The following is a 144,179-nucleotide window of genomic DNA, read 5'->3' as shown; positions in this document are numbered from 1 at the left end:
TGTTATCTATTTTCAAGCTGATTAACACAGAAAGATTGCTTCTAGCTTGCCCCAAGCGTGCAGCTGGAAAATATTTATAAAGAAAAGGAAAGGCTAATTCCCCAAGTGACAGACAGACAGTCTGGGCACTGAATGGTGCAAGAAACTGGGTACGATTCTGGGAAGAAGTATATAAAATATCTAGAAAAACAACAACAATTGTACAAACAACAAAATATGACGACAGCAAAAAATGTGGACTTCTTTTTGAAAAAAATTGAGAAAGTGGGACAATTAAACAATTGGAAATAATGGGAGATAAATGTGAACAGTTTTGTTTAGCAATACCAAAAAGTGTTGAAGCCTGGCTACAATATCATGAGCATTACATACATGTGATATTCTGACAGGATCCCAAAAATATATACTGATATTTTGACCTTTATCCTTATTTGCGATATCAGAGATTGAATTCTTGATATTCCTCTGTTAGTCGAAAAATAAATACCTCAAAAATGTTTGCAAAAAGTCAATCACAGCACCTGTTTATAAAATGTAAACCATGCCTCAGGTCATTGGTAATCAACAGTATCCACCATATTCTGTATGATAGTGGTGCTAATTGACAGCAAGCTGGCATAATAAATAGTTCAATGGGCTGAATGCACCTAGTTGCAAACTTAATCTTGCATGAACATGTGTCACCTTTTATATTTTGTTAAAGTTTACAGTTAACATATTTAATCTATCTAAACCCAGCTAAGTAAACATAGGTGCTAATTGCAACTAGGGGTGATAGAAATTTGATGGAAGCCAGTAATATAAAGCCACAAATGGAAGTAAAACTGTCCAAAATTGAAATTCAAAGATATTACATGTACTTATAAACCAAATTTCATATTAGAATCATCACAAGGTGATTTAAGGTGTAAGTGCCCAATGCAATGGCTCTAAAAGTATTTTTCTAAAATAGCTAGCAAAAGGGAGGCAGACATGACCCACTTATGATCCTAAAAAACTGATAAATATGTCTCCAAACATTGCGTTTACAACTGTTTTTGTGTTTTATGAGTAATTTCAACAGCAAACCATTTTTCATGCATGATCACTATACAACACCTGGAATCATTTAATTCTATAATTTATTTACTCTTATATGAGAACAGTACAGGCTTGTAAGAGGACTTGTAAGAGGACTGTAATGTAAGTTTGTATAATTTCTTGATCAAATGCTCAATGTTTATGAGCAAATTAGTAAACATCCAAAAACTAGTACTTTTGTATATTTATTCTGTAAAAATTCAGTTTCTTATGTTGTTTTACAGTTAACTAAATATGCATGTCACCAATACCCAGAGTACTAGCGTTGATACAAAATGTAAATGTTCAAATGTCACCATACCAACATCACATTTTCTCTGTCTTCTAATCCTTTTTTATTGTTTCAACAAATCAGTCCTTATTGAATGAGGTTATCACAAGTTGAGAATGTTTTGAATGTTCAGGAGACAAGTAGGACTGTATGGTGGGTGATCCAAACTCCAGGTGAAGACTCTCTAACTGTGCTTCAAAGTGATGATCATTCATTTTTGTAAAATCTCTTCAACCTCTGTGTTGCAGCGGCTTAGAAAACTCACAACATCCAACTTTTCTGTGTCCGTTAAAGAAGTGGGCATACATTAGACACTAACTTCAGTTAAGGTTAGTTTATCTGTTAACATTACAAGTAATGTACAGCATGTGATTAACACTGAGCAATAGCTGTACTACAATAAAATATCCTTTACACTAGTTTTCACTATCAACTATATCCAAAGTTTGTCCTGTACTGACTCACTTCTAGCCCTGCAAACTGCATGCCACAAGCATTTTTCTGTATATTTAATGTTTCTGTTACAGCTACAAAACATTTCAATTTACTTCACAGCAACATTACTGATCAACATCATTTTTCAACTTGAACTACAGGAAACAAAATGGTGTGGCTTCTGTTCCAATGCTGCAACTGATTTGAAAATGTTTCAGAAATAACAATGTCACTCATGTCACTTTACAAGTTGATGTTTTTGCATATTTCCAGTATCAAGCATACTTAAAGAAAAATTGTTTCCATTTGGCAATAATATTTCAGAACTTTTTCATATTTTTGACTGCTCTGGGTACCTTTTTCATATTTTTGACTGCTCTGGGTACCAATAATCTTGTTTCTATGGCAACATGTATATCTTAGTTTAAAAGGTGGCTTCATTTAACGCAAAATTTCTAAAATATTATCAGAGATTTTGAAAAATTATACAAACTTTCCAACAGCCCTCATTGATTTCAAAAGAACAACAGGTACCATAGGAACCAATAAATACCTATAAAAGCTTAATTTTAACAGTGTTATGTTTGTCATTATTATGGCAAACTTAACATTTTTAATATCTAATATCTACATAAAAATCTCTTTTAAGGCTAGACCATGGTTTGCCTGAACTGAATTCCATTAAAGGTCAACGCAATGTTTGGGGAACACTTTTTGTCAATAAAAAAAAATGAAAGTAGACAATAAGTCTAAGTTTAGAATTAACATGTCTATACCCTCAAATATAAACTTGAGTCAACTTGTAATCTTCTTGTGATGAAACTTATATGCATTGCGCTGTACAGTTGACACTGATCAGTTAAGAAAAGTTTTAATATCGATCTTATCCTAAAGCCAACCAAATAGATATGTATTATCCAAAATGCACCAACTTGTACACAATAAGAACTTTGGGTCACATGTGGAACTAGCAGGTAAAATGCACATGGAATGATGATGGCAAATTAATTGAATTGTAATTCCATTGGTAAGGAGGTCGGTGGAGGTTGGGTGTTTAAAATCAATTAATTTACTTGTAGCAATACAGTAAAGTTCACTTATGGCGAACACGGTTATAGCGAACTTCCGGTTATAAGGAACAATTTATTTTGGCCCAAATTTTGCCCTTCTTTATTTAATATAAAAATATACGGTTATAGCGAACACGGTTGTAAGGAAATATCGCTAAGGAACTCATTTCGTAGTCCCAATACAGTTAAAAGTACAGAAAAATACACTTTTATAGCGAACTCTAAATATCGGCTATTCATAAATATATCCCGCATTTTCAGCTTTTTTGTTATAGGCATGGATTAAAACTCACCCGAATGTACCATTTATTGTTGTCTGTACTTCAATACAGCTATGAAAATCAATTTTTATAGCAGTATGTAATAGTTTTCAATTTTTCATTTATAATCGGTTTTCAACATGATCACGCATGCTTGCTAATCCATTGAAAACTAAGTACGTTTGATTCAAATAAAAATGAAATCTATATCTTCCATAAGTAAAAGTAACCCGTAAAATATAATAGAAGATATTCAATATAAAATGAAGGAAAACTGGAAAATCTTGTTTATTCTTGATCATGGAAAGAAAACGAAAAGCACTCAGTTTAGAAACAAAATATGATATTTTATGATAAATTGAAAAAGAAAGTAAAACTAAAACTGAAATAGCAAAGGATTTTCAAATTCCAAAAAGTACGCTCTCGGGTATTGTGTCTAAAAAAGAATAAATGACTAATTTATCTTAATCAAATGCTCTTCAAAATGGCGCACGATGGTAAAGAATCAGTTCGTTATATGTAAATCTGTTCGCTATAAAAACTCCTGATACAAGGAACTAATTCGCTATATGCTTATAAGGAACTCCAGATATAAGGAACAGATTTTGAATGTCCCAACGAGTTTGTTATAAGCGGAGTTTACTGTATATCAAGCGTAGCAATAGAATGACACTTACCAAATGATGAAGCATGGCAAAATTTTAATGATTTGTGTATTGTGTTATAAATAATTCAAACTTTGAAAATTATCATGTTCATGTAAAATCATATTTTGGTCCTTTCAAAAGCTTAGGGGTATACACTGAAAATAGTGTTGGTCTGCTTGCCGCAGCTTCTCAAAGACATCACATAAGAGAGAAATATTGTTATCTTTTACAAGGATTTCTTTTGGTCAGAACACACTTTTGGTAAAGAGATTATAATTATGATAGTGTAGCCAGACAATATTGTCTTTTTAATATTAATGGCCAAAATTATCATATATATTATGTAATACTATATTTTGATTCTTTAAAAACCTGAGGGGGATAGACTTGAAATAAGTATTAGTCTGCTTCCTTCAGCATCTCAAAGAAATATCACATAGGTGTGATGTAATAAGTGTAAACTCTAGTGACTTAAGGGCCAACACTTGCTTGCAAGACTTAGTGTGCAAGGACTAGTGAAGAATACAGGGTTGTACCAGGATGCCTTGAGAACAATGTTTGTCTCTGCCCCATGTTACAGGAAAACTGAACAGTAATCCACATCATCCAGATTTTGTACAAACTATATTTTCTAGAACAACTTTGTCAATTTTGAAAGGGCGGTAACTTTCTTCGTAAGAGACTTGTACTGAATGAGGTCAGTATCAATACTAATGTACCTCAACCTGAAAAAGATTAATCATTATTGTCCGATCCTTTTTGAAGTTGAAACTGAATTTACAGAAAGTCACAAGAAGGTATACAAGTATATAGCCACACAATTAAGTCAGAGCCTACTGAATTTGAAAGACTACATACAGAAATTAATAACTTAGACAGAGAGGAGAGGGACTTGTTGAAGTGTCAACTAAATGAAAGTAAAACCTTGTGCACATCATTAATTTGTGAAAATGAAGCCAAGAGTAAATCTAATTATGCTGATTGTTTTGGGCTTTATCATTTTTGAATGTGTTTTAGAATGAAGGCAATGAATTCAGTGAGTTCAAAGGAATAGTTCTTCATTGAACAATAACAGAAAACCAATGAGAAAGAGTATTTCAGGTATTAAAGCTAAAATTAAAAAAAATTGTTGATACTATAACATAGTATTGAGTATCACAATTGATCCTGTACTATATTTCATGTAATCAAGTCTTTGACATGCTTGAATTACAGGTTGTGATTCTAATAGGTGTTAAGATAAATGGTTACTGTTTATTGGAAGATACTGACATTTTGAAGGTTTTACAATTCCCTTAGTTAAATTAAGACAGTATAATATTAAGCATATCAAAGTGGCACTGGGAAATCTAATATCATTGACATATTTGGAAGTGGAAAGGAATTATCAGTTCTAAGCTGTCTTTTATGATTAAGTGGCCAGAGAGAGATGTGTTTTCCACAATGACTTCAGCTTTTGTCATTTCCCCCAACTCGCAAACATTATTGACTGGTTTGAAATTGTTATAGAGACTATATTAAGTAAGATGGAAAATGCCATTGGAAATAATTCAAATTTTAATCCAATCTCTCCACCTTCAACTGAGGGTATTGTTCAATGTAGCCTCATCATTTGAGAAATTACCAATATGAATATGAACCTTTTATGACGCAATATTAAAATAACGTATTTATGTGCCAATAGGTCAGATGCTGGTGGGACAGCAAGAGTGGGTGATTGAGTTTATGTACATAAAGTAAGTACATGGCCCTGTCATTTAAGTTTTTCCAACATCATGGGTTTTTAACCTCATATTAACAGCTCTGGAAAATAAAAATTTATTAGAATCCCTGTGCGAAGAGCAGGTGCAATATACCGCCACCAGACTAAGTAAAGTCAGCCAAGCCTCATTGCCTGCTGAAACACATCCACCACCACCAGACTTTAGAAGAAAAAGGTCGGGGACTCCACTTCTTGATAGAAGGAGTGAAGCTTGCAGCAGCTGCTGCAACAAGATGGCTCACCTAGAAGAGTCCTTTATTTCACAACAGAGGAACATGGAGGCAATGGTAACGAAATCGACAAACACTATCCTACAAGCGTAACATGACTCGTTAAAATATCAGCAAACATTGTTTCAGACACTTCTTAGTGATCAAGAAAAGGCAAACATGGAAAATAAACTAGAAATGTGTCATCATGCCACGGATGCCCCCGCATGCAGCCAAAATTTCATATTTAGTTCCAAATTTGTTTGCACAAATTATTTTTTTCATTTTAAGTTCAAAGCCCTTAAAACTTTTCAATGTTAACACAAACCATTTTCATACAATGTTCAAGGCACTGAAATTATTCTGTCTAAACCTTTTGAAAATAGCATATTTCATATTTGTAGCCAAAATAATGGCTACATTCATTTCAGTGCTGAAACTGAAAGTTCAAAATTTTTCCAACATTCAAGAAAGATAAGTTTGTCCAAAATCATTGAACCACGACCAAATTCAAACTTAAACTGCTTATTCCTAAGATGTATCTATATTATTTTCAAAGTGAAAGGGACATAACTCTGCCAAAAAGTCATCGAACCATGACCAAATTCAAACTTGACCTGCCCATTCCTTTGACATATCCGTATGTCAAATTTGAGTAGTTGGGTAGATAATGAACAGAAACTGTAAATTTCATATTATTTTCAAAGTAAAAGGGGCATTACTCTGCCAAAAATCATTGAACCATGACCAAATTCCAACTTGGCCTGGGCATTTCAAAAATATATCCATATGTCAAATTTGAGTTGAATGTGTTGTAATAAGGGAGATAATAAACAGAAACTGAAAATTTCATATTATTTTCTAAGTGAAAGGGGCATAACTCTGCCAAAAATCATTGAAACATGACCAACTTTGAACTTGACCTGCGCATTCCTGTGACGTATCCATATTTCAAGTTTGATTTAAAAGTGTTGTACCATTGGGGAGATAATGACCGGAAACTGAAATTTCATATTATTTTCAAAGTGAAAGGGGCATAACTCTGCCAAAAATCATCGAACCATGACCAACTTTGAACTTGACCTGCGCATTCCTGTGACGTATCCATATGTCAAGTTTGAGTTAAAAGTGTTGTACCATTGGGGAGATAATGACCGGAAACTGAAATTTCATATTATTTTCAAAGTGAAAGGGGCATAACTCTGACAAAAATCATTGAACCATGACCAAATTCGAAGTTGACCTGTATTTTCTCATGACATATCCATATGTCAAATTTGAGTTGAATGTGTTGTACTGTTGGGGAGATAATGAACGGAAACTGAAAATTTCATATTATTTTCAAAGTAAAAGGGGCATAACTCTGCCAAAAATCATCGAACCATGACCAAATTCGAACTTGACCTGTATTTTCTCATGACATATCCATATGTCAAGCTTGAGTTGAATGTGTTGTACCATTGGCGAGATAATGAACGGAAACTGAAAATTTCATATTATTTTAATGTAAAAGGGGCATAACTCTGCCAAAAATCATCGAACCATGACCAAATTCGAACTTGACCTGTATTTTCTCACGACATATCCATATGTCAAATTTGAGTTGAATGTGTGCAACCGTAACTAAGATAATGAACGGAAACTGATGATGACGGAATGACAGAATGACGGAATGACGGAAGGACGGAATGACGGAAGGACGGAATGACGGAATGACGGAAGGACGGAAGGACGGAAGGACGGAACAGGGTAACACTATATGCCCCAGCCATTACATGGCGGGGGCATAAAAAGTAAAAAACCATGTGGTCATGATGGCAGAGGCCACATTACAGGCGTTTAAACAATAGTCAGACTTGTTTTACAAAAGCAGTGAAATGCATTATGGAAGTCGCTTGTGTAACGTGTACCGAGCGGATGTACAACGAATATATAATAAATTTTTCTTTGGGCTACCTGCCGTTTGATTAGATACAAATGATTATAGAATTATCATATATCATAAACAATCAGCTTGAATCAATACTCCGTAATACACTATTAAATTCTCACAATGTCTCAATACAGTAAATATGTTTACAATATAACACAATGAAATAATTCAAAAGCTAAAGATATCATGCTGCAACCCGATAATTTCCTATAGTCCAGCAACTAACTCCCTGTCTATGAAACGAGGCTTCTATTTAGATAGAAAGATAAGCTGCTGGTAGGGATTTACAACAAAGTTCCAACTATACAAAGCTGATTCGTTATTAGTATACCTCTGGATTTTTAATACCTATAGGTTACCAATTCCCTGATAGCGAGGCTTTCAGAAAATGTGGAGATCTATAAGTACCCAGAGTCAAATACAATTTCACAACTAAACTATAACGATACTATATCCATGAAGCTAGGCTTCAATTGGATAAACAAGGGTATTTAGTTTTGGCCAATTTTTCTTTTCTACCTATGAAGCTAGGCTTCAGTTAGGTAGACGAAATTATCCTCTATGTATAAAGCAAGGCTTCAATTACATAAAGTAACCGGGTCCCGTTGAATTCCTCTGCAGTCTGAATAATTTTGGCTCTGCCACCGTATTTATACCTGCTGAGATGATCGCTCAAGCATGACTTTATTTTCATTGGCTGCTAAGAATGATCTTGATCACTGAGACGATTATTATATTATATGATACCAAACGTTTATTAAAAATACGTATACCAAACGTATATTCTAAAGTACCGTAAATTAAAATATATTGTCGCAATATAAACATTTACATAATAGTCAAGTAACACAAAATCATTTCAGCAAACGATAATCTTTAATAAAAACTATGAAAGCTGAGTAGAAATGTCCAAACGTTACAGTTGTTGCGATGAGTGTAACAAGTCCATTCAATCAACGTCTGTCAAGAGCAGTTAGGCATTGGATGGGTATTGATTATTATCATAATTAATATAATTATTATGTAATATGCTTTTCAGTTAAAACTGACCAGAAAAGTCAGATGCATATTTTAATCTTCTATTCCATGTTTACCTGATATTCCAGAGGGTTAGTTTTACATTTCGGGTTAATTATATAATACTTGAGTATATATAGCTGGTGTTCTTAAAAATAGGGGTTTTCTTTTACTTAGGTCAACATTGTGTAGTTTGCACCAGTATATCCTGTTGAAAGTTATATCTCATTACAAATAAACTATGTTTGAATCTAAAATATTATACTTATTTATATCTGACATTTTATCATACATTGTATTATGGACTTTGTGAAATGTTTGACTGTGCCGAGTGACTGTAAATAAAAATTAGTAAAAAGTAGCAAGTTTTGCTTATTTTATTTCAGATAAGTTTCCAAGTTATCTTGGATGGTGGCAGGAAATTAGTTAAAAAGATATTTAAAGAAAAAGCGATTTTACTAACTACTAGCTCAATCAGTAGATTTGGTTAAAGAACTCTTGTGGAACTTGTATAGGACTAACCAAAACAAGGTTGTAATTCTTCAGGGAATTTTACCATTAAAATTACCAGTAGTAAATTCTGTTAAATCTGAGTCTGAGCCTATATAAATGATCTCCCTGTCAGTGCTAATAGCAAGATTAGACTATTTGTAGATGACACGCTAGTATATCTTACAACTGAATCAACAAAAGATGTCCAAGGGTGTGCAGATCTGTGGGTAAAGTTAACTTAAGATAAATTAATATATAGATTGGTGGACGTTTATCAAAAAGGATTTAGACTTGAAGACATTCAATGACTCATTCTAAAAGTAACACTGTGTCAAAATAAATAGTTTATTGTTTACTTCCCTATATTCCTTCGATCAGGTTTTAAAACAAAACTCCATGTGGGTTACTACATCAACAGAACAAAGAAAGACATGAGAAACAAAATGGTAAGAGGATAAAATGGTAAGAGGGTTTTCAGAAAATTTTCACCAAGGTTGCAATGTTTTCTCATCACGTACAATGGCATTCAATGTACTGCAGTAGCTCTCATAGCTTTATTACCCTTTCTTTCAATTTGATTTGCAAAATGTTGGTCTGCGCAATGTTGAACTGGAAGAATTTCGAGAAGGTTTTTGTTTTTGCTGCACATTTGACATTTAGTCAGATTGATCGGGTTTTGTATGAAGGCACTAAACTTTATGAATACATTATCGAAACAATTACAATGTATATTTAGGTCATAATCACTTGCCTGAATATGTTGAGTTTAGGGATAATTCCGTACAGTTTACAATTCCTTTTGGATAATTTTTATGGGGTCATTAATTATACTGTAAAAAGAAATTTAAGTCAAACCTGTTTTTATGAAGCACTTACACAGGCAGTTATCCTTTCACCATACAATCTTTTAACAATTAATCAGCTTACAGTTGCATTGTACGTAGAAAATGACCACTTTTCAATATTTGACTCCCATCAACGAAATTCTGAAGGCTTGCAGGATAACAGTGGTGCTTCTGTGCTGCTTAATTTTGATAGCTTAGATGAGTTAATCATGTATATTTTTCAAGTCATCATCTAGCAATTCATAAGAATGATGACTCCAGTTTTTTATTAAAATTCATTAGGAGAATTAATTGTTTGTGTTTCAGGATAAGTCTCAAGCTGGTGTAAAAAGAATGGGAAAAGAGAAGTCAAGGACAAGGGTATTAACGATGCCATAACTTAGAGCAGATCAGTTTTGCAAGAAAAAAAAAAAAAACAATCGGGTGAACAAACTGAAACTGCCACTGTCATGATACGAATACCCCTGCATACCATTTTGTCACTTTGTGACAGGTGAGCTAAAAACAAGAAACATGGCATTGCCACGAAACCAGGTTTTCAATTATCACCATTGTAGATAAATATGTTGTATTTGAAATACAAATACAAGCAAAAAACAATGTCACTATGTGCAATGTAAATCATGAATAATGTAAGAATTGACACAGAAGAAGTGTTCACTACATATTCTGTACAAGGAAAAAAAACAAAGGGCCATAATTAGGTAAAAAATTATCCAATCACAAAACCCTGGCAATATGCGCCAGGGCACTTGATGACAAAGCTTCTGTGAAAGTTTGAACAAAATCCGTTGAGAAATTTAGGAGGAGTTGCACACGAAAGAAATTGTTCACTATATATTCTATATAAGGAAAAAAATCAAAGGGCCATAATTAGGTCAAATATTATCCAATCACAAAACCCTGATAATATGCCCTAGGGCACTTGATGACAAAGCTTCTGTGAAAGTTTGGTCAAAAATCCGTTGACAAATGTAGGAGAAGTTCAGCACAGAAGAAATTATTCACTATATATTTTATATATGGAAAAAAAACAAAGGGCCATAATTAGGTCAAATATTATCCAATCGCAAGACCCCGACAATATGTGCAAAGGCACTTGATGACAAAGCTTCTGTGAAAGTTTGGTCAAAATACATTGAGAATTGTAGAAGGAGTTGCGCACAGAAGAAATTGTTTATACGCAGGCACGTCCGTCCGCCAACATACCTCAATCTTATAACCAGTTTTTTCCTTCGGAAAACCTGGTTAAAAACCTGGTTAACAACATGAATTTACAGATTGATAATCAACATGATCAAGATAAGGAAGAAGTTACAGTTGGAGATGGCCAGAATGAGGACCTGCATGTAGCCAGCAATGATAAGGATAAATGTAGCAGTGACCCTGTAAGTTAAGATCTGCCTTTTACTATGGAAGTCATGTGTTTTATTGGATGATTTGAACACAGTAGTAAACAAAAAAACGTTCATGTGACCAGTCACCTGGAATTATCACTGCATATGTATTGTAGTACATGTTACTCATTGTCATAATTTTGATATATCCGTTTTACAGTTACACCATATATGTTCAATTTTCCGGCCTTCAGTACTCCAACATCATTTGCCACAGAAGATGATGTGTTCTGTGACTCCCAAGGCGCTGCTGGTAGGTCTTCTATACTTTTTTTGAAATTTAAGTAAGCCCCTTAGATAATATCCCACCATTTTCATTTAAAAAGGTAATATGAGTTGTTTCCCTTTTATGCAACACTATATAAATATATCTTGTGAGATAATTTGTTAAATATTTCCTTTAATTATTGTCATTATCACCATTAATAACTTGCCTGTTGATTTGAAGTAGCTCTCATTCTTGTTACATTAAGTGCTCATCACTCTTATTACAGTTCTTTTACATGTATGGTATCAGATATGATAATTTGAAATTTATCCTTTAGTCAATACAGAATTTATTTTAGTTTGATTGAACCAAAAAACGTTCATGTGACCAGTCACCTGGCATTATCACTGCATATATTGTAGTACATGTTGCTCATTGTCATAGTTTTGATATATCTGTTTTACAGCTACACCATATTTCTATCCCTGTCCACCCTTCAACAAAACATACTATGCTACATGCTGTGACTCCCCAGGTAGGTATTATATACTTTTTTGTAATTTAAGTAAGCCCCTTAGATAATATCCCACCATTTTCATTTAAAAAGGTAATATGAGTTGTTTCCCTTTTATGCAACACTATATAAATATATCTTGTGAGATAATTTGTTAAATATTTCCTTTAATTATTGTCATTATCACCATTAATAACTTGCCTGTTGATTTGAAGTAGCTCTCATTCTTGTTACATTAAGTGCTCATCACTCTTATTACAGTTCTTTTACATGTATGGTATCAGATATGATAATTTGAAATTTATCCTTTAGTCAATACAGAATTTATTTTAGTTTGATTGAACCAAAAAACGTTCATGTGACCAGTCACCTGGCATTATCACTGCATATATTGTAGTACATGTTGCTCATTGTCATAGTTTTGATATATCTGTTTTACAGCTACACCATATTTCACCTGTCCACCCTTCAACAAAAGATACTATTGCACGTGCTGTGACTCCCCAGGTAGGTATTATATACTTTTTTGTAATTTAAGTAAGCCCCTTAGATAATATCCCACCATTTTCATTTAAAAAGGTAATATGAGTTGTTTCCCTTTTATGCAACACTATATAAATATATCTTGTGAGATAATTTGTGAAATATTTCCTTTAATTATTGTCATTATCACCATTAATAACTTGCCTGTTGATTTGAAGTAGCTCTCATTCTTGTTACATTAAGTGCTCATCACTCTTATTACAGTTCTTTTACATGTATCAGATATGATAATTTGAAATGTATCCTTTAGTCAATACAGAATTTATTTTGAATTTATTATGATTGAAGGAAAGAAAGCAGATCCTATGATAGACTCATCAACAGCTACTTCAACTATTTTCGACCTATAACAACATCTATCAGTGACACAACTGGCAAACCTGAGTTTCCTTCGCGATCCACAACTACAACCAAAACAAAACCTCGTCCGACAACTTCCGAATCTAGGTCAACAGTGTGACTGACACCACCTACAACCGAAACGAAACCTCGTCTGACAACTTCTGAATCTATGTCAACAGTGCCGCTGACACCATCTACAACCGAAATGGAACCTCGTCCGACAACTTCCGAATCTAGGTCAACAGTGCAGCTGACACCACCTACAACCGAAATGAAACCTAGGTCAACAGTGCGACCGACACCACCTACAACCAAAAAGAAACCTCGCCTGACAACTTCCAAACCTAGGTCAACAGTGCGTCTGACACCACCTACAACCAAAAAGAAACCTGGTCGGACAACTTCCGAACCTACGTCAACAGTGTGACTGACACCACCTACAACCAAAAAGAAACCTCGCCCGACAACTTCCGAACCTAGGTCAACAGTGCGACTGACACCACCTACAACCAAAAAGAAATCTCGTCGGACAACTTCCGAACCTAGGTCACCAGTGCGACTGACACCACCTACAACCAAAAAGAAACCTCCCCTGACAACTTCCGAACCTAGGTCAACAGTGCGACTGACACCACCTACAACCAAAAAGAAACCTCGTCCGACAACTCCCCAAGTACAGGTCAACAGTGCCGCCAACAACCACAGAATCACATGTCACCTGGCAGAGGGTTTCTCTCTATTATCCTCGTTTCAGCTGGTACCAGTTTGATGACGGCAAAATCACATTTTACATCAAATGTGAGAGTTGATCACTACGAGTTTTGGACTATTGAACAACAACAACAACACCTAGTTATGGGTCACTTTTTCATTCATATTTTTCTTTCCGACATTTATATGACAGCATATCTAAATTATGGCAATTTACGAGTATTACATATAAATTCAGATAGTCCAGTTTCAGGGCTCTTGTTCTTCGACTCACATTCCACATTCTGTCAGAATATACCATCTTCTTTAGTTTGATTGTGAAACAATCTATAAACCAAAAAACGTTCATGTGACCAGTCACCTGGCATTATCACTGCATATATTGTAGTACATGTTACTCATTGTCATAATTTTGATATCATCTGTTTTACAGCTACACCAGATTTCTAGGAATTTCCGGCCTATTTTAATCCAACATACTATGCTACCTGCACTACAGAAGAAGACAGTGTTTTATATAAATCATACTGTGACTCCCCAGGTAGGTATTATATACTTTTTTTGTTATTTATGTAAGCCCCTTTTTAATTTTAATAATTTGAAATGTATCCTTTAGTCTATACAGAATTTATTTTAGTCTGATTGTGTAACAATCTATAAGCTTATAAACTCACTCTGAAACCTGTTCCTGGAACCAACCAGTACTGAGAAATTATAGTGTTAAGTTTCTGAGCTCAAAGAAACAAAGGCTTGCTCCTCAGACCGGGTTTGAACCCATGTGGCTAGTAGCCATCCTTAGATGACTAGTCACATGCGATAACCACTCGGTCATGCTACCACTAAAATGTATGATATGATGATGGTATACCTGATATGCTCAAGAGGAGCCCCTTTTATGATATTGCATTTTAGATAACTTACATAACACTATATGAATATTTTAAAAAATATTTGAGTAAGCTCCCTTTGATAATATAACTTCATGTAAGATAATAGGAGTAGTCTCCCTTTGATACGAAATAATGATTTTTCTCTCTTGACATCATGTCACTGATATTCTAATGGTCTTTTTGTCTTTATTTAAGCAAAATGATTTTTTTTTTTAAACATCAGGTTATATTCAACTACAGCAACTCCTACTTTGGGAGCAATGGGAGGACCTCGAGGCCCAAGTGGATCAGGTGCTGCCGCCAGAGCGGCATCAGTACTAAGGGTGTAGTACTTAAGTACTTGGCAAATTAATGCAGTACCATTACCAGTTCCAGTACTAGATTTTAGCAAGGTACTGCAGTACCAGTACTTTTTTTGTGTGAAGTAATTAAGTATCAGTACCATTACTTTTTATATATTCATCAAAGTTTGAATAAATACACAGCGTCAAACAAATAATTAAAAATATTATTTAGCAAAGAAATAAAATATTTAGTTTTGCACCTGGGGGATTCGCTTGTGGATTTATCCAGTATTTGTAGAGTTATTTCCCTTGACTTAGTAAAAACCATTTCATTATGTAGTTTTTTGTTCCTTGAGTGCTTGAGTTAGAATCAACCAACTTTACAGGAATAATGATCAACATCACTAAATTACAGGAATAATGATTCACATCACTGTGAAGCTATGCACCTGGGACTTTTTTTTAATTAGAGTTATTGCCCTTGATTTACATTGTATAAATTTGCAATTTTCAACTTGTTAATGCATAGCTCAAAGTATTTCACTTGTAGGCCTGAAAGTTTACAAGAATGTTGGTCAGCATGTGTACTTATGCACCTTGCGGTTTGCTTGTAGATTAAGTCAGCATTTGTAAAGTTCTTGCCCTTTACTAAGTAAAAGATTTTTAGTTTCCAAAAAATATTTGACCTAGAGTCAAGATTATCAGAACAGTGGCGTGATGGGGGCACCCGTGTCCTATGGACACATTTCTAGTGTTTAGCTACATTAAGATATATAATGGTAAGGTTGTTTTTTTTAACCTCATATAAAATGATAAGTTTTAGCCATCTATATTCTGTTTTCAATTACTTCAGGCACTCCAAGCCCTTACTGGGACAAAGAATTTGACTTTGTTTACCGTACACCAGGTAAATTTTTTACTTTTATTACAAGAGTTCCAAATTAAAATCTGGCTTGTCCATTATACATTGTATGATGTTTCCAAGGTAACGGGTCAATAAACCTCTTAACATAGGAGGTAAAAATTGATAAATTCTTATCACAATAAAAGAAGAAAAGGACTAAAATATTCCCACGAAAATATAAATGTAAAGAATATTGCCCATTGTCATAATTGAAAGCATTCTTGATTTCAATTGTATTTATTGTTTTTTAAAAAAGAAAGAAAAACATTGCCATGAGTACACTTTTTTTAAATTTTTTTTTTTTAAAGTTTCTTGTTATAATTATGGAATAAAGTGTATCAAATATTGTTTGTTTGTGTTATTCTTTCATAGTGTCTCCATTTGCCTGAAATAATGTTTGGCATTTCAGATAGATCTGTACCCTTCATTAACAATAATAATGGGCTTAAAAGAGGCTATTTTTTGCTTACAATTAAACGCCATGAAAGTCTATTTTTGTCAGTAGATACCACATTGGACTGTTGTAATTTCTACATAACGCCATTAGTGTATAAAAACCTCTTGTTTGAAAGTGAAACTAACGACTACTGGTTTTTATGCTCCACAAGAAAAAATCAAAAATATAAAGATCGTTTTTTGACTTTACGATATGTGAAATGTCCAAATATCAGAGATATAAAATCAATTTTGTAGCAGACAGGGAAGTGTTATTAACTAAAGCAGTGGAGAAAAATTTCCCGAAGCGTCGGTATTTCATTGTTGGAATCACGTTAAAAGGGACGTCAGAGAATGATTGCGTAAACATAAAACGCCAACATCAAACGTTGATCTGTATATATCACATTTAAATGAGTTACTTAGACAACCAAGTGAAGCGTGTTTATGAAAAAAAATGGAAGAATTAAACGGACCCTGGTGCAAAATAATTTGACAACTGATGATGGAACAGAAACGTTGCTGGATTTTCACGACAATCAGTTTGTAGCTACTAAACTAGAAACAAAAGCTGCTGGTGAACATGTTCTCGACCCACCAGTATTTACATCTGGTGTTTCATATAACCAAGGAATGCCACTAAGGAATGAACATGCACCAACATGTAGCTGTGCTAAATTAAATGAATTAATTAATTGACTGTAACTTGGTTATTAATTAATGAATTCTCTTTATGTTTGGACAAAACAACCTTTTGGACAAGACTTTGTGACAGGTTGAACTGACTTTGATCTAGAACTTTTTAAATGACCTTGACTGTCAAGGTCAAACTGTTGAATTTTGGTTAAGTTGTCATAATTTTGTTATTTATGTACAGTTTCAATTCATACATGGAAAAAAACAAGTCTTGTGACCAAATAATTCAAATATGACCCTGACCTTTAAATGACCTTGACAGTCAAATTATTGAATTTAGCTTATATTTTCTTTTTCTTTTCTTAAAAGAATTGAGCATTGCCCTGCCTGGTGGTGGCTCTTGTCTTGAGAATGGTTACTTAAAGATATTGTCTTAAACAAGGTTGAATCTTTTGACTGCAGAACTAATCTTATTGCTAGAAGATAACATGTTTGTTTGTAATGATTTCTTTTTCAAGTATTGAGGAAATGAAATAAGATAAAGTCCTACACAATAATTACAACTTCACATTGCAGATTATGTTACTTCGTGGTGTAAAACAAACCATTTCCATGTACCAACTGATGCAGAGATGAATGGTGCAATTACAGAAAAGATTGGCTACGTCCGTAAAAAATACAAGAAGTTGCTTTAATATAAAAGAGAAGAGTTTTTTCAGAGTATGTGTTGACAGTAGTTTTGCCCATTATTATGCTTAATGACTTTTAAGGGTTTGTTATTATAGTGACAATAGTGAATGATAGTAACAAAATGTGATGTAGCATATCAATGTGGTATGAATCCATTAAAGCAAAGTGAAATTTGATTGTATTTTTCTCATCTTTAGTAGTTAATAAGTGGTGTTAGATGATTTGAAATGTTAATATTGGCTCACCAGAGCAAATATTGTCATGGTGATCTTTTGTGATTTACTAATGTCTGTCAGACGTACTTGATGCCGAGGATTGGCCGCATTTGCTTTAAACAGATATTTTCACCTCTACTGTTTCTTTATTTTGAACAAATACATAAAATTTGCTGACCAACGTGTGAGTCAATGAAACAGATATTTGTGTCAAAAATGTCCGAATAAGGTATGTTTCTTTATGCCATAGAATTATACACCCGTATTTTTGACCTGTATATTATACACCTGTATTTTTGACCAGTAAAATTATACACCTGTATTTTTGACCTGTAAAATTATACACCTGTATTTTTAGCCTATGAGATAATACACCTGTATTTTGTTGCACCCGTAAAACAGTACAGCTGTATTTTGGACCTGTAAAAAAACCCGGTTAATTTACATATTCGTTCATAGTACAGGTGTAAAGCACCTGTATTTTTGAAAAAACAGGTGTAATTCACTCTTAGTTTTTCAAACTGTTGAAATATACAGCTGTATTATAGACCAGAAAAACAGGTGTATTTTAAGCAAAAATACAGGAGTAAAATTTCGTACAGGTAGGAATGAACATGCACCAACATGTAGCTGTGCTAAATTAAATGAATTACAACAGAATATTGAAAAATTTGAGTGTTGTATGGCTGCAGCTCTGCAGTTTCATACTGACAGAACTCTACGATACCAACAACAACTTGTTGAACTAACTAACCAGAAAGGAAAAAGAGTGGAAGCCGGCCTTAAAGACATTGGTCACCCTTTTACAAACAATATGAAGTAAAATCGCCCCCTTGCCAGGTCTGCTTCCTTAGGGTTGCAAGTAAGTCGTCCAAAACAGGAGTGGGCCCATCCAGGCTCAGGCCATTAAGATGGCCCTAGGTGGGAATAATGATGAGCATGGAATCAGGAACATATTTTAAATAAATGTGTAAATAATATGCGAGTGGACCTCAATATAATTTTTTAGTTGTTTTTTTTTTTATTGATTCTTTTAACAAACATAATCATTAACGGTCGGAATATTTTGAGTGAACTCTAAATAATAATGATCATGGTGAAAAAAAGAAGAAAAAAACTAAAAAATCTGTCCATAGGACTCCGTTGCCCCCACACTCCACTGTTTCGCCAATCTATTGACTCTTAGTCAAAAATTTTTGGGCTACATGTGCCACAAAAAAGGTGTGAGAAATCAGGTATGACTCTTTAAGACTTTATCATGTCAATAAATAAACAATCTGAACCAACATCTAAATTTGAAGAAAATGAAAGATCAATTAAAATGGCATGAAAACTTTATTATTACTCTGGTAAAAACAAGAACCTGCTGTTTTGATTTAACATCTGCTTCATCTGATTTAAATGTGTAATCACAGAGGATAGCATTGCTGAGGCAGTGCTCAAATGTGAAGCTTGATGCTGAGATCCTTAGGTCTGCCAAAAAGGCTGCAATGAACATGGCTGGAAATAAGGCTGTTTTTAAACTTGCATCCAAACTAACAAGACAGTTGTTTACTGTTCAGGAGCTGGCATACTCAAGAGGACAAGGACTCGGGTAAATAAAAGGAGACCAGCAGTTTTGCCCAGCATTGGATGAAATACGCTTACAGATACTTATTTCAATTTTTTTTACATTTGCAAATAAAATTGTATCAAACAGCATACTTTTACCTACAATTAACAAGGCTATTTTCAATATCAAATATTCTTCCTCAAAGACAAGGTGGTTATGATTTTTTCATGTCCCAAATAGTCTATATTAGATATGTATCATCTAGTGTTAAATGGTGACGGTAACAGTACAAATTATGATATCTTTAAGTGTGTTACATAATGTAGCCAGGCAATATTTTGTACTATGTTTCATGATGTAATAACATATTTTGGTTCTTTGGAAAAGATGAGGGGGATAGACTCAAAATTAGTTTTGGTCTGCTTCCCTCAGCTTCTCAAAGTAATATCACATAGGTGTGAAATCCTTTGATGTGGAAAATGGAAGCTGGTCAAGATGCACATGTAATAATGTTATATTAATTTTGATAGACAGAAGATAAGAAATAAATTATTTGAATGGATAAATTAATTCAAAAAGGGGGCAGATACTTTGTTTTGGGTAGAATTTGGACATACAGATTTGGGGGAAAATGAATTCAGTATAGGTTTAAGTCTAGGTCAAGAAGGTGGGAATAATATATATGAATACATTGAGTGGTCTAGGAGCGCGCGGTGATTACATAAAAATAAATTATATAGAATAAATTATTATGTTTGATAAAATGGCGGGGAACAATATAAATGAAAAACAAAACACAAATAAGTTGGGCCTCGGCATTTTATCATGGAATATGAATGGAATGAGATCAGATGTAAAATTCAATGAATTACAAAATTATTTAGATAATACCAAATCTCCAATAGATATAATTTGCATACAGGAAACTAAACTAATTAAACAACAAAAACCCTTTAAACTAAAAGGCTATCAAAAAGCAGTATACAGAAATCGTCCGAATGCAAATCACGCCGGAGGCGGGGTATGTATATATGTTAAAAATGACATAACTTTCATTGAAAAGAAAATTAAATACGATGGTGATATAGAATTTATAGCAGTTGAAGTAATTGGTAAAAAAGAAACATTTATTATAATTAATTATTATGCTTATAGCAAAAGTATAAATTCATATGACAAATTCAAGAAAATCATGGGCAATAATTTCAAAAATACAATAATAGTAGGTGATTTTAATTTAAAGCACCCGTGCTGGAATCCTGAAAATGACACCAGACATGATGCCGAGGCCAATGCCTTGCTCGATTTTTTAAATGACTACAATTTTAGTTATTTAAATGACGGGCAAGTCACACGATGTAGCACCTGTGATTCTCACCCAGATTCCGCGATAGATTTATCCATAGTATCTTCACATCTAGCCGTATTCTCTGAATTTCTAGTAATTGATGACACATTTGGCAGTGATCATCTTCCATTACTAACAAAAATAAACACAGAAATAAATAGGGAAAATATTAAAATATTAGAAAAATGGCTAATAGAAAAAGCCTCAGAAACTCAATGGACCGATTTTAGACATCTATGTAGGCAAGAGTTAAATTACGAAATAAATGACAGTAATATTAATGAGATATTTCAAACATTCTTAGATAAACTCAGGGCTCGAGCTACTGGGCGATTCGGGCGAAATAGTCGCCGAATTCCGTCTGACTTCGCCTACATCCTACATGAAAGCGAAGATGAAGTCGCCCGATTTAATTGATCCATTATTGAAAATTACCAACAATAACTGTGAATAACATGTTGTGTGTGTTTGCTTTGTTTACCCTCGCCGCCGGAAAAAGGGAAAGTCATGCATCTCAATCAACGCGTATGTCATTAATCTGTTTGTTTACCAACATGTCATAAAAGTCTAATTAACAGACACTCGAGGAACAATTAGACTCCGCCCACGGCGAGATTACCGATACGTGCGAGAAACCAATCGTAATTCACTTTTCAATCAAGGCGACATTCTTAAACCAATCATTAAATCGCTAACATACAGCTATCAGTAACAATTATTTATGATGAAAGGATCAAACGTCAATTAAATTTTCACTATCAAATGATTGTCAGAATTAAGAGGACCGCCCGACCTATAACTGTAAGGGTAATTTTAAATGAAAGTTATGATAACCTTTTTTGTCGACGAGTTAAATTTGATAAAATTGACGGCGTATTACACTGTATTTATTACAAATGTAGTTAAATTAAAGATCGTTTCTTTTGTTATCTACTTTCATTTTCTTTACAACATAAGTGAATATGAATATAATGTCCGGCGCAAGCTTTTTAATAGTAAATCAGAAAGGAATAACTGTTAATCCACCTATGAAATGATCCATGATAGGAATCAACTATGGCTTTTTTATCTTCATTTAATGCAATGGTTGCATTATACATGATACTTATTCTTATTATTACTTGTTTCAAACTACTTTTAAATTAAAATTGAATATTCTGTTGTAACACAAATCCAATTCATTTAATAAGATATGTACAGTGAGTCAACATAATTGCAATAACATACAAAAAACATTGATAAATGAATCTCCTCACTTCTCCCTAAAGTCTCCCCACTTCTCCCTAAAGCAGTTGGAGGGAGAAGTGAAGTCTCCCTAAATTTTGAACCTAGCTTGAGCCCTGTAAACTAAATACTATTCTAGGACAAACGATCCCGAAATCAAAAACGAAAACGCTAAAATATAAAACACCTAAAATATGGTGGAACGAAGAATGCACCAACGTTATAAAATTAAGAGAACAAAAAGGACGAAATTACAAAGAAGAAAAAGCACCACTTAAGTATGAACTATGGAAAGAGGCCCCGCTTAACAGCAAATTACTATAAAATTAGCAAAAAGAGAATCATGGGAAAATTTTTGCAGTAAAATTATACATAAAACAAATGGAAAAGAATTATGGGATTTCGTACGTAAAATTAAGGGGAAACAACCAGCGTCGCTACCCGCATTTGAAATGAACAACAAAATCATAACCGATCGTACAGAAAAAGCCAACGCGCTGGTAAATCAATATGAAATGGCGAGTAGCAATCAAGGATATCCGCCGCAATTTATCGGGAAAAAAGTAGAAGGGACCCGTAGAGCCCTAAAAAAAGCAGACGACGAGCCCGATTTCGAAAATAAACTGTACCACCAAGAATTTACGTTATATGAGTTAAATAGAGCCCTACAAAATTGCAAGTCTGGGGCACCAGGGGAAGACAATATCCATTACAATATTATAAAGAATTTTCCAGAAGAAACAAAATTAACTCTGCTAGCAAATGTTTAATAAATCATGGAAAGATGGTTCTACTCCCTTAAGCTGGAACAAAGCTATAATCATACCCCTATTAAAACCAAATAAAGATAAAAATGACCCAGCTTCATACAGACCGATATCACTAACTTCAACATTTACTAAACTTATGCAAAAAATGATAAAACCAAGACTCTGTAATTATTTAGAATACAACAACTTAATCTCACCAGCTCAATCAGGGTGTAGATCTCATCACTCATGTGATGATAATCTCGCGCGACTTGAAGCAGACGCGAGAAGGGCAATTAACAGTAACAAATTCTTATTAGCGGTATTCTTGGATCTGAGCAACGCGTTCGATAAATTATGGATAGGCGCAACAAGGTTACTTAGGTAAAATAGGCATAAGAGGTAGAATGCTAAAATGGATAAAAGAATTTCTAGCAACAAGGTCAATTAAAGTTAAATTAAATGGATCTTTCTCTGAGGTAGTAGAAACGGTTAATGGCTGTCCCCAAGGCAGTGTACTAAGTCCGATAATATTCAGTCTAATAATGAATATATTTAGTGAGACTATAGCAAAATTCAATAACAAAAACACAACAATTAATGCACAAGTTTCGCAATTTGTAGATGACTCTGCTGCATGGATAACATCCGGCACTAAAAAAATGGCAGTTAAAAAAATGCAACTACTCTTAAATGAAATAGATAACTGGAGCAAAGCATACGGCTTCATAATAAATCCGGCAAAAACACAAGTCATTTTTATTGAAAAACAACACATAAAAAACGCCAAAATAGAATTAAATGATCCGAACTTTCCTAAATTAACGCTTGGCAATGCAGAACTGAAATACCAAGAATCAGCAAAATTCTTAGGAATGACTTTCGACAGATATCTCACATGGAAAAAACATATAGATGAAATAATTATACGCTGTGAAAAAGACCTTAATATAATGTGATCAATTAGAGGAAAAGAATGGGGGACAGATAAAAAATGTCTATATCGAATATACTAGGCACTAATTCTGAGTAAAATAAACTATGGCTGCATCATTTATAATTCGGCTAACGAAAGACAAAAACAAAGACTACAAATCATGCAAAATAAAGCGCTCAAAATAGTCACAGGGGCCCTACCCTCTACGAATACGGAAAAATTACATGTCGAAACAAATACGCTTAAATTAGATCTACAACGGGAAAAATGCACCCTTAAATATTGGGCGCGTACAGTAAGTCAAGGTGACAACCTACCAATAAATAGTAAAATAGGTGAAGACCCCTTTTCACACAGACGCTTAAAGAAAATACCATACGCACAAAATGTAGCCAAATTAGTACAAGAATATGAAATATCTGAAATAAAAATAGCAAAGCCATGTTATGAAACAATAACAGATATATCACCCATAAATATCGATACAACATTAACAGGAAAAGTAGATAAATCGAAATCAAACACGGAAAATTTAGTGGTGGCTAACCTGCATTTATTAAAAAAATACGCTGATTATCATCAAATATTCACAGACGGTAGTAAGGACCCGGATGTAGGTTTAGCGGGAGTGGGCATTATAGATCTCGATAAAAACGGCACATGTACTAATGAAATTAAGATTAACAATAACAAATACGCGTCGATATATACCTATGAAATGGTGGCTATAAACCAGGCTATAGAGTTAATAATAGAAAAGCAATACAAAAAAACGGCCATATTCACCGATGGTTTAAGTGTTTTACAATCATTTCAATCTGGACACTCAAAAAATCAACCGGCCATGTGTAATAATATTGTTATGAAGCAATAATTTCACCCCATGTTTTATATTACATAACATTACATTAGTTGTTTTAATTATGTATATTTTATATTTCATTTTGCAATTTTATATTTCATATATTTGTACACCTATGATATTTTGACTTATTTATTTCAACTGTGTTTTTGTAATGCTGAGATTTCAAACTTTGGAAGTATACTTTTTGATAAAGATCATTTCCTCCAATTAACCCTTAAGACATATATCTATTTTGAAAAGAACTCTTTTTGATTTGACACATAAGCTGACACTTGTAGTAAAAATATAAATCTTATTTTCCTGTCTCTTTTATTGATTGTTAATGATAATTTCCTTATCAACCTTAGGCAAGAATAAAAAAGGTAATTATAGTCAAAGTCACACTATCATTTCCAGCTTATCTCTGTTTAAGTGGTATAATTATTTTATTTCTTTTGTTAGATCTTAGGTGATAAAAATCTCATCCCTTCAGGACCAAATATTGGCAGGACCAACCTGTATATAAGAAAAGACACAACCTAATGCAGTCATATTCCAACTTTGACTGCATAAATAAAAGTTATTTAAATTGTGATTTTATTATTTTCAATTAACCATTGTCTTAATTATACAGTGAGACACAGGAAACGAAAATATATATTCACCACCATTAATATACAACAAAAATAACCAGCCCCACACAGCGTAATAATATACTAAAGAAAGCATCCCTTATACGATCATTAAAATATGAATTAGTATTAGTCTGGGTACCAAGTCACGCCGGAATCACAGGGAACGAACGAGCCGACAAATGTGCAAAACAAGCCAGTCTTAACAGAGACACGTGCGACATACCATTAAGTATCTGCGAAGTTTATAGTTTAATCAACCGTAAAATAACAGAAAAAAGAAATACATCATGGTCGGAATATTGTTCTACAAATAACATAAAAATAAATCAAGTTCCACCCAGTAAGTTAACACAATATCACCATAGCAGACATTTAGATAGAATATACACTCGTTTAAAATTAAACAGTACATTACTTAAAGGCCACTCTTTTACAAACGAAAAGAACTGCATTGAATGTAATCAGCCGGAAACCATAGATCACATGTTCTTTCAATACAAGCGTCATATAATACCGCGTAATGAGTAAGAAGCAACTATCCAGAAATTAGGATTTACAATCATAGATCTTACAACTCTATTAGACCCACCAAAAACCAATGCTGAACAAATAAGAACAGCAGTTTTTCAATATATAAAGGATATTAATTATACTAATAAGATATAAACAAATGATTAAATACAAGGCACAAATTTGCACGCTATCCCGTTAAATAACGCCGCGGCCGAGTTTTTCATGAACATCATTCGTTGCTCAAATTATACAATAAAAAACATATCTATATACATTAAAAAGTTGTATTAGAACATAACATAACCCTAAAGTAAACATTTATAGTGATGAAAGAACATAATAATAGAATTGTACATAATTTTGAGATTTTTTTTTTCGGCACGAAAAGAAGAAAATGGGGTATTGGATCTGAGAATCTGATTAAGGTATGGCAATCGTGAATACAGTTTTTTTTCGTAGACATACCGAGTATTGCAGAAAATGAATTATTTGTATTTTGAACATCAGAATCAAAAGTTATTGCACATACAAAAATGTGTTCCCGTAGGTAAATTTTTCTCATATTCTATGGCTGCACGCATCTGTTTTCTGTCAACCAATGAAAATGAAGCAATTGTTAAAAGTTGCAAAATAGGTCAATTCGATTTCTCGCCAAAAAATGTAGCGCTTAAAAAAAATCCTGGGGAATTCCCTGGAAGTGGTAAGACCTTCACTATGTGTGGTTATGGAGATTTGATGGGCTCAGATGGTATGGGTATAATACCCAGGATTATTCAAGACATCTTTAATAATATCAGTGAAAATAAATTCGAAGTATCAGTTTCATATTTGGAGGTAAATTATCACTGTTGATCTTATATTGTGCATTGCCTTTGAGGACATACAGGAGCTTGCCAGGCACTTTGGTGTAGATATGGAGCAGTGCCGCAGCCACTGGCACCAGGTACGTGCCAGTCTAGAGGGGATTGATCAGTCAGCCGACCAGACCATGACCTGGATTACTGGCAACCTTTCTACCAGTCATCCAGCTCTTTACAGAATTGCTGCTGTGGGTCTCCTCCTCCCAACCTCTACTGCAGGTAAGCATTATTAAATTCATTCATTCTTGAACATTAATGAAATTCCAATGACAGTTGCAGATGTGTAACACTTTGCTAGAAGTTTTTCAACATTTCAAATATAATTTTGTTTACTAAGTTAAGTTTAAACAGGCTGGAAGTTTTAAATTTTCAAATATTCACATCAAACAAACAATATAAATAAAAGACATGAGGTTAACATAAATGATTACTTTCATTTATTAATTTCAGATTTTAAGCGAGGATTCAGCTGCCTGAAGAGAGTTAAGACTGAAAACAGGAATTGTCTCTCTGTTTAAGATCTAAACTATCTTCTTGCCGTCTCCCTTTATGGACCCCCATTAGAATCTTTCAACTTTGAGAAGGCAGTCAAGGCATGGAAGGCCAACAAACCTAGAAGACAGGCCCACATTTAATGATGTTGATGAAGAAAAAACAACTGAAATATACTCATTTAAATGGGACACACACATACATATAAATGTTGATCACATGTTGTGAACTTATGTTTATATATAATTGTTTATTCATTTGAATTGTTGGAAATGGAAAAAGTAAATAATAAAAATTAAGAAAATGTTTATCAAGTGAAAAGCTTTCATTATTTGTTTTAAAACAGCCCACAGCAGTATCTTGACACCTAAAGTGGCAAAAAACTTCACCACTCCCGTCTTATTAAAAAATGTAGCGCTTAAAAAAAATCCTGGGGAATTCCCTGGAAGTGGTAAGACCTTCACTATGTGTGGTTATGGAGATTTGATGGACTCAGATGGTATGGCTATAATACCCAGGATTATTCAAGACATCTTTAACTAGAACTATCACTAAATGTGATTAATACCCCCACAAGACTGCTTCGGAAATGAGGATGTTACTAGTAACAGAATACCTTGTAAAAGAATTGAAATATAGAGTTATGGTTGTTAGCAATTAAAGATAGTTGTGGTTCTTCTATGTTGCATATCCTTTCAATGTGGTTGGCCATTGATGAAGTTTAATTGAATTACTCTGTAATAAGTCCAGAAAGACAAAGAAAAGGAACAAAGCGCAAAAACTCTATAAAAACTGAAGATAGAGTTATAGTTCTTGTGCACTGCACTTCCTCTATTTGTGCTTGAACATTGTATGAAGTTGTTTTGAATTCCAACCAGTACGTATTAAGTTATGCTCAGGACAAGGAAAAGTATCGAGGGGCAGTAACTCTGTATTTTGTCAAAATGGAGTTATGGCTCTTGTGCACTGTACTTCCTTTTAATGTCCTTGACAACTGTATGAAGTTGTACTGAATTCCAAACAGTAGTTTTCAAGTTATGCTCTGGACAAGGAAAAGTAACAAAGGGCAATAACTCTGTAATTAGTCAAGATGGAGTTATGGTTCTTGTGCACTGCACTTCCTCTCAATGTGCTTGACCATTGTATGAAGTTATAATGAATTCCAACCATTAGTCTTCAAGTTATGCTCCGGACAAAAAAGCAATGGAAAAGTAACAAAGGGCAATAACTCTGTAATTAGTCAAGATGGAGTTATGGTTCTTGTGCACTGCACTTCCCCTTATTGTGCTTGACCATTGTATGAAGTTGTTTTGAATTCCAACCAGTAGTTTTCAAGTCATGCTCTGGACAAGGAAAATTAACAAAGGGCAGTAACTCTGTAATTAGTCAAGATGGAGTTATGGTTCTTGTGCACTGCACTTCCTCTCAATGTGCTTGAACATTGTATGAAGTAATATTGAATTCAATCCATTAGTCTTCAAGTTATGCTCCCGACAAAAAAGCAATGGAACAGTAACAAAGGGCAATAACTCTGTAATCAGTCAATATGGAGTTATGGTTCTTGTGCACTGCACTTCCCCTTATTGTGTTTGACAATTGTATGAAGTTATTTTGAATTCCAACCAGTAGTTTTCAAGTTATGCCCCGGACAAGGAAAAGTATAAAAGGGCAATAACTCTGTAATTAATCAAGATGGAGTTATTGTTCTTGTGCACTGCACTTCCTCTCAATGTGCTTGACCATTGTATGTAGTTATATTGAATTCCAACTATTAGTCTTCAAGTTATGGTCCGGACAAAAAAAAGCAATGGAAAAGTAACAAAGGGCAATAACTCTGTAATTAATTTAGATAGAGTTATGGTTCTTGTGCACTGCACTTCCCCTTATTGTGTTTGACAATTGTATGAAGTTATTTTGAATTCCAACCAGTAGTTTTCAAGTTATTCCCCGGACAAGGAAAAGTAACAAAGGGCAATAACTCTGTAATTAGTCAAGATAGAGTTATGGTTCTTGTGCACTGCACTTCCTCTCAATGTGCTTGACCATTGTGTGTAGTTATATTGAATTCCAAGCATTAGTCTTCAAGTTATGCTCCGGACAAGGAAAATGCAAAGGACGTCTGGACCGACCGACCGCCCGACCGACCAACCGACCGACCGACCACCGACCAACAGCCCACAGCAGTATCTTGACACCTAACACCCACTCCCGTCTTATTAAAAAAATGTAGCGCTTAAAAAAATCCTGGGGAATTCCCTGGTAGTCATGTAATGAAAATGGCTGTTCATCCTATAAAATTTTACAGTTGTAGGTTGATTAATACTTAACCCTTTTAGGCCTTAAATAGTGAAAAAATGTCCTTGTTTGAGAAATGTTGCTAAAAAAGTGGGCACTTTTTCAGCGACCCCCCCATCCATAAGATGCATCAGGGGGTTGCCAGAAGGGACTTGTGAGAGGCTATAAAGACCCCAGATCAATCATAAGGCAATGTGTAACCAACACTGAAAAACCTTTGACTCTATCTCAATCCCTTGAGAATTAAGTTGCAGCACTTTGAAATAAATTTTGGTGGAAAAAATCAAGACAAAATAGTGATTTTTGGCAGTTTTGAGATGTCTCCTTGTTGCCATGGTAACAGGATATTTAAGACTGAGCATGTCGTTACAAAGGCAATGGTCCAGTCAACATTTGTACCAAGTTTGATTAGTATTGAAGTATTTTTCATAGTTTCATAGCAGTTTGAACTTGTAACAGGAGGGTTTTCAATGAAAACGGGCATTTTTTACAGTATGCTCATGAGGGAAAGGGTTAAGTTATTGAGTGAAAACTATTTTCAGTTTTCAGGTAATCCTATGAAGTTTGAATATTACTGGCCAAATGGAACTTAAGTTATGCTCCGGAAACCAAATTGCTAACAGACAGACGCCAGGGGGTATAATGTAATATGGTTGAAATTCTTTCGGGCATATAGAAAGGCAATTTCCAAACATTCATGGTTTGCAGGATACTAAATTAGCACCATTTTTCTTAGACAATAAGAAAATTTGGAATGTTGACAGAAAATTTGCCAAACAAATTGTATACCCATCTGTACGAATACATTTTGAATACATTTTGACGGCAGTTGTCACTGGACAGCCAATCAATTATGTGTCATAATTCATAAATGAATAGGTTGAAAAATGCTGATTTTGTCAAAAAGTATAATTATATATTTGTACACTCTAACAAATTATTAAATCTTATATAAATAATTGATTTTCATTTATTTTAAAATTCTATATTGCTCAACTTTTTGGGTAATTTTAATAAATTTAGTATCAAATTTTATAATTGTTATCTCAAAAGGAATTTGATGGCTTTATTTATTATTTCTTATCTTAAATCGTAGACCAATGTTTATATCTTTATGAAGTTTTTTATGAAGTTCTTTGTTTCCAAAATATTAAGTAACAGGTCACTGGTTAGGTATAATTGATGCCAGGTTAATCTGTGCCACTTACTGTTTGCAGTTATTTATTGCATGGATGCCAGGAAATTAAACATGACAGATCAAAACAAATCAAAGATTAACCTTTTCCCTGATACAGCCCCCTTAATTTACTGCTTTACACCCCATAATACAGTAGCCAGATAGATAATCAATAATCAATATCCTACTGATAAGGAGTCACACACTATCTCCATATAGGGTATGATAAATTATAGGTAAAATTGGTCAAATTAGATACCTATATACTTTAACTGGAAAATAAAGTATTAAGTTGTGTTGTGACAATTTTTGTATCAATAAAAAGTTTGTAGAGAATTGAAATACCTTTCCAATGGTATAAATATCATATTTGTTGGGTTTATACAAATATGTCTACATGAGTTATAAAGTAATAAACTATATACTTGATGGTGTTTTTTTCTCCATTGTTTCAGATAAATTAGGCTACTTATGTGTTTTAACTAATGTGAAATGGTTTAATTACAAGTTTGACAATATATATGTCAATGTAAGATTTGTAGAGATTTGAATTATCTTTCCAGTGGTATAAATTTTATATTTGTGGGCTTTATAACAGTATAATTACAGTAGTTATAAACAATAAAATGATGTATAATTTTTTCTCTCATTAGGGAAATATGGCTAATTTATTATTAATTTTTTGGTTTATGCAGCATTCATTTTTAGTGAAATAAATAACAACAAGTTCTTTTTTTACCTTTTTTATACCAGTAAAAAGAAATCTCACTTTGTTTTTTTTATATTTATTTTATCAGTTTTTTTTTTTATAATTTATTTCATAATAGTAACTGTCATTTCTGTAATACATGTATATAACTGTTGAATGAAATATTTCAGAATTTCTGCTGTCATGGTCATATATTTTCTTCATGAATTATGAATTTAATTAAATTTTATCATTTATAGATCTAATTTAGATCAAATGATGATAAATGAAAGACATCCTCGAGTTCCATGGCCTTTTCGCCATTTTCATGTTGCCGACATCAAAGATGATATATGGGATATGATTTTATCATGTCATATAATACACGGCCCCATGCTGTGTCTGTTATGAAAACAATAGCGCACATGAAAGAATTTAAACTATTAAACATTTCTTTGTCGGTCATTTTCTTAAAAAAATCGCCGCTGCTACCGGAAATATTTTATTGCAGGGGCCAGAGAGATACCCCTTGTCAGGACGTTAATTAATCCGTGTATATACACATGTCAGCTATCATAAACCAAAACAAACATCAAATCCATTATACCATGCCTGGCACGTGAACGACCCGTGATCATATAAATACTATTTATTCATTAGATGCTATTTTTAGACACTTTTGTTCCTGTCTTACGATACGTTCTATATTTATTTCATTGACCCGCGCACTCATTAACTGCGTGACGTAAGGAAAACCCCTCACCTGGTTGGTCGCTAATTATACAAAAACTTTAAATAGTAACACCATAATTTTATGCACGGAATCCCCTCATGAAATGTTGATCTTTACAATACGCAATTTACAGGTCTATTTTCCGGGAAAATTGTTGATTTTTGGACAGGTAAATATTGAAGTCGGCGAAAGTCGCTTCCATTGAGATCATGCATGTCGGCGATTCTCGCTTACATGCGGTAATCGATAAAGCCGTCGATTCTCGCTTCTATCAGGGAATGGTAAAAGACGGCGATTCTCGCTTCTATAAGGGAAAAGGTTAAATCTTAAGATAAAAGAAATGACCAGCATATAAGCAGCTAAAATTTTCCAAACATTCATATCTAAGTATAGTCTGTGCTTTCTTTGCGATTTTTAAAATATTATTTTTCAATCTTTGTATTTTCCATTTTTGGATTTGTACTTGGATTATTGGATTATTTCTCTGTTTTGGGAAGTATTATTTGCTATTATATAGCAGTTTTTGTACATTTATACTTGTATATTTTATTGCATTCACATCTTGCGTGTAATATTGTTTAATATATCGGATAATATCACTGATATTATTTAATTGCTATCATATAGCAGATTGTATATAACTTTAAACATAATCAATTTCATTTTAGTGTTAATTATTTTTGTATATATAACTGTCTGCTTTTAAATTGATAGTTTAAAGTGATAAATTTAATTAAGTGTTTATTGTTTCGGTAAATAATAGTGATTTGTTACTTTAAATTGTAAATAATTTTTATACTTTGCTGTTTTTGTTTGTGTTTTTCATTTCACTCGCCATGGCTACATATGTAAGAGCTGGCTGCGAGTGTTATATTTGCAGGGAAGAAAAACAGAGGACGGGAGACTCGGCAATGCAGACCGAGTTCAAGAAGCTCACACAGCACCTTCAGACCAAGCACGGAATGACCCATATACAAGCAAGGGCAGTCGCGAGTGCGCAGAAGATGCCTGCCACTAAGAAGTCTAAAGATGGCAAGAATTACTATATGTGCAAAGAGTGCAAGGTTTTGGTGGCAAAGAAAGGACCGCACTTAACGAGCAAGGACCACGGAATGCAGCAAAACACAGGACCATACCAGACTGCCATGAGGGAAATGTTTTTGCCCACACGCACAGCTGTTTTTGTTTGTGTTTTTTATTTCACTCGCCATGACTACATATGTAAGAGCTGGCTGCGAGTGTTATATTTGCAGGGAAGAAAAACAGAGGACGGGAGACTCGGCAATGCAGACCGAGTTCAAAAAGCTCACACAGCACCTTCAGACCAAGCACGGAATGACCCATATACAAGCAAGGGCAGTCGCGAGTGCGCAGAAGATGCCTGCCACTAAGAAGTCTAAAGATGGCAAGAATTACTATATGTGCAAAGAGTGCAAGGTTTTGGTGGCAAAGAAAGGACCGCACTTAACGAGCAAGGACCACGGAATGCAGCAAAACACAGGACCATACCAGACTGCCATGAGGGAAATGTTTTTGCCCACACGCACAGCTGTTTTTGTTTGTGTTTTTTATTTCACTCGCCATGGCTACATATGTAAGAGCTGGCTGCGAGTGTTATATTTGCAGGGAAGAAAAACAGAGGACGGGAGACTCGGCAATGCAGACCGAGTTCAAGAAGCTCACACAGCACCTTCAGACCAAGCACGGAATGACCCATATACAAGCAAGGGCAGTCGCGAGTGCGCAGAAGATGCCTGCCACTAAGAAGTCTAAAGATGGCAAGAATTACTATATGTGCAAAGAGTGCAAGGTTTTGGTGGCAAAGAAAGGACCGCACTTAACGAGCAAGGACCACGGAATGCAGCAAAACACAGGATCATACCAGACTGCCATGAGGGAAATGTTTTTGCCCACACGCACAGCCATGCCACCTTATGGCACTCGAGAGGTAGGTATCGTCGGGGATGCCGTACCTTATCAACACGATGTCCCCGACATTAATTTTTCAGATTCCGAGGAAGACATGGACGTGACAGAAGCCAGCAGGATGCAAGCCAGAAGCCCAGCACCAGACGCCGTGAGGATCATACCAGTGACCAGCGCACCAGAAGCCACCCGAATCGAAACGATGACCCCTACAACAGACGAGGAACTACCATGTATGACGCCTGATGACTGTGTGCCGGTTTTTCGGGTATTTACTGTCATTCAGGCCTGGTGCGACTTCCAGTGCGACTATGTGGGGGGGAGCAAGAAGCCCAGGAGCCAAAATTAGGATGGTGGGTATGTAAATAGATTTTTAGCATCTTTATCTTTCAGGGATGGAGAATTTTCGAGAATAACCCCGGCCGCTGTTCGAGTCAATGACTCGGTATTGAGGTCGTACCTGGATATAGAACTATTATCCGGGTACTGACTAAGATATCCCACTTCCTGGGATGGTGTAAGTCCCAACAGTTCATCCACAGGAGGCAGTACGACGGAATCATGATTATCCTCAATGTATTTCATTGTTGGAATCACGTTAAAAGGGACGTCAAAGAATGATTGTGTCAATGAAAAGTGCCAACATCAAACGTTGATCTGTACATATCACATTTAAATGAGTTACTTAGACAACCAAGCAAAGACGAGTTTATGAAAAAAATGGAAGAATTAAACGGACCCTGGTGCAAAATAATTTGACAACTGATGATGGAACAGAAATGTTGCAGGATTTTAACGACAATCAATTTGTAGCTATTGAACTAGAAACAAAAACTGCTGTTGAATGTGTTCCCGACCCACTAGTATTTACACCTTGTGCTTTATATAACCCAGGAACGCAACTAAGGGATGAACATGCACCAAATGATGCTGCTGTGCTAAATAAAATACAACAGAATATTGAAAAATTTGAGTGCATTCACTTGGCGGTATTCAAAAACTCCCTAAGGCAGCAGAAAGCTTTGTATAAAATTTAATTGAAAAATAAAGTCTTTTTTTTAAGCAACTTTTCAATAGCTGCAAAAATTTAAAATTTACAAATGGTGGCTGTGATCAGAGAAAACACTCAAAGTGTCCAATGAGTCTGTGTATGCATATTTGAAGAGCCTTACCTAGATATGCTTGTTCTTGGCCAGTCTGCTCTGGACATAGTTATATCAATCCTGCTGAAGGGGTTATGAGTGTTCTAAACGTGGGGCTTTAAAATGTGGCATTAGAGAAAAAGTCTTGTGAAGATGAAAGTGATGAAAAAAATAAACAATCTAACAGTATTGCAGACATAAGAGAAAAAAAACTAAAACATCCCACATTAAAACCAACATGGGAAGAATCGGTGCAACAGCTGTCAACAATAGTAGGATGTAGATTTTCATGTCTTAAATTCAAGGACAAGCCATTTAATGTGATGAACCCCATAAACTGATGAAGAAATTGATTTATTTACCACATGGACGTTGTAAAATATCAATTTTAATGGCATGAAAACTTTATTCTTACTCTGTTTATGGTTGCTCTTTTTATTTAACATTTGTTTCATCAGAATTAAATGTGTAATCTAATAATTATTTTACAGTGGATAGCATTGCTGAGGCAATACTCAAAATGTGAAGGTTGATGCTGAGCACCTTAGGTCTGCCAAAAAGTCTGCAATGAACCTGGCTGGAAATAAGGCTGCTTTTAAACTAGCATCCAAACTAACAAGACAGTTGTTTACTGTTCAGGAGCTGGCATACTCAAGAGGACAAGGACTCGGGTAAAAAAAAGGAGACCAGCAGTTTTGCCCAGCATTGGATGAAATACGCTTACAGATACTTATTTCAATTTTTTTTACACTTGCATATAAGAATGTATCAAACCTCAAACTTTTACCTACAATTAACAAGGCTATTATCAATATCAAATATTCTTCCTCAAAGACAAATATTCGACACACGGTATGGGGGTCAAGACCCCCTCCCACACTCACTCCCGTGTTATTAAAAAATGTAGCGCTTAAAAAAATTCCTGGGGAATTCCCTGGAAGTGGTAAGACCTTCACTATGTGTGGTTAAGGAGATTTGATGGACTCAGATGGTATGGGTATAATACCCAGGATTATTCAAGACATCTTTAATAATATCAGTGAAAATAAATTCGAAGTAGCAGTTTCATATTTGGAGGTAAATTATCACTGTTAAATTGTAACATCTTATATTGTGTTCTTCTAAAAGAAATGACCAGCATATAAGCAGCTAAAATTTTCCAAACATTCATATCTAAGTATAGTCTGTGCTTTCTTTGTGATTTTTAAAATATTATTTTTCAATCTTTGTATTTTCCATTTTTGGATTTGTACTTGGATTATTGGATTATTTCTCTGTTTTGGGAAGTATTATTTGCTATTATATAGCAGTTTTTGTACATTTATACTTGTATATTTTATTGCATTCGCATCTTGCGTGTAATATTGTTTAATATATCGGATAATATCACTGATATTATTTAATTGCTATCATATAGCAGATTGTATATAAATTTAAACATAATCAATTTCATTTTAGTGTTAATTATTTTTGTATAAATAATTGTCGGCTTTTAAATTGATAGTTTAAAGTGATAAATTTAATTAAGTGTTTATTGTTTCGGTAAATAATAGTGATTTGTTACTTTAAATTGTAAATAATTTTTATACTTTGCTGTTTTTGTTTGTGTTTTTTATTTCAGTCGCCATGGCTACATATGTAAGAGCTGGCTGCGAGTGTTATATTTGCAGGGAAGAAAAACAGAGGACGGGAGACTCGGCAATGCAGACCGAGTTCAAGAAGCTCACACAGCACCTTCGGACCAAGCACGGAATGACCCATATACAAGCAAGGGCAGCCGCGAGTGCGCAGAAGATGCCTGCCACTAAGAAGTCTAAAGATGGCAAGAATTACTATATGTGCAAAGAGTGCAAGGTTTTGGTGGCAAAGAAAGGACCGGACTTAACGAGCAAGGACCACGGAATGCAGCAAAACACAGGACCAAACCAGACTGCCATGAGGGAAATGTTTTTGCCCGCACGCACAGCCATGCCACCTTATGGCACTCGAGAGGTAGGTATCGTCGGGGATGCCGTACCTTATCAACATGATGTCCCCGACATTAATTTTTCAGATTCCGAGGAAGACATGGACGTGACAGAAGCCAGCAGGATGCAAGCCAGAAGCCCAGCACCAGACGCCGTGAGGATCATACCAGCGCACCAGAAGCCACCCGAATCGAAACGATGACTCCTACAACAGACTAGGAACTACCATGTATGACGCCTGATGACTGTGTGTACCGGAAACATGCCTGACTTGTGCCAGCCGTTCTTTTCGGGTATTTACAGTCATTCAGGCCTGGTGCGACTTCCAGTGTGACTATGCGGGAGGGGGGGAGCAAGAAGCCCAGGAACCAAAATGAGGATGGTGGGTATGTAGATTTTTAGCATCTTTATCTTTCAGGGATGGAGAATTTTCGAGAATAACCCCGGCCGCTGTTTGAGTCCATGACTCGGTATTGAGGTCGTACCTGGATATAGGCACTATTATCCGGGTACTGACTAAGATATCCGACTTCCTGGGATGGTGTAAGTCCCAACAGTTCATCCACAGGAGGCAGTACGACGGAATCATGATTATCCTCAATGGATGCCTCCAGTCGGCCAGAAAGACGGGACAGCAGAAGACGGTGGAGAGGCTGGAGGAGGAAGCCCAGAACCTGCCAGCACCGACGACAACGACCCTGAGGCAAAGTTTTCGGCGGAACCCCATTCATTTTCTGTATGAAATGGGGTGCCAACTTATGGTTTTATTAACGGTAAAGAATGCATGCAGAGTTTCCGTTTTAAGAAATCTACGCCTCATTGATGTGGACCGGGCAGAGAGGCACGACGAGAATGGAAAGACAAGGTACACCATATCCGTGTCGAGGCACAAAACCTCTTCAGGTAAGGTAACTTTTTTGGTTTAAGATGAATTTTTATTTGCAGATTTAGCCATATACAGACGGAAGGTTTCAACCCTGGTAAAATCAACGCTGTTCAGGGATAAACATTACATGCCTATTACATCAGAGTCTGTGGGTCGGATGTGCCGAAACACCTGGAAGGCTGCCAAAATGCCAGGTAACTTTTCAGCTACTATTTTCAGGAAAGCCACCACAGTTTACAGCAGGCAAGCAAACCCGAACTCTGCAGAAGTCGTCAGCAAGAAGCTTTGCCACCGGAAGAGCACTGCTGACACGTATTATGCTGTGCACCAGGACAGAATTTCCGCCCTAGAAGCCGATGATGCACAAGAACAAGGATGGACACAGATGTCGGCAGTATACCTGGCAAGAAAGGCCAGCTCGGCTACTGTGAGCCAAGCTCCAGAGGAGGTAAGTTTTACAGGGTCAGAACCAGTACCAGCACCACAGTCAACACCAGCACCAATACCAGAACCAGGACCAGAATCCAGCACCACAGTCAGCACCAGTTAGTGGACCAGGGCAGGTAAATTTGATTTCTTTTTCAGAAACTTTATCGGAGGTCAGTCATGGCTGCATGAAGGTTCGAGTGAGGCTCGAACCATTGGGACCAGAGTGGAGGGAGCTGCAAGAGACCACAGAGACCACCCTGGGATTGATAGTTGGCCCTTTCAATGAAGAGGACGATATCTCCAGCCAGAGGACTTTTGAGTACCAGGATCACAGGGAATCAGGTAATGGTTCTATTGTTACTGCCACCAACAGCGGAATTGTTCCGCTGTCGGTTACCGGCAGCGATGCTTATTCTTCACTTGCAAGGAGTCTAATTTCAGTACAAAAGAGAAAAGAGTGCTTTCCAGTGCCACCCGGATTAAGGACACCTTCCTAGAGGTGATCATTCATTATGTGGAGGAGCCCACCAAGGTCGTGCCGATACATATTATCAAAGAGATGAGGAAGGATATGTGGCGGCAATATACCAATAAACAACTGGTAGATATCATCCGAAACATAGTAAAGAAAATGAAGACTTTTAGGTAAACATTTCATTATTTAAATAATAACATAAATAGCACTTTAAAACAATAAATATGATGAGCCGTGGACTGGGCAACGGGTGAAGTCAATTAATATTACATGTTTTACATAATGCTGATCATTTATCAACATTATTTATCACACGTTTAATACTTTCTTTCAGCTGGCAAACAACCCCAATAAATATTATATTTTCAAGTGAAAAATAAAATATAAGTTCGAACCTTGACCACTCACCTTGTACGACTTGCCTAGGCCCCTATGAATTACATATATATCTATAAATATCAGTATAATGGGCATGTAGTTTAATATTGAAAGAGTTTGTCCATTTGACCCCAGATGCCAGGTTTTTCCCATTTAATGCTAGTTAGTCCCCTACCGGTTTACCGGAGGGGACTTTAGGTTTACCCTCCGTCCGTCTGTCTGTCCGTCAGTCAGTCTGTCCGTCCTCAAAACTGGATCCCGCGATAATGCAAAAAGTACTGAAAAAAATTTTATGAAGCTTAATATATGGATAGATGGCAGTATGGAGATTATGCACGTCTTTTTCTTTCTTCCTATGTTGAAAATTCTGGTTGCTATGGCAACAAATAGACTGAAAATATGGCAAATTTTACACATAACCTGGATCCAGTGATAGCGCAAAAAGTACTGAAAATATTTTTATGAAACTTGACATATGGGTAGATGGCAGTATGGAAATTATGCACATCCTTTTCTTATCTTCCTATGTTGAAAGTTCTGGTTGCTATGGCAACAAATAGACTGAATTTCAAGATTTCTGATTCTAGTTTTTAAGTTTTTTAACTATAAGTACTTTATTTCTTAAGGTATTTTCTTCGAACTTTAAATATAAGTTGCTTGTCATCAACCTCATCATATGTGACAAAGTTTACAACTCTAGCACAAAATTTATCAGAATAACCTCCCTTGAACATAAAATTTTCATGAAAAAAACATTGTTTTTTTTTTTAATAACTTCTTTTTCTGAATGTATCTACTTCAAACTTCATATAAATGTTTCTTATTATCACTCAACATTTGTGAATATTCAATACTCTAGCAAGATTATATCCAGAATATATCCAGAATAATGCCCCTTTTGAACTTTTTTTTGAGAAATTGGTAATTTTTACTCCAACTTCTTTAATCATGATAGGATTTTAAAAATATTATATTTTGATAACAGGGATGTTTAAAAAATAACTTTAGAGTGTCCTTCAGTCTGTCTGTACATAAAAACTGTTTCCTCTGATCACTTTTAGAGTACTTTTTCAACAAAGATAGGAACATAAGTGAATGGCCAATGGCCCTTCAGAATGTTGCTTGGGCTCTTACTGGTAGGGGACTTATGGATTGCTTGCAATACTATGATAATTGCTTGTATTTAAAAGTTTACTTCAGGAAAATGTTTTACAATAGATAAGATATGTTGCCAGTTTTGTTTTTACACTCTATGTTTTATTGCATTTATATCATGTTTGATGTATATGTTTATTTATTTCTCTTCATCAACAGGTAAAGAAAGGAAATATAATTGTTTCCTTTGTGAAAAAACATATGTTTATTCTGGTTGGCTGAGGCGACATCTAAGACTTAAACATGGCTCAGAGGTGGGTAATCTATTATTTATAACAAACATGTACTCTACTGTTTTATAAAGCTTTTTTGTTTTCATTGAGTTTTGGTGTATACATTCAGCAAACTTATGAATGATACAAAAACTACTACCAGGTTTAGTTTTTTTGTTATTGCTCGGGCCATATTCTTGAAATTACTTGAAAAGGAGATAGTTGGTGTAAGAGGTAAAGAAATGCTTGTTTTCATAATTATGCCCCTTTTTCGACTTAGAAATTCTTGGTTAAGTTTTTGTATGTAAGCTGGTATCTCCATAACTACTGAAGGGAATGGATTGAAACTTCACACACTTGTTGTCATTTACTTTACGCCACTTTATGCTACTTTACGCATTTTAGGCACACCAAAGTTTTTGTGCTTTTTAAACTACTTCGGGTTAATTTTGGAAATTAATGAAAATAATCCAAAAATCTATTCCTTTATTTATACATCTGGAATTGTTTTTAAAAAATCCGAATGTTATTTAAAAAAAGATCACCTACCTTCGATAAGTCTGTTGTCTACACAGGGATTAATCACTTTAATTGCCATGGTTACAGAATCCACAAGTACAATGTCTGTAACCCTCATGTGCTTTCCTTCTTGCTCTCCAAAACCCCCAACACATACTGCCTGACCGGTTCCCAACTGAGCTGTAGCATGACCAAACCTCCTGATAACTCGGGTACCAGTCACCCTTGAAACCTTTACCATACCATCATATTCCTTCACAGCTTTCAAGCTTTTATCTACAATTAAATAGTGAATAGTTCCTAAAATATTCTGCATGAACTTCTTGAAAATTTATTCTGAAATGATGCATGTCCCACTGTCAGTCTGTTTATGCACACCAAGATATGCCTCAGCCAACATGACCTAGAGTATTTGTTTTTACAAATAACAACCTCCTGTCATCACCCCTGGCAATGGCCAGTGATAACCACATGTATGACATTGTAATGAAAGGGGCAGGAAATTTCTCAGGAAATAACAGCTGATAAGACCCCTAGATTAACACTCCCTGCTGATTAACAGGTGTCTGTTCTGACTAAGATACTGTCTGATAACACTGATAACTTCATTACATTCCACTAGTGTACTTTTATTTTCATTTTATTTTTTTTCTATCATTTAGTTATTATTTATAACTATTACATTTAACATATATAAATTATACAAATTAACAAATGAGATGTTTCAAAATTAAATTCTCTAATAATAATCCTTAGAGCATCCTTTCATTCATTTCATTAATTTTTTATTGATTGATTGATAGAATTAATTAATTCATTAACTTTCATTAACAAATTAATTAATTAATTTATTTATTTGGGGGAGGGTCAAGTACATCATATAGCCACTTTCCACATTTACCTTTACAGTCATTCAAAAATAATTATCTGAAATTGTGACTTTTCTACTTAGTTTTACACCCAAGCTGATTAGAACTTTTAAAACATACAAATCTGAAACATACATGTAGATATCTCTGGTTTATAAGCTTGCTCTTTTCATTAAAGATACTTATAAACATTAACATAAACTAGTTTAATCATTATTGACACTGAAAATATTGTTTTGAAAGTAAAGATTATGAGAGAAGAAACGTTTTGATATCAAATATGATTTACATAATATATTTTCTCTCAAAATAATGATTATGATGTATACCAATCCCATTTTAATAATAGAGTAGCACCAATATTCCAAGTTGTTTTGTCTGTCTATGGATGAACACTGTGACAGCAGATGTGACAATTGCCAATCTAATTAGGGGGGATAAGAATTATACATATGTCATTAAAAAGATTGAGTTAATTCTGCAGGTGGGAAATCAAAATTTTGTTGTAAATTTGCAGTAAACTTGGGATTATGGGCTGAAACATAATTATAATGAGCGTACAGCTTTGAAATAATTTGAATTACTTATCATAAAAATATTTATTTATTAGGAAATATTTAGAATTGGTGATATAATGACCATTATATAATATTTTATGTCCATGCTGATGTTGTATCATAATGTGCAGCCCACAATTGTCATAAGTTACTTTTTTTATAGATACATGAATAACTAAAATTGCTTTACATTTTATGATCATAATCTGAGGTAAAAATTCAGTTTGACCTGTTGCTTCAGATATTGTGTGATAATTGGTCACATGGGTGTACTGCATTTATCTTTCATGGTCATCTGTCAATTTTACTCTCATACTTTGATCTGAATCACTTATAGTGAGCAGATTTTTATTGCTTAGCAATTTAGAATCAAGGTCAATTTATCATAGAACAAAGTATAAACATGTGGTAAACATGTGGTACTGTGATACCTTGCAAAATCTAAAGGGCAAAAAGCTGTTTCTTGTCAAACCCAAGATCATGTTTCACAGAGAATATAATTCACATTAATTTAACACCAACTGTGAAAACATTGATACCAGCAGAATACATCTGAAATGTAAAGTTTATGATGATTTTGTAGAAGTTAGGGATATAGGAGAGATTTATAGGTAGTCAATTTTCTAAAAATAAATTCCCTGATAAGCACTGACCACAGCAACTGTTACTGGTTTGTACTAGGAAGACGGACAAAACCCCACCAGTTAAAACCCCACCACTCAAAATTTTATAGAGTGGACAAAACCCCACCACTAAATTTTATAGAGTGGACAAAACCCCACCTCTAAATTTTACAGAGTGGACAAAACCCCACCACTTACCAATTATTGGGCAAGATTTGATGAATTAAAATATATATAATATACAGTACACATCTTCACATTTCATTTTTTAATTTCAATTTTAAGAGATTATAGAAATAATTTACAAACTGTTAAATCAACATCAAAGAGCAGTCATTTATTTGAGACTGTGCCACATTTATGACCTTGAATTATCCATTATTTTTAGTTTCTTCAAATTCATTTCTTCAATTTATTTATATAGAAGATAAACTACTTACTATTAATCAAGAATGAAGCACATTTTCATCAATTAATGATTAAAAAATGGGTCAAAGACAGAAAAGGCCGGGTTGCATTTGTACACCAAATATCATGAGGCTGTGATGTTACGAAAAAAAATTTCAATTGACCCATTAATGTCGAAAATTTAATTCAGTAGGGTACACAGGAAGTGGATGAGCTACACACCTAAAATCGAATCCCACAGTATGGGACCATGTGTCAATGCTGTATGCCAAATATCAAGAGGCTGTGATTAGTAGTTTCTGAGAAAAATGTTACGAAAATTTCCTACCAGTGACCATAAATGTGAACAGGAAGTGGATGAGCTGCAGACTTGAAATCCAATCCCACAGTATGGGACCATGTGTCAATGCTGTATGCCAAATATCAAGAGGCTGTGATAAGTAGTTGCTGAGAAAACTGTCACGAAAATTTCCTACCATTGACCATTAATGTCGAAAAATCTAACTAATTTAACTAAGTGGATAAACAGGAAGTGGATGAGGGACAGACCTGAAATCAAATCCCACGGTATGGGACCATGTGTCAATGCTGTATGCTTAATATCAAGAGGCTGTGATAAGTAGTTGCTGAGAAAACTGTTACGAAAATTTCCTACCATTGACCATTAATGTCGAAAAATCTAACTAATTTAACTAAGTGGATTAACAGGAAGTGGATGAGCGACAGACCTGAAATCCAATCCGACGGTATGGGACCATGTGTCAATGCTGTATGCCAAATATCAAGAGGCTGTGATAAGCAGTTGCTGAGAAAACTGTTACGAAAATTTCCTGCTATTGACCATTTATGTTGAAAATTTAACTAGGTCAGCAAACAGGAAGTGGATGAGCGACAGACCTGAAATCGAATCCCACAGTATGGGACCATGTGTTGATGCTGTATACCAAATATCAAAAGGCTGTGACACGTAGTTGCTGAGAAAACTGTTACGAAAATTTCCTACTATTGACCATTAATGCTGAAAATTTAAGTAGGTCAGCAAACAGGAAGTAGATGAGCGACAGACCTGAAATCGAATCCCACAGTATGGAACCATGAATTGATGCTGTATACCAAATATCAAAAGGCTGTGATAAGTAGTTGCTGAGAAAACTGTTACGAAAGTTTTTTCCCCGCCCGCCCGCCGCCCGCCCGCCCGCCCGCCGCCCAACATTCACCATACTATAACCCGGGTTTGCACCAGTGCAACCCGGCCAAAAATAGCACATTTTTATAGCACATTTTTTAATTTATTCAGTTCAGTCAATTTTCCTTCATTGTACTTAGTTTAAGTGGATACTGTGGCTGATAGCCTATAGAAACTCGGGTACGGTCTTCTCCTTATTGATGACTTGTTCACACATTCTTTCGAGTTTTGCTAATGCACAATTGTTAGTTTTTTTAAACATGTTTACAAGAAAGTTTTGTCCACTCTATAAAACTGAAGTGGTGGGGTTTGTGTCCACTGTGTAAAATTAAGTGGTGGGGTTTTGTCCACTCTATAAAATTTAGTGGTGGGGTTTTGTCCACTCTATAAAATTTTGAGTGGTGGGGTTTTAACTGGTGGGGTTTTGTCCTACATTCTTTGTACTACCATAGTTTGTACTACCCACTGATACACTATAGATTTGTACATGCTTGAGTATGGATTTACCAAGTACATCTTCAAAAATAAGCTCTGGGACAACAAAACATTGTTGTTACGGTCTATGTAATAGTGACTCAAGGTACAATGACAGAGATTATATGCAAGATGTTTTTTTCATACCATTTCCAAAACCAAAATCAAATGAATTAAAGTGTAATAAGTGGATAAGTGCATGTGGTCGAAAAGACTTTACTGTCAACCACATTAAAAAGTGGACTTACATATGCAGCAAACATTTTGTTGGAGGTAAAGGACCTACAGACAATCATCCAGATCCTCTTCCTGCCACATATACACCACTTCAGGTATGAAAATTATGATAATAATTATTTGTTGTATATAAACTTGGGAACTGACCATATAAATTATAAATAAATGGTCATGTTGTAGTAAATATCTTATTATGATAAGTCAGTTTTTTTTTACAATTTTATTCTGTGTTTTTATATGAACTTTTAAAACCACATATTTATTACAGGTAGAAAAGTTTTCACGTAAAAGAAAGGCACCAACTCCAAGGGCAGCACCTGTATCCAAGAAAACTTTGTTTGAGGTTTCAGAGGCTCTTCTTCAGTTACAGGATACAAAATACAACTTTGTGCAGAATGCAAACTCAGATGGGGAATAACAAAAAGATCAAATTAAACAGGTAAATGCCTTAATTGCTAAATTAATTTCAAAATATTTGTCCGAATTTATTGTATTTATTCTTTGATAAAGTTGATATTGGGTCAATAGGTGTGTTTCTAATTAATTTGTTGCTGCAGATAAGAATCTCATTTTAATGCCTCCATAACATTTACTGGGTTGCGGGTATGTTATATAATTTTTCATTGCCAGATATTGTGACAACAGGGAACGTGCTTGAGGACCAAGATTGGATTAGAGCTACGTCATTGATTCAGTGCGAAGCATTAATGATGATACATCGATATCGGCTGACAAATATTGGCAATACACCGATATATCGATAAATATTCTTATTTTCTTATATATAATACTTTTCCATACCTGTATAAATAACCTGTAAAATAAATATGTTGTGAACCTTTGCATGATTTTTTTCTGATTACATTTTGTCATAACTGCTATGAAATGTGTCCATTATGTAACAACAGCTTATTGTAAAACATGGCCATCTGCTTTTGTGTATGTTTTTTAGTGAAATTTCATTATTTATAGACATTTAAACAATAAATAAAAATAATCGATTTTTTCAACTGTGTATCAACGATACATCAATATTGTCTCTATTGATGACACCCTCAAACGTTTTTTTAAAAGTTTGAATATACTTTTGCCAAAACCAAAATTTCAAAAAAAAAAAATATAAAAAAATGAATTGAAAAAAAAAAAAAAAAAAAAAAGAAAAAACCCCCAAATTTCAAATTTTTTTCAAAATTTGAAAAAAAATTTTTTTTTTTGGGATTTAAAAAAAAAACCAAAAAAAAAAATATAAAAAGGGAAAAACAAAAAGGGCCAAAATTTCATATGATAAAAAAAAAACTTTTTAAAACAAATTTTCCCCATTAAGCCCATGAGTTAAAATTTTAAACCAGTGTAAAACCAGTAAAAAATAAAATCGACCTGAAATAATAAAATTGGGGCCCCAATTAAGGGAAAAAAAACCACAATCAACTTTTTAAATTTTAAAAACGTTATGGTTCCCAAAACAAAAAGGCCTGTGAATAAGTAGTTCCAAAAAAATTTAAAAAATTTTTTTTCCCAGACCAAATAATAAAAGTTTTTCCCCATTTAAAAGGAAGTGAATACCGCAATAAATCATAAAAATTTGGGAATTTGTGTTGATTGTATCCAAATTTAAAAAGGTTGTTAATATTGCCAAAAACTTTAAAAATTTTTTCATTGCCATTAATTTAAAAAAATTAAAACTAAGTGGCAAAACAGGAATATGAACCCTAAATCAAAACCCCGAACGGATTTGAATGTGTTGATGTTTTAAAATTTTTCAAAAGGTTTTGGGATAATTTTCTAGAAAAACTTTAAAAATTTTTTACATTAACAAAAAATGTTAAAATTTTAAAAAGTGAAAACGGGAAGTGATGGCCAACAATTCAAAACCCCCCACTTGGGACCATATGTTAATTTATGCCAAAATTTAAAGTAACCAGTTTTTAAAAATTTCTGAGAACTTCTTAATATTTTTCAGTCATTGTTTTTCTTTCTTGTTTGTATGTACTATTAAGGAAATGGTCAGTATTTTGGTGTATTTACCAGAAACTTTGGTAGTTTTGTATGTATTTTGACTCTCTGAATGGCTTGTTAGAAAGTTGAAAATCTTAATCATGCAAGCATTGACTGTTAGCGGTAAAAAATAAGAATTTTTGAATAAATTTTGTGAAAAATCTAAACGTATGACAGACAATTAATTGGGCATTTTTGAAATTGCCATTGATTGCACTGCATATATTTCTAAATGAATCTGGTGAATTCTGGAGTATCCTCATCATTAAAATGAAGTTTTTTTTTCCAAATTTTTTTTTTTTGGTTTTTTTTTTTAGTTTTCCCCCGGTTTGGGATTTTTTTGGGGGGGGTGGGGGTTTTAAATATAAATTGCCTTCAGTCTTTAGTTTTAAGACAATACATGCAAACTTTAGATTATTTCAATGTATGTCATATATCCTTGAATAATGTTGTGCAACTGTATGGAGTAGATAGATAGTTCAGTCAGGGGAGGTAATAAATATGATTGTGGACTTGTGACAAAAAATGTTCTTCACAAGCTGCATATTCATCCAGATTAAACAGTTTTGAATAGTGCAAACTGACATAATAATACAAATTGAGCACATTCAATGTTATCAAGTGTATATAATGTCATATAAGTCAACAGTGGTATCTTTATTGCACTTTCAGGAGTATCCCCAAATAAATCAGGTCTGATTAGCAGTAAAATTCATTTTGGAACAAGAAATTAAGCTGCATTTTTGTGTTTCTTGCTATGACCTCTTGGTAAAAGACTTCAAATACTCTTGGGTATTTATATTAAGGTGAAATGCAAACAGCTTTTATAATTAAAGTTGCATGGAAAAGGTCAAACACTGATTTGTCCAATCTGGAAATATCTTGGATGGTCATGTGGTATAATTTACAAGCAGCCATTGGATGTAAATAACTGATATAGAACTAAAAAGTGTCCATAGGACACAAGTCCCCCACCCACGTTTTGTCAATCTACTGATCTGGTAGATATTGTTTTGGTTTTTTTTGTTTTAACTGACCAAAAAGTAAGGCATTGCGTTCCAAGTTTTTCTGGTTTTTTAAAAATCAGTTTTTATTATTTTTTTTGACAAAAAATAAATCCTTTTTTATCGTTAGGGGGGGAGGGGTGGAAATTTTTTTGGGTTTGGGGGGAACCAAAGTCCCCCTGTGGGGATTGGAACACGGGGTGAATTAATTTGGTCAAGGAATTTTTTTAAAAAAAGATTTAAACAAGCCTTTTATGTACCCATGGAATTGGGGGGTTAGGGTGTTTTTTTAAAATTTGGGATTTTGCAGTGATTAAATGAATTTAAAAAATCGTCTTGGGTGGGATTTAAAAAATTTTAACACCAAAAAACAGTTTTCAAAGATTTTTGAATTTCTTTTTCAAATTTTTTATTTTGTAAATTTAATTGGGGGAAAATTTTTCTTGGATTGGAAAAAATAAAATTTTATTTTTAATTTTAAAAGACCAAACATTGGTCATAAAATAAAAAAAAATTCCCTTTGGGGCTACACATGACAAAGTTGAAAACTGAAAATCTTTTAAATTCAAGGGCAAAAATAAAAATGGTCCAAAGGAACAGGTGACCCCCAATTTTTTAAACTTTTACTCTGGGGCAAATATTTTTTTAAAAAAAAAATCTTTTTTTAAGTAAAGGGGAAAAATTTAAAAAACTAATAAATCCCCAAAAAAACCCCAAAAAGGTCATAAGTCCCCCCACTCCACATTTTGTAAAACTTTTTGGCCCCCAATAAATATTTTTGGCATGTGCAAGTTGAAAAATTAAAATTTACTTTGTAAAAGGGCAATAAAAATCTAATAAAAAAAAAATACTGCAAAAAGTCCCCCCGGGCAACTTTTCAATGATGTGAAAAATTTCCAAAGGGATTTTTGTTTTTTTTTCCGAAAAAATTTTTTTCTAACTCAAAGCATCCTGGGAAAAAAAACCATTTTAAAAGTTTTTACAAAAATCAAGGGAAAAAATTTTAAAAACTGGATAAATTTCCCCAATGAAAAACCCCTCAAAACTTTAATTGGGCAAACCCTGAAAATTTAAGAAAATTCAAAACCTTTTAGAATGCGACAATTAAAATTGAAAAAAAATTTTTTTCAAGGGCAAAAATTTTAAATTTAAAACCAAAAATCCCTTCCAAATACATCTAAAACAAAATTTGTGTTTCATGTCATGGGAAATTTTAGAAAATCGACACAAATTGAAAATTGCAAAATTTTCTATAAGGAAAAATTAAAAAAAACAAAAAATAACGAAATTTCCCCAGCAAATCCTCTATAACATTCCTTTTAAATTTCATGATTAGGCAAATCTTTTTGGTTTAGTGCCACAAAAAAACAATGGAGGAAAAAAAACAAAGGCCAAAATTCTGGTAAATGGGGGCACAAAAATCTTTCCTTAAACCCCTTAAAACTAAGTGTACCAAATTATTTAAAAAATTCAGGTAAAAAGGGTCCCAAAATTTTTTATATGTTAAAATGAAAAAATTTAACAAAAGGCAACTGAAATGTTCCAAAGGAAAATCCCCCCCTTTAAATAAATCTTTTTCTTAAGGTTTTTTTTTTCATTCCCAATTAAAACAAAAAAACTTTTATTTAGAAAGGGTTCACAAAATTTCCACAAGAAAAAAGGGGAAAAAACAAGGGCCCAAATTCGTAAATTTCGGGGAAAGGAAAATCTTTTTATTAGGCAACACAATTAAGGTTTTTTTACTAAGTTTAAGGGGAAAATCTCAAAAAACCCGTAAGGGAAAAAAAATGCACAAATTTTGGAGTAAAGGCAAATACGAACAAAGAAAAAAAGGAAAAAGACGACGCAAGGGGGAAAACCTAAAAATGCCAAAAAAAAAACCCCCAAAAACCAAGGTGAAAAACATGCTACCCCAAATTTTTAAATTTCGCTCAAAATCCCTTTTTTAGTACTGCACCAAGTTGAAAAATTTTGGGGGAATTTTTTTAATTCAAGGGAAATCAAAAATACTAAAATATTCACAAAAAAACCCCGGCACACATAACTCTATCAACCCTGAAAAAAATCCACATGTAAAACCCCAGGTGCCCAGCTTCACAGTGATGTTGATCATCATTCCTGTAAATTTGGTTGATTCTAACTCGAGCACTCAAGGTCCACATAACACAACATTTTGGAAGGTTTTTACTAAGTCAAGGGCAAATACTGAATAAATCCATAATCAAACCCCAATGTGCACAACTTCATATGCAGATCACAATTTCTGAAAAGATTCATGACTCTAGTCAAATTTCTTTGAGCTACACATGGCACAAATTGAAAATTGCCAATTTTTACTAATTCAAGGGCAATGGCTCTAGAAATATTTAATAAATCCACAAGCATAACCTTTGGTACAAACTACATATGCTGACCTACATTCCTTAAGTTTCATGACTCTAGGTCAAATACTTTTTGTGCTACGTGCGAAACTACATTCCCAAACATGGGAATTTTTAAAAATTTAAAAAAAAAAAAATTTTTTTCACTGATTTACAAGTAGATATCAATGCAGGACAAGTACAAAATGTTGTTTCATAATCAGTTTGTTTACTTTAAGTTTAACGATTGAAAATCAGATTGAACAAAGCTTGTGTTTTTGGTTATGTATAAAAATTTTCACTTTAGCATTGTTTATTTGGGTACCGTGGACTAGAAGGCAAAAACAAAGCTCAAAATGGAGATTTATACATAACCCAAAAAAAAAGCTTTTTCTTTTGTTAAAAAATTTGTGTTTTGAAAATTTTATGGTAAATTTATCGGGATGGTTCATTGCATCATGAAAATTTATTTTAAAAACAAAGCCCAAAAATGCAGGGCGAGTACCCAAAAGCAAGACAATGGAAAATTTGAAGCTACCGCCTGCGGTGAGTGGCCTGAAATTTTTTTTGATCCCTGCGTGAATTCCATTTTTGCTAAAGAAGCTAAATATTGTATAAACTATGTATGCAGTATACCTGTCAGTTTCATCATTCCAGATAACAACTGATTGCAGTTGCCGTTGTAACCTAGCAACACCATATAGTGTGCACATTTTAGATGCCATTCCTCGTACTCGTCAAACATCTCTAACTTCTCCACCCTGTCTCGCTCCATGTCATCAAGCATCATGTTATAAAACTCATTCATGTCTAATACTTCTAGATTTCTCCAACCCTGAAAAAAAAAATCACCAACATTAAAAAGCTAGCCTTTGACCTAGTTTTTTTCATAGAGAATGCCTAATTTTTTAATTTTTCTGACCTTCTATTTCCCATAATTAACTTTCTTCCAGTGTATATTGAGCCATTCATTTTTATGAAAAGAAGAATAACAACTTATTAAGTTTAACACTTAAAATAGCTTAAGTCAGATGCTCCATTTCCCAAACTGAGCTGTATAAACTTTGTATTTTTTCTCTTTAGCATCTAATTACTATCTATATCTTTACTATAAAGTGTGCAACACAAAATATATATGGCAAAAATTCTAAATAAATTGAAAAAATCTTAACAAAACATTATGAAGATATATAATGCTCAAATGTGATATTTGAATATTTTTTTTACTGCTATTAAGTCTCTTATTAAATGTAAAAATAAACATCACTTGTGTACGCTCAGAATATATGTTATGTTAAAAACTCTAAACACTTAGTTAAGCTTATTTAAGAATAAATACATAGTCATTGAAACAAGAGGGCCATGATGGCCCTGAAGTCGCTCACCTATATATAGGCCCAAGGAGGTGGCCAGTTTAAACCCTAGGGCTTTTATTTGAACAAACTTGGTAGACACCCATTAGAAGATATTTCATGCTTAACATCTAAGGTCTAGCTGGTCAAGTTTTTTTCTTTACACATATAGTTAAAAACAATGACACACCTGGGGCAGGGCCAGTTTTGACCAAGGGCTTTTATTTGAACAATCTTTGTAGACACTTACAAGAAAATGTTTCATGCTTAATATCTAAACTCTAGCTATTCGGGTTTTTTCAAAGAAGACTTAAGTTTTTGCTACACACATATAAAGAAAATCAATGTCAGCCGGGGCGGGGCCAATTTTGAACCCAGGGCTTTAATTTGAACAAACTTGGTAGACACTCACTAGAAGATGTTTCATGCTTAGTATCTAAACTCTAGCTATTTGGTTTTTTTCAAAGAAGTTTTTTTAAGTTTTTGCTATACACATATAAGGAAAATCAATGACCCCCGGGGGCGGGGCCAATTTTGACCCTACGGCTCTTATTTGAACAAACATGGTAAACATCCATTAGAACATGTTTCATGCTAAAAATCTTAGCTGTAGCTCTTTGGGTTCTTTAAAAGATTTTTTTTTTAAGTTTTCACTATATGCATATAGGGAAAATAAATGACCCCCTGGGGTGGGGCCAATTTTGACCTCAGGGCTTTTATTGGAACAAAGTTGGTAGACATCCATTAGAACATGTTTCATGCCAAATATCTAAGCTCTTGCTCTTTGGGTTTTTTAGAAGAAGATTTTTTAAGTTTTTACTATATGCATATAGGGAAAATCAATGACACCCTGGGGCGGGGCCAATTTTGACCCAAGGGCTTTTATTTGAACAAACTTGGTAGACACCCATTAGAAGATGTTTCGTGCTAAATATCTTAGCTCTAGCTCTTTGAGTTTTTTAAAAGAAGATTTTGTAAGTTTTTACTATATGCATATAGGGAAAATCAATGACCCCCTGGGGCAGGGCCAATTTTGACCCCAGGGCTTTTATTTGAACAAACTTGATAGACACTCACTGAAGATGTTTCATGCCAAATATCTAAGCTCTACCTCTTTGGGTTTCTTAAAAGAAGATATTTTAAGTTTCTTCTATTGGTTGCCATGGCAACCAGAGTTCTTCATGGAATTAAATTCTTTGAACAATTTTTTAAAGGTGACCACCAAAGTAAGATTCCTGTGAAGTTTGGATGAAATTGGCTCAGCGGTTTATGAGGAGATGTCATTTAAAGTAAAAGTTTACGGACGACGGACGGATGCCGGACGAAAAGCGATCACAAAAGCTCACCCTGTCACTTTGTGACAGGTGAGCTAAAAAACCGCAAAACTCTTTTTTTTTTATAACAAACAAAATTAACAGATTTCCCCATAATTTGTGTACTCAGTTAAGTAAGAATTTCCTATATTTCATTAAACTTCTGCAATGAATGATTTTACGCAAAGATGAGCATAATTTATTTAAAAAAAACAAAAACATGTCAAAACGAATTTATGACAATGCAAATTCCAAATTCAAACCACAAAAAGTTTCTGCAAAAAAAACGTTTCAGCTTTCTGCTTAATCCTTTATGTTGGATTGTATTGTCATTTTTGTACAACTGATTTTTTATTGTTTTTATTTTACAATGCACCAACACAGAATAGGTCATATGGTGCAAAAACAGGAAAGATGACTTTGGCCAAACTTTCAAAGCAACACCAGGGGTCAAAAGCACAATACCTGCTGGAGCTAAGAGATGCATACACTCCTGTTATTGAAACACATTTAGTCGCCTCTTATAATCACGCAAAGATAAACAGTGGCTGCAATTCTTATCCCTCAACCATTAAGGGCAAGCCCTCAGCCACAAGGGGTTGTACATATGTTCGGAAAAATAAAATATATGTGTATTGTTTAAACCAAACTTCACACTGTTAGTAACTAGGTGATTGCTTTACACTTTGAACATATGATAAAATGATAAAAGAAATTTCTAACCATTTGAGTGAACCTGTCCTTCTGTGCTTGAATGGTGGGAAAGAAGTTGATACATTTCAGTGGAGACCCCACAGTTTGAAAATGATTCTGCCTGTGAAAAATATAGATAATGTCCATATATATATATATTGTATTATAAACAGTAATCTTAGACTACAACTGGTTTGAGTCCAGTAGAGTAGACTGTATTAGACCATCAAAACCCTGTGTTTGCTACCTCCTGCCCGATGTATTTTTATAAAATTTCATTGGTGTTCATCATTATGTCCTAACTGCTGTTTATAAAACTTGTGGAGAAGTTGTCATTTGCTTGCAGAACTGGTGAGTTCTGGTACAGAATCATCAATACAGAAATAATGATATCAATTTAATTCTGATAATAAATTTGTTAAGGAGGTTTGAAAACTTTGCCATTGTTAAATTGTCTTTGAATTTTATATGTATTGTACTTACATAAATAATCCAAATGCATCTGTGGGATTAATCTGTAAAAATACAAAGTATAAAAAAAAAATATAACCTCCGTTTTTATTTTATTCAACTTGTAAGTCACAATTACTTTGTTAACATAGGACTAGCTTTAATTGTGGAAAATATCTCCTGATCTGTCGTAATCAAGCTGGATTATAAACTCACTTTAATGAATCTCAATGTTCATTAAAGGTATTCTCACCTATGACTGTGGTTCAGTCAATAACTTTAAACCAATAGTCAATTAGATATTTAATGAAGTATTGATCTATACTAAATGTTTATATCAATGATGTAAAAATAAATAATATTAATTAATTCAATCAATTTCATTTATATTTTTGTAATCACAGGCATCTTTAATTAATTCAGCCAATGAATTTATATACAATACTTGATTTTGCACGCAACTGTGCATGAACTAGAGTCATGACATTCAAATAAATGTTTTGAAACTTATTTCATTTAATTGTAGTTGTGTTGTAAATAAAAAACACTGAGACGGTTGTGATATGAGGATACACAGCTTCACTAGTGAAGGAAGACAATGGGTGTCTCTTTGTGCTCTAAATAAGGCACAACCAGGCAGCTGAGTAGCACCACCAACATTTTGTATGCTTGAAGGATAGTTTCCTCACATGAAAGAATCCAAAGTCCCTGTCAGAGGGGCATTTATGATTTAAAATTATCATTATATACATGGTGTAAATCAAAATGCTAAAATTAAGATTAAGCCTACAGCAGCTGTGAGCACAAATCATGCATAATCACAATGGTATTACATGTATGACAGATCACTCACTTGTTCATATAAAACAAATACAGAATTGGCAAATGTTTCATTGGCCCATCTCACAACACCAGATGCACTGAAAAAACAACAACGTTCTTTTCTATATTAATATAAAATATTATATCTTTTCAACCATTGTCAACACTTAAAAAGATCAGGAATATACACATCAGGGCAAAGAAAACAATAAATATTTAACAGCAGTAGTTTACAAAAGTTTCCTGCCAACAGTCGGGTTTTCAATTAATATCACCTGAATATGCTTCAATATGCATAACAATTTACAGACCTTTGGCAAAGTTATGTTTGCATGGGCTTCAGTTAGTAGTTACTTCAAAACTGTTTTATGTTGTATGGTGATTTTCCAACTTTACTCGTGGAAAGAAGACACTCAGTTGTCCCTCAGTGTATTATTTCAGTCACAAGAAGGCACAAGAGTAGAATCCTGAACCACCTGTCTAAGCTAGCTGGATAGCTTCATTACATGAAAGGAGCCCCTACAAGTAGAATTCCAACCTAGAGTGGTAAGGAGCCTTTACTCGGAAATCTGTTGACCTTCACCGTTTTGTCATGAAAGGCCCAAATATATTCATCTTTTCAATTTAATTTTAAAATTTCACAATATAAATAGCTCAAAACAAACTTGGTTACCCAGATACTTACGTTCTGCGTGTCATGTATGTGAGAACACATTCTGAGAGGAGTAGGGTAGGAAGTTCAAAGTCAATATGGCACAGCTTCAGTGCTGCCTCCAGTGTGTTTATCTGTGATAGATCAGCTCCAAGCAACTTGTAGTCACAGGCTGACATCTCTGATATAAAATTAAATAAAAATAAATAAATTAATTGAAATTAAATGGAATAGCCAAACAAAAGTTTATCTTCAACAATACATCGACACAGTATTGGTCATATTGCGACGTTCCAGCTTTACTGGTAGAGGAAGACCTCAGGTGCCTTTCCGTGCATTATTTCAGGCAACGGGCACCCAAGTAGAACCACCCCTGTTCCTTAGGCTAGCTTCCTCACATGAAAGAATCCAAAGTCCCTGTCGGGATTCGAACCCACAGCAGTGAGGGGCAAGTGGTTTGAAGTCAACGACCTTAACCACTCAGCCACGGACGCCCAAACTGTGGGTTGAAGACTTTTAGGTGACTGTCCATGTATTAATTCAGACATATAATTGAATCCACATGATGTTTTTAAACTTTTATCATAGCAATTAGTGTAAAATTTTGATGAAAATTGTGTTATAACTTACCAATATAATCACATTTATCAGGTATGAGAGAGGTACCCTCACCAATCAGTGCCAGTAGGTCTGGGTTTAAGTCAATCAGTGCATGCTTCCTTTTCACCACCTCAGGGAAATCAACCTATAAAATCATTAAACACTTGCATGATTTTTGTTTTTATTTTTGTAAATAAATTTTTAGTTCCACTAGTCCTGTCATAATGCAACTTTTTCAGCTTTACTGGTGCAGGAACACCTCAGATGGATACCAATTTGTGGATCATTTTAGGCATAAGCCAGGTACCAATGACAGACCTTCTGTAGTGTTGCTAGAAAGCTTCTTCAAATGACACAATGATGGAATTTGAACCTGCTGGTCGGAACCCATAAACCAGACACTTTTTGAACATTTTTCTACACACATCTCATTATTTAAAAGCTAAAGGTATGAAAATTTGATACAGTACAGCTAGGTTCTTCATACTAACAAACTAGCTTGCTTAGTTCTGATTTATGTTGACACTTATATCTGAGGCCTGTCAAGGAGGGTATCAAAATTACCTAAATAGTCCACACTACAGTACCATGTGTCACGGACAGATATGTGATGACGCTGATTTAATTCAGATAAAAGCTTTGGTGTTCCAATTTTCTATTTTTAACATGATATACAATATTTCAGCAGCAAATGTTGAAGTTTTGGATATTCTATTTGTTTACTCTGCAAATGATTCTAGCTAGTATAAGAGCTCAGGTATAGCACCCTTGACATCTAAATTTTCATCCATCAACGTTCTTGAAATAGACATTAAAATATTACCATTTACTTAAGTTGAAATAAATTTAAATACTTAATTATAGAAGAAATATGCATTTATTGTTGATTAAAAAGTGACTGATAGATTGGTAATCACTTAAGAAAAAAACTAAATTAAGCATTTTTGGGGCTGTCCGGGTTTGGTGGTTGTCAGGTTTTTGGTGGTCCCCAACCAGTACAGTGGTGAGGGGTAAGTTTTTTGTTAACAAGTTGGCAACTTTAACCACTTCAGCTACAGATGCTCTGACATAGTTCTCTAACATACCTACTGTAATTAGAATGTCATATCTACATATATATACAAGTAAGTAAATTTTACAAGAGTGACGCTGTGTTATGTTCACTATATGAAAATACGATTAACAAATTCTAACAATAAGCCATTTTAGGCCTATAAGATTTTAAACTAATTTATAAACAAGTACAATTATCAATGCAATAATATCCAAACATAAATTAAAATGAAGATCCTACCCAAAAGACTGGTCTCAGTCTAACAGTCTCCCCAATTTTTATTTAAATTTTGATACCTACACAAGTATTTATAATTACCATAATTATCAGTTTTATAATTATCTTTATCATTTGTGGAGCAATTCAGCTCAAGTAACAACATGATCTAAGCTTATTCAAAACCTACCTCAAAGAACACAGTTTCCTGTAACAATTTCTGAGATTTCAGTCTGAAGTATGCCGAGTCAAAACCTGCTCCAAGTGAAATAATCTGCTTATCTCCATGGTTACATTCTAAGAATTTCTTCAATATGTAGTCTATTGTTTTTGCTCTGATGTAATATCCCCTGTAAACAAATGTAATAGAAATGTCAGTCGTAAAGAAATGCTCGTTTTTTGCAGGAATAAACAGGAGTATCAGAAATCACAACTGATTTCTGGTTACATCAACAATATACCAACTTTACTGGTGGAAGAAGACTTAAGGTGCTACTCTATACTATGTTTTTTTCACGAACTAACCTGCATTTTCTTGGTACTAGGATAATCCACATTCTGTAATACAGGTAAATACCTTCCTTTCATTAAAAGTTAAAACATTTTAAATCATACATGACATTGGGTTTCAGTTGTAGTATAACCAATATGTAAAACTTTAACCAAGAATTTTCTAAGTTCACCATAATGGACTAAATAACACAGTCAGACTCCTTGTCAGATTAATAGCTTTGGATTGTGACGTCCAATAATGGTTATAAAGATTTAACTGAATACCTCATGTAGTTTTACAAGACTAATATTGCATGTAAAACTTTAGCCAAAATAATATTACCATCAAAGTCCTTGCAAGAATTATGGGCCTTAAATAACAACCTCTAATTAAGATCCAGAGAACATGCGCTAAGTTTGAAGTGAACACTTGGAAGACCCTAAGATAAATGTTGCATGAGAAACTTTTACCAGGAATTTTCTAAGTTCACAAAACGGCCATAATTAATAAAAGAAATCCATGTCTTAGTTATAGGCCTTGATATGTATCTCCTAGTATGATCATAAACAAGTATGTGAAGTTGGAAGCCAATATCTTAGTGGTTGAAGATAAGATGTAGTACAAGTGTTCCAACCAGTGTTACACTGAAATAGACACCCAGGTGAACAGAACAGCCCCATTATTTGTTTTTAAAAAGTCGAGCTCAAAAAGGCATGATAACAAATAAAACAATAGCTGTCAGTAGAACAGCAACGTCCGACTATTCCGAGTGCTTGATAGTAAAAGAGCCTTGTTAATGTTAAATTTTCTGAGTAAATAAAAAAAGGACAAATTTGTTTCTTTAAATCCATGTTACAAATATAGGCCTTGGAGAGAGTCCTATTATGCTCTCAAAGAAGAGTATAAAATTTCAACTTATTTCAATAGAATATGAAAATATCTGAGGTGGTATGCAAACCTAAATGTAAATTTCAAGTTGAACAAGAGCACCGCTAGGCGGAGCATTATATGCCCGAAAGTGGTGTTTTTTTTTTAGTAAGGATGAAGCATTTGTAAGACATGGGAATTAGCTGTTCATCCTATAAAATTTCACAGCTGTAGGTTGATTAATACTTAAGTTATTAATAATGACCTTAACGTTTGACCTTGTGACCCCAAAATCAATAGGAGTCTTCTACCTTATATGGACAATCATCCTAAGAAGTTTGAATATTGTGGGCCAATCGGAACTTTAATTATGCTCTAGAAACTGTTTTCAGTATTAAGGTAAAAGTGACTTTGACCTTGTGACCCCAAAATCAATAGGGGTCTTCTACCCAATATGGACAATCATCCAATGAAGTTTGAATATAGTGGGCCAAATGGAACTTATGTTATCCTCCGGAAACTGTTTTGGTTTTAAGGTAATTGTGACCTTGACCTTTGACCTAGTGAAACCAAAATCAATAGGGGTCTTTTGCCCAATATGGACAATCATCCTATGAAGTTTGAATATTGTGGACCAAATGGAACTTAGTTATGCTCTGGAAACTGTTTTCAGTTTTAAGGATATAGTGACCTTGACCTTTTGACCCCAAAATCAATAGGGGTCTTCTACCCAATATGGACAATCATCCTATGAAGTTTAAACATTGTGGGCCAAATGAAACTTAAGTTATGCTCCAGAAACTGTTTTCAGTATCAAGGTAAAAATGACCTTGACCTTGTGATCCCAAAATCAATAGGGGTCTTCTACCCAATATGGACATTCATCCTATGAAGTTTGAACATTGTGGGTCAAATGGAACTTAAGTTATGCTCCGGAAACTGTTTTCAGTATCAAGGTTATAGTGACCTTGACCTTTGACCTTGTGACCCCAAAATCAATAGGGATCTTCTACCCAATATGGACAATCATCCTATGAAGTTTGAACATTGTGGGTTGAATTGAACTTAAGTTATGCTCCTGAAACTGTTTTCAGTTTTAAGGTAAAAGTGACCTTGACCTTTGACCTTGTGACCCCAAAATCATTAGGGGTCTTTTACCCAATATGGACAATCATCTTATGAAGTTTGAACATTGTGGGCCAAATGGAACTCAAGTTATGCTCCAGAAACCAAATTGCTAACGGACGGACGGACAGACAGACAGACACCAGGGGTATAACATTATATGCCCTTTCGGGCATATAAAAAGGGGCATAATTCTGTAAAAGTGCTTGATACAGTTACCTCCTCTTGTCTGCAGGTTGGGGTCATGATGGTGAACAAGTGTGCAAATTTTCAAAGCCATATATCAATGGACTTTGAAAAACATTTGAGGTATTACAAAATTTTAAAGTAAATTCTAAGTTGAAAAAAAGGCATAATTCTGTCAAAGTGCTTGATACAGTTACCTCCTTCTGTCTACAGGTTGGGTCATGATAATGAACAAGTGTGCAAAGTTTCAAAGCCATATGTCAATGGACTTTGAAAATATTTGCGGTATTACAAAAACTTTAACATAAGTGGTTATGCTGACAGCAACGCAGACGCTCAGGTGACTACAATAGCTCTACTTATTCTTATCGAATAGTCGAGCTAAAATTAACAAAGAGAAATATTTTGAACACAGACACTTGGAGTATGGACCCCGCCCTTCTCCACCCCTGAAAATTAAAAACTAAAAGTATTGTTTATTACAAGAATTAGTTTTATGTTTGTGCTTATATTAGTATCTGGCGGGTAAGTGTCTAGCACGTGAACAAGTTTGAATAGAATTTCATAACGTTTTAAAAAAGTCAATTTTTTACCAACGCTTCAATTCTGTGATTTTGAACAGAAAACTCATATTTCACAATTACAACAATTACATTTCAAAAGAAAAACAAACAAATATATACATACCAGGTTTGTTATAGATGACTTCAATAATCAAAGAATTATAAAGTACATTGTATTTCTATTTTAATTTCTATTCAGAAGTTTTACATGTGACTGCTTTGAAAACAAGAAAAAGAATGGTCAATTACTAAGATAATGTTAGTCCCCAGAACCAAATCTATAAATAACTTTTATACCAACCACTCATCCATCAAGAAACTTGCTCTACCAGTTTAATCAACTTTACACAAAGGACAATAGACAATGTACACAGGACACAAGTTACAACAGACTTGGCTTGGCCTCATTGGTTATTATTTGTTTAGGAATACACTCACATTTTCCTATCTTTTTATATACATGCATGTGTAATCTTAATCTTGAGAGAAAAAATAAATAACATCAGTTGGGACAACTGTACCACTTACCTATGTATAAGTGGTGCACGTCTTGTCACTTTGGAAACAAAGCCTTTTAAATAAGGGTCATCAAAATAGCCTTGAAGGGACATGGAACACTTGCTGACTATACTGCTATCATTGGTACCTTGTACCTACAACATAAATTCAAGTTCATAAAAGCACATCCCCCTTCTGGCAACCCCCTGATGTATCTTTTCGTTGGGGGCAGCGCCAAAAAAGTGCTCAATTTTTTAAGCAACATTCTCAAACGAAAACATGTGTTTGGGGCCCAAATAGGACATTTCTTCACTATTTGAGACCTAAAAAAAAATGGGGGGGGGGGGGGGGGGGGGTCGAAAGTGCGTTGTTTCGCGTATATATGAGGTAAAGGGTTAAGACTATTATAGCTTATCTGCCATACTGGTTAAGTATTACAGTGCTTTACTGATGGATTCCAAATTTTTTTTAACAGAAAAATATATTTATACATGCTAATGGTGCATGGGTAAATATTGTGTTTGAAAGTTTTAAATGAAGTCTGACTCTTTTAAATGCTTGTAGTCCATAAGCCAGTCAGATTTAGTGCATGGTGTGATGGCCATTTGTTTATTGGCTGTATAAGGAATTTGATTAAACAATATTTTTCGGATGTGAAAGTTTGGTTATTTTAAGCTTGAGTTTTTCGAAAGAAAATTGCGAGGTATTGATGAAGTTCCCTTTCTTTTTTCCAGTGCCATTCGAAAACATTGGCCTTTTTTTTAGCTCACCTGTCACAAAGTGACAGGGTGAGCTTTTGTGACCACCAAAGGAACATTCCTGTGAAGTTTGGATGAAATTGGCTTAGTGGTTTATGAGGAGATGTCATTTAAAGTAAAAGTTTACGGACGGACGGACAACGGACGGACGCCGGACAAAAAGCTATCACAAAAGCTCAGGCATGCAGATTTTTTCCAGTGAACATTTTCATCTTGTGTTTATATCATCAGTCTGCCAAATAAGGCACATGTCCGATGCCAGAGGCGGTTAAAATCCGTTTCGGGCCTGCAAAAATCCAAAGATCGTAAGCCCGACGGGCGTTTAAGTTCAGAATGTGTTTTCACACAAAATTAGTTTCAGCTTCAATATTTTTCTGAAATTGTTGTGTAATGTGTCATCAGTCTATGTACATCAAGTAAGATTTACGTCATTTGATTATGCATAAGGTATATTTATCATCTTCAGCAATTGGTTAGCAAAATGTATGTACAATGCTCGATAAAATTGTAAATATTTGTTTGTTAAAGAGCAAGTTATCGTAAATGTCCGTTCAAATACAGGGTTCGATATTAACGGGATCCCGGGATTCCGAGGATCCCAAAAAGTCGGGAGGAATCTCTGTGATTCCTAGCTGGGGATTCAGTTGGGATCCCTGAAAAATTGCTGTGTAAAATTTTGAAATTGTCTGAATTCACAAATATTCAAGAAAAGTGTTAATAAAGACTGGCACAACTGCAATGTTCAAGAAAGAAAAGAAAAATCCCGCCGGTAAAATCTACGCTCTTGAATCATGTACGCCAGATTTCCTTTCTATAGAAATCTATAGATATCTTGAATAATTTTATATCATGCATTGACTTCATAATATTAAGTTGTGAAAATTCAAGAAAGAAATATAATAATCTATAATTATTACACGAGCTGTGTGTACTTCAAATATGTGCTGATTGGCGTTGCCGGCGGTAGTTAGCTACAAAGTTAACAAGTGTTTGGTTGTTGTTTTTTTGTGCAAAATTCGGCATTTGAGATCATTGTATTTGTAAATGTTCATAAAAAAGTGAAAAAACAAAAATATTACAGATGTATTTTTTTTTCTCCCTGCAGTACAGCAAAGTATAATTAATAAATAGAATAAAAAGAATCCATACTTTTCAGTTTAAAATCCTTTTTGAAACTCTGCAGCCTAAAATGCTAAAAAATATTGTCTAACTAAAGTCTAAAGTGTTCTAAGGTCAATCAAGGTCACGCATAACTGATAAATAAATTTAAAAATCCTTAGGTGAAACCTACACCAAATGACGTATATTTCATCTGACAGTTCTTTGGGCCAATCAGTGTTCTGAACTACATGACTGATGTATGCAGTGAGTGCCTTTGATGTGGCATATGTCAAAACTAAAAAAAAATCAATACACACAGGGAGGAAAACAATCAGACATTTCAGTGTAAAATTTGAGAACAATAAATTTGGATATTACACATCCTGTCATGGACTTGGAGAAACTTTTTATTTTTAAAAACGAAATCATTTGAAGGTACCCTACTTGTAATGCAAACAAAACTTTTTTCTTGATATTTAAGCTCTAGTAAAAAATCAATTAAATATTTAATTTACAACAATCTATGGGATATTTCCTTTTAAACACAAAAAGTGTGCAGTAAGCTGAAAATCACTTATTTTTTAAAGTGATCATAATTAAATTTTTTTTTTTTTAATAACATGAAAGTAAATATTTTCAAAAAAGAACTTACTGGAAAATGGAGCCTAAATAATTACCTGTAAGTTTATAAAGATCTACAGAATGATGATATGTTGGCTCAATTTCAGGCTATGTGGGAAAATTTTTCCCCAGTTCCTACTTAACTTCAAAAATTCAAACCCTGAGTCCCATTGCCCAGTCACTTGCATTATACCTTCATTTACAGAAATTGGTTCACAATTATCAACCCCAGGGAGAACACAGGTTTTATTTTCAAATCGAACTCTTGTTCAGTGGGTGAGTTTAACGTTATTCTGTTTATGTGCATCATAAAAGAAAATGTTTTATGTTTTAATTTATCTTAACAGTCCAATTATATATATATATACTAGTAATGTAAACACTTAGAAAAACTTTTAAAACTTTAAACAGCAATATTTCCAAAGGTTATGTGTTGACGTGCCATAAAAATCCAAGCAAACAAAAAAAAACAAAGGGCTCATAAACTACATTTTCTGCATCTGAAACAAGGCAATATATCATGTATGTGGTCTTTAAAAAAAGAACTGTAATCAGTTTGCTGCACTCCCTTGTTATTCTTTGCCTTCATATTTTACTATTTTGATCTGAGGAATCCCTGACATTTAGGAGGAATCCCTGAATTTAATCTCAGGGATTCCTATGGGATCCCTTGTGAAAACAGTGTTGAACCCTGAAATACAGTTTTTTTTTAGACTGACCCATATAGATATCTGTCCACTCCTGTAACCAGTACCATACGGTACTAAATTATAATTAGCTTACAGTAACCTCCATTCGGTTTCCGGTGTAAATGTAAAAAAAACAACCAGGTGTAAATGTAAACAAAACAACCACCAAATATAATGTGGGATGGAAGTTTTACAATTTTATTACTTTTTTTCATAGATGCGCGATTTTCACGCACACAATTTTGAATTGTGCGTGATCTGTGAAAAACTAGAGTGAATCGCGCAATCGCGCGTCCTAGAATAGACACTGTGAACCTTGTTGATGTGAATAAAACATAAAATAAACTGTTGTCTTTATTTTGCACAATAATGTTTTGGGCCTGTGATAATCGGTCCGGGCCTATACTTTTGCCTAGGTTGAAGGCCCAAGCCCATCCAAAAAAGTTATTTTGCAGACTGTATTATAAATATGAAGTTTTTTTAAAACAGCTTATTAGAATTTTTTTCAATATATATATATGATTAGTACATATGCTGGGATTGACAAATATACATTCTATTCAGATTTTAAAAGCGTTTTGAGCTCAACAACCAATGAAAGTGTCTGTTATTGCCTACACTGACTACTTCTCAGATAGAGTACATTTTACAGGCCTTAGATTTGTGAACAGCTACATTACATCTACATTACACGTCTGAAGCGAAACCGGGAGTTAAACTCCGTGGTTGTGTTTAATTACAGGATGCGTTCATTGAATGCAATGCTTGCTTTGTTGATACTTTTATCTTTGTTGATACATAATTTGTAAAGTGGCTGACTGATTTACCATGCCACCTAGGATTTCATATTTACGGACAGTGTAAAAGGACCATCCACTATTTAATAGATTCTTTTAAATCTGTCTGGTATGACCCCCCCCCCCCAAAAAAAAACAAAACAATAATAAACAGATAAATAAATCACAACTACAACCGGGATGAACGAATCGTTGTGTTTTTTACTTATACACCGTAAAATTTAAACATGTAAAATAAAGTAATTCACACCGCAGTTTCCCTTCTGGATTTTGATGTTTTCGACCTTTTGTCTTTTTCCATAGCCTCCTTATCCTGACAAGACATGACAGTTCTCTAAACACTGAATTTTACAGTTAAATTAACGTCTCCAAAAACGCATGCAATTAAGCGGTGTTGAAGAAATTTTCTCCGTATAAGAATTAATGCGCATGCGTGGCGGAATCGGAAAGGGCGAAAGTCTATACAGATTTGAAGGTACTCGTCCATACAGATTTGAAAGTCGTAAAATCTGCATGATGTCGTGAAAGTAAATATAGATCTACTGTAAGGAATAAAAGATACGTTTTTCTGAAACTTTTTCATTTTAATGAAAAATAAATTAGGTTTTTATAAGGAATAGTTTGAACAAAAACATAAAAAATGCATTACCGCATGTACTGAAAAAGGTTCATGACCACCAAATTTTACTCTTGATATTTTGTCTATACAGATTTGACTGAACTAATAATGTCTATCCTAATATGTGTCCTGATTTGAAAGATCTTACCAAGTTATGTGTACTAAAAAACATAACTTCACTAATTTTACTATATTTCACCCTATATAATGTGTCTATACAGATTTCACCAGACTTCATTCGGTATGATCTGTCTATACAGATTTCACCAGACTTCATTCGGTATGATCTGTCTATACAGATTTCACCAGACTTCATTCATTATGATCTGTCTATACAGATTTCACCAGATTTTATTCGGTATGATCTGTCTATACAGATTTCACTAGACTTCATTTATTATGAACTGCCTATACAGATTTCACCAGACTTCATTCGGTATGATCTATCTATACAAATTTCACCAGACTTCATTCATTAAAATCTGTCTATACAGATTTCACAAGACTTCATTCAGTATGATCTGTCTATACAGATTTCACCAGACTTCATTCATTATGATCTGTCTATACAGATTTCACCAGATTTCATTCGGTATGATCTGTCTATACAGATTTCACTAGACTCACTAGACTTCATTCATTATGAACTGTCTATACAGATTTCACTAGACTTTATACAGATTTCACTAGATTGCATTCATTATAATCTGTCTATACAGATTTCACTAGACTTCATTCATTATGATCTGTCTATACAGATTTTACCATACTTTATTTATTATAATCTGTCTATACAGATTTCACTACACTTTATTTATTATGAACTGTCTATACAGATTTCACTAGAATTCATTCGGTATGATCTGTCTATACAAATTTCTCTAGACTTCATTCATTATGAACTGTCTATACAGATTTCACTAGACTTCATTCATTATAATCTGTCTATACAGATTTCACTACACTTTATTTATAATGAACTGTCTATACAGATTTCACTAAATTTCATACAGATTTCACTAGACTTCATTCATTATAATCTGTCTATACAGATTTCACTACACTTTATTTATTATGAACTGTCTATACAGATTTCACTAGATTTCATTCGGTATGATCTGTCTATACAGATTTCACTAGATGGCATTCATTATGAACTGTCTATACAGATTTCACTAAATTTCATACAGATTTCACTAGACTTCATTCAGTATGATCTGTCTATACAGATTTCACTAGACTTCATTCATTATAATCTGTCTATGCAGATTTCACTACACTTTATTTATTATGAACTGTCTATACAGATTTCACTAGATTTCATTCGGTATGATCTGTCTATACAGATTTCACCATACTTCATTCGGTATGATCTGTCTATACAGATTTCACTACACTTTATTTATTATGAACTGTCTATACAGATTTCACTAGACTTCATTCATTATTATCTGTCTATACAGATTTCACTACACTTTATTTATTATGAACTGTCTATACAGATTTCACTAGACTTCATTCAGTATGATCTGTCTATACAGATTTCACTAGACTTCATTCGGTATGATCTGTCTATACAGATTTCACTACACTTTATTTATTATGAACTGTCTATACAGATTTCACTAGATTTCATTCGGTATGATCTGTCTATACAGATTTCACCATACTTCATTCGGTATGATCTGTCTATACAGATTTCACTACACTTTATTTATTATGAACTGTCTATACAGATTTCACTAGACTTCATTCATTATTATCTGTCTATACAGATTTCACTACACTTTATTTATTATGAACTGTCTATACAGATTTCACTAGACTTCATTCAGTATGATCTGTCTATACAGATTTCACTACACTTTATTTATTATGAACTGTCTATACAGATTTCACTACACTTTATTTATTATGAACTGTCTATACAGATTTCACTAGATTTCATTCGGTATGATCTGTCTATACAGATTTCACCATACTTCATTCGGTATGATCTGTCTATACAGATTTCACTACATTGCATTCATTATGAACTGTCTATACAGATTTCACAAGACTTCATTCATTATGATCTGTCTATACAGATTTCACCAGATTTCATTCGGTATGATCTGTCTATACAGATTTCACCAGACTTCATTTTTAGCTCGACTATTCGATAAGAATAAGTAGAGCTATTGCAGTCACCCGAGTGTCGGCGTCGGCATAACCACTTATGTTAAAGTTTTTGTAATAGTTCAAATATTTTCAAAGTCCATTGACATATGGCTTTGAAACTTTGCACACTTGTTCACCATCATGACCCCAACCTGTAGACAGGAGGAGGTAACTCTATCAAGCATTTTGACAGAATTATGCCCCTTTTTCGACTTAGAATTTACGTTAAAGTTTTTGTAATAGTGCAAATATTTTCAAAGTCCATAGACATATGGCTTTGAAACTTTGCACACTTGTTCAACATCATGACCCCAACCTGTAGACAGCAGGAGGTAACTCTATTAAGCATTTTGACAGAATTATGCCCCTTTTTCGACTTAGAATTTACGTTAAAGTTTTTGTAATAGTTCAAATATTTTCAAAGTCCATTGACATATGGCTTTGAAACTTTGCACACTTGTTCAACATCATGACCCCAACCTGTAAACAGGAGGAGGTAACTCTATCAAGCATTTTGACAGAATTATGCCCCTTTTTCGACTTAGAATTTACGTTAAAGTTTTTGTAATAGTTCAAATATTTTCAAAGTCCATTGACATATGGCTTTGAAACTTTGCACACTTGTTCACCATCATGACCCCAACCTGTAAACAGGAGGAGGTAACTGTATCAGGCATTTTTTTTACTATCAAGCACTAAGAATAGTCGAGCATGCTGTCCTACCGACAGCTCTTGTTTTATGATCTGTCTATACAGATTTTACCAGACTTCATTCATTATGATCTGTCTTAACAGATTTCACCAGACTTCATTTGTTATGAACTGTCTATACAGATTTCACTAGATTGCATTCATTATAATCTGTCTATACAGATTTCACTAGACTTCATTCATTATGATCTGTCTATACAGATTTCACCAGACTTCATTCATTATGATCTGTCTATACAGATTTCACCAGATTTCATTCGGTATGATCTGTCTATACAGATTTCACTAGACTCACTAGACTTCATTCATTATGAACTGTCTATACAGATTTCACCAGACTTTATTATGATCTGTCTATACAAATTTAACCAGACTTCATTCATTATGATCTGTCTATACAGATTTCAATCAGTATGATCTGTCTTTACAGGTTTCAGATTTCACTGGACATGATGTGTCTATACCAATTTGACTTTATTCTATCTGTATGATGTTCTCATACACATTTTGCTTGACTTTGTTTTGTATGAATCTAAAAATTTACCATTTTCATAAGTAACATTTTTTTTTAAATATTTAATTGTTTAAGATATATAAGGTCATTTCCATAAAAGTACTGGTAGGAGCAAATCATGTTCATCTAAAATTGCAAGAACTTTTTGAAAACTATATTGCTACTACAGACCAAGACAATTATAATTTCTTAGTGTCAACATAAAAGTGGACATTCCCTCTACACCAGTAATAACAGTTGTATATCTAAGTTCACTCCCTGAAAGAGTAAGTCATAGCAGTACCAAACCTTGAGCACAGGAAAGAAAAGACAAAACAACAGCTGTAATATACTTTTATTTTGTACTTTATGGTCTTAAAAGTAACTCATGACACTCATTGATACATGTATTGCTAATAGATGCTCACACAGGACATCAATATATCAAGCGCAAAGCCAAAAATTGAAATTACATTTAATGATATTAATGAGGAAAAAAAAAACAATTGTGAAGCAACACCTGGTCTTTCCACAGAAAAGAACATCATCCAAAAAAGTAATTTAACCTTGTACATTGTAACTTCTCATTGGAAAACGATAAGCAAAAACATTTTGTACTTTCATTAAGCCAAACATCTGTTTCTTCTCCCAGTATGTTTGTGTACATACTACATGACAAGTTAACATATTGATGGCTGAAGCAACACTGGTCTAACTTAAAAAAAAAAGTTCTTCAAAAATTACTTTTTTTACATTTTTAGCCTCATTGCATGAAATACACAAGTGAATAAAATATTATAAATAATTGTGAAATTTTATTGTTTTTATTAATCACTTGGAAAATATTAAATACAAAAACTAAGAATGATAGAGGAAAGAGAAATGTAACAAATTACTGTACTAGGAATATGGGGAAAAATATATTAAAAAACGTCACAAAATTTGAGTACATGTATAACTTGGATGGTGAACAAAGCTATAGATACAAGTGCCATGCCATGTTTAATTATAAAGAGCTGCAAAAGCTTTTCTTTGACAACTTAGAGATATCACCTTACTTTATGCAAAATGTTCTAAAAGTTAATTATACCCCCAAAAACAAAGTTTGGGGGGGTATATAGGAGTCACCCGGTGGTCGGTTGGTCGGGCGGTCGGTCGGTCGGTCCAGACGTCCGTTGCATTTTCCTTGTCCGGAGCATAACTTGAAGACTAATGGTTGGAATTCAATATAACTACATACAATGGTCAAGCACATTGAGAGGAAGTGCAGTGCACAAGAACCATAACTCTATCTTGACTAATTACAGAGTTATTGCCCTTTGTTACTTTTCCTTGTCCGGGGCATAACTTGAAAACTACTGGTTGGAATTAAAAACAACTTCATACAATTGTCAAACACAATAAGGGGAAGTGCAGTGCACAAGAACCATAACTCTATCTAAAGTAATTACAGAGTTATTGCCCTTTGTTACTTTTCCATTGCATTCTTTTGTCCGGACTATAACTTGAAGACTAATTGTTGGAATTCATTATAACTTCATACAATGGTCAAGCACATTGAGAGGAAGTGCAATGCTCAAGAACCATAACTCCATCTTGACTTCTTACAGAGTTACTGCCCTTTGTTACTTTTCCTTGTCCAGAGCATGACGTGAAAACTACTGGTTGGAATTCAAAACAACTTCATACAATGGTCAAGCACAATAAGGGGAAGTGCAGTGCACAAGAACCATAACTCCATCTTGACTATTTACAGAGTTATTGCCCTTTGTTACTTTTCCATTGCTTTTTTTGTCCGGAGCATAACTTGAAGACTAACGGTTGTAATTAAATATAACTTCATACAATGGTCAAGCACATTGAGAGGAAGTGCAGTGCACAAGAACCATAACTCCATCTTCAGTATTTACAGAGTTATTGCCCTTTGTTACTTTTCCTTGTCCAGAGCATAACTTGAAAACTACTGTTTGGAATTCAATACAACTTCATACAGTTGTCAAGGACATTAAAAGGAAGTGCAGTGCACAAGAGCCATAACTCCATTTTGACAAAATACAGAGTTACTGCCCTTTGATACTTTTCCTTGTCCGGAGCATAACTTAAAAGGTACTGGTTGGAATTCAAAACAACTTCATAAAATGGTCAAGCACAATAAGAGGAAGTGCAGTGCACAAGAACTTTAACTCCATCTTCAGTATTTATAGAGTTACTGCCCTTTGTTCCTTTTCCTTGTCTTTCTGGACTTATTACAGAGTAATTCAATAAAACTTCATTAATGGCCAACCACATTGAAAGAAAATGCAACATACAAGAACCACAACTATCTTTAATTGCCCACAACCATAACTCTATATTTCAATTCATTTACAAGGTATTCTGTTACTAGTAACATCCTCATTTCTGAAGCAGTCTTGTGGGGGTATTAATCACATTTAGTGATAGTTCTAGTTAGGATTTTACTTGAAAACCTGACTTGCAATATGTTTTCAGATTATCAATTTATTGATGCTATAAACATTAAATAAAAACATATAATTCTATGAAAGTATTGGATTTAATTTGCAAGCAGCAAAGACTGATATCAACTGACACACAACTGTGCCAGCTAGTTTATAAGGGTATACACTCTTTGCAGCTTGGACAATAAGACCCTTCCAACCATGTTGGCAATTAAGTGTGTGGTTCGATCAACTGGCAACTTATATGATAAATTCAATATGAAAATACAATAATGTCATATCCTCCATGTAAATGCATAACTACTTGAATGTTACTTATGTGTCTGATAATTTTGTGCCGTGGCACAAACGACTAGATTCTCTTTATCTTAATAGGACGCTTCAGGGTAAAAATGTCACTCCATTCAATCGACCCTTTCTTGTTTGTAGTTTGGTTTTCTTTGAATCACCTGTAAAAAATGACAAAAGTTTACTTTACTCTGCATTGAAAGCAACATTTATAACATTGTTTCTACCAAAATTGTGATCACCTAAATAAATACACAAATTTTAAACTTAAATTCGGGCACTAAGTGTTCAATTTTGGTTAAGGCTTTCTTCCAAAGCATGTAGTGCTTTGATATTTTTAGATTTTATGTACAGTTAAACCTGTAAGTAAAGACCACTCATGGGAATGGCAAAATGTGGTATTTATTTACTTGTCAGTTTTTATCACTTAAGGACGTTTTTGGAAGTTTTCATATAGACATATAGGCAAAATTAAAACTGTTCAATAGAATTTCTTTAAACTTGGCATGTAAGATGTTGTTAGAATATGATAACAGAAACATTTTTAGCGAAAAAAAAATTTGGGTCACCGTTCTCGTTTTTGAGTCATCTGCCTTTGAATTGGACTTTTTTGTTAAATTCAAGGGCAGATAATTTACAATGAAGGGAATTAATACATTTTTTTTTCTTATTTTCATCAAGCTTACCTTCATTTTAGTTGATATGCAAAATTTCAAGAACAAATTTAGAGTGGGTAGTTTTTATTCCCACTTCTTCTTTTAACCTGTGCATTTTTTCTTTAAAAAAATGGCCTGTTTTTTAAGGATTTAAAGTACCTTTATTTTCATTGAAAAAAAGTTAATGGAAATGATGTAAAGAATTGCATATTATTATGTATTGTACTCAACAATAAAAAGAAAAGCATAATCCAGAAGTAAAAACAAGAATTCATTTGAGTATGTATAAGTTATCTGCCCTTGAAATGACCTCAAATAAGTAGAAAAGTCTGACAATTCCCTTGAGACGTTTTAGGAAAGCATTTTCAGGGAAGGTTCTGTTGAAATAATAAATTTGTGAAATGCTATTTAGTTTGGTCTTTTAAGTAAAATATGTCTCAAAATTTATTGTCACTGAATAGGGACATCACTGAGGTGGCAGGATGACTGACTAAATTGACTACACATCTAATAATGTTTCTAAGTTCTGACATTCTGAAGTTGGTCGGTAAGATATAATTCAACCTTTAAAATAAGTTTTCAGAAACGTGCAGAGTTTGTGCTATATGTATGAAGTTAATGAAAAATACATACTTAGTTGAATGTTACACGGCTTTGTTTTTGGATTTGTTAAGAAATTGTGTACAGTAGTCTTCAAGCCTCGCTGTAATCACTGTCTGGAAAAACTTGTAAAATTGCACATTGGAGTACCTCTGTGTTGCACTGCTCTACTACGCTTGAATGGAAGAGAAAAATATTGTTTAAACAATTTATTATGGGTAAAGGGTTTGATGCTGCTTCCAACAATAATTCAGTCATATCACGACGGCAGTAAATACTTGCTCTGCTACGAAGTTTACCAGGTATACTAGTAAATGTAAACAGGATTTTAATATAAGTTAATGTCACATATAATAATGCAATACATGGCACAAAAGTAAATATTAAAGGCCAGGATTTAGCCATCCCAACAGTAGAGACTTGTGAAGAATTCCATTGTTCAAATTGAATATTATATTAAAGTCATGAAAATGTGGACTTCTTCATGTTTCCAATGATTTTTTAAAAATATTTCTGACTGTATTGTTATTTAAAAACAATTATGGAATCCTATCAAGTAATATTCATTGATAGACATGACAATATGTATAATATTAATTTAGTATCAAATCTGAAGAATCCATTACATATATAAACATGTGTATACATGTACCTTGTTAGAACCTGAGCTCCTTAATTTCACTGAAGCATTCATACTATCCCTCTGTCCACCTGCAACACATGGGAGATAAATGCTATAATACTTCAATAGTAAGTAAATAATAAATATTTACATTAAAATAAGCAACTGTTTATTTCATATATGAATGAAACAGAGACACTGTTCCCTGGCTTTTAAATCAAGCTAAAAATGATTATGTCACTTAAAATATGGAATTTAAAATTGCATACACAACCCTAACCAAGTCCAGCACTGCTGCAAACATAGACTTGCAAAGGATACAATTCCTCCAGTTATTCAAATAATCTTAAGTTCGAATACATTTAATATGAATACAAACTTTTAGATTTGTCCTCAGGTGTGAGAGGTTCTAGAGGTATGACCTTGTAGACATGGTGTTGGCTTACTTGATGGGTTTGATCTGCATACATCTCTCTGAAAGCAGTACAAATTTATTTACAGATAATTTAAATTTGCATTCTGTAGGCCTACATATGATTGATAAATACAATTATTCACAAAAAGTAATAAAAATATGTGTGAAATGTAATCTATTATAGCTCATATCAGGGCTCATCCGGAAGGGCGATTCAGGCGAAAACTTCGCCGTGTATATTTCCATTTCGCTCTCACAATTGATCAAAGAGAAGTCAACATCGCCGATAAAATCTTAATTCCCAAAGAGTAATATTACTTGGCGATGTAAAGAGCAGAGATTGTACACGCCCATATGACGACTGCTAATTATCATTATCCAATCAGAGCGTCGCTTTATACTAGTACCCTTCTACCTGTATGCAAAGCGATAGACCGCCTACTCTAAACAGTAAATAATGGGAGCATCGGCCCGAAACGGGTATAAAATTATTTTGTGTGACAGTTTTGCGAGTTTAATACGGGATTTGGCGATAATTATAGATTGATTTTTCCCGATCATGTAAACACGTGCAAATCTTCCCTAATTGATATACACGTGGTGTTTAACCCGAGTAAAGGCGATTTTGCAATGGGTTTTTCACGGCTATCACAAAACTGTTAGTCAATTAAAAATAATCAGTTTCGTTAATGATCAGCGACCGGATTAAAAACTTAATCATATTTTGAATGATTTCAGTCCGTTAACATAAATTAAAAAATGTTATGTCGCTCACGTCATGGCTACAGGGCGAGAAGTAAAAGAAAGTTATTGATTCTGACGCAAAAATTTAAGAAAGCCAATTCGCAAAAATCTTACGATTGGTATGATGCAGATGAGAGTGTTTGGCATTGTTATCTTTGTAGAATTGCCAAGTTTGACACAGCTTACGCACGTGGGCACGACATCCAGGAAAAACTACGAATCATGATCGGCATGCTACATATCGATCGTATATCATGTGTACATGTATATAACAACAAAATTTGTCAGGAAAGAAGTGTTCTAATTGTTTCAATATATATATTTGTTTTAATGTCATAAATATGACGCTCAGATTAAGATTTATCAATATTGTAAATTTCAAAAAGCATTATTTATAAAGATATTACGAGTTTAACATTTCATGAAAATAAAGGGAGGTAATTAGAAATTTATTTTCTATAATTTCTCAGTCAAATTTTTCAATAAGAAATGAATGTATATAATTTTAGTGATCAAATATAATGTGCACAAATGTTTGCAGTACATATTTTACATATTCTTCGATGTTTGAAAATTGTTTTATAAGCATAACTATATGCACATAAATATGACATTACAACATGCAAGATCATAATAAGAATTTTCTGTAAACAGAGCAGAATAGGCAGATTTTGTTTGAAACTTTATCTTCTATTAAAAAGTAAAAATATGAAATTAATTTATTCATCAAATTTTTTCTTACACAAAATTATCAATAAATCTACATGAAAATATATAAACAAATATGTAGAGAAAGCTTATAAATAGCTGATAAATAGTTTAATTGTGTTTATATTATAGTTAAGGATGTATAGCCATACATGTTAATGCATACACATTGGGCTGTTTCCCTTCTCCCTATTTTTTGCGAGGAAGTCACTTCTCCCTAAAATTTCCCCCCAGGATGAGCCCTGTCATATGATCTATTAACTATATTGCCTTATGTGGCATCAGAAGGTAACAATCTGTAATGTCCCAAGCAAACATCTTATATGGCACCAGACAGTATTGAACAAGATATAACAATGGTCGTAGGACAGGGGGGACCGTGAGACAGGGCAAACCATACCATGACGGACCATATGTTTGGAAATGGCGGACCATGACTCGAGATGAGGCGGACCGTGATTAATTTCAAATTTAATACTGCTATTTCATTTATTTATTTTTTTATCTTTTGATATCAATATTATCAAAAACAAAAATTTTTTTTAAAAAATAAATTAATATAATTTTATACTAGTACATGTATACAATGTAAACTTAGAGTATTAACATTTACAGTACCCTTGCAATTATAAGTATAAAATAGGTAGCGTAAGATAGTGGGAATGGATTGAAAAAATCTTATAAGTAAAACATATTTTCCTTCTGCACTGAAGTTAATAAACTTGACAAAATTACTTTAATTGTAATATTTTTTTATATAATCCATTCATAACATTTAAGTTGTATAAAGGAAAAATGATTATTTATATTAGTTAATTCCTTAATAACTAAAGGACAACCAAGAATAGTTTATGTACAATGTATATCAATTCGCTAAACAGACAGCATCTTAAAGTTTATGATGTAAACTAACTTGTCAAAGGAATCAAAATTGAAGGAAGTCAATGTCAAAAAAGATAAAATATTCCATCAAGACACTTTCCACCAAAAAAAAAATAAATTCTGGATAGGTGCGCAATTTTGTAATGTCACTCATCATCATTTTATGCTATTGTGTTGTATGTCAGATGTGAATAACAGCCCTTTTCTTTATGTGTTGTTAAATGAAGTTTTACCCTCTTATTATTTATATCTGCTGTCTGTCATATTTAAGAAACAATGACTTGTAATTATATCTCTGTAATTGGTCAATTATCACCTGCATAATGTCCAACTCGATGCGTTATTAATAATTTCATTAAACAAATTTATTATAAATTAATAAACTGCATTAATGTATGTACAGTGCCACTCCAGATACAACGAGATCGTTGGGACTTCGGATGATTCCTTGTTATAACCGAGTCTCATTATAACCGGGACAGAACAAATTGGGGAAATCCGACACTGTCCAGCATCATTAATTTCTACTTTCGTGTGCATCCTTTTTGAAAAGTATATAATGGGAGGTAACTCTTTGCAATCAGAAGTTTTTGTTTTATTTAAATATGCATGTATATAAATATATCTAGCTATCATCGAATTTCAACAAAACATGAAAACACAACCTACGTCTAACCGCGTGTGTTTTTTCATTAATATGTACATTTTAAAATTTGTTTCCAAAACGTTGCATTTCTCACGAACACCGCAAGACATTAACCGCTTCCTTTCTTGTGACAATTTAGCCCGGAGCGCAGACAAAACAAGGCTGACACATTTGATTTCTAATTGCTTGACCCATTATCTCGTCCCACATCAATAATTTCTTCCTTAATTGACCTTTATTATTGGTCATCATGGTTTTTCTCAAGGTGACAAACTGATGCAGACGAAGTGCAAATGAAGTGACCTCCTTAAAATTCTGAAAAATATGCATTGGACAGCGAAATTATGTACGTTGTAACCGATATCTCACTAAAACCGAAACGATCTCATTATAAACGATAAAAAATGAAAGGAAAATAGATGGAAAAAGGCCGGGACACAGTAGAATGTACGTTGTAAGCGGTACCTTGTCCTTGTTAAAACTGTTCTCATTGTTAAGTGGAGTAGACTGTATATGTTTATAATGATATTAAAAGAAAAAAAAGAAAATGAATTGACACTATTTAGATATTTTTATAACATTTAATTCCGAACCGCCTCGTCTTGAGTCAGGGTCCGCCCTGTCCCAAAATATGGTCCACCCCATCCAAACATACGGTCTGCCCTGTCTCACGGTCCGCCCTGTCCATAATTCATAACATTAAAACAATATAACACAAATCCATTTTTTTCCATTTTCATCTTTTCTATATTTTGATATTAAATGAATAACAAGATTAAACAAATGTTTATGTCAAATCAATCATTCAATGCGACTAACACTTTTGTTTCACTCATTCGCAAAAATCATTAGAGAGGGTATCATGTTGCCCTAAGAGGGTATCATGTTGCCCTAAGCCGCTTTTTTTAGTAATATCGGAAAAATGGCGAATTTAGAATAGAGACATCTACGTTAAAAAATCGTTACATTCAATCAAATTTGAGTTCTACAAACCGTTCAAAAGGCTTTTTCTCCCGAAACCAAGTGCCTATGGTTTTAACTGCAAATTGCATATAAGGAACTAAGGCCGTAAGGGAAGTAACTCATACTATCTGAACCCCATCTGCGAATTATGATGAACGTTGATTGTCATAATTATGACAAGTAAGAGATTCAACAATGTTATTTTATCACAAAAGACTGTCTATCATCTATGCGCAACTGATAAAGATGTTAGCTTTAATCTTGTAAAAATAAACCTTTTAACATAACAAAATAACCATACCAAGACTTCTGAAACCCTTTGGTCACATATCCTCGATGATATCTAACACTGTATTCCCTTTCATACTCGTCTAGTTGAAAACATCGGCTGGCGGCCATTTTCCTGATGTTTTGCTGAAAATCGTTCTGTCAGACGGTTTACGGCAGATAAAATTTGTATAGACAAGATGAAATCTGTATAGACTTTCGCTTTTAACAGCGGCGGATCTAATGCAAACCAAATAAGCGTAAGAAAGTCTATACAAAATTACAAGGTTTTTCGTCCATACAAGATTTTGAAAGTTCGTAAAATGTTGCATGATGTCGTGAAAGTAAAATAGATGATACATGTTAAGGAAATACATGTTTTTCTTGAAACTTTTTCATTTTCATGAAAAAATAAAATTAGGTTTTTAAATAAGGGAAGTATTTTGAACCAAAACCAAACAAAAAAATGCATTACTGCCATGGTCCTGCAAAGGTTCCTTGACCACCAAATTTTTACTCTGCTATTTTAGTCTATACAGATTTCACTGGACCACTACTTGATATGATGGTGTCTATACTAATTTGGCACTATATTTCATGCCTATATAAATGTGTCTATATAGATTTCAACAGACTTCATTCGGTATGATCTGTCTATACAGATTTCATCAGACTTCATTCGGTATGATCTGTCTTATAATACAGGTTTCAGTATGATCTGTCTATACAGATTTCAACAGACTTCATTCGGTATGATCTGTCTATACAGATTTCACTAGATTTCATTCAGTATGATCTGTAAAGTGTCTATACAGATTTCATACAGAATGATCTGTCTATACAGATTTCACTAGACTTTATTCAGTATGATCTGTCTATACAGATTTCACTAGACTTTATTCAGTATGATCTGTCTATACAGATTTCAACAGACTTCATTCGGTATGATCTGTCTATACAGATTTCACTAGATTTCATTCAGTATGATCTGTAAAGTGTCTATACAGATTTCATACAGAATGATCTGTCTATACAGATTTCATCAGACTTCATTCGGTATGATCTGTCTATACAGATTTTAACAGACTACGTACACTTGACATGATGTGTCTATAATACCAATTTGACTATATTTCAACCTTTATAATGTGTCTATACAGATTTCACTAGACTTCATTCTGTGATCTGTCTATACAGATTTCACTAGATTTCATTCAGTATGATCTGTCTATACAGATTTCATCAGACTTCATTCGGTATGATCTGTCTATACAGATTTCACTTGAGCACATTGATATGATGTGTCTATACTAATTTGACTATATTTCATCCTATATAATGTGTCCATACAGATTTCAACAGACTTCATTCGGTACGACCTGTCTATACAGATTTCACTAGATTTCATTCAGTATGATCTGTCTATACAGATTTCAACAGACTTCATTCGGTATGATCCGTCTATACAGATTTCACTAGATTTCATTCAGTATGATCTGTCTATACAGATTTCATTCAGTATGATCTGTCTATACAGATTTCAATAGACTACACTTGACATGATGTGTCTATACCAATTTGACTATATTTCAACCTTTATATAATGTGTCTATACAGATTTCACTAGACTTCATGCATTCAGTATGATCTGTCTATACAGATTTCACTAGATTTCATTCAGTATGATCTGTCTATACAGATTTCATCAGACTTCATTCGGTATGATCTGTCTATACAGATTTCACTAGACTTTATTCGGTATGATCTGTCTATACAGATTTCAACAGACTTCATTCGGTATGATCTGTCTATACAGATTTCACTTGAGCACATTGATATGATGTGTCTATACTAATTTGACTATATTTCATCCTATATAATGTGTCTATACAGATTTCAACAGACTTCATTTGGTACGACCTGTCTATACAGATTTCAACAGACTTAATTCGGTATGATCTGTCTATACAGATTTCACTTGAGCACATTGATATGATGTGTCTATACTAATTTGACTATATTTCATCCTATATAATGTGTCTATACAGATTTCAACAGACTTCATTCGGTATGATCTGTCTATACAGATTTTACTAGATTTCATTCAGTATGATCTGTCTATACAGATTTCATCAGACTTCATTCGGTATGATCTGTCTATACAGATTTCACTTGAGCACATTGATATGATGTGTCTATACTAATTTGACTATATTTCATCCTACATAATGTGTCTATACAGATTTCACCAGATTTCATTCATTATGATCAGTCTATACAGATTTCACTAGACTTCATTGGGTATGATCTGTCTATACAGATTTCACTAGACTTCATTGGGTATGATCTGTCTATACAGATTTCACCAGACTTCATTCGGTATGATCTGTCTATACAGATTTCACTAGACTTCATTGGGTATGATCTGTCTATACAGATTTCACTAGTTTTCATTGGGTATGATCTGTCTATACAGATTTCACCAGATTTAATTCGTTATGATCTGTATATACAGATTTCACCAGATTTCATTCATTATAATCTGTCTATACAGATTTCACTAGACTTCATTTGTTATGATCTGTCTATACAGATTTCACCAGATTTAATTTGTTATGATCTGTCTATACAGATTTCACCAGATTTAATTTGTTATGATCTGTCTATACAGATTTCACCAGATTTCATTCATTATGATCTGTCTATACAGATTTCACTAGTTTTCATTGGGTATGATCTGTCTATACAGATTTCACCAGACTTCATTCATTATGATCTGTCTATACAGATTTCACTAGTTTTCATTGGGTATGATCTGTCTATACAGATTTCACCAGATTTAATTCATTATGATCTGTCTATACAGATTTCACTAGTTTTCATTGGGTATGATCTGTCTATACAGATTTCACCAGACTTCATTCAGTATGATCCGTCTATACAGATTTCACCAGACTTCATTCAGTATGATCTGTCTATACAGATTTCACTAGACTTCATTGGGTATGATCTGTCTATACAGATTTCACCAGACTTCATTCATTATGATCTGTCTATACAGATTTCACCAGATTTAATTTGTTATGATCTGTCTATACAGATTTCACTAGACTTCATTCGGTATGATCTGTCTATACAGATTTCACTAGTATTCATTGGGTATGATCTGTCTATACAGATTTCACTAGTATTCATTGGGTATGATCTGTCTATACAGATTTCACTAGACTTCATTTGTTATGATCTGTCTATACAGATTTCACCAGATTTCATTCATTATGATCTGTCTATACAGATTTCACTAGACTTCATTCATTATGATCTGTCTATACAGATTTCACTAGACTTCATTCGGTATGATCTGTCTATACAGATTTCACTAGTATTCATTGGGTATGATCTGTCTATACAGATTTCACCAGACTTCATTCATTATGATCTGTCTATACAGATTTCACCGATTTAATTTGTTATGATCTGTCTATACAGATTTCACCAGACTTCATTCATTATGATCTGTCTATACAGATTTCACCGATTTAATTTGTTATGATCTGTCTATACAGATTTCACCAGATTTAATTTGTTATGATCTGTCTGTACAGATTTCACTAGACTTCATTCGGTATGATCCGTCTATACAGATTTCACTAGTATTCATTGGGTATGATCTGTCTATACAGATTTCACCAGATTTCATTCATTATAATCTGTCTATACAGATTTCACTAGACTTCATTTGTTATGATCTGTCTATACAGATTTCACCAGATTTAATTTGGTATGATCTGTCTATACAGATTTCACCAGATTTAATTTGTTATGATCTGTCTATACAGATTTCACTAGACTTTATTCATTATGATCTGTCTGTACAGATTTCACCAGACTTCATTTTTTTATGATCCGTCTTATTATACAGATTTCACAAGACTTTATTATGATGTGTCTATACAGATTTCAATCAGTATGATCTGTCTTTACAGGTTTCAGATTTCACTGGACATGATGTGTCTATACCAATTTGACTTTATTCTATCTGTATGATGTGCCTATTCACATTTTGCTTGACTTTGTTTGGTATGAATCTAAAAATTTACCATTTTTCATAAGTAACATTTTTTTTGAAATATTTAATTGTGTACAAAGATATATAAGGTCATCTCCATAAAAGTACTGGTAGGAGCAAATCATGTTCATCTAAAATTGCAAGAACTTTTCAAAACTACATTGCTACTACAGACCAAAGACAATTTTAATTTCTTAGTGTCAACATAAAAGTGGACATTCCCTCTACACTATTAATAACAATTGTATATCTAAGTTCACTCCCTGAAAGAGTAAGTCATAGCAGTACCAAACCTTGACCACAGGAAAGAAAAGACAAAACAATTAACAGCTGTAATATAGTTTTATTTTGTACTTCATGGTCTTATAAGTAACTCATGACACTCATTGATACATGTATTGCTAATAGATGCTCACACAGGACATCAATATATCAAGCAAAAAGCCAAAATGGAAATTACATAAAATGATATTAATGAGGAAAAAAACAATTGTGAAGCAACACTGGTCTTTCCAGCAGAAAAGAACATCACCCAAAAAGTAATTTAACCTTGTACATGGTTATTCATTGGAAAACGATAAGCAAAAAACATTTTGTACTTTCATTCAGCCAAACATTCTGTTTCTTCTCCCAGTATTTGTTTGTGTACATACTACATGAACAAGTTAACATATTGATGGCTGAAGCAAACACTGGTCTAACTTAAAAAAAAAGGTTTCTTCAAAAAATTACTTTTTTACATTTTTAGCCTAAATTGCATGAAATACACAAAGTAAATAAAATATTAGAAATAATCGTGAAATTTTATATTGTTTTTATTTACCACTTGAAAATATTAAATACAAAAACTAAGAAATGATAGAGGAAAGAGAAATGTAACAAATTACTGTAATTGGAATATCGGGGAAAAATATATTTAAAAATATGTAAAAAAGAGTGAGTACTTGTATTGTGGAACAAAAGCTATAGATACAAGTGCGGTCATGTCCATGTTTAAGCTTGGATAAAGAGGCTGAAAAACTTTCTTTGACAACTTAGAGAATATCAGCGCGTCTACTTTAATGGCAAAATGTTCTAAAAGTTAATTAGGATTATAGGCTTGAAAACCTGACTTGCAATAAGTTTTTTTCAGAGTTATCAATTTATTGATGCTATGGAAACATTAAATAAAAACCATATAATTCCTATGAAAGTATTGGATTTGAATTTGCAACCAGCCAGCTGATATCAACTGACACACAACTGTGCCAGCCTAGTTTATATGGGTATAACACTCTTTGTTCAGCTTGGGACAATAAGAGCCGCTTCCAACCATGTTGGCAATTAAGTGTGTGGTTCGATCCAACTGGCAAGGGTGCCTTTTCTAAATCTGGTCTACACTGGTCAACATGGCCTGAAGACGTTTGTTTCCAGCACTTATTAGGGTTCAAAAGCCATATTTCATAGAGTTTGTTTAAGAAAAGTTAACAAGTCTACTAATTATGCCTAATAGAAACATTAATCATAATATGTTTGACAAATCACAGGATTGTAATAAAGTCATTACACAAAAAATTATTATACACACTCAGTGTTAATAAAGATTTGACCGTCAAATGTCGTTTAAAGTATTGGAAGTGTTGAATTAAGTTGGCCTGTTAAAAAAATAGTAAAAGGAAAGATATAATTTTCAAATGTTTTGGACAGGAAATCTAAACATGTGATTAAAAGGAATATTACATTTTGTGATTTTCAAATTTGGCCATTAATTAAAACTTTTAAATGCTCGAGCAGAAGGCCTCACATTGATTATTTGGTCTTTTCAACTTATATGATAGATTCAATATGAAAATATACAATTATGTCATACTCGCTCCATGTAAAGTGCATACCTACTACTTGAATGTTAACTGTATGTGTCTGAGTAATTTTTGTGCCGTGGACAAACGACTAGATTCTCTTTATCTTAATAGGGCGGAGCGCTTCAGGGTAAAAATGTCACTCCATTTCAAAATTCGATCCTGCGGGTTCTTGTGTAAAGTTTGGGTTTGTTCTTTTGAATCAACTGTAAAAGAAATGACAAAACTTTACTTTAATCTGCATTTTAAAGCAAGAATTTATAACATTGTTTTAACAAAAGCGATTTGTTGATCACGCGTTAATAAAGGTTAGCACAAATTTTAAACTTAAATTCGGGCACTAAGTGTTCAATTTTGGGTTTAAGTGCTTTCTTGCCCAAAGCATGTAGTGATTTGTTTTATTTTGATTTAATGTACAGTCAAACCTGTAAGTAAAGACCACTCATGGGAAATGGCAAAAAATGTGGGTATTGTTTACTTGTCAGTCTTTATCAACTTACGACGTTTTTGGAAGTTTTCATATAGACATATAGGCAAAATTAAACTGTTTCAATAGAATTTCTTTAAACTGTGGCATGTAAAGCGACATGTGTTAGAAATATGATAACAGAAAACAAAGTTAAAGCCGAAAAAAAAAAAATTTCCTGGTCGTTTTTGAGTCAATCTGCCTTTGAATGGACTTTTTGTTAAAATTCAAGGGCAGATCATTTACAATGAAGAGAATTAATACATTTTTTTTCTTATTTTCAATGCAGCAAGCTTTACCTTCATTTTAGTGGATTATGCATAATTAAGAACAAATTTAGAGTGGGTTATTTATTATTCCACTTCTTCTGTGCTTTTTTCTTAAAAAATGGCCGCTGTTTTTTAAAGGATTTAAAGTACCTTATATTTTCAATTGAAAAAAAAGTTATATGGAAACAATGTATAGGATAATTGCATATTATTATGTATTGTACTCAAAAATAAAGAAGAAAGCAATAATCCAGAAGTAAAAAATCAATAGAATTCAATTTGAAGTATTTAATAGGTAGTTATCTGCCCTTGAAATGTACCTCAAATAAGTAGATTGTAAGTCTGACAATTCTTGAGACGTTTTGTTAGGAAAGCATTTTCAGTGGAAGGGTTTTGTTGAAATAGATAAATATGTGAAATGCTATTTAGTTTGGTTCCTTTTTAAGTTAAATATGTCTTGCAAAATTAGTTGTCTACTGATAGGGACCATACTGAGGTGGCAGGATGACCTGACTAAATTGAACTGAAGCAATCTAATAATGTTTTCTAAAGTTCTGGACATTCTGAAAGTAGGTTGGTAAAATATAATTCAACCTTTAAAAATAAGTTTTTCAGAAATGTGCAGAGTTTGGTGCTATATGTTGTGATGATAATGAAGTTTAAGGAAATACATACTTAGTTGATGTTACGCGGGCTTTGTTTTTGGGATTTGTTAAGAATTTGTGGTACAGTAGTCTTGATCAAAGCCGTCGCTGTAATCGACTGTCTGGAAAACTTGTAAAATTGCACATTCAAGGTACCTCTGTGTTGCGACTGCTGCTACTACGCTTGAATGGAAGAGAAAGATGTATTGTTAAACAATTTATTGTTGGTAAAGGGTTTGGATCTACTTCCAACAACATTTAGTCATATCACGACAGCAGTAAATACTTGCCCTGCTACAAAGTTTACAGGTATACTAGTTGATATAATTAACTTGCACTACAGAATTTTAATATTGGTTAATGTCAACATATATATAAATGCAATACAATGGCACCTAAAAGGTAATAATTTAGGATGGCCAGGAGGGGTGGTACCTGCACAAAAAAAAGCATTTAGCCATGTCAACAGATAGAAAGCTTGTGGTAATAATTCCGAATTGTTTCAAGGATTGAATATTATACTAAAAAGGTCATGAATGTAGAGCTTCTTCATGTTTCCCTGATGTTTTGTTTTGTGTTGGTTTAAAAATACTGTTCTGTGTATTCTTGTTATTATAGAGTAGACAGCGATATTATTTGGATCTATTTCGCTATTCAAGTTGATGACATACTGATAGAACTGACAATAGTATAATATAAATTTAGTATCAAATCTGAAGAATTGCCATTTCATATATAAACATGTTGTAATGTACATGTACATGTATCCTTGTTAATGAGGACCTGAAGCTCTTAAATTTCACTGAGCATTCATGACTAATCCTCTGTCCACCTGCATACACATGGGAGATAAATGCTATATACTTGCAATAGTAAAGTAAATATAAATATTTTACATTAAAATAAGCAACTTCCTCATTTCAATAATTTATATTGAATGAAACAGAGACACTGTTCCTGGGTTTTTAAGGGATCAAGCTAAAAATGATTATGTTACTTAAAATATGGAATTTAAAATATTGCATACACAACCCTAAGCCAAGTTCTAAGCACTTGCTGCAATAAACATAGACTTGCAAAGGATAATTCTCCAAGTTATTCAAATAATCTTAAGTTCGAATACATTTAATATGAATAACAACTTTTAGATTTGCCTGCAGCTATACAGGTGTTGAGAGGTTCTAGAGGTATGACCTTTGTAGACACTGTTGTTGCTTACTATGATGGGTTTTGATCTGCACTACATCTCTCTGTATTAGCAGTCATCAATTCTATTTATCAGATAATTAAATTTGCATTCGTAGGCCGTACATATGATTGATAAATACAATTATTCACAATAAAGTAATAAAAATATGTGTGTAATGTAAGTGCTATTATAGGCTCATATGATTTATTAACTATATTGCCTTATGTGGCATCGAGAAGGTAAAACTGCTGTATGTCCCATGCAAACAACTTAATATGGCACCAAGACCAGTATTGAACAAGATAGTAACAATGGTCGTAGGACAGGGCGGACCGTGAGTCAGGGGCAAACCATAGCCAGGAACGGACCATATGTTTGGAAAAGTGGCGGACCATATCTTGGAAAAAGGGCGGACCATGACTGAGATGAGGTGGAAGCCATAATTAATTTCAAGAATTTAAATACTGCTTATTGTCATTTATTTATTTTTTTATCTTTAATATCAATGTTATCAAAAACAAAAAAATGTTTAAAATAAATAAATTAATATAATTTTATACTAGTACATGTTATACAATGTATATTAGCGAGTGAATACTTAGAGTATTAACATTTACAGTACCCTTGCAATTAATAAAGTATAAAATAGGTAGGGTAAGATAGTGGGGAATGGATTGAAAAAATCTTATAAGTAAAAACATAATTGGTTCGTTCTGGTCACGTGAAGTGTAATAAAACTTGACAAAATTACTTTTAATTGTAATATTTTTTTATATAATCTTCTTTCATAACATTTAAGTTTTAATAAAGGAAAAATGATTATTTATATTATTCATTCCTTACTAACTATAGGGACAACCAAGAATAAGTTTTAAATACAATTCTAAACAACAACCCGCATTTTTCGCGCTATTGAACATAGAAGAACTGAAAACGGTGTTATCAATGCTATAAAATCACTGTTTGACGTTTCTATTATTTAGACATGTGAACGTAATCATTATATCACGTGACGTAACGCACTAAAAATGTGACGCGCTGACAATAAGTTACAGACAAAATCTAGGCGCAAATTTAGCTAATTATCATGCAGCGGGCAGCATTTATTTGTTGATGTCGTGTTAGAATCGAAATAATATATCCCAAATCGGTGATTGTTATTGCTTGAATAGCATGCATGTTTTTGTCGTTCGGTGTCAGATGCGCATCATTATATCACCTCGGGCTAACGCCCTCGTGATATATTCCCCGCATCGAACTCCAAACAGTGATGTTATTGAGCAATAAAATCACAGTTTTGGATATATTTATTTTTTATTGGTCAATGTATAATCAATTGCTAAATCAGACAGCATCTTAAAGTTCATGAAATGTAAACATAACATTGTCAAGAGGAATCAAAAAAATTGAAGGAAGTTCCAAGCCACGAGAAAGGAGTCAAAATAAGATAAAATTATTTCGCACCAAAAAAAAATAATTCTGGATAGGTGCGCAATTTGTTTGTAATTTCCAGACGCGCCGTCGTCTTGAGTCAGGGTCCGCGCTGTCCAAAATATGGATGCTGCCCCATCCAAACATCGGTCCACCCTGTCCTCACGGGTCCGCCCTGTTCGTAATTCATAACATATATACACAAATCCATTTTTTTTTCGCATTTTTATCTTTTCTTATGGATTATTGATATTAAATGAATAACAGAGATTAAACAAAATGTTTATGGTCAAATCAATCATTCATGCGACTACACCTTTGGTTTCACGTCATTCGCAAAATCAGTTAGAAGGGTAACCCGGTATCAATGTTCCTGCCGCTTGTTTGCGGCGGTGTAACTGTCTTGCTACCCGTATACAGATAAAGATCAAGATTTTACATATTAGAGTTTTAACTTGCAAATTGCCATTAAGAAACTAAGGTCGTAAGGGAAAGTAGACTTTTATACTATCCTGTTTACTGGCTGGTTTACTGTTTTCCTTGATATTGTAAAGCACTTCTGTGCTTGTTGGAGGTCCTTCGAAATCTGAACCACATCTGCGAAATTATGATGACGATGATCTGTCCGTGTTATTGACAAGTTTAAGTCCAACTAATTAGACTTGTCAAAGAGACACCGAGATAATTTTGGACGGGCGCTGTCGGTTTGACAGTAAGAAAAAAAGTCTGTAAAATGGGTCAAACCGATCACGCCGAATTAATTAGGCTAATGACAAGTAAGAGATTCAACAATATTATTTTATCACAAAACGTCACAAGACTGTCTTTGCGCTAGTTCTGGCCTCCAAAACTTTATAAGCCGCTCTTTAACATTTTTGTTTTTCATCTGATGCGGGTTCACGTCATGTCATAGTAGCGAGCTCGACGAGCTGGCCCGAAGGGCCTGCTCGCAAAGCGAGCTTTACGGTAACGCGAGTACCTGCTAAGTGATGGTTTTGAAAACTTTCGTCCAAAGTAACGCTAAATTGGACACATGGAGGACCTCCCCCCCACCCTTTCGAATTTAAAAGATAACGGATAAAAACTGAAGGATTCTTGACTAAAAACGGATGGTGTTTGGGAGACTGTGTCACCCGCGCACAAGTTTATTGGGAACCATAATTGGACAGGGACCAGAATAGCGAAGCTGTGTATAAAAAATGAAAATCGTAAGCGCCATTTGTGTTGTGAAATCTGTATAAATAAAAACAATTTTTTTGTCGAATTTTGTTGTGAAAACTATCTAGAATGAAAGAAAATGGTCTAACATAAGAAAATGAAATCCGAACACCAATATCTTTTATTCAGTCGTTAACGCTGTACAAGGACGTTTAAAGTATTGTTCTACGTGACGTCACACAATGTAGCGCGCAAACAGGCACGTGCAAAAGCAAACAAAATCAAAGGTACGCTTTTTTAAATGGCCAAAACGTATTAAGTTTTACATTTATTTCAGCTTTTAAATAATCTTTATTTCGCTTGAAAAAATTATAGAGTGAAATAAAATAAAACAAAAGTTTTATCAACGTTTTCAAAAACTTCGTTATTCATTTCACGACAGGGGCGGAACCATATTAAACACAGTACGTGTGACGTCACACGCACTCGTTACTGCATTTGAAATTAAAATTAGCGATTATTTCATACTATTTCACGTAAAAGGTACATCGAGCTCGCTTTGAGGCTTTGCCTTTTTCATATTATATAAACGGGTACGCTGAAGACCTTAAGCTATCTATGCGCAATTGGCGCAAAGATATAAACTGATAAAGATGTTAGCTTTAATCTTGTAAAAAGAAACCTTTTAACATGATAACAAAAATATAACAAAATAACCATACCAAGACTTCTGAAACCCTTTGGTCACATATCCTCGATGATATCTAACACTGTATTCCCTTTCATACTCGTCTCGTTGAAAACATCGGCTGGCGGCCATTTTCCGGATGTTTTTGCTGAAAATCGTTCTGTCAGACGGTTTACGGCAGATAAATTTGTATAGACAACGGGCATGAAATCTGTATAGACTTTCGCTTTAACGAAACAAAAATGTCAAATTTTTAAAGATAAATTAGAATTTTGGGTTTATTTTGAATCTGATACCATAACGATGGCATCTGGCTTTTCTAATACGCAACCAACTGCACATTTGCTGCAAGGAAGCGACCAGAATACAGTTGAGGTATTATCAAATGTGAAATTGACAAGTTGCACTATTTCGGATAGCACCTTGCTATGGTAGCACTCCACAGTTAATTTCAAGTTCCTGCCGTCAATGTCCTACAAGCAATACGTCTAATAATTCTGATACCAAACTACACAACCTGGAAAAAGAAAACACATTTTGTTGAGAACATATATGACATAAGATTGCAAATCTACAAAGAAATTATCCCATCTGCAATAGGCAGGCAGTCAAAAAATTTGCAATTCATTCCGTTGAAGCCCAAAATCTACAGTGGCCCGAGACCCAAAACAACACATTTCGACCCTCTGGCAAAAAATATCTGCAAATATACAGGCTAAAGGAACACCGTCTCTGCTTTAGCAACTCCCTATACATGCAAAATATCACAAAGAAACTAGTCCTCAACCTTGTAGATTTTTTGCTACTGCTAAAAGTTTGTACCCCCCAGTAAAATGACTTCTTTTTACCGTGCATGCTGTATAAAAGCAATGTTTACAAAAAATGGCGGCCTTGACATTCATAATCAACAGCATGTGATTTCTGGCCATGTTTTTGAATTTGCCAGTGATCATATTAGATGTCACAAAAACAAATTTTATGCTGAAAATGCATTTTAAAGACAACCAGTCATTTAAATCCAGAATATTCACTATATCCAAGAAATCCTACCTGGCCATTCGAAGCTGTGGCTTACATTACTGTGGTGTGCTACCTATGGAGAGTCTAATTTGAAAAAGGCAAAGACGTACAGCTAGCTCTTTGACAGATTTTATAATACAGTTCACTGAATTGAACATATTTATTGAACCATCAGTAGTTGCACACTTTTTACTACACATCATGAATTGATAATTATTGATTACAAAACACTTAGAACTGCTTATACTGGTGGCGGCACGAAATACATGTATGATCCCCTCTGTCTTTGTGTATTTGTTTGATAACCCATAGTCATTCATATTTAAATTATGTATAAAAAAACTGTTTGGTTTTTTTATTTTAGTATTTTTATTTATTTATTTAACTATTCATTAGATTTTTAATTGTTTAATCTGTAAATTATTGAACTTTAAGTAAAAAATTTTTTAGATACTGGACATTGTAAGCATAATTTAATATACAAGCTAGTAATGTAGAATTAAGTAAACTATCATTTTAGTTTTTTTAGCATCTGATTCATTTTTATCTAAAAAGGACTATTTAATGTATACATCATGTCTGATCAATTTTATTGCAGAGCTCTGTTTTATCTTTGCTGATCTTATGCTTAATGTTATATGCAGTTGGTTATAAAAGCTCCCTAGAGCTTATGTTGTACTGTTGTAAACTTGCTGACTTGAAATAAAACTTATCTTATCCTTATCATGTTTTCTCGTATTATCGTGGGGCTAAGGACTAAACTTGGTTGGATAATTTTTTTAAAACATTTTGGTACAGTATTTTGTAGCCTGATACCCTGAAAAAAAGACATTAGAAAGGAAGAAAGATCATAACCGAAAGAAAAACAATGTATGTAGTTAAAGCTTAATGAGGGTCCATCCGCCCTTCCGGGCACAAAATGCAGCTTGCGCTGTCGAGTACGGACCCCGGACATGTCACCAGTCATGTCCTTAAAGAGTTAATTTTGAAGCACAAAATGGTGATAATTTACCTCCATGCAATTTCCACGGAGTATTAGCCAAAGATATGAATTTTGAGCCGAAAAGTAGGTCACTGTACGGCGGTCAATGAGAACCTAAATGTACAGTAACCTTGAAAGAAAAACAAAAGATATTTCTGCTTTTATATACTGACCTTCACTCTCTATGTGAAGCAGGTGCTTTCTCGCATTATCATGGAATTTGATTGGTTGTTAAGGCTGGCAGCTATGTGATTATTTTATTCTACACACCAGTTCAAATCATTGGTCTGCCTCCTAATAAAGTGTTAAATAGCTTAGCTCCTTTTTTTTCTGTGTTTTAATAACACCTTGGTTAGTTCTAAAAATAGTTTGAATTCAATTATGTGTTGTTGTTTACAGTTAACATAATCCCTCTAAAAATGAATATATTAAGTTCATGTTTACTTATCAGTTATATATATGAGCATTTAGCAATGAATACTACAGATTTCCATTGTAGGGACACGTCTTTTTATTGTTTTGTTGTCAAAAATAAAAAGTGATAAGGATAAACAATGTTTCATTATTGGTTTTTAACTGGAGTTCATATGATTCTGTATAATATATTTGTGGAACAAATATTTTGAGCTGTATTGTATTATGTATATATAGTAGTGTGAGACTGTCATTTGAAGCGCCTTGGTTTCTGCAACATGGAAAAACTAGAAAATTGATGATTTTAGGGAAAAAACTGATAAAAAAAAACAATAATTTCCACAGTTATTTTGTTTTTTTATCTGTTTTTGTCGCATTTCTTTCGTTATTTTTGCCCAAGATAAAACAGCTCTGCTTAATAGACAAGTTTTCAGATATTGACAGAAGTCGCGAGCGTCGCTTCCATCTGTTTTAATTATTCCACAATAATACGAGAAACCGCGATAATACGAGAAACAGGGATACCTAAATACACCTAAATATTGCTCATATATACCCAAATAAAGCAATATTCATTTTTGTTTGTATAAAATACAGATTATAATAGGAAATGAATTAATATTTATAACATACAGGGATGTCAGTAGGGTCAGAATTTCACGAGTCAAAGACTCTTTGGCCAAAATTTTCATGAGTCAAATATTTTTTTCTAGTGTCTTTTAAATCATTTTTATGTTACAAAAATTACTGTATTGGAGGTCATTTTGTGTAGATTCTCAAGTCAAAATTGATAATATTTAACATGCAAAAAATGCCTAGTTATAATGTACATGTATATATACCCTTTCCCCCCCCCCCCCCCCCCAAAAAAAAAGACAACAAAAAAACTAAACAAATAAAAAAAATGAATTGCATCATTACTGTGAAAGAATAAAATAAGCAGCAGCTTTTCTGATTAAATGTATAAAATATAAAAAAATATCTTAACTGGTATGCTATATATCATATTAGTTTTAAATACCAAAATGCACTAGGAATATTTAATGGAAAAAGAAATAACAAATGTACAGGCACTCCAAGTAAATCAAAGACGTATTATAAACCTTTAAAAGCCACCTCAAGAATGTAAGTCTTATCAGTTGTGTAGAGCTATTTTTAGCGCTGTCAAATTGCATCCAATAATGTCGCACTATAAACAATGCTGTGTATTACACACGGTGACATTTTTTTGAGTGTGATTTGAACATATGTAGTATTTGATAGGTAATTAGGGTTGGATTTAAGGTAATTATTATTGCATAGCTGAAAATTCCACATGGCAAATTGACTCTTGTGCAGATTTTATCACGTGTCAAATTTGTGCATTTCCTGATTTTCACAAGTCAAAACCCAGATCCCCGTGTCAATCGAGAGCCCTGACATAGTATGACTTAGGCGGCTATAACTCATTCATTCCGTTGAAATGGGTAGTTCAGATGTTGTAAGAAAATAAACTTGTGACATTAAAATTTGCTTATGTACAGTATGTTCATCAATGAATGTACTTGTAATTTAAGATAAAGATATGATAGTATTTGTTAATCATAATTGTTGATTTGGACAGATGATTTTATATTGAATCTAAATGTGGAAATAAAATCCTTTTATAAGTCTTGTGGATGCAATTAAATTTTTGGTTAATGATTAAATTCATAATCAATTTAAATTGCTCCTTACCAATTTGCCCCTGTATGATGATATGATAATTAAAGAAAGTAAATATATTGAGGTAAAGTTCAATCACATTATGCATACAAACTTATGATTTTCATTTTCTGATTCAACGTAAGGAAATAAAATGGGCACAGTAACTAACTTTTCAGAAATTCTATTTTCCTGTTATTGTTTGTTTCAGAACCTGTCTGAAGTGTTTCGATGTTTTATTTGTATGGAAAAGCTTCGAGATGCAAGACTTTGTCCTCACTGTTCAAAGCTGTGCTGCTACACATGTATCAGGGTATGTTTGAATAAATGTTGTTTTCAAGATTATAGTTTGTGTTCATTTACTATATTATTGTTATAATAATAGTGATTTGCTTGAATTGTAGGAATTACCCAGTATTTACTTATTTACTTAGCACATTTTCAGATGTTATTTTGAGTTATACCATCATATTTTTGTTATTCCTACTAATTACTAATGTAGTGTCTATTTTTTAATTCAAAAGCTTTACCATGGCTATTTTAAAATTTAGATCAGTTCATATTTAGGGCTTGCACATTTATATGTATAAAATCTATGTTTCACAGCAGCTTTAATATATTTTATAAACTGCACTTATCTATCATCAAAATTTAATGAAAATAATAAGAATTATTAAAAAATGAAATGTAGAATTTTGGCCATTTTAAGTTTAGTACTTTCCAAACAATTCATGTCATGTTTTCTATATGTTCATATTCAGTCTCAGTGTCTATTCTAGGAGGGGTAGGGAGGTTGGGTGGAGAATTCACTTTTTTTTTCAGAGGCAGGGGAAAAATTTTACATAGAGAAAGAAGGAAGAAGATCAACAAATGTAATAAATTCTCACTTTTCCATAAAAATACCCCCTGTTTTTGGAATTCTAGAATAGACACTGCAGTCTTCTGTACACAATATTGAGACATACATGATAAAAGAATAAAGTTTAGATAGAAATGTTTTAAGCTATAGGGATACAATGTATTACCTTAATTTAGAGGATGCAAATTATTGAATATCATCATCTTTGTGCAGTAATAGGTTAACTCCTATTGAAATTTAATAAAAAGTTAACCTGTTACTGCTCTAAGGTAAGATATGATCAGGTAAAAGTAAAAATATATTTTCATGATTTCATTTTTAAAAAAACAACAACAAAAAACACGATGGTTTCATTAAAAAAATTTTTTTTTTAAAAAACAAGCAAAAAAAACCCCACACAATGTCTTTTATGTTGATGTATTTTAATGTGTCTGCTTTACAAGAATGTGCTATGACTTTACTGACATCTGTCATTTACAAATCAGTTTAATAATTCATACAAGTGCTGTATTACCTGCTTGCCAACAAACTTGTGATCTTTTCTAACATCTGTTTCAATGTGTTAATTTACAGAGATGGTTAACAGAAACTAGAATGCAATGCCCACACTGCAGGTATATTATTTTCATTAATCTTTTACTAGAAGCAGTATACATGAATAAACAAGGACATATACATGATATTTTTCTTGGTTGTGTTAGATAAAATGTTGTTCAGTCAAATCTAATACTGTGAATTCACTTAATTTTGTGGGCATGAAATTTCGTAGTTATGTAATAAAGAACATTTTTGTTGGGTCTTTAATTTTGTGGTCTGACTATTTTTCAAAATGGTGAAATGTAAATAATGTGATGCAAAATAATCTTACAGCAGACAAAATGAAATTTCATTGCATATTAAATTGGTGGATTAACCTATCCACACACATTAGTGCCCCACGAATAATAATGATTTTGCAGTATTAGATAAAAACACATTACTGGCATGCGAGCAGTTCCTGTACAAAAATCGTAGTTACTTAAACATTATTTTTTATTACGCTCACTCACCAAAATTTGAATCTTACACATCACTATTCGGCTCGTCACACAAATCATGGAAATTCCATCATGTTCTAAACATAGAATAACCCTTAGTTATGAGGCCTCATATGGGGTACCGAAATTATCCATTATTTTGTATGAAGAGAAGTATAGTTCCCGTACATAAACTTTAACCCATTATAATTATACAATTTTGTTATATCGGACCTATTTTTCAATTATAATTGTTGAACAGACCATTTTCTAAGAGATAAATAGATGTAATTCAGGAAATAGAGCGTAGACTAAATGCTGGTATCTATTACCCGGTTCCGTTACCCCAAAAAACACATTCTCGTGCAATGGCATGCTTGTATGCATGCTATTTTACGCATCAAAGCCATAGAATTATTTAATATAGTAATATTGATCAAAATTCTGATAATTAAACAAGTTTTCATAACATTGCCTACTTATCTGTAAACAGGTGGTATTAGTGGAAAACCCTTTAACAGGCCTCACGTGTAAGTATTTTAGCGCATGCGTGCAAGGACGGAATCCCCCAGAGCAAACAAGGTCACGTTTTGACAACGCACAGGTGAAAGTGATTTAAAATGAGACTTTTATACGTACTGCCGAACTGACACTTAGATTTTGTCTCTGTTATGCATCTGCTTGATTTGAAATGAATTTTTGAAGATTGCAAGTAAAAATCAAGCGTTTAAATGAAAAATACGGGTACTGCTTCTGTACGGGAACTGCTCGCATGCCAGTAGTTTTATTATGAGCAATTCTTTTTTTTTTTTAATTTTAGTAAAAATTTAAACATAAAAATAATATAAAAATAACAACATGATTTCTGAAATGTTATTCTTTAGATTTACTTGTGCTAGCGATTTTAATGCAATAATTAATTATTTTCAAACTTAGCATGAAATTTTGTCATATTGGATAGAAAACTTGATAAAATCTTACTTTTGTAAATAAACAAAATTGTGTTACATTTTCTATGTGTTATCAAGTTTAAAATTCAAAGAAAAAGTTCCAATGCAAATTCAATGGGGTAAGGGATAGTTTAAACAATGTTTCTTTTAAAGGGAGCTCAACCAAGGTCCAAGAGCCAAAAAAAACCATAAATTTTAACATTATTATATAAATCAATTGGGCCACTTAAAATGGAAAAATTCAAATATGCCAAAGATAATAAAGAAATATACTGTGAATGAAATTGAAAATCAATTTTTTAGTTAAAATCATTTCAATTTTGAGCAACTTTGAACAGTAAAAATCATTATTCTGGATAAACCAAGTGAGTGAGGGAGGGAATGATTTGAAATTTTGCTCACAAATTATTGGTTTAAACCTACATGAAATGGAATAAAAAAAAATCTTTAAAAACAGTTTTCCCAGTCCATTCATGTTAATGGACCTCAGGAAAGTCCCTTTAAAGTAAAAAGTGAAGAAAGCAGTTAAATTTGGTTTATGACTTATTTGTTATATTTACCAACCTCATGCAATTTGAAAAGATGTGTCATTGTTATAAAACTAGATATGATATATAATGTTGTGAATAGATGCATGTATTTAAATGTATTATGTCTTACAGAGCACCACTGCATGTCAATGAACTGGTGAACTGTAGATGGGCAGAGGAAGTGACGCAACAATTAGATCTACTACAGCATACAGTACCACTGAAATCAGAGGGCGACTCAGAGCAGTATGTAATATCTAAATTAAACTCTATATAAAACAACATCCACCAGTTATTGACTCAGAGCAGTAAATAATATCTAGATTAAACTCTTTTATAAAACACGCAGTCCACCGTTATTAAGTAAGTATAGAATACCAGTGCTGTTTTATCACAAGTAGGGGAAGGGGCCCTTTTCTTAAAGCTGCATGCCTCCAGATGAGCCAAAATATTTCAGGAAAATCAAACTTGAGAAAAAAAAGTACTGAGATTTTAAGGAAGTAAAGTAAGTTTGTAACACCCGAGGTTAGCCGAAATCATCTTTCCTGTTCCAGCGCCATATGATCTAAATAGTGTTGATGCGCCATAAAACCAAAAATAACCCAACAAAGTCTTGAATGTGTCAGTGTAACTGAAATCTGTAGTAAACAAAACAAACATATTTGTTTCTTTTTAGATGTTCAGAACACAAGGAAAAGATCAGTGTATATTGTACAACATGTAAACAGTGTATTTGTCACCAATGTGCATTATGGGGTGGAAAAGTAAGTTCATAGTTTGTGGTTTTAATCTTGTTATAATGCCACTACTTACACACTTTTATTCAAATCAAGCTATTAGATTTTCAATCCAAAATAATTGAAAGCCTCTTAACAGCGGGGAAATACAAACACTTTAAAGGGTAATCCCATTGTTTACAAATTTCATTTTCTCAGAAATTATTTTTGAACATTATTCATGTTTGAGTTAGGCAAGTTACTGAAGTCATCTTTATTTTAACTGATAACTCAAGCTTAAGTATAAAAAATAATGTTCATATTTTTTAAGCACTAGCAACAGTAGTAATAGACATATGCTGCAAGTATATGTCTAGGATAACCATGCCTTATGACTAGGCTCTATATATATGGTACTGTCGGTTGTATAGTATGTTCTTACTTTGAAGCAGGGCTAGTCCATTATACAATCCAGTAGGGTAAATTTTATCAATAAATTGTTCAAATTCTAAAAAAAAATATAAATATATAAGAGCTCATTTCATAAAAAAATTTAAAGAAAATAACCATCTGTAACATTTTGATACATGAGTATTTGTTGAATTTTTCAGCATTCTGGGCACACCTTTAAACCAATAGATGGGGAGTATGATGAACATCTACGGAAGGTAATGGAGGAGTTGAGCTCACTGAGAAGGAGAAATATTGAATTGATAAGCCTTGTGCAAGATGTTGTAAGTACTTATCTACTCCAGTTATAATTTGTGATCATTTGGTCTCCGTGTAAAGCATTGATTTTCATTAGAACCTGACCACTATTACACTATTATACACAGCTTTTATTTGTTGTCATCTTAAAATATAGATGTGTGTACTGTAGATACACATATTAGATTGCCCAGATCTCTTTATTCCAGTGTTTAAGTTCATAGACTTCCAATAGTTGCCCCTTATCATTGTAAAATGTTTTATGAAACTAACCTCAGTGGTCAATTTAGGTGTCACTTTTTATTATTACAGTGAAATTTAAACAAATTTTCTAAATCTGAAGTCAGAACATAGGTATTTAGTGTGTAACATTGTATAGAAGCCCTCTAGAAAAATATTTACAAATCATGCCTGTGATTTAATGGTCCTGCCGGCCTTATTTAATAAACTTATATTGGAAAATGTTAGAAAATATTTTACTTAAAAATAAAGCTTAAAAAGTCACTAAATGACCTTATGTGAATCATGATAATTAAAAAGCCCTACTAAAAACTTTATTTATTTAATACTTGTTTTATATCTTGAATATACATATACAATACATATTGAATATCAACATCAATGTTGTTTTTATAGGAGAGAAATATTGAAAGTGTTAAAACAGGTAAAGATGAGAGAGTACGTGAAATACGGAATGCTGTGGAGCTGATGATAGCTAGACTAGAGTCACAACTCAAAAATAAACTACATCTACTGATGGGTAAGTTAACTCAATAACAAAGTACAACAAAATTAGCATTTAGTTAAACCTATGAGTAAGTTAACATGTTAACCAAGTTGAACAAAATCAAGATTAAATTTGTTAACTAAGTTGAACAAAATCAAGATTAAATTAAACCTACTGATTGATCAATGTTCTTGTTTTTCTTAGTGTTTGATTACTGAAACATGTAAGATAAAAGGTTTATAAACAAAAGACATATTTTGTCCTTGTGTTGTATGAACTTGTGTTGTTTGTATTTTAGGTCAAAGAGGTCGACTTACACAAGAAACTGAGTTATTAGACTCATTAATACAGAAAGTAGAGAGTCAAGTGGCTCATAGCAGTAAAGCTGAACTTATCAATAGAAGTGACGAACTACTTGCCATATTTAAACAGGTAAAAAAATAATCCTGCTTAATGAATACTGTATACCTGTGACCAAACATGTATTCTCCTCATAAACACCCGCTTAACTATTTTTGCTTAGAATAAAATTCTTACCTCCTAAGTATTTGAAGTAAATATTAAGTTATAATGGTATATAATGTCTGACTGAACTGAATAATGCAAGCAAAAAAAGCTTGCCAGTTATGACAGACCATAATTCAAATCTTTGTAGCTAGACACAAATGTTCACTGTGATCTCAAGTAAAAGATATGCCTATGTATTTTCAGTAACTTTGATTTTAAAGTAAATTGGTCAGTAATGGAAGGTCTGTAATACAATGAATAATTACTTGGATAATATTTAGTATTAGACATAACAACAAACCATTTATTATACATGGAAGTTGTTGGCAAGTGTGAGATGCATGATCTGATGTAACTTGTATCCATATAGCACATGAACATTATTATTCATCATTTTAATGTTGATTCTAAATCACTTAGAATTTTATCAACAAATTTTTTCAAGCAACATTTTATAAGAATTTCAAAGTAATACATTGCTATTGTTTTTATCAGTATTTGAAATAAGTATGAAAAATCTGCCCATTGTAGACTTAACCACTTTAATATAGCTTTTGAAATTTAAAGATAATTATGAAGTGCTTTATTAGTCCCCTACCGGTTTACCGGAGGGGACTTTAGGTTTACCCTCCGTCCGTCCGTCCGTCTGTCTGTCAGTCCGTCCGTCCGTCCACAAAACTGGATCCCGCGATAACTTGAAAAGTACTGAAAATATTTTTATGAAACTTGATATATAGATAGATGGCAGTATGGAGATTATGCACGTCTTTTTCTTTTCTTCCTATGTTGAAAATTCTGGTTGCTATGGCAACAAATAGGCTGAAAATATGGCAAATTTTACACATAAACTGGATCCAGTGATAACGCAAAAAGTACTGGAAATATTTTTATGAAACTTGATATATGGATAGATGGCAGTATGGAGATTATGCACGTCTTTTTCTTTTCTTCTTATGTTGAAAATTCTGGTTGCTATGGCAACAAATAGACTGAAAATATGGCAATTTTTACACATAAACTGGATCCAGTGTAACGCAAAAATTAATAGAAATATTTTTATGAAACTTGTAATATGTGTGGATGGCAGTCTGGAGATTATACACATCTTTTTCTTTTCTTCCTATGTTGAAAATTCTGGTTGCTATGGCAACACATAGACTGAAAATATGGCAAATTTTACACATAAACTGAATCCAGTGATAACTCAAAAAGTACTGGAAATATTTTTATGAAACTTGACATGTGGGTAGATGGCAGTCTTGAGATGATGCATGTCTTATCTGTTTTTCCTATTTTGAAAAATATTGGTTGCCTTGGCAACAAATAGGCTTAAAACATGGCAAATATAACAATATTTGTGATTAGTCAAAAAGAGCTGAAACTTTTTATGAAATTCCATCTTAAATTCCAGAGTTATCTCCTCTTTAAGAATTTTGCTTTTTAAAATGTTATATTTTGGTAACAGGGATGTTTCAAATATTAATTTTAGAGTGTCCTTCAGTCCGTCTGTCTGTCTGTTCATAAAAACTTTTTCCTGTGATCACTTTTAAAGAACATTTCCAACAAATTTACTTAAAATAGAGAAAAATTTACACGTTAGTGAATGGCCAATGGCCCTTCAGAATGCTGATGGGGTTCTATCCGGTAGGGGACTTATGGATTGCTTGCAATACTATGATAATTGCTTGTTTTACTAAATACATATTTGATACAAACTGTTATATAGGACATTGTTTTATTTTTAGATGCATAGACGACCTATGGCATCATTTGTGACAGCTCCTGTACCGTCAGATTTCACCAGTGAGATTGTACCTCCGTATGACAGTAGTACATTTGTGATGAATAACTTTGGAGCATTACAGCAGAGGGCTGACCCTTTCTATAGTCAACCTCTACAAGTTAATGGTCTTAGCTGGAGACTTAAAGTTTATCCTGTATGTTATTTAATATACCGTCTACAGTTATAGATATTGAAATAAAAAGTATGATATATTTCTCACTATAACAACTTGATAAAATAAGAAAAATGGTACCAATTGTTTTTAGCTCGACTATTCGATAAAAATAAGTAGAGCTATTGTAGTCACCCGAGCGTCGGCGTAACCACTTATGTTAAAGTTTTTGTAATAGTTCAAATATTTTCAAAGTCCATTGACATATGGCTTTGAAACTTTGCACACTTGTTCAACATCATGACCCCAACCTGTAGACTGGACGAGGTAACTCTATCAAACATTTTGACAAAATTATGCCCCTTTTTAGCTCGACTATTCGATAAGAATAAGTAGAGCTATTGCAGTCACCCGAGCGTCGGCGTCAGTGTCGGCGTCTGCGTCGGCGTAACCACTTATGTTAAAGTTTTTGTAATAGTTCAAATATTTTCAAAGTCCATTGACATATGGCTTTGAAACTTTGCACACTTGTTCACCATCATGACCCCAACCTGTAGACAGGAGGAGGTAACTCTATCAAGCATTTTGACAGAATTATGCCCCTTTTTCGACTTAGAATTTACGTTAAAGTTTTTGTAATAGTTCAAATATTTTCAAAGTCCATTGACATATGGCTTTGAAACTTTGCACACTTGTTCACCATCATGACCCCAACCTGTAGACAGGGGGAGGTAACTCTATCAAGCATTTTGACAGAATTATGCCCCTTTTTCGACTGAGAATTTATGTTAAAGTTTTTGTAATAGTTCAAATATTTTCAAAGTCCATTGACATATGGCTTTGAAACTTTGCACACTTGTTCACCATCATGACCCTAACCTGTAAACAGGAGGAGGTAACTGTATCAAGCATTTTTTTTTACTATCAAGCACTTTGAATAGTCGAGCGATGCTGTCCTACCGACAGCTCTTGTTTGACTTAGAATTTATGTTAAAGTTTTTGTAATACCTCGAATATTTTCAAAGTCCATTGACATATGGCTTTGAAACTTTGCACACTTGTTCAACATCATGACCCCAACATGTAGACAGGAGGAGGTAACTCTATCAAGCATTTTGACAGAATTATGCCCCTTTTTCGACTTAGAATTTACGTTAAAGTTTTTGTAATACCTCAAAGTTCATTGACATAAGGCTTTGAAACATGTTGAAATTTTATACTCTTCTTTGAGAGCATAATAGGACACTCTCCAAGGCCTATAACTGTAATATGGATTTAAAGAAAAATTTTGCCTTTTTCTCTACTGAAAAATTTTTTACCTAAGGTTTTTTTTTACTATCAAGCACTAAGAATAGTCAAGCGTTGCTGTCCGACCGACAGCTCTTGTTTTTTTTCACTGCAGGTTTTTACAGTTTTTTAGATTAAGATTAATTCATTTTAAATATCAAAATATATTTTATCCTCATATGCATTAACTAGAAGCAAAGAAAAATCTTTTTTAAAAATCTGAGTGTTGGTGACTTATATCCGCAGATTGTGTACATTGTTAGAGTCTTTATCAACAAAAACCAAGCCTAATCTTTACTTTTCTATTGAATATAATGCATATATAATATATTGTAGGATGGTAATGGTGTAGTGAGAGGAAACTACCTGTCTGTTTTCCTGGAACTATCAGCTGGACTACCAGAAACATCAAAGTAAGTTTGGGTAGTCTTTAACTTGAATTTATGGCAAATATTAAGTGTAGATACCTATTTACATAGGTATCCTTTTTCAATTTATGCACAATAATTACTGATAACAAACCACATGCCCCTAAACACTGTAGGTTTGAATCCTGCCAGCTGCCAGGGACTATAGATTCATTTGAGGAAGCTATCCAGCTAGCTTTTGGAACATTGGTGGTTCAACTCAGGTGCATGCTTAGGCCACAGAAAATTAATTTTTAGACTCTCATCATCGCCCGCCCGTATCAAAATCTTTCCGCTCCAAAATAATTTATTTTCATAAAAAAAAATTGTTCATTTCGCAGACGTCTGTGGACAAAAATTCTTCCGAAAATCGTGGTCGAATATTCGCGGGACGAACGCATAAAAATCAGACTGAGGTATACAGCGTCTAGTGATCAAGATTTTAAATACGTTCGTTTTCTATCAGTAAAATTGTCAAAATGTTCGATGTTCGTCATATGTGAAATATATGATGCAGTAAACAAGAAAACTGTTTGTGATTGGTTTGGGTTTAGTTTTGATAAAAATCTGGGTGGAAATGATGCGACGTTCATCAATATATTTGAAAAATTTTGCCATTGCAGATTTAAACACTTTTGTTTATTCATACATTTCTGTTTTTTCAGGTCTTAAAAGTGATGGATAAAATAAATTATAAATTATAAATTCCACCCACCCGCCCCAATTATTTCTTGAAACCTGGATGAGAGTCTAAAGATTAATTTTCTATGGCCTTATGCCTGAAATAATGCACGGAGGGGCACCTGAGGTCTACCTCCATCAGTAAAGCTGGAATGTCGCCATACAACATCTACAGTGTTGGTGTGATGTAACACCCAACAAACAAACAAAAAATACTGATAAAAAAATTTAAAAAATATGTTTGGTATGTTAAATAAGTGTTATCACATAATGTATTGACAGCATTATGTTACACCTGAGACATTGTTTTACCCTTAAGTTTTAAGCAATTTCTGACTATTTAATGTATCTATCTAGTTTGGTATATTTCTCAGTCAGCGTGCAACTTTTAAAGCATACAAAATAAAAATATTATACTTTTTCTGGACAAATTGTTTTTTCTAGTGGAATTTTGTAAGAGGATCATTTTGTCATTTATCTGGTATTGTAAGGAGTAAAATGTATTTTCTCTGTTTATCTAATAAGTGATTAACTTAGGAACATATTTGTTTGATTGTTATTTCAGGTATGAATATAGAGTAGAAATGGTGCACCAGGCATCTAGAGATTCTAGTAAGAATATTGTACGAGAGTTTGCCTCGGACTTTGAGGTTGGTGAGTGCTGGGGTTATAACCGCTTCTTCAGACTGGACTTGTTGGCAACAGAAGGCTATCTTAACACAGAGTCTGACTCTCTCACCTTGAGGTTTCAGGTTCGACCCCCAACATTCTACCAGAGGTGTCGAGATCAACAATGGTATGATTGTTTATTTTTATATCAGCATGTCTGTCTTACTTTGTGTCGTCATCAAATTTTGGCATCATAATGCACCCTGTTAAGTTGTTTTTATTTTATATTTACTCACTATTTTACAACTTGATTCATGCTTTTAATCCATTAATATTTCTTGATTTTTAAGTCTGAATAACTAAACCTGAATAATTTTGGAATTCTTTTTTGGATATTTATTTAATGTCTTGTGTTTTTTTGCATGCCAGGTATATTCACCAGCTAGAGGCTACCAACAGTCAGTATTTGGCCATGAATAATGAGTTAAAAGAGGTAAAATTTTAACATTTTAAAAGCTGGCAGCAATAATGTAACTTATCTATGCCATTATTATGGAGCTAGTCCAGTTTATATGTACTTACAGAAGGACCAGGCTCAATACTTGTAATTGCTTTATATTAGTTTGTTAAAACTTCTCACATCAGGAATGCAATAAAAACATTTAAGTTAAAATTAAAACAAGTCATTCATACAAATTTAACAAATTTTAGAGATGATAAAACTTTAAAGAAACATAGATATAATAGAGATAAATGTTAAGATAAACTTACCAAGTTGTGTAACCGACTTTCACAAGTTATGTAACTGAAAATTTCACAAGATGATTTATCATACATTTATTCAGTATGAATAATTTTCTATAAATCTGTTTCAGAGGATAACATTAGAAATTTTAAGAAACAAACATTCCAGCAAGAAAGGAAGTTCTAGAGGTATGATATGTCTAAGCATTATAAATATCTTTTTTTTTTCTTTTTTTTTGTGTGTGCTTTTTTAGAGGGGGATATTTGATAATTTGGCAGATGTTATAGGCCAGATTGAGATGATATTTCCTATTGAAACATGTGTGTCTAATGTGCTTATTGTTACAAATAGTGACAATGCTTTCATACAAATCTTAGCAATTACCAAACATATATAAATTCATATTTAAGAACTGTTCTTTAATAAATTCTCCAGCAAAAAAGGCTTTGATCGTGATAACAAAGTACTGAAATTAAATAAAACCTGTATGAAGTATCAGCATATTGTTTCAAGAAACACCCAAAGGATAGGTGTTTTTGGTCTATACAGTATTAAATTTATCCTCTAGCAGGGTTTTCATTATTAACCGATTAGCTATCCAAACCATCGGTTAAAATGCTGTTAAAATCGGTTGTATTAACAGTATCACCCTTGACCCTTGGAACATGTTTTTTTCAGATATAGCAGATTAATGTCTAAGTTAATTTGTACTTTACATTGATTTATGTTAACAGATTGAGTAAATCATTTTTTTGTCATCATTGAGAAAGGGGAAATTGGTTTTACTGGTAAAAATATTACCAGTGCTTTAAATCTGATATCTGATAAGTGTAACTGTTAAAACCAAATCAAACATATTAAATGATGCTATTATTTCAGATTCACCTATATCACTGGTAGATGATGGTGTAGTAGATAGTTTATACAGTAAATATTGCCATGGTGACCAGCCTGTAGGTAGTGGTGGATGTGAGATAGAGATAGAACGTTCTGGTGGAGAGAGTGATAATGACAGTGATGCTAGTGAGGTATACATTCTATTATATTTTACTGCATGTTTGAAACGTCGCATTTCATTGGATAATCTTGACGTTTATTATCAAACTCCTCGCAGCGGTTACTTCCCCTGATCAGTACAGTAACCACTGCCACCACAAGTAAATTTGGTCGAATATAGCCGGATATATTTTTTTCACTTTTAATTTTAAAATAGAATACTTGATATCATTTTAGTTTTCTTTCATTAAATAGTTTTGCTTAATGTACAAGAAAGTAAAAAAATATACATATAAAAATTATTTTGTAAACATAACGAAAGATATTTTCACTGTGACACTGTATGTATGGTAAACAATGACAGAAGTTAGACATATTGAACGATTGCGCAAAAGATTTTGATCCGGCATTTGATTTTAAGTGTAAACAAATTGAGTGTTTTGAACATATTTTATCTGGAAAGGATGTTATTATAAATCTGCCAGTTGGATATGGGATCATTTGGCGTTCTGAAACTGGCCGCCATGTTTTTGTCACATGATACATCTATCATCATGTGATTTCAGTGGTGGCAGTGGTTAAAGTAGCAAAGTGTGACGTAACCGCTGTGAGGAGTTTGGTTTATTATAATACTGCATGTTTTGTAATGTTGCATTTCATTTGATGATAGTGACGTTTATATAGTTCTATATACACAACTGCTGTTGATTTATGAAAAACGTTTTTTGTTTAAAGAAGGAAGTTTGTTGTATTATAAATTTGTTATAAATATTCCTGGCAGGTTATGTGACTGTCTATAAACGGTTGTTTGCAATATAACCTGAGCCGCTTTTCAAAACACAATTTTGAAATTACACATTGATTGTCAACTACTATTTTTTTGTTTTCTGAAGTAAAAAAACAACTACAACAAAAAAAAAACTATTATGTAATGAAACTACATCTGAGAGGAGAACTTCTATAAAAACTCTTGCACAATAGCATTTATATTTATTTATGAATAAGACAAATTTACTTTGAAATGATGCCCATTTACGGGTATGTAGTGAATGAACAGGTGAAAATCAAAATAAGTTTTTATTTTGTCATAGTTCCTTTCAATTTGATAATTTAATTGGCAAAATCGATAAATAACTCACGTGGCCCAAGGGAATTTCTGAAATATCTACCAGAATTTAATGATCAGTATATAAAAAGAATATTTTAATATTTTATCATAAACATTTTCCAATATCAACTATTGGTCAATTACCTTTTTAACTGTCAATCTTTTAAAATATATAGTCCGTTCAGCTCAACTTGACAATGTAAAAATGATCATAATGTCATTTAAATAGCAGTTTGCTATACTGACCTTATGTGACAGATTGATGGATAAATGCATATATGTTTCAACACTTACTGGTATATGGGCTGTTTTCAGGATTTGAGTCAGGGAGAGTCGCTGTCTGTTAGTCAAGATGAATTAGAAAGTTACTCAATTACAGAAGAAAATGATGTTGATGAGGAGAATATGTAAGTTATTCAAAAAATAATTTCTGTCTGATAGGTGTTTATCGGATATTTAACACCGGTTTGGCGTTTTGATGTGCTGGAATTGACCACAATGAGTGGTTAATTCTGTTCACATCAAAACGACTCAGAATCTTAAAAACCACATTCTTTCTTAATAAAACTCTTATCAAAACTGAAAAATAAAGAATTTTCAGGATACAAAACTGAAGTATAAAGAATTTTCTGGATACAAAACGGAAAAATAAAGAACTTTCAGTATACAAAACTGAAAAATAAAGAATTTTTAGGATACAAAACTGAACTATAAAGAATTTTCTGTATACAAAACGGAAAAAATAAAGAACTTTCAGTATACATAAAATGAAAAATAAAAATTCCTCAGGATTTATCAATATATGTTATAATACAGGTGTCTGGACAATGATGTTGAGAACTCTATTAGAGAAACTCAGGAGAGTAATAACCTGGATAGAGAGACCACCTTGTCAAATATACCAGTGTCTAGTGCCATGAATATACTCGAAAACAAGTCAACAAGGTTTGATTTGTATTTTTGAACTTGCCTTTCATAAGAATTACTTTTGAATTTAGAAAGAGTTGTTGAAAGATTTCTTTTGTTTGATACAAATACGAAATCTTTCGTCACAGGCTGAGAAAAATGTGCATCCTGACTGAGACTCAAACCCTCAGACCCTCAGAATACCGTTTTCCGGCTCTACCGACTGAGCAATCTGACCTCTTACACATGTTCTCCCTTAAATAGTGAACAGTTCTGAACTGTGACACTCCCTCGCAATATTATATAGAAATTCGTCCCTAAATTTCTCAGGGTTACATAGCTATGTAAATGAACCTCTTAGCTATATTCAGTCAAGGCCCAATGTTGGGTACCAAATGTCACAGGGTGAGAAAAATGTGCAGCCTGACAGTGACTCAAACTAGGGACCTCGAAATACCATTCTGTGGCTGTAAATATTGAACAGTTCTGAACATGCCAAATGTTTGATAAATCATCTCCCTGTGGTGAATGGATGGCATCATAAAATTTACACTGTCAAGTATTGCTGTTAACACACTATTTTATGGTCAGCTTGGGGTGTCATGACCAAGTGGTTGACTTCAAACTACCTGCCCCTCACCGCAGTGGGTTGAATTCCTACAGGGTCTTTAGATTCTTTCATTTGAGGAGGATATAGAACTAGATTATGGAACATCAGCGGTTTCATTCAGTTGCCTGTGTCTGCCTGAACTAATGCTCAGAAGAACACCTGAAGACTTCCTCCACCAAGTAAAATGGACATATGACTTATACTGTGTTGGTGCAACATAAAACCAAACCAAAATATAAAAAAAAATTGTTCAACTCTTAGTTTTTTTTGGCAAAATGTTTTTGTAAGGGAAACTGCCATCTTAGTTCTGATAAAATATATTTTTCAGGATAAAATTTGTAATTTTATGTCATATAAGAAAGGTTATAGTTATTGATTTGTTTTATATAGTACAGGACAATGATTTAGAAATATTTTTGCAGGAGTGATGATGAAACAATGCTTTTACAATTTCTACAAGATTCTGAGAGTCAGTGGCCCCGTAGGTCACGACCTACCCGCCATACAACGCCATCTAGTGCAGGTATTGTAGCTACTATAATTTATACAGAATACAGGAATGCCAGTTTCCTTACTCTGATGATTAGACTTAACAGAGTTGTTAAAAATTTATTTATCTATCAAGGTTGTTCTGTAGAAATTAATTTATACTTGTTATTTTTATTCTGTCTCATTTTGTCAAATAATTAAAATATTTAAAGTACTATTACTTTATTAAAAACAAATGTGTAATATTGTATGTAATGTTTTAACCACAGACTTGAGGATATATATTACAGATTTGCTGTTGAACATGGATCTAGGATTTTATGTTCCCCGACCTCCAGGATCCACATCAACAACAACAACCGGCACAGCTTCAGTATCAGAGACGGCCGCAAGTCTGCTCTCGCCAAAATCAGATAAACCAAGCAGATCTACTGATACTGATGTTCCAAAAAAGTCTAGTAAACTCCATGGTAGATTTCTATATTTTTTACAGTGTTTCTAATGTAACACTTCATCAGATTTTAAAGTCAGTTGTTTCTTAAACATTTTTGTGAAGACAATGTATTTGTTTAATATCAAATGTTATATTTGAAGAAAAAATTTTATATTTAGTATGTATACAAAATGTATTGTTAATGTTGTTCACATATGCTGAATTGTTGAGTGGTTAAGATGTCAAGAGTCTCAACCAGCAGTTAATTGGTGTGAGCTTAACTGGGCTAACAATTTGTTGCCTGATACTTTACTTAATAATATTACTGATTTATTCTAGGAGGGAACTCAAAAATCTTCAAGTTGTCATAACAATTGACCTATATGTTTGTTTGTTTCATTTTACGCCTTTTCCCAACAGTATTTCAGTCATATAGGTGGGTAGTTTCCTAACCATCGTTCCTGGAGAGTTACACCAGTACTGGACTACCTTCCTCCATGTTAAACTACCAAAGCATCTCCCGGGGATCGAACCCATGCCAGAGAGGTAACTGGATTAGAAGTCGTCGACTCTAACCCCTCGGCCACTGAGGCACCTATATGTTTAAAGTGACGAACATTTATATTTGTAGGTTCAGCATCTGCAGAAACGTTACATGATTTACAGGCCAGATTTAACCGTTTATCGGAGGCAGACACGTTAGAACATATTCAGGCACGGTTTAACGAGCTCGCTACAACAACATTTAACACACTAGCTGCAGCAAATGCTGCTGTATCTAGTGAAATAGAGGCACGAGCTAGAGCAAATATTGAGAAAAATGGTAGCGTATTAGTAGTATAATTATTGTAATAATCAGATATGGTCTTACATTGTGGCTTTACATTGTGTTTATATTAAATGTTGGAATATTGATTTGTAACAAGACTCAAACGTATTTTTTATCCTTGAAAATGAAGTGAGTCTTAACATAATTAATTTGAAACATTGCTTTATTTAAGATGCCTAAATCTTGCTCATTCCTTTAAAATTTGACTTTCCTTGTTTCCTGTGAAATACACCATTAAGTACATAAGGTATTTATCAAAATTTAAAAATGTAATTGAATAGGAAAAAAAATTAGAAAGCAAACCTCTTGGCTATCAAAATGTCAAGATTGTCTTAATTTGTGAAAAGTTTTTCTGTTTTCATCTTGATTGCAATTTTTAAAGGGTATAAAGCTATATCTTATGAAATATTTTCATCAAATTTATGTAAAACAGTAAAATTTTATTGGTTCAATAATCTTATGACCAATTCTTCTTGAAAGAGTTGATAGAATGTCTCTGTTAATGGATATTGTATGTAAATAGAATGAAATGATTTCCAGAACAAAATATTATTGTACTATCTAAAGTAGGGTTTTATCCATTTAGCAATGATTTTGTGCATGTGCCATTTGCTTTTAAGGCAATTTATTTACATATTTATTTCATTTAAATCTTACAGTTATTTTTGTAGGTTTATACACTTTTACTGTACTGATCTGTAGTTGACTGCAAAAATGATTGATGCTCACTGTATATCAACAAAAAAAACAAACATTTGTTTTATTTATGTTTGACAGAAAAGAAATCTACTGGAAATCACAGCCCAAAGTCCAAGTCTAAAGATAGTTCTAGTTATAAGCCACATAGAACAAAAGATGGCAGTAAATCACCCCATAGAGCTCATTCCATGGGTAGTCTTGCTGGTTTACGTAAGTTCATGTTTAACATATTACTAGAGCTGGCCTAGTGTGTTCTTAAAACTGTCTATGAAGAAGTTTTTGTTTACTATTATAAAACAGGTAATGTTTGTTAAATGTATGAGTAGTAGATCTATGACAAAACTATAATTTTGTTTATTGTTGAGTCTAATGGTCATTTGTCTTTCACCAATGATTCAGAAATCATTTGGAATTATAGAAAATGGTAAGCACTTGTTAGTTATCCAGCAAAGCTGGTTAGGTGGACTGACAGTGAAGATATACATGTATATGAAATCTATACATAATGTGTTGAAATCTGTGTACAAAAACAAACTAACAAACACACAAACATATTGTAAATTATTGACAAAAGTAACATTTTGTATGTGTGCAACTGGGAATTCACTTATATTCATGGGCATGAAATTTTGTGGTTTTATCTAACTGGCATTTTTGTGGGTTCTTGAATTCGTGCATTTCTATTTTCATGTAAAAAAAATGAATAAATAAATAACCTAATGGAAATTAATCTTACTCACCCGCTATTTTTTTACTCACTTCATGTACAGATCTTTAGTATCACACCTTCCCTCTGAATGTAACACAAAGATAGCACGGTTACTGCCGATAATTTACTTCAATTAACACATTTATTTGACATGATATGCAGCTCCATTGGACACACTGCATATTTTATATTCGCAGATGTAAACATCACATAATTTATACAACACCTGACACTTTTTAACCAGAGAGTTTAAAAAGTTTACTCCCTGAATGAGTCTTACCATATTTGACAGTAACTACACGCAACGTCACACTGATTGTGTTAAATTTACATGCATATAATTTAATACAAGTAAATGGCTCAGTTCAGTTATGCGTGCATCTTGAAAAAAGTCGGGTGTCTTCTTTGATGTTTACAGAATAGCAGTCGCTTAAATAAAGATTAAAATTCATTTAAATTGGATCATTTCAATACCTGTAAAAATGTAACAAAAGAATGTATAATTCATCTTGTTTTAGTGATCAGAACTTTTTTTTTTATTGTTTTGTGTACTATACTTAAGACATTTGTATCAAAGATTTTTTTTTAAAAGTCAGTTAAACTGACAATAAGTGCAAACTGACAATTAATACCAACCCACGAAAACCACGAAAATTCCTGTTACACAAATAATAATTATTTAACAGTATTATTAAAGCTGCAGATCTGAAGATTTGTTTGAATTTTTATAAAAACTTAATGAGTAAAATATCAAGTGTACAGATAATGTAATAATCCTAGCCAAAGATACAAACTGTTACTTAAAATGATAAAATAAATTTCCCTTACTCTTTTATTTCCTGGGTAGAAGTGGTAAATAATGTCATGATTTTGAATTTTTCTACAATTAAAATTATTATACCCCCACAAACGAAGTTTAGGGGGGGTATATAGGAGTCAGCTTGTCGGTCGGTTGGTCGGTCCGTCCGTCCGTCGGTCGGTCCACATCATGGTTTCCAGACGATAACTAGAGTTTGGAGTGAGGTATTGTAATCAAACTTGGTATATAGCAACCTTATGTGGAAACCCCGGTTGGTATTGCATTTGGACCCCCTGGGGCCAAGGTCAAGGTCACTGTTACTAAAAATAGAAAAATGGTTTCCGGACAATAACTAATATGAGGAATGAGATATTGTAATCAAACTTGGTGTATAGCAAGCTTATATGAAGACCCTGGTTGGTATTGCATCTGGACCCCCTGGGGCCAAGGTCAAGGTCACCGTTACTAAAAAATAGAAATATGGTTTCCGGACAATAACTAAAGTTAGGAATGAGATATTGTAATCAAACTTGGTGTACAGCAAGCTTATATGAAGACCCCTGTTGGTATTGCATCTGGACCCCCTGGGGCCAAGGTCAAGGTCACCGTTACTAAAAATAGAAAAATGGTTTCCGGACAATAACTAAAGTTAGGAATGAGATATTGTAATCAAACTTGGTATATAGCAAGCTTATATGAAAACCCCAGTTGGTATTGCATCTGGACCCCCTGGGGCCAAGGTCAAGGTCACCATTACTAAAAATAGAAAAATGGTTTCCGGACAATAACTAAAGTTAGGAATGAGATATTGTAATCAAACTTGGTGTATAGCAAGCTTATATGAAGACCCCGGTTGGTATTGCATCTGGACCCCCTGGGGCCAAGGTCAAGGTCACCGTTACTTAGAATAGAAAAATGGTTTCCGGACAATAACTAATGTTAGGAATGAGATATTGTAATCAAACTTGGTGTTTAGCAAGCTTACATGAAGACCGCGCTTGGTATTGCATTTGGACTCCCTGGGTTCAAGGTCACAGTTACTAAAAATAGAAAAATGGTTTCCAGACAATTACTAGGGTTAGAAATGAGATATTGTTATCAAACTTGGTGTATAGCAAGCTTATAAGTTATATCAAGATCCTATTTGGGATTGCAATAAATTGAAATAATTCTTTGTACACAGTGCTGATGGTACTTTATTTACTATAGGTTTATTTCAAATTTTTCTTCAGACAACTTATTTTTCAAAAGTCAAAGTTGCTGGTGGGGGTATTAATCACCTTCAGTGATAGGTCTAGTTAGATTTAACAAAGTTTAATTTTATGATAATTTATTTTACTTATCTGCAGTGTGCCACTTAAAACCATGAAGCCAAGCTAATTTATTTACATGTAATTTTTTTGTAAATTTTGTAATAATTATAACATGTAATTTGTACTTCAGACAAACATTTTTGCCTGCATAACACTGACCTGTCACTAGAGGAGGGACCACTTTCCGACCTTGACCTCTCGGGTGGAGCACTAACTGACCTTACACTTGAGGAGGGACCATTATCTGACCATGACGCCACACCAGGCGGGGCACAGGGGTCAGGTAGACCTCAACATATAGAAATACACATACCATCAAGCTTTTCTACTGATGATGAGAAATCTGAGAAAACAGGGAAAGGTCTGTATATCTACTTTATTTTTTTGTAATACATCCAAAGAGATCTTTTCTTCAGTTCAGTTCTCAAACACTTCAGTTGCTAACAATCTATTGTAATTTGAAAATATTGAATTGGGGCTTTACAGATATATTAAAGGTAAAAAGAATTAGGTAAATCACTAAATGTCACAGCTCTATTGGCAGTTGATGAGTGGAAAGGGAATGAAATTACATGGAATCACTATAACACTGGTGAAATTAACCTAGAAATTTGGAAAATCCAGTTATAACTAAGGCAGAAATGTCAAAAAAGGGCATAATCTGTACAAAACTGAACAGTGAATGGTTACCTTTGAAATTGGTCAAGTATGATTTAAGTTCAGCATTTAATGAACTGAATAACATGTTAGTTTATTGATAATTGGATAACAGGCCGTATGTTTTTGATATTTCAGACAAACATAGTAACAATGATCTATTACTGGATGAGGGACCACTTTCTGAACTTGACCTCTCAGGTGAGGCACTACCTGATTTTACACTTGAGGAAGATCGTGACCTCACATCAGGTAGAGTACAGGGATCAAATAGATCTAAAAATTTAGAAATGCACAAACCAGTAAAGCTTTCCTGCTGATAATGAGAGACTTTATGAAGATTATTAAAGCCCCGTAAACAGAGTTTTAAGGGGGTAAAACTGGAGTCAGACTGTGGGTCAGTTTGCTAATCTGCGTGTGAAATCTCATGAATGCTTCCTCTACTGTTTCTTAATTACCTTTCCTAAATTTTCAAACTTAATATAATATTTTGTCTAAGGCACTACTCAAAAATTATTGGAGGTATCAACTTAAAACTTAACAAGTGGATAAATCTTTTGGAGGAGAAGTTCAGTTCCCAAGAACCATTACAGCTCTCCTTTTACATCATTTTTAGCTCCACTTTTGCACACACAAAAAGCAGAGCTTATGTCATGACCATCTTTTTTGGCATTGGTGTTGGTTAAGTGTTTTGTTAAGGTCCATTTTCTCAGAAACAAAAAAAGCTTTTCACTTCTAACTTGATATTCATGTATATCATCATAAAAGAGCACCATTTCATAAGGTCAGATTATGCTTTAATTAAATTTTGCAAAGGTATACCCCTTTTTCAACTTGCATTTTTTTGCTCTGGTTGACCATTTTGGTAAGCTCCGTTTTCTCGGAATTTTCACTTCAAAATTTGGAATAATTGTGTTATTTATAAATTATGGGCTATTTAACCTATTTAAAATCATTATAACTAATAATGTATTGAAATGTAAATAATCATCATTTTGAATAATATAACTTGTCTATGGATAGGTTGATGATGAGAAGACATGTTTATTGTAGGTGTTACTTTCATATTGAAGTCACATTTTAAATTTATCAAAACAGGCAGCAAGTCAAAGACGAAAAAGGGTGAGCAACCAAAGTCGTGGAAAGATAGAGAAAATAGTAAAACAAAGAAAGAGAAAACAGAAGAGCCCTCAAGTGGCGAGAGCTCAAGGGAAGCAACTCCTAAAGGGACAGATGATGAAAGTAGTAGTTCAGGAGGCCCTCTGGTAGAATTTACTCAGACAGGGGCGGGTAACTCTAGGTAAATTTAATGAAGGATTTTCCCTAACTTTTATAACAATTAAACTGAAAGAACCTCGGTGTGGGTAATGAATGTTATTTAATTACAATAACATTGTGTTACTGCTTATAGCAGTAGCCATGATTCAAAAGGTATTTGCTATTTTTTACCTCCATGGATATTGATTATCATAATACTGCACTTTTATAACGTCGCATTTCATTGGATAATCATGATGTTTATATAGTTTTATATACACGGCTACAGTCGATTTATAAAGAAATCTCGCTTTATTCCTCTAAGAATGATGCTTGCTGTATTATAAATTTGTTATAAATATTTCTGACAGGTTATATGGCCATATGTAAACGGTTGTTTGCCATATAACCCTCACCTAGCGGCTTGGGTTATATTTAAAAACAACCGTGTATATAGGACCATATAACCTGTCAGAAATATTTATAACTAATAATATCTGTTTAGTGTAATGTTAGGTATTAAGGCATTTTTTACTGACCTCTAAGATCCAAGCTCACTGAATCTATATATAGATTTTTGTACTTTTCTTTATAATTTGGCAATGTTTTCTATGCATTCATCAGTCACCTGTATTCTTCTTGTCATTTGTTAGTGACCATATACCTTAATGGCAGAATCTTCCAGTAAGGACTGTACAGTAACAACCGTTAAGTGGATAAACCAAATCTTGGCAATGTAAACAGCCTAGTATAAGCTTATTTCAGGCCAACAATTTTTTCTTCTTCAAAATATCTCCTGCCCAAAGATTGTTGTTTGATATTTAAGATAAAATAGAAACCATCAAGCACTACTTACTAATTTTTGTTACAGTAACTTGAAATATATTTGTATCATAGTTTGGGGACCTTTCTGTTGAAAAAGTGCCAAAGTTAAATCGTATACATATACATGCACAGTGCTGTAACTGGAGTGCAGGTATCAGTTACCCGCACTCCAGATAATGCCTGTTGATTGGTTCATTTTTGCAGGGGTTTACTTATTGTGACGGCAGAGAAAGGGAAAGCGGCAAAAATATCATATTCAAATGCTCGTTCATTGGTTACTTTTTTCTGGGGTTTCATATTGTGACAACAGGGAACATGTTTTTATGTTTGACTACGATACAAAAAGAGAAAGAGCACCAAAACACTTGACAATCTGATTTATACTCGGGGGATATGCCCCCTCATGCAAATCAGATAGCCTCGTGTTTCGGTGCTCTTTCTATTATTTAATTTCGGTGCTCTTTCTATTATTTAATATATACATCAACCAATACAAACTAATTTATTTTGTTTAATATCTATAGATATTGTTTGACAATTTAATTATTTTCTACGCATATTTCCAAAGTTAGTGCCTTAACAATTACAAATGATGGTGACCACTTGTTCTTATTTTTGTAGGGATGATGATGATGACACATCTGTAGTGTGAAATGTTGCCATGGTAACTGTTGCTATATCAACAACAAAGAAAGTTTTCTGACAATACAAACTTTGAAGTTTCTGGGAATGATTAGTTTGCCAAAAAACACCCCAGATCCTGAATTCTGGTAGATTTCATAATGTTGTTAGGATGTGATGAAAACTATCATGCTGTTACAGAAATAAAGCAGTTACAGAGACAGTATTTTGTTTTTACAAAAACTTATAGCTTTCAGTTTTGTTAATATGTGAGTTGTTGTTAATGAAAACTGCCATAGTAACGAGTATTTTGATAGTTACCTAGACACCGGCCATATATAAAATTTGTGTTGTGATTCAGTCATTCAGTGTGGCATTAATGTGACATCTTAGTTAATTTACTACGCTTGTGTCTATAACTAAATTCATTTGAGCCGCGTCTCAACAAAAACAATATAGTGCGTTTGCGACCAGCATGGATTCAGACCAGCCTGCGCATCCGCACAGTCTGATCATGATCCATGCTGTTCGCTATTAGTTTCTCTACTTGTAATAGAGTTGGTATCGAACAGCATGGATCCTGATCAGACTGTGCCGATGCGCAGGCTGGTCTGGATCCATGCTGGTCGCAAACGCACTATGTTGGTTTTGTAATGACGCTGCTCAAATTCATTGTGTCCATTTATTTGTTATGAACATGTCATAAAGGCATGTCCAATCACGTCAGAATACAGGTATTATTTTAGAGTTTATTTATTTCTTATGCTGAAATTTTACAGTATAAACAATTATACTACCTGTTATTAAAGAAAAGTGTATGTCTAAATGTGATAAGCTTGTACTTGTGTATGATTGCAGTATATTAAGTTAGCTTCGTTTGACACAATTACTCTACTGTAAGCAAATCCTTTGTTTCAGATTATTTTTACAATATTTGTTTATAAATTTGAAGTAATATATAACATTTTCCTCATTTTGATTTGTTGATTTTCATGTTTTGTATTATAAGTTTATATATGTTGTGCTAATGTTTCACCTGTGATATACATGTACATATTTTGTCATTCTCACACATTAGTTCATTCTGTAATTTCTGGGATCTGGGGAGAATATATAATACACAAGTTCTTTGTTATGCTTATAATATCTTTGCCTATTTATATAATAGATATTTTTAACCTAAAAAATGGTTAATTTATCTCCCCTTAAGTACATTTGTATAATCAAGGATAATATGACATTGGAATTGGTTTCAGAATCATATCATGTTGTGATATTAACTGATTTGAGAAAAAAAGCATAGGAAAACACAATTTATGAAATTTCACTCCAAATTATTCTCCTCAAAAATTAGTGCGCCAAAAACTTTTTCTCTTCATGTGAGAAGTTCATTTTGAATTCTTCATCGATGTGTTATAAATGTAGTGTATGTGTATGCATGTAAGTACTTGTGATATAAGACAAAGTGTTTGTGATAGGAATGATATTTAATAGAAGAGCTTTCTTATCACTTTATACTGTAAAATACACAGTTGAAGAAACTTTGTTTTTTCTATATAAAAATCTACAAATGTGACAAGAAAAATGAATATATGAGACATCATTATATGAATTATTATTTAAATGCTCTAAATAAAAGATTTTGGTTTAAAATGTATTTATTTGTTTATTATTTTTGCGTTCCATCAGGCAATTTTGAAATCAACACTGCTTATTAATTAAAACTTATTGATTTTAGCTTGTGATGAAAGCTTAATGAATCACTCTTGAGTCTGCTTCAAAAATGAAACCAAGATGCTAGTGTCACAAGGAAATATATCCGTTAGGACTCAAACCTACGATTGCTTGGTTGAGAGGCAGACACCTTAACCACTAAGTTATGCTATTACTGATTTTTTACAGTCAGTTTAAAAGTCACAGCTGCGTCAGTTGGCCCCATAGATTCATTTGTCAAAAGATTACTGTCCCAAAACTTTTGCGCTATTGTTAAATTTAGGAATTTAGGGATATGATGAAATCAAACTTGCTGTTGTAGGAAAACACAAGAGGCAAGCACCTCTCCTAGTTTTTTCAGGCATTTACGAGAACCAACATTCATCAAGCTAGCTGTATAGCTTTCTCACGTGAAAGAGGTGAATATCCTTGGCAGTACTCTGTGTTGAAGTGGTAAATAACAATGAAACAAGAACCACTAGAATACAATTCCTCAGCAGCAGTCTTGTGATATTCAATGCTGTATCAAATTGCTCATTTTCCATGTAATTTTTAAAACCATGTAGTCTTTCCCACTTTATCATCAATGAGAAAGCCTAAATTTGACAATTTCTGAACATTTCCTATATACTGTCGTATATAGCATTTATTTTATTATTATTTATTTTACCATATGAAACGAGACGAGCATAGAACAGGCCATTCTATTAGCTGCTTTTATTGTATTGTTTTAATTTTTTCTCATGATTAGTGTCTATTCAGCTTTTGGTAAAATTATGTGACACTGTTTGATCATTATTTATCCGTTTTGATAATTAAGATAAACTTTGTCAAAATAATGTTTATGAAATCCCGCATAACCTGTTATAAAAAACATGTTTGGCCAAGGACTCTACATCTAGAATGCTGGCTACACCTGAGTTTAGTGTAGGGCTTCTAATTTTTGTCCAGAGCACTACTTGAGATATCAATTTGAAACTTCATAAGTGGATAGATCTCATTAAGTATGAGTACAGTGTACAAGGATGATTTGGAGTTATGGCCTTTTTTCTTTTCATACTTACTTTCTGTGGATTGAGTTACTGCCCTTTTTTTCTCCACAGCACAACTAAAATATTTGATATATCAATAATAAACTTTGTAGGTACATACGGTAGATCTTGTGGAGCAGGACTGATATGTACAAGAATGATAACTCTACCCTTCATTTTATAGTTATTTCCCTTTGTTATTTTTCATACAGAGGACAACTTGAACAAGTACTTTTTGAGTTATCACTGGATTCAGTTTATGTGTAAAATTTGCCATATTTTCAGTCTATGTGTTACCATAGCAACCAGAATTTTCAACATAGGAAGAAAAGAAAAAGACGTTCATAATCTCAAGACTGCCATCTACCCATATGTCAAGTTTCATAAAAATATTTCCAGTACTTTTTGCTTTATCACTGGATCCAGTTTATGTGTAAAATTTGCCATATTTTCAGCCTATTTGTTGCCATAGCAACCAGAATTTTCAACATAGGAAGAAAAGAAAAAGACGTGCATAATCTCAAGACTGCCATCTACCCATATGTCAAGTTACATAAAAATATTTCCAGTACTTTTTGCGTTATCACTGGATCCAGTTTATGTGTAAAATTTGCCATATTTTCAGCCTATTTGTTGCCATAGCAACCAGAATTTTCAACATAGGAAGAAAAGAAAAAGACGTGCATAATCTCCATACTGCCATCTATCCATATACCAAGTTTCATAAAAATATTTTCAGTACTTTTCAAGTTATCGCGGGATCCAGTTTTGTGGACGGACGGACGGACAGACTGACAGACGGACGGACAGACGGACGGAGGGTAAACCTAAAGTCCCCTCCGGTAAACCGGTAGGGGACTAAAAATATTTAAGATATTAACTTGAAACTTCAAAGGTGAATTGCTCAGGTATCCCTGCTAAATTGTTCTCAAAGTTATTTCTCTTTGATGAGTACTTAAATGTCAGTATCTGACACTGAACTGTCATCTTTTGTAACTTTTCTGCTTTTTTACCTACTAGGTGAGGGATATGGCAGTCAATACTGCTTCTTCTTATAATAATTAATATAACATTGTAACATGCTTCACACTTTTCCCCTATCAAATAGGACAATTAAGTGCATTATTACAGCAAAGCTGGGAGGCATCTCTGGTTGAATATTTTGCCATTATCTAAAAGTATACACACCAGCAGGGATTTAATACATTCAAAACAGAATCACTAATTGTTCTTCAAAAAATTTATTTTACCAAAATAATTTATCATACACCATAGAAGAAATTCATATTTTGTTAAAACATGTATTATTCCACTAAACAACATCATACTTGTAATGGTAGGCAGAAATAAATAGTTCAATATCTGTAAATAACATTGACAATAGCAATATTTGAGGAAACGAACAAAATTGCACTGGCTCTAATACTCAGTCTAGTAAATTATGCCTGAGATACAATTTTTTTCTACATGAGTTTCATGAAGTTGAAATACTGGTGTTAGGGCATATTAGATGCTTATCACCTGAACAAAGCAGAGCTGAATGTGAATTATTTGTCATGAAAGTAGCAAGATGTGAACAAAGCAGTATTTTAACTTCCATACAAAACACTAAATAAATATCATTAAATAAATATTCTGTCGTTTTATGATCTACTTCTGAGACAAGGTCATTTATGGGTGTAAAGTAAAAGTAAATACAGAACATTTTTATAAGAGAATGCTATGTGTTAACTTATTAGCTATACATAACTATAAATACATATATTAATTTGTATATTTTAAATTTACATAATATTCCTTAAAATCACAGACAAATACTTAAATAATATTCATAATGATATATCTATAAAGTCAGTATTAAAATTTTGAACTGGTTCCAATGTGATTGCACAAATTTCTTAAAAAAATATTTTACTCATTTTCATAGTATACAATATGCACAAGTACATAACAAATCAATATATAAATATATATGGGAACATTATATATCATATCATATGTCATTTAAATCTATATCGTATTCCAAAATAACAGTTATATTTTGGTAAATAATATACATAATGTCTGAAAAGGTGAAAATTTCAATAATGAACAATAACAAAACATAAAACAAACATAATGTTAAATTCTCAAACAATACAAATGTACCTATTACATTACATACTCATCTATTTCCACAAAAAAACAAATGACAAAACCAACATAATGCATTTGCGACCAGCATGGATCCAGACCAGCCTGCGCATCCGCGCAGTCTGATCAGGATCCATGCTGTTCGCTTACAAACCCTATTACAAGTAGAGAAACTGATGGCGAACAGTATGGATCCTGATCAGACTGCGCGGATGCGCAGGCTGGTCTGGATCCATGCTGGTCGCAAACCCATTATGTTGGTTTTGTCATGACGCGGCTCAAATGTTATTATGCAATTTACATAGTTATAGGTAACAATGAACACTTACAAAAATAATTAACAGCTATCAGTATTTTAAGCACCTGTGAATTATTCATCATCTAATGAACCAGTCATGTGTAAGTTTTACCATATTGCAAGGAGTAGAAAATTTTTAACCTTCCATCTTCCAAACCCTGCATTACTTGGTCAAAAATACATATATATGAATAACTAGGTTTACAAATAAACATAGTGTTCACAACTATAATAACAATATTTAACATTATCTGTGGGTGGCCATTTGCTACCTACATACATGTAGCATTTCCATAGTATAACTTTCATACACTATATTTCTAATAATACAAATGCTCTATGTTGAAGGAATTTGGCAGATATATTAAATTTACTTTGATATTTAAAAATATTGAATTGTTTTCATTCTCTTAACAAATATTAATGAACATCAAAAGAAAACTTGAGTTATTTGACTCTAGGTCAGGGAAAAACTTAAGGCACCCGCAAATATATATTTTACAACAAAAATAACATAATGTTCATAGCATTTGTAATCAAAATAACATTATAATTACAAACATTGTACATTTATTGTAAATAAAAAAATGCAAATTTTGCAATTATAATAATAATTTACAATATAAACGTATCATTTATGCTATAATGAAAAAACAATAATTTAAATATTTTGTATTTACTATGCAGAAACAATGAACATTACAATGCCATATAATCAAAATAACTTTATTAAAAAAAATGTAGCATAACAAAAAAAAATTAATATATAAATATAATGTTTGCAAAAATAACAATTCTCATGTATATAATTTGATTCAAAAAGTAAAAATAAGTAACAGCACACTAACACCAGGATGGTTTGAAACAAAAATGTTGATTTATGTTGGCCAGTTAAACCTTAAAGGTTCTTTATCAGATATTTATGTATGTATAATAAAAACATGAGCTCCTTATTATATCGGCAAAATTGTAAGCTAAGTAATAGTTAGAACATATTAAGTAAACTCTTAAGGATGGACCCTTAAGACTTTTTTTAACATGTTCTGACTTAGAATATAACCTTCATTTTCAATGGCATTCCGCTACAATTTCATACTTCAAAACTTGGCAATTTAAAAAGTTCTGTTTACCACCATCTTCAGGCCTATAATGGATATACAATTCGATTTTGGAGATCTGGATTTTTTGTTTGACAGTGTCTAGAAGGAAAATTTAGATGCATCCATTACAAAAGTAGATAGAAGCTCCCTGACCCATTGCTCATTTTACAATACAATGATGATGTGGAGTCCAAAATGCAGCAACCCCAGGCACATCTCAAAACCAGTGTTAAGTGAAAACATCAAACAGTAGAAGAAAGAATGAATTAATTTCTGAAAAGATTGGCATGCAAATAACTTAATTTATGGAAGGTTTGGGCCAAGCACTGAAATTCTTGGCCCAAAACATTGCTCGAGATATGTAGCAACTTTATTCCTGAAAACATTTGTGAAAACTGAACAACTGAAACTTTCAGTATTTTCATAAAGCCTCAGCTTTCACATGTATTAATAGCATGTTATCCTAACGCATCGAGTCCACAACGCCGCTTCAACGAACCGTAAAAAACATGACCAATCCATGCACACGACTATGTCAACCCCAGAAATCATAGTTTTCCTGGCGTCGTTGAATAGTGCACACCTGTTACGTTTACTTTCGTATTCTTATGCAGTTTTTGAGGGTTTGTTTTGTATTTACAGCTCTCAGCTTTTTGTTTGTCGGTAAGTGTGTGAATTGGCGTGAAATTTTTTGTTATTTTTATTTCTTAAACAGTTTTTTTTTTGGCTCTGTCTCGGACGTTGTCCAGACTTTGTTGTTTTTTCAATATGAGCCAGTCCGAAGACGATGTCTCAGTAAATAGGAATTTATCTGTGCAGAATGAAGATGTGTTACATCTTTCTGACGAGAGTTCAGAGTTTTCTGGATTTTCGGAGGAGGATGTCCTCGTTAAGAATAAGAGCCGTGGTAGGGCCTGGCAGAATTAAAAGTTCAGTGTCAAAAGTTGGTCAAGAGGTCGCGAAAACTGGTAAAAAATCGACCAATGTGGATAAATCTAAGAAAACTAAGACCTCTGTTAGTGATAAAAAGGGGACAAAATCAAGGAACGCTAACAAAAGTTTGATTGATTTGAATAAATTATCCTCTGATGATTTAGAGTTGTTACGTAGTAAATTGGGGCTTCCTGCTCCACAGGATTCTAACACTTTTTCTTTGGAACAAAGTGATATGGAAAATGAGTATGTTGATTTGGCCCGAGCACCTAATATGCAAATTGAAGTTGAAAATGATTTTTTAGGTAGCAATGACAGTATTTGCCACAGACCTGCAAGGCATGCTAGAAGTCGAGATATGACTAAAAGGCTGATTGATTCCATGTTTGGAGAGGACGATGTGTCCCATGTTAGTGATGATGAAGATTGGGGCCTGCCTAAAATTAAGCAGAGAAATAAAGGTGAGGCAATTTCTTCCTCCTTAGCTAAACTCATTAATACTGCCTGCACCGCACTTTGTAACAGTGATGAACTTTGTGATAAATATCCTGTACCAGCTAACTGTGAGAAGTTGAATCCTCCAATGGTGAACATGGAAATTTGGAAGGTTATGGACAAACGTTCTCGGTCTCATGACTGTCTATTTCAGGATATTCAGTCGTTGTTAGCAGCTGGTATGGTGCCCATTATTAAGCTGGCTAAGATTTTGAAGACCTCTATTTCTGCTAATCCAGAGACTAAACAGTTACTACAGTACGTTCACCGCGGCTTTTGCCTTTTCCGCGATACCACCGTGAACAATTTTTTTTCAAACCGGGTGGATCGAGGTCAGCGATAAAAACAATCATTTCCCCCGCGATCCACGGTGTCTAGTTGTTTCCACCGCGGACCAAAATCCGACGATTGCAGTCATATTATCGAGAAATCAGTCATCCGTGTTTTGCAGGGTAACATGGGGGTCAGAATAAGTAAATCTAAGAAAAGAAAAAAATAAACAAACAAAAAAAACTTACATAAGTCTATGACCGTGGATATGCTTTTATTTTAACATGAAGAATAAGAAATTTATTCGCAGTCCTTGCATTTTTAAAATAATTTTAATTGTTTATTTTCTCATCGCCAGAACCCACGGTACGCTATCCGTAAATACTGCTTTTTAATACCGATACTGGTATACGGCCTGGGTTGCTGAGGATGCCTTGTCTTTGATATAAAAGATATTTCTTTGGTTATGATACAGTTCTAATTTTAACAGAACATTTCGTACTACATCCCCATTTTATTTCATGTCTTGCAACAAAAATAACTGCACCCCAAATTTTTACAATCTACGATGAAATGTTAGAATAGAGTTTAGAAATTTTACTAGCCAATCTCCAAATATATTAGTCAACGGAAAACACATCTTTCTACAAAAAATAAAACAGTGTTCCCTCAATTTTACAATTTTTGATACAGTTCTGAATTTTAACAGAACATTTCTTACTACATCCCCATGTTTATTTGGTGTCTTGCAACAAAAATAACTGCACCCCAAATTTTTACAATCTACGATGAAATATTAGAAAAGGGTTTAGAAATTTTACTCGCCAATCTCCGAATGTATTAGTCAATGGAAAACACAACCTTCTACAAAAAAATAAAACAGAATTCCCTCAATTTTACAATGTTTGATGAAATAACAGATAGTTGGTTGTTTTTTTTTCTACATGCATGTAACTTAATATATGTACTGTGCTTATTACAGCTGATGGAAAACATGTCCAATGAATGTTGCCTTTGCCTTGCTGATTTCTGTTCTCATTATTTTTTTTCTGTAAAAATATTATGAAATAGAAAATAGTTGATATTGTTTAGATAAATAAGAAACTTGACCCCTACCCAGCTTAGGTATCTCCCTTGTTTATTTCAATTGACAGAAAATATATATTACAACAAAAATTACATCATCCTTCATTCTTAAAAAGAAGATCGTATGATCACTTTGTTTCCAGATTTTTTTACTATAGATTAGAAATTTGACAACGTAACCTCCTATTTTATTTCAATCAATGGTTAAAGATGTCTAACAACAAAAATCAAGTCATCCCTCAATTTGGCTATTTTCTATGAAATGAAAACATGGGTGTGATACACGTTTTTTCAACATGTATATACTGATATTGGAATCAAGCAATTTGATTATGACTATTAATCATCAATTATTATTCTTTCTGTTTCCAGCACGTTCAGGAAAAGAAAATGTCAATGACAGCCAAGACCTCCAGTTACGTACGAGGTTTCCGTTGTGCAATTTATTCATCTGCTGTTGGTATTAAGTATCAGCACTAAAGATGCTAACAAATAATTAAATAAAATCTTCATTAAACTTTTAAAATTAATTTTGTAATGGAACACGATTTGATTATTATAAATAATACTAGTATTATTCTTTCTGTTTTCAGCATGTTCTGGGAAAGAAAATTTCAACGTTACAACTTACCATGTTTACGTTGTGCAGTTTATTCAACATTGGTGGTATATGTAATATCAGCGCAAAAGATGTTATCAAAAAATAAAACAGAATAAAGAATAAATATATACCAGAAAATATCCAAGGAGAGTAAAAGAGTATTTGTTTTGGCTAAGTTCAGGCATAGTCCATTGAACTTGACACATTCCTCAACCGGGAGACGCTCAAAATCCCCTTGATCATAATCCCCTTGGTTGATAAACGACATAGTGATCGAAATCCCCTCAACAGAAATGACAGGGTTATCATAATCCCCTTGGCAAAAATAAAGGGGTGGTCATAATCCCCTCAGTGGGTAGTCAAAATCCCCTCAAATAATGTGAAATGGTTGGGAAATTTCTTTTCTTATTTTTCTTTTTAGTTCAATGAATTTAAGAACCAACTGCTTCAAGAATTGCTGAAAAAAAAGAGAAAAGCATACAAACAATTAAAAGGTGTGAATCTTGGAACAATGGGTTTAAGCACCTTGTTGGACATTCAAATCCTTCACTTTGGACAGTTGTGCAATGTGTTGAAAAGGATGCAAAAATGGTGGCAGCTGAAATTCTGAGATGTAATCGTGGTGAACTTCTACAGAAACGAGTGAAGAAGGCCACTAAAGCTCACCAGCAGAGACTGAAAGTTTTGTGCTCACAGTACGCAAGTGGCATTAAATCCCTTGAAGACTTCTTGGGTGCTCTGGGACAGATTATCAGAATAAAATAATGTCGGTGCTATGTAAATTCTGTGAATGTGCTAACATATGTAAAATGTGCTGTCAGAAAATAAATAAGAGTGAAATATTATGTCTGGTTTTATATTAACATGAAAATGACAACATTGGAGTATTTAAAAATAACCTGTATTATATTGCTAAAGTATACTCCATACTCTTTCCTCTACTCAATGTAACTGCTGTTTGCAACATTTCTTTATGTAACACAATAGTTTAGCTGGAGTGACAAAAGATCAAAGGAAAAAGAATATTGAGTAAAGGGGGTTGTTTTTCACAAGTTGAGGGGATTTTGACCACCCCATCATTTTTGCCAAGGGGATTTTGACTATCCATCAAGGGGATTATGAACACCCGGTCATTTCTGTTGAGGGGATTTCGATCACTATGTCATTTTTCAACCAAGGGGATTATGATCAAGGGGATTTTGATATACACTCTCCTCAACCATAAAGAACATAGTGTGTGTGTATACTGTACACAATCATGCGTAGACTGTACACAATTGTGTAGCCATGGTAATTATGATTTTGAATGAGGGCTCAGAAGAAGCTGACATTACACCTGGATGTCATATTTAACAGACGGTAAAGATCTTCTAGGATTTGTTGTGAAGAAAATTGATGCCGCAATTGGTAAATTAATATTACATTGTTTAAGTTTTAAATTCATGATTTTCATTCTAGATAAATGACCTGTAAAACTTTACATTGTATCAATTTTAAAATGAAGACAGATGGGTTAAGAGAAATGTTTTATTAATATTTATGTCAACCTTAAACACACTTTGTAGATTTCAAAGAAGAAAAATCCAGCTGAATCATTCATAATGGAATATAGAGAAGAATTAATAGATAATGAATCAGCTTAACATGACTGAGTCTTAAAGCTGCCAGATTCCTCAACAACCATAAAGAAGATAGCGTGTGAAGCTTATCATCTTTTGACACCTGTCATGCATAATATTGGGCAAACAACAGTTTGTTTTTTATAAGAGATTTAAACTGATTGTAAAGTTTAATGTATCGAAATTTGTGTTGACTGAATTTTAACACATTTTTTGCGGGTTTATTTATTTCCTTCTTTCATGGGCCTCAAGTTACGAGGTCTTGGTTATTCACAGAAAGTGTTTATTGATTTATTTCTACTGGAATTAAGAAGTGTTCTAAGGTTTGCAAGTGATTTTGGATACATTTTACTAGGAAATTGTGCAAAGCGGGGGGATATCAATGTAGGTTGAGTGCTGTTGCTTTAAGGGAAAGGAAGTCTTAAAAATTAAATTGTTAATATATAATATGAGTTGGTTTTTGTTTTAAAATACATTGGAAATTTTTTGAGCTTTTTCATATCTGTGTGGTACCGATTTGGTTTCTTAATAAATTTAAAGTTAATTCACAAATTTTAGGGGTACACTTGAATGTTTAGATAATGTTGCCACTTCCCAAACAAACCCCAGTTAATTAACTCCATTCACTAGCCAGCATAATAATAGACCTGTCACACAGTCGTGTGTACTTACCATATTTGGCAATGTATTATGTAGAAAAATCTACGTCACCTGCTGTATACATGTATAGTGTGTATTCAACACGTCCTGCAGCCTGGAGTTTGTTTTGAAAGTTGGATTCAAGAGAGCACTTGCCAACAATTAATTTTTTTTTGTTTTGTTTTGGGTTTTACATCACATTGACACAGTATAGGTCATATCGCGACGTTCCAGCTTTACTGGTGGAGGAAGACCTCAGGTGCCCTTCCGTGCATAATTTCAGGCACAAACAGGCACCTGAGTAGAACCACCGACGTTCTGTAAGCTAGCTGGATAGTTTCCTCACATGAAAGAATCCAAAGTCACTGTCAGGATTTGAACCCACAGCGGTGAGGGGCAAGTGGTTTGAAGTCAAGGACCTTAACAATTAAATAAACCCATTTGGGTGTTTAAAAGGGAATATAGTACGGACAATTACAAAGGAGAAAAAAGGAACAAAAATATGAGGCAGACGATGATGATAACTAGGGACGGAAACATAAATGTTTTTACGGTTGATTTTTCAGAATGCCCAGGAGTCGGAGTTCATCTAGCTTCCCCCATGAAAGTCCAAAAAGGGGGTGGAGGAAAATTCCTGACAAATATGCACGGGTCATTAAGGAAATTAAGCAGGCCACTCAGGAGGGAAGGCTCTGGGGTAATCCCCGGGACCATATCAACCAACTGGGGGTTGTGTTTTTGTCCCAAGAGGAATTACAGGATATTGTCTATGGCCAATATCAAAATGCTGAAATTAAAAAAGACCATAGATTTATTAGGCAACTCCGATACCGTGCTGACCTAATTCTACAGCGGAGCTTTGTAGTTAATAAGCTCTCGGGGAGGGGTAAAGCAAGGCCATTGGGACGAAGAGTGGTAGATAATAACTCTAGTCCCTGTGGGCGAGGACGTAGGGCAGTAACATTAGTACTGTCACTAACCCTAGTCCTGATTGTCATATGCCCCCTCTTGAGCTAGCACAAGACTTTCCCCCACTCTCCTCTCAGGAGGACGAAAGGGGGTTGTCTTTTCCACAGGAACAAAGTCTCACTCTACATCGGTAATTATAACCACTGTACCGGTCGTTATATTCGCTGAACCGGTCATGATAGTCACTTAATCTATCACTAAAGTCCCCTCTCTCATCAGGAAAAGATGTTCTACTTGCATATTCTGTATCTGATTTACGTGTCATTTCATTGGTTATCTGTTTATTTGAATTTTGTCTCTTTCGTAACACTCTCTGAATATCTGCAGTAAGACGTTCAGCTGTCTGGGGGCCAACGCTTTGTTTTTCTTCTTGTCTATCAGTCCATGTGGCATAATTTTCCATCACAAGTAATTCATTTAAGCAGATGAGGCCGCCACGTCGTGTTCCAAGGATTATTCGTACAGACAGAGTGCCATCTAAATATGTCTCCATAACGCTGCATCTAACCTCTGTAGCAGCTTCAATGTTGTCACTCCGCCAAAATATACTTTACTGCTGCCCCGTCCCAGAATCTCTTTGGTCCCTGGTAAACACTTAAATCGTCTGGTGAAATCTTCATTGAGTAAAGTTGAATATCATGCAGATGTACATTCTTCACTTGGAATGGCAGTTCACAATACTTAGGAGGTAGGTGTTTCAACCTTGATATTGGAATGGTACTTTCTAGTCCTTCATCCACAAAACTGCACGCAACTATATAACCATGTCTGCCTCCACTCAGCTTACTGATTACTTTCACTCTGTACCACCTGGTCATTGGTAAAGTGTTCCTGCATTTCTTCCAGCAGTGTATCATAGGCATCATCATCTGTCCGTACCTTTCCTGATATACCTCCATGGCAATCAACCTAAACTAGCGGAAATCCGAAGGTGCTCTGTGGAAGAGATATGTTCCCAGAGTTTAGAGAATGGGAGAATGGGTATCCTGAGTGGATTTAATAATAATCCAGTTGGGTTCAGTCCCCTTAATTAAAATTAGTCAAAATTTGCTATATTTCAGTTAATTGGATTTAATGATAGTCCAGCTAGGTTCAGTCTTTTGTAAAAATATGTTTCCAAACCCAGAAATTAATAATAGTGTTCCAAGGCTTTAATGTTATTTCCTAGATCCCTAAAAAATGTCCTAACGACCAGGGATTTCATATAATTTAAACTCTTAACGAAACCTTCTTATGAAGTGGGGAGGAGTGTAGTATTCGTAGGTTTTCTTGTCCGAATACCAGTCCACCTGCATTACTGCAGGGAACCAGTCCCCAGTGACGTCACTTCCTTATCCGTTCTTCCTGTTGTAAAACAACCTGTTGTGCTTTTGCTGAGAAGAATAAACTGTGCCATCATCCGAAGTGAGCGACTTTTGCAGTTTGCCTGCGGTTGATTATATTGTGTATTATCTTTGTTTAGGTGAGTAATACTTTACTATTAAACAGGATGTGAGCCCTTACCACTTCTCTCAGAACCAGGAGACAACAAAGGTCTCAGTGAAAAGTTACATAGAGCAAGTGAAGAATCAAACAAAGAGAAAAAATTAAATAGTATCACTAATGGAAAATCAAAGCCAGATGGTCGAGAAACAATCATTTGTTAAAAAAAACTTGACATGACCTGAGTCTTTGCCAGATTCCTCAACCATAAAGAACAAAGTGTGTGTTGACTGTACACAATTGTGAGTAGACTGTACACAATCATGTAGCCATGGTAATAATGATTTTGAATGAGGGCTCAGAAGAAGCTGACATTACAGCTGGATGTTATATTTAACAGACGGTCAAGATCTTCTAGAATTTGTTGTGCAGAAAATAGATGCTGCAATTGGTAAATTATTATTACAGTTTTAATTTTAAATTCATGATTTTCATTCTAGATTTCGACAGCTTATTTAACTGATATAAGAGTAAGCACACAAAATTAGAATATTATTTATAGGACATTAATCATTTCACTCCAGATTTGGTTTCTTGGGGATTCACTACCATATTGGGCCGGTGTCAGAGCACAATTCAGAAATACGCCCAATCTAAGTCTTCCTGATGGACATAGTATTGCTTGGTGGGGAATTCGAGGATTGGGATGGGAAGATTTTATTCATTGTGTTCAACTACCTGTGCTTTTTTGAACACCGCCAAAGGTAGTATTTTTTCATTTAGGCGGCAATGATCTAACAAAACATTCTTTACGCTTCATTTCTAAAATGGTACAGGAAAGCATTCAATATATAACATCCACTTTTCCTGACTCTGAATTTGTCTGGGTTGATATTTTGCAGCAAATTAATTGGGGTGTTGGCAATGACGAAAAACGTCTAATAGATCGAAAAGAAAAGGAAACGTGTAAATCAATTTGGGCGCAAAATAATTAGGCTCACAAGCAACCATCATTGTGTGCGATTCCATATTGATGAAAGTACACCATGTTTCTTTAGGAGCAATGGCATTCATCTATCTGACGTAGGCCTGAATATATATGTATATTGATACAATACGGGAAATGTAAAACTTTACATTGTATCAATTTTAAAATGAAGACAAGATGGGTAAAGATAATTGTTTTATTAATATTTATGTCAACCTTAAACACACTGTGTTTTTAGATTTCAAACAAGAAAATTCCAATAGAATCATTCATAATGGAATATAGAGGTGAATTTATAGATTATGAATCAGCTTGACATAGCCGAGTCTCAAAACTGCCAGATTCCTCAACCATAAAGAAGATAGCGTGTGAAGACTGTATACTATTGTGTAGCCATAGTCCTGCATGGTATTCATGCATACATAGAGCTTTCACAAGACTGTGCAGACAGTTTTTCTTACATTACTGCCATCATTTCACCTTTTCTATAAAAAAAAAAGGCACAAAGAAGTTTTTGTGAAATTGTTTTCTTTTGCTGTGGATCACAGAATTTGAAGGAGTGCTCAAAAGGTTTGAAATCAGGGATGCTTTTTTGATTGGGAAGTTACATGATCAAGTGTTACACAGGTTGCAGGCAGTCAAGATAAAAATTAGGAAATTGAGATGTACAAAAAAAAATTGTTCAACTAGTTTTTTAATTGTTGTGTCTATTAAAACAGGATGTGAGCCCTTACCACTTCTCTCAGAACCAGGAGGAGACAACAAAGGTCTCAGTGAAAAGTTACATGGAGCAAGTGAAGAATCAAACAAAGAGGAAAGATTAAATAGTATCACTAATGGAAAATCAAAGCCAGATGGTCGAGAAACAATCATTTGTTCAAAAAAACTTGACATGACCTGAGTCTTTGCCAGATTCCTCAACCATAAAGAACAAAGTAAGTGTCGACTGTACACAATCGTGAGTAGATTGTACACAATCATGTAGCCATGGTAATAATGATTTTGAATGAGGGCTCAGAAGAGGCTGATTACAGCTGGAAGTTATATTTAACAGATGGTAAAGATCTTCTAGTATTTGTTGTGAAGAAAATAGATGCAGCAATTGGTAAATTATAATTACATTGTTTTGATTTTAAATTCATGATTTTCATTCTAGATAAATGACCTGTAAAACTTTAAATTGTATCAATTTTAAAATGAAGACAGATGGGTAAAGAGAATTGTTTTATTAATATTTATGACAACCTTAAACACACACTGTGTTTGTAGATTTCAAAGAAGAAAATTCCAGCTGAATCATTCATAATGGAATAAAGAGAAGAATTAATAGATAATGAATCAGCTTAACATAACTGAGTCTTAAAAATGCCAGATTCCTCAACCATAAAGAAGATAGTGTGTAAAGACTGTACACATTTATGTAGCCAAGGTCGTCATAGAGCTTTCACAAGACTGTGCAGACAGTTTTTCTTACATTATTGTCATCATTTCACCTTTTCTAGAAAAAAAAGACACACAGAAGTTTTTCTGTGGAAAATGGAAAAATATTTCCAGCAGTTTGTCACTAACACTGACAATAAACCATTGAAACTTAAGATGATGAAGGCTATTTAAATGTTCGAAAATGGACATAACCACTTCTATTTTTCTTGCCTAAAGGTCATGGGCCTAGCAAAATTCAAAAAGAAGCTCCCGTTATTGTCTCAGGTGCAACTAAAGTAGTTTCTCTTAATCAATTTTAAAAAGAGTTAATTTGAAATCCCTTGAATAAATTGTTTTCTTTTGCTGTGGATCACTGAATCAATACAATGATTTTGAAGGAGTGCTCAAAGGTTTGAAATCAAAATATTTCAGCAAGCCTGCTAGGAATTAAATACAATTGTGATAAATACAGATCAGTTTTATCGGTTTGTGAGCTGTATTGATACTTCTGAAGATTTTAACCATTATTCACAACGTTTCGGCGGATGACCAGCTCTAGCTCTTAGGGTTGTTTAAAAGAAGATATTTAAAGATTTTTCTTTCGGTTGCCATGGCACCAGAGTTCTGCATGGAATTAAATTCTTTGAACAATTTTTAAAGGTGACCACCAAAGGAACATTCCTGTGAAGTTTGGATGAAATTGGCTCAGTGGTTTATGAGGAGATGTCATTTAAAGCAAAAGTTTACGGACGGACGGACGCCGGACGGACGCCGGACGGACGCCGGACGAGAAAAGCGATCACAAAAGCTCACCCTGTCACTTTGTGACAGGTGAGCTAAAAATGTATTTTAGTGTTATGGAACAAGTTTATGTATACGTCCTTGGTTTCAAAGACCGACACAAGCAAAGAAATATTGTTATTTAATTAAATTTTTCATATACATAATTATACATCATTATATAAAAAAATGTATTTTAGTGTTATGGAACAAGTTTATGTCTACAGCCAATGTTTCAAAGGACGACACGACAAGCACATAAATATTGTTATTTAATTAAATAATTTAATATACATATACATTATTATATAAAAAAATGTATTTTCGTGTTATGGAACAAGTTTATGTCTACAGCCAATGTTTCAAAGGACGACATGACAAGCACATAAATATTGTTATTTAATTAAATAATTTCATATACATATACATTATTATATAAAAAATGTATTTTAGTGTTATGGAACAAGTTTATGTCTACGGCCAATGTTTCAAAGGACGACATGACAAGCTCATAAATATTGTTATTTAATTAAATAATTTCATATACATATACATTATTATATAAAAAATATATTTTAGTGTTATGGAACAAGTTTATGTCTGAGGCCCTAAGGTTTCAAAGGACGACACGTCAAGAACATAAATATTAATATTTAATTAAATAATTTCATATACATAAACATTATTATATAAAAAAATGTATTTTAGTGTTATGGAACAAGTTTATGTCTACGGCCAATGTTTCAAAGGACGACACGACAAGCACATAAATATTGTTATTTAATTAAATAATTTCATATACATATACATTATTATATAAAAAATATATTTTAGTGTTATGGAACAAGTTTATGTCTACGGCCAAGGTTTCAAAGACCGAAACGACAAGCAAAGAAATATTGTTATTTAATTAAATATTTCATAGAAATATACATCATTATATAAAAAAAAATGTATTTTAGTGTTATGGAACAAGTTTATGTCTACGTCCTTGGTTTCAAAGACCGACACAAGCAAAGAAATATTGTTATTTTATTAAATATTTCATATACATAATTATACATCATTATATAAAAAAATGTATTTTAGTGTTATGGAACAAGTTTATGTCTACGTCCTTGGTTTCAAAGACCGACACAAGCGATGAAATATTGTTTTTAATTAAATAATGTCATATAAATATACATCATTATATAAAAAAAAATTATTTTAGTGTTATGGAACAAGTTTATTTTATGTCCTTGGTTTCAAAGACCTACACAAGCAAAGAAATATTGTTATTTAATTAAATATTTCATATACATATACATCATTATATTAAAAAAATGTATTTTAGTGTCATGGAACAAGTTTATGTCTACGTCCTTGGTATCAAAGACCGACACAAGCAAAGAAATATTGTTTTTTAATTAAATATTTCATATACATATACATCATTGTATAAAAAAATGTATTTTAGTGTTATGGAACAAGTTTATTTTACGTCCTTGGTTTCAAAGACTGACACAAGCAAAGAAATATTGTAATTTAATTAAATAATGTCATATAAATATACATCATTATATAAAAAATGTATTTTAGTGTTATGGAACAAGTTTATGTCTACGTCCTTGGTTTCAAAGACCGACACAAGCGATGAAATATTGTTTTTAATTAAATAATGTCATATAAATATACATCATTATATAAAAAAAAATTATTTTAGTGTTATGGAACAAATTTATGTCTACGTCCTTGGTTTCAAAGACCGACACAAGCAAAGAAATATTGTTATTTAATTAAATATTTCATATACATATACATCATTATATTAAACTAGAACTCCGCGAGTCGGATGTGTCGCCTTGTGAACAATGTAGTTTAGGAGAAATGGCCAGGACAAAAATGAAATTTGAAAATCAACAAAGGGCAATAACTCAAAAAATAAGAAATGCAGAGCAGCAGTTTCTGTGCACTGAACTTCTTATCAATAAGATCTATCATCCTATTAAGCTTCATATCTAAAGCTTTTATAATTATTGAGAAATGGCCTGGACAAAAATAAAGTATGAAAATAAACAAAGGACAATAACTGGAAAAAAAAAGAAATGCAGAGTACCAGTTTTTGGGCACTGCACTTCTTCTTAATGAGATCTATCATCCTATGAAGTTTCAAGTCCATAGCTTTTTTACTTTAGGAGAAATGGCCCGGACAAAATAAAGTATGAAAATTAACAAAGGGCAATAACTCAAAAAATAAGAAATGCAGAGTACCAGTTCTTGGGCACTGCACTTCTTCTTAATGAGATATATCATCCTATGAAGTTTCAAGTCCATAGCTTTTTTACTTTATGAGAAATGGCCCGGACAAAAATAAAGTATGAAAATTAACAAAGGGCAATAACTCAAAAAATAAGAAATGCAGAGTACCAGTTCTTGTGCACTGCACTTCTTCTTAATGAGATCTATCATCCTTTGAAGTTTCAAGTCCATAGCTTTTATACTTTAGGAGAAATGGTCCGGACAAAAAATAAAGTAGGAAAATTAACAAAGGGCAACAACTCAAAAAATAAGAAATGCAGAGTACCAGTTCTTGTGCACTGCACTTCTTCTTAATGAGAACTATCATTCTATGAAGTTTCAAGTCCATAGCTTTTATACTTTAGGAGTAATGGCCCGGACAAAAATGAAGTATGAAATTTAACAAAGGGCAATAACTCAAAAAATAGGAAGCGCAGAGTACCGGTTCTTATGCACTGCACTTCGGGTCATTATAAAAAGCATGCACACCAAGTTTGAAGTCAATCCATCTTATAATGACTGACTTATGCTCCGGACAAGACACCGATAACGACGCCGACGACGACAACGCCGACAAAAGTAACCTATATATGTCGCCTTTTTCAAGGCGACACAAAAAATGTATTTTAGTGTTATGGAACAAGTTTATGTCTACGTCCTTGGTTTCAAAGACCGACACAAGCAAAGAAATATTGTTATTTAATTAAAGATTTCATATACATATAGTACATCATTATATAAAAAAATGTATTTTTGTGTTATGGAACAAGTTTAGGTCTACTGCCTTGGTTTCAAAGGCCGATACGACAAGCATAGAAATATTATTATTTAAATAAATAATTTCATATACATCAATTTATAAAAAAAATGTATTTTAGTGTTATGGAACAAGTTTATGTCTACTGCCAAGGTTTCAAAGACCGAAACGACAAGCAAAGAAATATTGTTATTTAATTAAATATTTCATAGAAATATACATCATTATATAAAAAAAATGTATTTTAGTGTTATGGAACAAGTTTATGTCTACGTCCTTGGTTTCAAAGACCGACACAAGCAAAGAAATATTGTTATTTAATTAAATAATGTCATATAAATATACATCATTATATAAAAAAATGTATTTTAGTGTTATGGAACAAGTTTATGTATACGTCCTTGGTTTCAAAGACCGACACAAGCAAAGAAATATTGTTATTTAATTAAATTTTTCATATACATATACATCATTATATAAAAAAATGTATTTTAGTGTTATGGAACAAGTTCATGTCTACAGCCAATGTTTCAAAGGACGACACGACAAGCACATAAATATTGTTATTTAATTAAATAATTTAATATACATATACATTATTATATAAAAAAATGTATTTTCGTGTTATGGAACAAGTTTATGTCTACAGCCAATGTTTCAAAGGACGACATGACAAGCACATAAATATTGTTATTTAATTAAATAATTTCATATACATTATTATATAAAACAAGGGTGCCATAGTCACAAAATACGCCCGTTTACGAAAGCTTTAGATGGAGATGGGGGCATTATGGATAAATGTTATCTAGCAAGCAAGTTTTTATTCTTGGCACTGTGTTGTTAAATGAATCTTAAAACAAATCAGTAGGAAGATATGCACAGGATGTGTGACCTTGACCTTGGTCGCAGGGACCTGAATTTTATGCACGGCACTCAGCCTCACAATGATGAACATTTGTGCCAAATTATATTGAAATCCCTCTATGCATGTAGAAGTTTTGCTCCAGACAAGCGTTTTTCTATGAGCTCTAACTGTGACCTTCACCTTTGACCTAGAGACTTGGTTCATGTGCAGGGCACTAAGTCTCATGGTGGTGAACAATTCTATAAAGTAACATTAAAATTCCTCCAAGCATGTAGAAAATATGCTCCGGACAACATCTGGATATTTAATCATCTCCAGTGACCTTGCAAATATTAACCTAAATTAAATGTGTCACACCTGTAGTCATGATAGTTACCATTTGTGCTACAATCCATCAATAAATGATGACTAAATGGTCCCTATACACATCTTCAAATTTTTATCTGAACTTTGACCTCTATGTGTAACATTGACTTTGGTCGCAGGGATCTGAATTAAGCGTGCGACACTCAGCCTCACAATGGTGAACATTTGTGCCAAGTTATATTGAAATCCCCCTATGAATGTAGAAGTTTTGCTCCGGACAAGCGTTTTTCAATGAGCTCTAAGTGTGACCTTGACCTTTGACCTGAAGACCTGGATCATGCATGGAGCAATACATATCATGGTGGTGAACATTTCCATAAAGTATTATAAAAATTCTTCCATACATGTAGGAGATATGCTCCAGACAAAATCTGGATATTTCACCATCTTTAGTGACCTTGACCTTGCATATATTGACCTAAAGTACATGTGTCACAGCCGTAGTCATGATAATGACCATTTGTGTTACAATCCCTCAATAAATGATGATTAAATCGTCCCTATACACATCTTCATATTTTTATCTAAACTTTGACCTCTATGTGTGACCTTGACCTTGGCCGCAAGGATCTGAATCTTGCGCGTGACACTCCGCCTCACAATGGTGAACATTTGTGCCAAGTAATATTGAAATCCCTCTATACATGTGGAAGTTTTGCTCCGTACAAGCATTTTTCAATGAGCTCCAAGTGTGACCTTGACCTTTGACCTAGAGACCTGGTTCATGTGCGCGACACTGCTCCTCATAGTGGTGAACATTTCTATGAAGTTTCATGAAAATCCCTCCATACATGTAGGAGAGCTGAACTGATATTTACTTGAAAATTAAAATATAATTAAATTTCTATGAAAAAGTATTTACATTTGATAAGGTAATTACTGTATGATCTTTATGAACAAATACCAAGTCTACAGAACACCATAGTTATCACAGTTAAGAATCTTGACCAATGAATGAAACATGTGTAAATAAATGTTACATTCTTTAGAACATACTCAAGTCCAAGAAAGAGGATTATTTTATGCCCTTTGATTAAATTCTATTTTTAGAATTGAAAGTGAAAGTAGATCTAGGGGAGTAATTGTGTAAGTCATTTATGAACAAAGTAATAACTTTGTTGTCGCCCTTTGATTAAATTCTATTTACAAAATCTGGATATTTCATCATCTTAAGTGACCTTGACCTTGTATATATTGACCTAAATTATATGTATCACAGCTATAGTCTTGATAATGACCATTTGTGTTACAATCCCTCAATAAATGATGACTAAATGGTCCATATACACATCTTCATATTTTTATCTGAACTTTGACCTCTATGGGTGACCTTGACCTTGGCCGCAAGGACCTGAATCTTGCGCGCGACACTCCGCCTCACAATGGTGAACATTTGTGCCAAGTAATATTGAAAAAAAATTATTTTAGTGTTATGGAACAAGTTTATGTCTACGTCCTTGGTTTCAAAGACCAACACAAGCAAAGAAATATTGTTATTAATTAAATATTTCATATACATATACATCATTATATTAAAAAAATGTATTTTAGTGTTATGGAACAAGTTTATGTCTACGTCCTTGGTATCAAAGACCGACACAAGCAAGAAATATTGTTATTTAATTAAATATTTCATATACATATACATCATTATATAAAAAAATGTATTTTCGTGTTATGGAACAAGTTTATTTTACGTCCTTGGTTTCAAAGACTGACACAAGCAAAGAAATATTGTAATTTTATTAAATAATGTCATATAAATATACATCATTATATAAAAAAATGTATTTTAGTGTTATGGAACAAGTTTATGTCTACGTCCTTGGTTTCAAAGACCGACACAAGCGAAGAAATATTGTTTTGAATTAAATAATGTCATATAAATATACATCATTATATAAAAAAAAATTATTTTAGTGTTATGGAACAAGTTTATGTCTACGTCCTTGGTTTCAAAGACCGACACAAGCAAAGAAATATTGTTTTGAATTAAATAATGTCATATAAATATACATCATTATATAAAAAATGTATTTTAGTGTTATGGAACAAGTTTATGTCTACGTCCTTGGTTTCAAAGACCGACACAAGCAAAGAAATATTGTTATTTAATTAAATATTTCATATACATATACATCATTATATAAAAAAAATGTATTTTTGTATTATGGAACAAGTTTAGGTCTACGGCCTTGGTTTCAAAGGCCAACATGACAAGCATAGAAATATAATTATTTAAATAAATAATTTCATATACATCAATTTATAAAAAAAATGTATTTTAGTGTTATGGAACAAGTTTATGTCTACTGCCAAGGTTTCAAAGACCGAAACGACAAGCAAAGAAATATTGTTATTTAATTGAATATTTCATAGAAATATACATCATTATATAAAAAAAATGTATTTTAGTGTTATGGAACAAGTTTATGTCTACGTCCTTGGTTTCAAAGACCGACACAAGCAAAGAAATATTGTTATTTAATTAAATAATGTCATATAAATATACATCATTATATAAAACAAGAGCTGTCGGTAGGACAGCATGCTCCACTATTCTTAGTGCTTGATAGTAAAAAAAATGCCTGATACAGTTACCTCCTACTGTTTACAGGTTGGGGTCATGATGGTGAACAAGTGTGCAAAGTTTCAAAGCCATATGTCAATGGACTTTGAAAATATTTGAACTATTACAAAAACTTTAACGTAAATTCTAAGTCGAAAAAGGGGCATAATTCTGTCAAAATGCTTGATAGAGTTACCTCCTCCTGTTTACAGGTTGGGGTCATGATGTTGAACAAGTGTGCAAAGTTTCAAAGCCATATGTCAATGGACTTTGAAAATATTTGAACTATTACAAAAACTTTAACGTAAATTCTAAGTCGAAAAAGGGGCATAATTCTGTCAAAATGCTTAATAGAGTTACCTCCTGCTGTCTACAGGTTGGGGTCATGATGTTGAACAAGTGTGCAAAGTTTCAAAGCCATATGTCTATGGACTTTGAAAATATTTGAACTATTACAAAAACTTTAACGTAAATTCTAAGTCGAAAAAGGGGCATAATTCTGTCAAAATGCTTGATAGAGTTACCTCCTCCTGTCTACAGGTTGGGGTCATGATGGTGAACAAGTGTGCAAAGTTTCAAAGCCATATGTCAATGGACTTTGAAAATATTTGAACTATTACAAAAACTTTAACGTAAATTCTAAGTCGAAAAAGGGGCATAATTCTGTCAAAATGCTTGATAGAGTTACCCCCTCCTGTCTACAGGTTGGGGTCATGATGGTGAACAAGTGTGCAAAGTTTCAAAGCCATATGTCAATGGACTTTGAAAATATTTGAACTATTACAAAAACTTTAACGTAAATTCTAAGTCAAAAAGGGGCATAATTCTGTCAAAATACTTGATAGAGTTACCTCTTCCTGTCTACAGGTTGGGGTCATGATGGTGAACAAGTGTGCAAAGTTTCAAAGCCATATGTCAATGGACTTTGAAAATATTTGAACTATTACAAAAACTTTAACGTAAATTCTAAGTCGAAAAAGGGGCATAATTCTGTCAAAATGCTTGATAGAGTTACCTCCTCCTGTCTACAGGTTGGGGTCATGATGGTGAACAAGTGTGCAAAGTTTCAAAGCCATATGTCAATGGACTTTGAAAATATTTGAACTATTACAAAAACTTTAACATAAGTGGTTACGCCGACGCCGACGCCGACGCTCGGGTGACTGCAATAGCTCTACTTATTCTTATCGAATAGTCGAGCTAAAAATGTATTTTAGTGTTATGGAACAAGTTTATGTATACGTCCTTGGTTTCAAAGACCGACACAAGCAAAGAAATATTGTTATTTAATTAAATTTTTCATATACATATACATCATTATATAAAAAAATGTATTTTAGTGTTATGGAACAAGTTTATGTCTACGTCCTAGGTTTCAA

At 33.3% G+C, this 144,179-nt stretch overlaps 3 protein-coding genes and 1 long non-coding RNA gene across 5 annotated transcripts; 2 read left to right on the top strand and 2 right to left on the bottom strand.

The window, feature by feature from the left end:
• Positions 1 to 40,379: 40,379 nt before the first annotated feature.
• LOC132749668 (tRNA wybutosine-synthesizing protein 4-like) lies at positions 40,380 to 65,910 on the bottom strand. Its single transcript, XM_060739527.1, has 10 exons — positions 65,740 to 65,910; positions 61,554 to 61,678; positions 57,982 to 58,141; positions 56,552 to 56,666; positions 55,955 to 56,102; positions 55,301 to 55,367; positions 54,481 to 54,512; positions 54,028 to 54,118; positions 51,276 to 51,474; positions 40,380 to 41,202 (listed from the first exon to the last, which is right to left on the bottom strand). The coding sequence occupies exons 1-10, from the start codon at positions 65,812 to 65,814 to the stop codon at positions 40,949 to 40,951; spliced, it is 1,266 nt and encodes a 421-aa protein (XP_060595510.1). The 5' UTR covers positions 65,815 to 65,910; the 3' UTR covers positions 40,380 to 40,948.
• LOC132749669 (uncharacterized) lies at positions 44,499 to 45,864 on the top strand. Its single transcript, XM_060739528.1, has 2 exons — positions 44,499 to 45,375; positions 45,549 to 45,864. The coding sequence occupies exons 1-2, from the start codon at positions 45,067 to 45,069 to the stop codon at positions 45,696 to 45,698; spliced, it is 459 nt and encodes a 152-aa protein (XP_060595511.1). The 5' UTR covers positions 44,499 to 45,066; the 3' UTR covers positions 45,699 to 45,864.
• A 5,464-nt stretch (positions 65,911 to 71,374) lies between the features above and the next one.
• On the bottom strand, positions 71,375 to 78,901 carry LOC132749667 (uncharacterized). Its single transcript, XR_009628452.1, has 5 exons — positions 78,757 to 78,901; positions 74,477 to 74,571; positions 74,128 to 74,186; positions 73,509 to 73,650; positions 71,375 to 72,380 (listed from the first exon to the last, which is right to left on the bottom strand). It is a non-coding gene; the product is annotated as an uncharacterized LOC132749667 (long non-coding RNA).
• A 65-nt stretch (positions 78,902 to 78,966) lies between these two features.
• On the top strand, positions 78,967 to 120,118 carry LOC132749666 (E3 ubiquitin-protein ligase TRIM37-like). 2 transcript variants are annotated; one of them, XM_060739524.1, is made up of 25 exons: positions 78,967 to 78,973; positions 90,713 to 90,849; positions 94,785 to 94,886; positions 96,006 to 96,046; positions 98,061 to 98,174; positions 98,605 to 98,692; positions 99,256 to 99,378; positions 99,989 to 100,112; positions 100,378 to 100,511; positions 102,332 to 102,523; positions 104,105 to 104,181; positions 105,422 to 105,652; positions 105,895 to 105,958; positions 106,341 to 106,398; positions 107,090 to 107,238; positions 108,630 to 108,721; positions 109,131 to 109,259; positions 110,253 to 110,353; positions 110,610 to 110,789; positions 111,384 to 111,575; positions 112,359 to 112,490; positions 115,232 to 115,462; positions 115,897 to 116,010; positions 116,857 to 117,058; positions 118,462 to 120,118. In XM_060739524.1, the coding sequence occupies exons 2-25, from the start codon at positions 90,778 to 90,780 to the stop codon at positions 118,490 to 118,492; spliced, it is 2,973 nt and encodes a 990-aa protein (XP_060595507.1). In that variant the 5' UTR covers positions 78,967 to 78,973; positions 90,713 to 90,777; the 3' UTR covers positions 118,493 to 120,118. The 2 variants fall into 2 exon arrangements, with proteins under 2 accessions (XP_060595507.1, XP_060595508.1); XM_060739525.1 differs by lacking the exon at positions 78,967 to 78,973 and having other exon boundaries at positions 90,710 to 90,849.
• Positions 120,119 to 144,179: the final 24,061 nt, after the last annotated feature.

The sequence above is a fragment of the Ruditapes philippinarum genome, unplaced genomic scaffold (genome assembly GCF_026571515.1).
Source record: "Ruditapes philippinarum isolate M1 unplaced genomic scaffold, ASM2657151v2 ctg985_1_1_1_1, whole genome shotgun sequence".
Classification (NCBI taxonomy): domain Eukaryota; kingdom Metazoa; phylum Mollusca; class Bivalvia; order Venerida; family Veneridae; genus Ruditapes; species Ruditapes philippinarum.
This window is presented reverse-complemented; position numbering and strand designations above follow the sequence as displayed.

Excerpts from the sequence above, each read along its gene's own strand:
- LOC132749666 (XM_060739524.1), top strand. The coding sequence starts at position 90,778 with ATGGCATCTGGCTTTTCTAATACGCAACCAACTGCACATTTGCTGCAA. Across the intron at positions 106,399-107,089 it reads CAAGAAAGGAAGTTCTAGAG|ATTCACCTATATCACTGGTA; the intron begins GTATGATATGTC and ends CTATTATTTCAG. Across the intron at positions 107,239-108,629 it reads ATGACAGTGATGCTAGTGAG|GATTTGAGTCAGGGAGAGTC; the intron begins GTATACATTCTA and ends GGCTGTTTTCAG.
- LOC132749668 (XM_060739527.1), bottom strand. The coding sequence starts at position 65,814 with ATGTCTTGTCAGGATAAGGAGGCTATGGAAAAAGACAAAAGGTCGAAA. Across the intron at positions 58,142-61,553 it reads CGTGCACCACTTATACATAG|GGGATATTACATCAGAGCAA; the intron begins GTAAGTGGTACA and ends ATTTGTTTACAG. Across the intron at positions 55,368-55,954 it reads ACATACATGACACGCAGAAC|TGCATCTGGTGTTGTGAGAT; the intron begins GTAAGTATCTGG and ends TTGTTTTTTCAG.
- LOC132749669 (XM_060739528.1), top strand. The coding sequence starts at position 45,067 with ATGGATTTACCAAGTACATCTTCAAAAATAAGCTCTGGGACAACAAAA. Across the intron at positions 45,376-45,548 it reads CCACATATACACCACTTCAG|GTAGAAAAGTTTTCACGTAA; the intron begins GTATGAAAATTA and ends TATTTATTACAG.